General features: G+C 44.4%; 1 protein-coding gene across 5 annotated transcripts; it reads left to right on the top strand.

Annotated features, from left to right (window-relative positions):
- Positions 1 to 232: 232 nt before the first annotated feature.
- Positions 233 to 106124, top strand: TRANK1 (tetratricopeptide repeat and ankyrin repeat containing 1). Of its 5 annotated transcripts, XM_072726406.1 has the most exons (25): positions 524 to 600; positions 22071 to 22118; positions 25211 to 25342; positions 30141 to 30267; positions 33985 to 34135; positions 36946 to 37064; positions 39720 to 39803; positions 40044 to 40182; positions 42072 to 42209; positions 54676 to 54846; positions 63318 to 63479; positions 65764 to 66018; positions 67783 to 67959; positions 68639 to 71551; positions 77220 to 77419; positions 77747 to 77884; positions 82173 to 82319; positions 85113 to 85269; positions 88036 to 88124; positions 90336 to 90439; positions 90540 to 90672; positions 95752 to 95897; positions 99571 to 102605; positions 103628 to 103726; positions 104814 to 106124. In XM_072726406.1, coding segments are annotated over exons 2-25 (8919 nt in total). In that variant the 5' UTR covers positions 524 to 600; positions 22071 to 22116; the 3' UTR covers positions 104915 to 106124. The 5 variants fall into 5 exon arrangements, with proteins under 5 accessions (XP_072582510.1, XP_072582506.1, XP_072582507.1 ...); XM_072726409.1 differs by lacking the exons at positions 524 to 600; positions 22071 to 22118 and adding an exon at positions 233 to 350; XM_072726405.1 differs by lacking the exon at positions 22071 to 22118 and having other exon boundaries at positions 447 to 600.
- Positions 106125 to 121896: the final 15772 nt, after the last annotated feature.

Raw genomic sequence — 121896 nt, 5'->3', positions numbered from 1 at the left:
AGCCCCCCGGAGCCAGCACCCCCCCCCGAGCCAGCCCCCCGGAGCCAGCCCCCCCAAAGCCAGCCCCCCGGAGCCAGCCCCCCGGAGCCAGCCCCCCCCCGAGCCAGCCCCCCCCCGAGCCAGCCCCCCCCGGAGCCAGCCCCCCCCCGAGCCAGCCCCCCGGAGCCAGCCCCCCCCGAGCCAGCCCCCCGGAGCCAGCCCCCCGGAGCCAGCCCCCCGAGCGCCCGCACGCGCGATGGGAGACACCGAGACGCCTCTTCGGAGCACGGTGACAAACGCGCCCTCCCACCGGCGGCGACGTGCACGTGACAATGTTCGAGCTCTTGCAACTACGTGGAAACTTGGAATAGGTCTGCGGCCGCACACAGCTGGGGCGCCCGGGTCCCCCCGCCCCCGCCCCCGCCCCCGCGGCCGGCCCGGGAGCCGCGCCACCGCCTGCAGGGGCCCCGCCGCTCCCGCGCCCCCCGCGCCTCCCGCGCCTCCCGCGCCCCCCGCGCCCCCCGCGCCTCCCGCCGCGCCCTGCGCCCGGGAAGCGGCCCCCGAGGCGGCGGCGGCGGCGGCGGCGGCGGCCCCGGCCATGTGGGACCCGCGGGCAGCGAGGTGCGTAGCGGCGCGGGGGACTCGGGGCGCCTCCGGCCTGCCGGGCCCGCGCTGGGGTGGGCGACCCCCGAGGCGGCTGGCGCGCGAGCATCCCGCCCCCTCCCCCGCGAGCCCCGCGGTCCCCCGGGCCCACCCGGGCCTGTGGCGCGGGCGCGCGGGGGCGGCTCCGGCCTGCCCCGACCGGGGACCAGGGCGAGCGCTGCGACAGGACTGCGGCGGCGCGGGGGCTGCGGCTCCGGGGCCCACCGCGCACCTCCCGCGGGGGACCCCGGGGCCGCTGGCAGGTGGCACCGAGCGGCCCGGCGGACGCGCCCCCGGGGCACGCAGTCGGGCGGGCAGGTCCGGGCGGGCGGGTCGGCGGGAACTTGGACAGCGGCGGCCGCCGCCGGGCGGAGGAGGGTCGCGGTCCCCGCGCCGCGCAGGCCTGGTCCCCAGCGCGCGGTCGAGAGCCGGGCTTGCCCGAGAGGGGCGGACCAGTCCCCGACCGTCCGCTGAACGAGCGAAGGGGAGGGGGGCAGCGAGGCCCCGCGGCGAGAAGTGCAGGGTGCGGGCCGCGAGCGTGCGCGGGGTGGGTGGGGCGGGCGCCCTGCGGGAGTCCCGCAGCCCCGCAGCCACAGCGCCCCTCCCTCGGGGTGCAGCGGGGCCAGCTTTGCTCCCGGCTGGCGGTTCCGGGAGGCTGTGAGCTTTCTGCTTCCCAGGGACAATTTCTGGGGACACGTGCAATATGAAAAATAAAGAGAAAATTTTTGAAAAGGGGGAGAGTAGGGAGATGGATCCTGAGGTCTCTGATCCGCAGCCCAGGTGCTGCCGGCCCGGTCAGTCCTGAGGCGGGCGGGGAGAAAGAGCTGGGGCGAAGGGCCTTGCATGCCCGCTGACAGGGTCCCCCTGCCCCTCCCCGTTGCCTGGTGTTGAGCCTCCCCGGTGCCAGGTATCTTTTCGAGGCAAAGCGTTTACCCGGATGGCTGGGGCTTTTGTTGAGCATCTTGTTTCATGCCTTAATGAAAGCACAACCTTTTAAGAGAGTCAGAAGTTTGTTTTAACTGGTTGGCAGAGTCTGGTCTGTTTTGTAGAATTGCAGGATGGGTGTTTGAATTACAAGGAACCTTTGCTGTTCTTGCACCCTCCACAAAGGCTGGAGGTAGAATAGGTGTGTGTGGCATTCACCCCCATTCACCCTGGTAGGATCCAGCTGCCTCAGGATGTGGGTTTCCTCCTCCTCCTCCTCCTCTTCCTCTTCTTCTTCTCCTCCTCCTCCTTTTCTTCTCCTTCTCCTCCCCAGACCCACAATAGATACCTACACCTACCCACATACAGAAGTATAAAATTGCAACAAAGGCTGTACAGTACATTTAGTCTCTCTACAGGAGGGAGCACAATGGTATTTTCTATTCTCTTCTGTTTCCTGTTGCTTAAAAAAGCTAGTCATAACCCATGACTTGATTTTGTGATTGACTAATCAGTTGTAGGTTGCATCTGCAAGCTCTCTTTGGGACATATCGGGAGAGACGGAGGAGAACATGAGAATTTCACTGAGGAATCAACTCTGGAGGGAGGGATTTGGTGTAGGAGGGATGAAGTTGGCTGAAATTGGAACCAGAGTAAGGAAGTTCATGCTTGGATAGTGAGAGTACCATAGGACATAGCTGTGTGGTTCCCACCAGTAGCATCTACAGAGGCAGACAAGGGACGCTTCTAGTTAATCTAGGTCCATCTGTCTGTCCACACTGAGCTGGCCGCCTGCCATGAAGGCCAGTGGGGTCCTGTAGACCTTGTGGAGAGATAGGGACATAATGGCTCCTTGGCATTAGGCCTTTATTGGGGTGGTGGAGGAAGAAGGAAGGAGGGTGCTGCAGAGCTACCACAGACTCTGGATTCATGAGTTTGAAAGTCGATTCTTAAAGTCTCTGCTCAGAATTCCACAGCTGCAGCATTAGGAGCAAGGCTGGGAACATTTCTAGAGGGAGAAACCAAGTCCCATTGCCCATTAGTCTTTTTAATTAAGGGTTGCTCTGGGACTGGACACCCACTGTCTTGATGTCCCAGCCTCTGACTCTGAGGGACCAAATAGAGACTTTGCTCTTATGGAATTTTCAGATGTCTCTTTGCTGATTAGTTCTGTTTTCCTCCGTCGCTTCCAAAGACCCATTTCTATGGCATATACCGTCTTATCATTTTATTTTTGCTTCTTGAGATAATGATTCTATTTTTCCAGCCTTCTTTTTTCCTTGGGTTTCCCCTTCCTGTGCTAGGCTCAGAAAATGATTTCTGGCAGCAAATTGTGACAATTACAAGGTTCCCCCTCATTTAAGTTTTACTTATTTTTAAACGATTTTATTTAATTTTATTTTTAAAAAAGATTTTATTTATTTATTCATGCTAGACACACAGAGAGAGAGGCAGAGACAAAGGCAGAGGGAGAAGCTCCCTGTAGGGAGCCCGATGTGGGACTCAATCCCAGGACCCCAGGATCACCAAAGGCAGATGCTCAACCACTGAGCTGCCCAAGTGTCCTTATTTATTTATTTATTTATTTATTTATTTATTTATTTGAGAGAGAGAGAGAGAGAGAGAGAGAGAGAGAATGGGGGGAGGAGCAGAGGGAGAGAGAATCTCAAGCTGACTCCCTGCCTAGTATAAGCCTGTCACAGGGCTCAACTCACAACTCTGAGATCAGGACCTGAGCCAAAATCAAAAGCCTGACCTTAACTGACTGAGCCACCCAGGTGTCCCAAGTTTCCCTCTCATTTGTTTCCCATCTCTCAGGATCACTGCCCCTCCCCTCCCCTTTTTGGGTCTATAACTGCTGACTTTTTTTTTTTTTTCTTACTTTAGGTTCACTTAAGGTGTGGCCCCATCTTTCATCTTAAAGCCTTAGCTGTCACTGGGTAAATGGCACAAAAAGTACCACCTTCCTTTTATCCTCTCTAGATACCAAAGATAATTGCTGTAAAAATCATTTTATGCATATACTATTTCCTCAAAACATTTGGTGAACATCTACCATATCCTAGTCACTATTTTAAGGGCTAGCTTATATTTTGGGATTTATCATATGCCAACCATACAGCTTCATTAATTGTCAATTAAGATTTGAAATTGTGTTGAAGGTAGAGGCCATGTCTTAGATATGTTTGAATCCTTTTCTATTTTTTTTTAAAAGATTTTATTTATTTATTCATGAGAAACACAGAGACATAGGCAGAGGGAGAAAGAAGCAGGCTGCCTGCTGGGAGTCTGATGCAGGACTCCATTCCAGGACCCCGGGATCACGCCCTGAGCCAAAGGCAGACACTCAACCACTGAGCCACCCAGGTTCCTCTCTGTGAATCCTTTTCTATTTATAGAATGGGCAACAGCATTTTGTACATATTAGTGTTAAGAGTTAATTGAATGATGGAAAACAAAAATAAATGAAAATCTTTTCTCCAAAGTGAGGCCTACAAAGTCAGATCAGTTATATATATTTTTTTAAAATTTTCTGTTTCATAAATATATAATGCCTTCACTCATTTCTCCCATCTTCCTTCCTCATCTCTGGCAATCAGCCATCTGTTCTCTGTATCTATGATACAGAGATTCCATACATAAAAGAGATCATACAGTACTGCAGATCTTTTTAGTAGCCAGAGTGGAGCCTGTAAGTCCCATGGTTGAGGAAGGTAAATTGATCCTGTGGATGTTTTTAAGAACTGAAGTGGAGGTTGGGGTGTGGGCCTCCGGCCATTGTGGAGAGCGTGGCGTTGTTTCATTTGACATTAAGAAATAAGCTCTCCTTTGCCTTTCTAGTTGGGGAAGTGGAGTCACTGGCTTGCCTCTGGTTTTCCACTTGATCTCATGGCTGGCTCTGGGCTCATCGCTTTGGTGACAAGCTTCCTCGGAGTGCAGCCTGAAGTTCTTAAGGCCATCAATTCGTTGTTATGGGAAGTCTTTACGAGAAAGAGGAATTTGGGGAAATGGACACTTTCTTTAGCAAAGATGACACTTGAAGTTACAGCAGAGATCGATGGTGGGGACAGTGGCAGTGGTGCGGAGGACATTCAGGTTTAAACTTAAAAAGTATTGAACCAGGTAAACAAACATCTTGGAACCTTAAAAACTCACCATGCCCAAACCAAGAGCAGTGTTCTCCTTTGATTGGTATGGTTGTCCATTCTTCCTAACCAGACATTTTTCTTGGTCTTAACATTCATAAGTAGGCATTGCCTTGCTTCCTTGTTTTTGTTGGATATCTGGAAAGGTGAATGAACCTTACCTGTGCTACCCTGGACTCAGTTTACCCAAACTGACTCTATTTTTTCCCTGGTCAGTATCAGTGCCCACCTGCTGCACTCATCATGATACATTTACCTGAGCTTTTATGAGCCTGGTAAGCTGATGGAACTCTCTGTCTGTCAGAGCCAGGATGGGTCTGAGTTTGGCTCTCTCTGAGTTTGAAGATCCAACAACACTTAGATTGACATGTTTTTATTTTTAAGCACTGGGTCCTCTTATCAGTGGGGTAGCATTTGGAAAGGGAACAAGACTGCTAAGCCTGGAAAATGCTGATGATATTTTTGGAGAAAGCCAGGCCAGGACTACACAACACAGAAAATATAGAGAATTACAGTGCCCAGTACCCTGGGTGATTTGATTCCCAGTGACAAGAATACTTGGCTCACAGCCTTGAACTGGAATGAGCTTTTCACATCCAGCTGTGGCCTCCAGGGACTCTCTCCTCTGGTCACCTCTGGACCAGCTCGTCCTCTGCCCGTTGAGGTCCACTCTTCCTGGAGGCTCAAAAATTGGCAACTTTGAGGGCTCACTCAAGTCTAAACTTATTGGTTGGGTACTAAGGGTCCTTAGAGTCTGGCCCTCAGACTTTCCCTCTGATAGGCCCATCCTTCTCCCCTCCATCTTACTCTTCTCTTTGCTATCTGCTCTTCATTTTCCAAGTGAATTCTCTTCATATACTGAAGGCCCTGCATTGACCTATGGAGGATGTAAACATATGAGCTGTAGGTGCTTCTCGTGGCAGTAGAACAGAATTAATACCAGGCAGATCTGTGAGAAGGCAGCAGTGGAGACATAGACCAACATGGTTGCCAACTCCTGAATCCTCTCCAGGAGGAAGAAGGAGAGGTTATTGTGAACCCTGCTTAGGGAGATGAAGAGAACTACCAGCAGGTGGATTGAGGGATACGGAAGGGAAGGAGGGACAGTCCAGATAAAAGAAGCAGCTTCTTATTAAGAATAATAGTGAGCAAATGGGCTTAGACTATTAATCTAAATATAATAATAGTAATAATAATAACAGTTGACTTTGAGCGGGGCTCTATGTTGGGTGTGTTTCAGGTATTCTTTTACATAATTCTCACAGAAGTAGTATGAGCAATCCCCATTTTACAGATGTCCCTGCACCAGAATGTAAGTTTCTGGGCAGCTGTGTTTTGGTGGGTTGTGCTTATCCATATATCCCAGGCATCCATTCGAGTTGCCTGGTGCATAGTAGGCATTTAATGAATGTGTGTTGACTGACTGAGGAAATAGGGAGTCCAGTTATCTAGGCGATGCTGTCTCTGTTTTTCAGGAGGGGAACTGAGGCCTAGGCTAACATGCTACCAGGCCCAGAAGAGGTAAAGTGTGACTTGATTCCATATTTTTGGCCTTTCTCATATGAGGAGGATACTTGTATCCTTATATTCTCCTTCGGGAACTAGCTCCAGCACTGCAGAGGCGCGTGAGAGGGAGGGAGCCAGAAGAATTTAGGGTCATGTGGCTACAATATGGCAGGCAGATAGTGTTGGAGAATATTGGAAAGCTAAGTTAAAGGGTGTGTGTGTGTGTGTGTGTGTGTGTGTGTGTGTGTAGGACTTAGAATGAGAATCTGAACTATTTACACTTTATTCTAAATGGGGTTAGGAGCCATGGAAAGTGTGTGTGTGTAACTCTGTGTTTTATCTGGAAGGCTGAGACTGTGGATGAATACATTGTTCAGACTGGCTAAAAGTCATACTTTTTTCAAGGCCAAGTTCAAGTTCCCTGTGTTTCAGGAATCTGTCAGCTGGTGTTTGAGCTGAGGCTAGAACTTGGGTCCTCCCAGCACTGCTAAGGACCCTCCCTTCGCGGGGTGTGCCTTTCAGCCGTCCTTGTCTGGAGGAGACTGTTTTGTTTTATGGGGTGCTCCTGGGTGCCTCCAGACCCTCCCCGTGCTGCAGTGGATGGTGTTTTAGCCCTCTGCTGGGTTTGTCTTGCCTTCCAGATTAGAGGGGAAGAAGACTGCTGTGTTTTGAAGATGGGAGGTGGAATAGAGGCCGTTAATCAGCATTTAAATGATTACAGAGAGCCTTGGGGGTGGATCTGGAGGAGGAGATGACAGGGCAGCTATACCAAACTGGAAGTTCTCCTTTGAATGAGAAAGCACCTTTTTTCAAGAGCTGTCAGAGAAAGGCCTTGTGTCCTCCTTGGGGGCTGCCCTGACTTCACAACCATTTAAAACTCCCAGGTGCTCCAAGGGAGAATGGGAAAGCTAACCGAGGGGAATATGGTAGTTGTTGGGCAGTCTGGATTTAGCAGACACGGAGTCAGGATTTGTAAGCAACCTGTGCTGGCTGATGCTTACCTTCCTCATCTGTCTTGAGGCAGAGTATGGAATGCTCACTTTTCAGTTTCCTTCAGGTTTGCTTTTGCAGAGACCTGATTTTTTTTTTAAAGTAATCTCTACACCCAACATGGGGCTTGATCTTACAACCCCGAGATCAGGAGTCACCTGCTCTACCAACTGAGCCAGCCAGGTGTCCCTGGATTTGATTTTAATTTTGAAGGCCCCCAATCACCCTCACCCTTTCTATATTCATCTTCTCTGAAGAGTTGTGAATGCAGATTTTGGTATCAGACTTCGGTTTGTACCTTGCTTGGACAATTCTCCTCACATTGATGAAACTTGTTTCCTGACCTATACTATTAGGGGTAATAATTGTACTTCCCTCACTAGCATGGTTTGGGATGTTCCATAAGAAAATGCCCGAGAAGGGCTTAGCACAGGGCTCAGCACACAGTAAGTGCTCAGTAAATTTCAACTGTTATTACACATCTGCCTTAGACTATTCTCATTCAAATCACAAAATGGAAGGATGCCACTCTGTGCATGCAGTGAGGAGAAATCAGGCCTATCACCAGCTCCCAGCTGGGAGGGAAGTCAAGTGATCGGGACTCCACTTCAGAACTAGGAGTTGTAATTGATCCATCTTTGCCTTTTAGCGGTATTTCCTGAATACCTTCTAGTGACCTGGTGTGGTTTTAGAAATTTGGAATGTCTACTCTCAAAGCTCACACTATGTGTACACCATCCAAGCCTACAATGTACCGTAAGCCTCCTGGCTCATCTTTTTTCAAGAATGGCAGTCTTTGGTCTGAGTTTACATTCTTTCTTCTTTTTGGCTTTTTTTTTCTTTGGAGTTAAAATATTCCTCCAAATATTCCTTTGGAGTGAAATTATGGAGGCAGTAGATGGTATACTTTAAAACATTTTTTTTAGTTCAAAAAAATTTTAAAGTAAACTCTGTGCCCAACATGGGGTTTGAAATCACGACTCTGAGATAAAGAGTCACATGCTACACTGACTGAGCCAACCAGGTGCCCCCTGATGGTATGCTTTTAGAAAAATGTCCTTATTTGGCAAAATAGAGAGTTGGCAACTCTATTTAGATTCCCTTCAATTTCTTTCTTTCTTTCTTTCTTTCTTTCTTTCTTTCTTTCTTTCTTTCCTTCTTTCTTTCGAGAGAAAGCGTGTTCTTTTGAGTGAAGGAGGGAGAGGCAGAGGTGGAGGGAGAGACAATTTAAAGCAGAATCTGTGCTGAGCACATAGCTTGGCAAGGGCTCTATCTCATGACCCTGAGATCTGACCTGAGTCGAAATCAAGAGTCGGTGGCTTAACCAACTGAGCCACCCAGGCCCCCAAGTTCTCTTCAGTTTCTTTTCTCTGTGTGTAAATGTTTCTGTTAGTTCCAAAAGTCTAGGAACCACTGATCTACAGGGTTATTCTTTGCTTTTAGCATTTCTGAATCTCCAGGAATAGAATTTCCCATGGAATATATGGCCTTGTATGCTGTCTGTTGAATTTTCAACTGGTGCTTATAAATTTGTTTACCTTAAGTAGCTAAGAGCTTTGGCAGTTTTATTTTGGTTAGACTTATCTGGTTGTTTCTGGTTTGTCCTTTTTATGGTTGGCTTTTTTTTTTTTTTTTTAATGTGGTTGGCTTTTATTAAATTTGTGTCCTTTAAGGGAACAGTTGACATTCTTGGATTTTCAGGAAATGGTCAGAAATCTAAAACCATGAGTGAAATTGTCTATTTCAAATTAAACTCTAGAACATTTCTTCCTTTCCTATAACTCCAATTTACTCACCTGTCTCTGATAAGTAAAGAAATAACCAAAAAGTCATTTATTCATTTAACAATGCTGAGCTCCTGGTGCAGACATAATAAGACTCAGTAGGACTTAGTTTCTGCCTTAAGAGTTTAGTCTACTGGGAAGAACAGAAAAATCTAGCACGGGGCGTGAAGCATAAAGGCTATGTGGGGGGGGATACGTGCCAAGAGAATGAGTGGATTGTAACTCAGGATGTTAAACTATATAAAAGCTGCATACAGGGCCTGAAACCTTTGGGAACTTTCATGAAAATGATGCCTGAGAGGAGGTGGGATGGGTGATCCTGGAGGCTTTTAAACCCCCCTTGGCATGTAATCTGATGGATTGGGGACAATCTTACCAATGGCAGTGAGGAGGCTGAGCTACACGTGGGTGAGGCTGGGGGCAAAGGGAGGACCATGAGGTGGATACTGTAGTAACCCCGGCTGATGGGGCAGATGTCTCTACGGGATGTGTGCAAACCAGACTTAGCTGTTCTGGGGCCTATGTGCCTCTTAGGGATGATGAAGCTGAGGGAGAGGTAAGAAACAGTGGGCTTATCTTCAGCCTGTTGTTCCCTGGTATGGCACTCTGGGTGTTCGTGTCTGGATGCACATATTGAGTTTTGGCTCGAATCTCTGGTGTGCATCTGGGAATGGCACAAAGGATTCCTTTGGGAATACCACTTAGAATGAATGTTGGGGGAAGTATTCTGAGGCTTTCTGAGGCCCTGTAGGAAGGAATGTGACTGCAGATGTCTGGGGTTGGGTGGGGGCAGGACCCCCGATACAGATCCTTGTCTAATGTGAAGCTATAAAGAGAGATGAAATGGGCAAGCCTCTCTCATGTCCTCCCTCTTTAGTGAATGAAAATAAAAGCAACTTAACTTGCTGAGGTAAAAAGGAGGAATATTCTAGAAGACTGCCGATGTTTTTAGTAACTAGGGAAGGAGTAGAGAAGCAGCTGGGCTCAGAGGCAGGGGAATGTGGAGGGAGCCCCTCTTTCTGCTCTCTCTGGGTATAGGTATTATATTTTCTCAGTCCAGAGTGGCTTCTTCTCAGGGTGGAGGGCTAAGACTATATCCCTCTGGAGCTTCCTACCCCAGCTGCCACTACTGGAGGAGCTCTTCCCAAAGTTCTGATTCAAGGGTCCCAAGGGAAGGGTTCTGTTGGGGAACTCTGGCCTGCAGGTCTGGCACAGAGAACATATGGGAGGCCCTGGGGCCTGCTTGTGTGTACCTCAGACGTCCGCTCAGAAGGCCTCTGTGGTGAGCCGAGCAGCCATCCCAGAGTGTGTGCACCCTGGTGACTGTCCTGCTACAAGGGCTTATTAGGTCTTGTAAGCAGGACATGGGCCCTCCTTTTCAAAGGAGCAATCACAGTAGAGAAGGTTTGGGGCATTTTCAGATGTTGCAGTGCTGACCCCCCCTCCCATCCTTCATCCAAGGCAGGCCTTGAAGCTCAGATTTTCTCAGCTGTAGTTGCTTAACTGACTGGTAATTTCAGGGAACCCCTGTGGAAACAGGCAAATACTAGGGCTGTGTTTTTTACTAAATATTTTCTTTTTGCTGGGTAAACAAAGCAAAGGTTCTGTAAATGTTGCAGCGATTACCCTCAAATAACTCACAGAGGTCATGACTGCCAGTACCATTAACCTGAACCTTCGCAGACCAGGGGCAAGACCTGAGTTCTCGTCCTGGCTCTCCTGCCCATCCACAGTGGTGTGGGCCAGGGCACTGGGTGGAGGCTGGGAGGTAAGCCTGGGTTTCAGCTCTGGTGATCAGTATAGTATGATTGTGGTCAGGCTCTCAAATCTTTGAGCCTTGGCTTCCTTACTCGAGAAATTTTAGTCCAGCCGTCTCACTTTAAGTCCTTTCTATGTACATGACTCTTGGAGCGTGTTCAGAAAGGTGTCATAATCTTTTCCTAGGGCTGCAATAACAAGTTATCACAAACTGGGTGACTTACATCGATGGAAGCTCATTCTATCATAGTTTGGGAATGTTCTCCCCATTCCCAGATCTACTACCCAAAGATCACCACTCTTGTTTGCTTCTTAAGGCCTTCCAGAAATTCTTCCAGTGGGTCAGGTGTACACATATACACACAGATATATCCTTAAGCTCTCCAAGTAGCTCTACAAATTGTTCGCTAGCTTGCTTTATTCACCTTCATTGCACATCTTGACATGGCTTCCTCTTATTTAGATCAGCTTCATGGTTTTAACAACTGTATTGTGTTCTGCACTCAGCTGCTGTACCTTTCTTTGTATAAAGGTCTCCACTTACTGGATTTTTGGATTTGTATCACGCTTTCACTTTCATAAAGGACAAGGCAGTTAATATCCTCATGTACTTGAAAGAAATATGTTTGTAGAATACATTCCAAATTAGCTAACTAGATGTGGGGAAGTATGTGCATTTATTTTCATAGACAGATGCCCCACCACTTTACCCAGACATCAGCTGTTTGTGAGTGACTCTCCACCCTATCATCTTGCTGATGCAGGGTATTTTGGGGACTTTTTGATGTATAGAAGTTTTAAGTTTTTTTATGAATGTATGTCTGTGGTTTCTGATTTTGCTATCATTAGGGTGGCCTTCCTTCTTGAATGTGAAGGTTACATTCCATATTTTTCATGGCATTAAAATTTTTTTGAACAGATCTTCAATTCAAGAATCAAAAAAATACAAAAAAGTTACCATGGAAAGGGGAGAGTAAGTCTCTCTCCTCTGCCCACAACCCCATCCCCCAAAAAAGGTGAATACTTTTATTTCTGGTGGATCCTTCCAGAACTTCTTTATGCACATGTAGGCAAATGCGAATATCAATTCTATTCAGCTCTTCCCTTGTTTTGTTTTTTTTAACTTGTACGAAAGGTAATGTGATATATACACTATTCTGCATTTGCTTTTTTCAAAGTATTTTGGAGATTATCCCAGATCAGTACATAGAAAGCATCTTCATTGTTTATTTTTCTTTCCTTTTTAAACACTTCTGTAAGACTTTTTTTTTTTGTGGGGCGCTACACTGTAATTTCTTAAACCAGCCTCTTGTTAATGGGCTGATCCAAGGCTTTTATAACTACAATTTGATGAGTGAATAATCTTGTACATTTTCCATTTCCGGTGTGTGCAATCCGTCTGTTCGATTGGTTTCCAGAAATGGAATTGCCAGGTCAAAGGCTATATGTATGTGTCACTTGGCTCAGTATTCCCAAATTTCCTCCTGGAGCAGTTGCAGATGATCTAAAATTTGTATGTATATTTTCTCTTACTGCTTTTATGATTTCTTTTTTCAATCATTTTTTAAAAATGAGATACTTGCATGTAATAAAAGGCACAGATTTTAAGTGTACTGTTCAATGAGCTTTAATATAGAGCATTACCATTCCCTGCAAAAGTGCAACCATTCCCCTTTCCCATCAATAGCCCTCCCTCCTTAGGCAACCACTGTTCTCATTTCTTAGATTTGCCAGGTCTAGAAGGTCATTGAGGTGAAATCACACAATATACATTCTTTTGAGTCTGGCTTCTTTTGTTCATCATACTATTGTTGAGGTTCTTTATGTTGCTGTGCTTTTTATTACACAATTTGTATTGGTTTTCTATTTCTCTCATAACAACCACAGACTTGGTGGCCACATAAATGAATTGTGTCACTGTCAGTAGGTCAGAAGTCTGGGTTAACTTGGCAGGTTCCATAAGACTGAAGTCAAGGTATTGGCTAACTGGGCTTTTACTGGGAGGGTCTGCAAAGAAGCACCTTCTAGGCTTATTCATATTGCTGGTAGGATCCAGTTCCTTGCAGCTGTAGCATTGTAGGTCCTGTTCCCTTACTGACTATCACCCAGAGGTCTCTCTCAGGTTCCGGGGCCACCTACCTTCTTCTTGATGTTGCCTCCTCTCCATCATCAAGGAAGTCTGTGATGCGTCTGGGTTTTCTCTAGTTCCACATCTTGTTGCATCTCTCCTGTCTTCTTCTAGCATCTTCTTGACTCTGGCCAGAGAAAGTTTCATGCTTTGGGTGTTCATGTGATTAGACTGGGCTCACCCAGGTAATCCAGGATGATATCCTTGTCTAAAGGTGTATAATCTTAAATTACATCTACAGAGTCACAAGTTCTAGGCTTTGGGGTGTAGGCGTCTTTGGTAGGGGCGTGTGTGTCTACTGTTCAGCCTACCACATGGTACAAGTTAGAAATTTAATTTCTTTTCCAGATATTCAGCCAGTTATACCAAAAGTGATTCATTCTTTTACCATCTATTAAAAAACTATCTTTTCTTAAAATTTTTATTTATTTTTTGAAGATTTTATTTATTTATTAGAGAGAGAGAGAGCGAGAGCAAGCGAGCAAGTGAGCACAAGCAAGGGAGCAGCAGAGGGAGAGGGAGAAGAAGACTCACTGCTGAGCAGAGCCTGACCTTGGGCTTGATCCCAGGATCCTGACCTGAGTGGAAGGCAGATGCTTAACCAACTGAGCCACCCAGTTGCCCCTTAAAAAGCCATCCTTATCCCACGTGAAGTTTTTTCATAGTCTATATTTGTTTTTGGATATTGTTTTGTTCCACTGGTCTGCCTACTTTCACATTAGTATCATCCTTTAAAAATTAGGTAAGTTTCATAAAATCATTTAAAAATGGTAGAGAAGATTTTCTCTCAATACTTCTTTTTTTTCCTCTGTAGAATAGATTTCTATTTGCTACATCCCTGATAGTCACAGGTGATCCACTCTCAGTCTTTGGTATGTTTCCAACATTGTGTACTTCACAGAGCACATACTTTACCTCATTTGGTTCAAGGTCACCAGAAGGGCTATCTTCAGGGACCAGGCTGTGTATGGGTAGAGGATAATTCAACATTATATGTATTTATGTTTGAAACTGGAGCTTCTATTTCTGTAATGCATGGTAAAATTTGACTTAAAGCTTTGGAGTCGACTTTTCCTGCCCTTTCCTCCCCTGAAGTCCAGCCTAAATCTGTCTTCCATTGGCCCATTTCTCCCCATCTTGCCTGGGACTAGCACGATGCAGTTAGTTTTTAATTTATCCCCAGCTCAAAACCCTCTAGCTCTGTCCAGGGTAGCAGTCACTGGTCACATTAGATATATACATTAAAGTTAGTGAAAATTGAAAAAAATAAAATTTTCATTTCTTCAGTTGTAGCAGCCATATTTCCAGTGTGTAATAGCTAGTGGTTAGTGTATTGTATGATACAGAACAGAACATTCCCAGCATCATTGAAAGTTGTAATGGACAGTGCTGCTTTTCCAATCGCATTTAAGATGAATTTTAGGACCCTCAGGTGGCCTTCATGATTGCAGGTCATTCTCTTGGTGGCCATTACCTCTTCCCAACCTTACTTCTGTCCCCTACCCCTGGCAGTTCTTGAACTGTGAAGTTCAGAGCCTTTGCATATACCATTCTCCTTGCACTACCCTTCAATACCCCAACTATTCATTTATTGGATCTTGGCTTTAAATATCACTTTCAAGAGAGATCTGCCTCGACCTCCACATTCTTTTTTTTAATTTATTTTTTATTGGTGTTCAACTTACCTACATACAGAATAACCCCCAGTGCCCGTCACCCATTCACCCCCATCCCCCGCCCTCCTCCCCTTCCACCACCCCTAGTTCGTTTCCCAGAGTTAGGAGTCTTTATGTTGTGTCTCCATTTCTGATATTTCCCACACATTTCTTCTCCCTTCCCTTCTATTCCCTTTCATTATTATTTATATTCCCCAAATGAATGAGAACATATAATGTTTGTCCTTCTCCGATTGACTTACTTCACTCAGCATAATACCCTCCAGTTCAATCCACGTTGAAGCAAATGGTGGGTATTTGTCATTTCTAATGGCTGAGTAATATTCCATTGTGTACATAGACCACATCTTCTTTATCCATTCATCTTTTGATGGACACCGACGCTCCTCCACAGTTTGGCTATTGTGGACATTGCTGCTAGAAACATCGGGGTGCAGGTGTCCCGGCGTTTCATTGCTTCTGTATCTTTGGGATAAATCCCCAACAGTGCAATTGCTGGGTCGTAGGGCAGGTCTATTTTTAACTCTTTGAGGAACCTCCACACAGTTTTCCAGAGTGGCTGCACCAGTTCACATTCCCACCAACAGTGTAAGAGGGTTCCCTTTTCTCTGCATCCTCTCCAACATGTGTGGTTTCCTGCCTTGTTAATGTTCCCCATTCTCAGTGGTGTGAGGTGGTATCTCATTGTGGTTTTGATTTGTATTTCCCTGATGGCAAGTGATGCAGAGCATTTTCTCATGTGCGTGTTGGCCATGTCTATGTCTTCCTCTGCGAGATTTCTCTTCATGTCTTTTGCCCATTTCATGATTGGATTATTTGTTTCTTTGGTGTTGAGTTTAATAAGTTCTTTATAGATCTTGGAAACTAGCCCTTTATCTGATATGTCATTTGCACATATCTTCTCCCATTCTATAGGTTGTCTTTTAGTTTTGTTGACTGTATCCTTTGCTGTGCAAAAGCTTCTTATCTTGATGAAGTCCCAATAGTTCATTTTTGCTTTTGTTTCTTTTGCCTTCGTGGATGGATCTTGCAAGAAGTTACTGTGGCCGAGTTCAAAAAGGGTGTTGCCTGTGTTCTCCTTTAGGATTTTGATTGAATCTTGTCTCACATTTAGATCTTTCATCCATTTTGAGTTTATCTTTGTGTATGGTGCAAGAGAGTGGTCTAGTTTCATTCTTCTGCATGTGGATGTCCAATTTTCCCAGCACCATTTATTGAAGAGACTGTCTTTCTTCCAATGGATAGTCTTTCCTCCTTTATCGAATATTAGTTGACCATAAAGTTGAGGGTCCACTTCTGGATTCTCTATTCTGTTCCATTGGTCTATGTGTCTGTTTTTGTGCCAGTACCACACTGTCTTGATGACCACAGCTTTGTAGTACAACCTGAAATCCGGCATTGTGATGCCCCCAGATATGGTTTTCTTTTTTAAAATTCCCCTGGCTATTCGGGGTCTTTTCTGATTCCACACAAATCTTAAAATAATTTGTTCTAACTCTCTGAAGAAAGTCCATGGTATTTTGATAGGGATTGCATTAAACGTGTAAATTGCCCAGGGTAACATTGACATTTTCACAATATTAATTCTGCCAATCCATGAGCATGGAATATTTTTCCATCTCTTGGTGTCTTCCTCAATTTCTTTCAGAAGTGTTCTATAGTTTTTAGGGTATAGATCCTTTACCTCTTTGGTTAGGTTTATTCCTAGGTATCTTATGCTTTTGGGTGCAATTGTAAATGGGATTGACTCCTTAATTTCTTTCTTCAGTCTCATTGTTAGTGTATAGAAATGCCACTGATTTCTGGGCATTGATTTTGTATCCTGCCATGCTACCAAATTGCTGTATGAGTTCTAGCAATCTTGGGGTGGAGGCTTTTGGGTTTTCTATGGACAGTATCATGTCATCGGCGAAGAGGGAGAGTTTGACTTCTTCTTTGCCCATTTAAATGCCTTTAATGTCTTTTTGTTGTCTGATTGCTGAGGCGAGGACTTCCAGTACTATGTTGAATAGCAGTGGTGAGAGTGGACATCCCTGTCTTGTTCCTGATCTTAGGGGAAAGGCTCCCAGTGCTTCCCCATTGAGAATGATATTTGCTATGGGTTTTTCGTAGATGGCTTTTAAGATGTTGAGGAATGTTCCCTCTATCCCTACACTCTGAAGAGTTTTGATCAGGAATGGATGCTGTATTTTGTCATACTTTCTCTGCATCTAATGAGAGAATCATATGGTTCTTGGTTTTTCTCTTGCTGATATGATGAATCACATTGATTGTTTTATGCGTGTTGAACCAGCCTTGTGTCCTGGGGATAAATCCTACTTGGTCATGGTGAAGTAATTTTCTTAATGTACTGTTGGATCCTATTGGCTAGTATCTTGTTGAGAATTTTTGCATCCATGTTCATCAGGGATATTGGTCTATAATTCTCCTTTTTGGTGGGGTCTTTGTCTGGTTTTGGAATTAAGGTGATGCTGGCCTCATAGAACGAATTTGGAAGTACACTGTCTCTTTCTATCTTTCCAAACAGCTTTAGGAGAATAGGTATGGTTTCTTCTTTAAACATTTGATAGAATTCCCCTGGGAAGCCATCTGGCCCTGGACTTTTGTGTCTTGGGAGGTTTTTGATGACTGCTTCAATTTCCTCCCTGGTTATTGGCCTGTTCAGGTTTTCTGTTTCTTCCTTTCCAGTTTTGGTAGTTTGTGGCTTTCCAGGAATGCGTCCATTTCTTCTACATTGCCTAATGTATTGGCGTACAGCTGTTCATAATATGTTTTTAAAATCATTTGTATTTCCTTGGTGTTGGTAGTGATCTCTGCTTTCTCATTCATGATTTTATTAATTTGAGTCTTCTCTCTCTTCTTTTTAGTAGGCTGGCTAATGGTTTATCTATCTTATTAATTCTTTCAAAGAACCAACTCCTGGTTTTGTTGATCTCCTCCACAGTTCTTCTGGTCTCGATTTCATTGAGTTCTGCTCGAATCTTTAACTCTCTTCTATTGCTGGGTGTAGGATCTATCTGCTGTTTTTTCTCTAGCTCCTTTATGTGTAAGGTGAGCTTTTGTATTTGGGTTTTTTCCAGTTTTTGAATGGATGCTCTATTGCGATGTATTTCCCCCTTAGGACTGCTTTTGCTGCACCCCAAAGATTTTGAATGGTTGTATGTTCATTCTCATTAGTTTCCATGAATCTTTTTAATTCTTCCTTAATTTCCTGGTTGACCCTTTCATCTTTTAGCAGGATGGTCCTTAACCTCCACATGTTTGAGGTCCTTCCAAACTTCTTGTTGTGATTTAGTTCTAATTTCAAGGCATTATGGTCTGAGAATATGCAGGGGACGATCCCAATCTTTTGGTATCGGTTCACACCCGGTTTGTGACCCAGTATGTGGTCTATTCTGGAGAAAGTTCCAGTGCACTTGAGAAGAATGTGTATTCAGTTGAGTTTGGATGTAAAGTTCTGTAGATATCTGTGAAATCCATCTGGTTCAGTGTATCATTTAAAGCTCTCGTTTCTTTGGAGATGTTGTGCTTAGAAGGCCTATCGAGGATAGAAAGAGCTAGATTGAAGTCACCAAGTGTAAGTGTATTATTATCTAAGTATTTCTTCACTTTGGTTATTAATTGATTTATATATTTGGCAGCTCCCACATTCGGGGCATATATATTGAGGATTGTTAAGTCCTCTTGTTGGATAGATCCTTTATGTATGATATAGTGTCCTTCTTCATCTCTCACTACAGTCTTTGGGGTGAATTTTAGTTTATCTGATATAAGGATGGCTACCCCTGCTTTCTTCTGAGGACCATTTGAATGGTAAATGGTTCTCCAACCTTTTATTTTCAGGCTGTAGGGGTCCTTCTGTCTAAAATGAGTTTCTTGTAGACAGCAAATAGGTCCTGCTTTTTTATCCAGTCTGAAACCCTGCGCCTTTTGATGGGGTCATTAAGCCCGTTCACGTTCAGAGTTACTATTGAGAGATATGCGTTTAGTGTCACCATGATATCTATTCAGTCCTTGTTTTTGTGGATTGTTCCACTGACCTTCTTCTTAAAGGGGAATTTTAAGAGTCCCCCTTAAAATTTCTTGCAGAGCTGGTTTGGAGGTCACATATTCTTTCAGTTGCTGCCTGTCTTGGAAGCTCTTTCTCTCCTTCCATTCTGAATGAGAGCCTTGCTGGATAGAGTATTCTTGGTTGCATGTTCTTCTCATTTAGGACCCTGAATATATCCTGCCAGCCCTTTCTGGCCTGCCAGGTCTCTGTGGAGAGGTGTGCTGTCACCCTAATACTCCTGCCCATAAAAGTCAGGGATTTCTTGTCTCTTGCTGCTTTAGGGATCTTCTCTTTATCTTTGGAATTTGCAAGGTTCACTATTAAATGTTGAGGTGTTGAACGGTTTTTATTGATTTTAGGGGGGATCTCTCTATTTCCTGGATCTGAATGCCTGTTTCTCTTCCCGATTAGGAAAGTTTTCAGCTAGGATTTGTTCAAATACATATTCTGGCCCTCTGGCCCTTTCAGCGCCCTCGGGAACCCCAATTAAACGTAGGTTTTTCTTCCTCAGGCTCTCTTTTATTACCCTTAATCTATCTTCATGGTCTTTTAATTGTTTGTCTCTTTTTTCCTCAGTTTCCCTGTTTGCCATCAACTTGTCTTCTATGTCACTCACTCGTTCTTCCACCTTGTTAACCCTTGTCGTTAGGACTTCTAGTTTGGATTGCATCTCATTCAATTGATTTTTAATTTCTGCCTGATTGGATCTAAATTCTGCAGTCATGAAGTCTCTTGAGTCCTTTATGCTTTTTTCTAGAGCCACCAGTAGCTGTATAATAGTACTTCTGAATTGGCTTTCTGACATTGAATTGTAATCCAAATTTTGTAACTCTGTGGGAGAGAGGACTGTTTCTGATTCTTTCTTTTGAGGTGAGGTTTTCCTTCTAGTCCTTTGGCTCAGTGCAGAGTGGCCAAAAGCAAGTTGTATTGGGAAAAGGAGAAAAAGAGAGGAGAGAAAGAAGGAAAGAAAAGAGAAAAAAAGGAAGAAAAAAAGAAAAGAAAAGAGAAAAAGAAAGAGAGGGAAGAAAAGGGTGGGGGAAGCAAACAGAAATCAAAAAGAAAAAAAAAACACGGGGGAGTAACTTCTGCTTCTGTGTACTTTAAGTCTCTTGACTTCCCCTGGAACTTGTCCATCTAGCTGGTCTTCTGGGGGAGGGGCCTGTTGTGCTGATTTTCAGGTGTTAGCACTTGGGGGAGCTGCTCTGCCCCCTGCCTGGTGCAGGGCTCAGTGGGGGGTGTTCACCCCGTGAGGCCCCAGGAGGAACAACCGCAGTGGCGGGGGCAGCTCTGCAGCCCTGGAGTCAGCTCCCGAGAGTCAGTAACTCCGGGGCTCTCCGTTTGCAGGGCCTGGAGGCTCCTGGGCGGGGCCGCTGATCTGCTCAGCTCGGGGCAGGAGCGTCCTCGCTGTCCTGGGCCCTCCCGGCCTCTGCCTGTCCCGGGGGAGGCCGGATCCTGGGCTGTGTCCCCGCGCCCTGTGCTCCCCGTCTGCGCTGTTGGATTCGCGCTCCCGCCCCGCAGCCCCCTCCGCGGAGCCGCCGCCCGAGCCCCTCCGAGCTGCTCCGGGTCCCGCTGTGCGCGCTGCAGCCCTTAGGGAGCTCGGCGCACTCCCCCGGGGCGCAGGTGCCTGTTAGTGTCCCCGGGAGCCCAAGGGCATCCCCGCCCTCCTGGGTCCTGCTCTAACTCCCTGCGGGCCCCTTTCCGCGGGGAAGGTTGGTGCTGCTCCTGCTCCTCCGGGACGGGGCTCTCCTGTCCTGGGGACACTCGCCCCGGCCTCCGCCCGGCTCCTCGCGGGGCCCCTCCCCCTTGGGGGCCTTTTGTTTCTTTATTTCTTTCTTCCCCTCTTCCTACCTTGATAGAAGCGCGAACTCTTCTCACTGTAGCGTTCCAGCTGTTCTCTTTTTAAATCTCAGGCCGAATTCGTAGATTTTCAGGATGATTTGAAGGTTATCTAGGTAATTTGGTGGGGACAGGTGACTTGGAGACCCTACTCTTCCGTTATCTTGCCCCTCCTCTGCCCTCCACATTCTAATGTTCTATTCTCTAATGTTATATGCCAAAAAGAGGCATAGATTTAAAAACAATCAAGAGATCCTGCATATCAGGGAGGTAGTTATTTATGGTGTTTACTTTTTTGCTAGGATTATGGATGGCTTTTAGGATAAAATTTCATAGGGGCAGTTTGGAGCTGGACAAGTCAGCTGCTTTTCAAATCACCATCTTGACTTTGGTGTACATGTAGTTGGGGATAAATGAGGCTATAAATTGATGTAGAATAATTTAAAATTGATTGATAAAGGGGATTGGCTGGATTGGGACAACCCTGGGTTTATGGCAGGTCACTGAGCTGGGCTTTGATGGGTTGGGGCAGGCTGGTGAGACAGCTGAGAGGGGCCAAAACAATGGTCTGCTCTTTCTTGTTCTCTTTAAATACCCAGGTAGGAAAGGCTTGGATCCAGTAATTCATACTTTTCCACAGGCCTTTTATAAAAATGTGAGTGAGTTTCTTAAGAAAATCTCTACTTTGCTTCTGCATTTATGTCTCTGCCCCCAGGAAAAAAGAAAGAATGGCAAAGAAAACAAATTGGGCTCCCCAGAATGAGTTCTGACTTTGGATTTATTTTATTTTATTTTATTTTATTTTATTTTATTTTATTTTATTTTAAGTAGGCTCCATGCCCAGCATGGAACCCAACATGGTTCTTGAACTCACAACCCTGAGATTAAGACCTGAGCTGAAACCAAGAGTCAGATACTTAACTGACTGAGCCACTCAAGTGCCTCTTGACTTTGGATTTTTATCCCAGACTGTCTGTGGCTGCCTTTTCTCCTATGGAGAGTAGGAAGGAGTCAGTTTTAAGAACTGTTCTCCCTGGACTTGTTTGGAGTTGTCTCTATCCCCAGCATTTCAGAGTTCATCTTAGATCATTTACTGCTTTTGGGGTCTTTTGAAAGGATTTTAATAAGTAAGGGAAAAATACCACCCCCCCCCAAAAAAAACAAGAAAAATGAATTTTCTATCAAGATTTTGGGTGGCACTCAAATAGTGTATGAAGATGAAGCCTCCTTCTGCCCATACTAAGGCCCCAAGCCCACCCCTGTTTGCAGTTTTTGCTCTGCTCCTATAATTCAGTTATAGAATTTCCTGTGTAATATGCAGCAGGTAATAAAAGCCACAGCAACCTGGATCTGCTTTGCTTCAGATTTGCCTGTTTGACAATCTACTGAGTGCATTTGTATTTTTCTTGTTTCTAACTTCCTTGGGTGTAACTGAGCAGCCCACGACACCTCCCCACAACTGGACCTTGAATTCTGATAAGGATATGGTGAAAATGAATGAAAGCCGCACCACGGCAATGAAGCTATGTCTAGTTTTAGCTTTCATACCACCACTGAAACTGGAAGTAAGCGCTGGGTGCCAGCCAAATCATCACATGTCTTGGGGATTGACTGGGTGCTGACCTTTGACCCTCTGTCTTGGTTTTTCAGAGTATAAAGTCACACCACTTGGGTTTGGATTCCAGTGCCACCTTCCATGTAAGTGACAAGTAGCCCCAGTTTCCCTGTCACATGGGGACAATCATGACTGCTTCATGAGCTTTCTTGTAAGAATGAAATGGCATGATTGATGGAGAGCACATAGGAGGTGCTCAGAACATATCAAGAGCATTGTCATTACCACTTGTATTCAACAATTTCATCCTGTAAACAGACTGCCTAGTTGTTAAAAAAAAAAAAATATCCAACAGCTGAGCCCTCTGTGTTCTAAGGAAGAGATGTAAAGCATTCCTCCCTGTAATGAGAATGTGATTGCCAATAAATCCTGTTAAGAAGCAAAAAGCCTTCTGTGTGGTTGGCAATCCCCCTATTTCCTGTGACATGATTTTTACCAAGAAAAAGCAGAAACAAGCAAAGGAATACCTCTGATGTTTGCTTACCTAACATTAAGAGCTCATTCTTTGTATCTAGAGGAGTATAAAAAATACTCCAAATTCTGACATGAATAGTTTTTATTGTACGTATAAATACAGTAGAAATGTTTTGTGTTTGCATTCTTCAGTAAGCCCTTAAACAGTCTCATTTTAATAACATTTATGTCCTGATTATTAATGGTGTACATTGTAGAACAGTTGAAAATTCAGAAAAGCACTAGAAGGAAAATTAAAACCCTGCCTAATCCCAATGGTATGGCTGTTAGTTAACATTTTGGCATATTTTTAATATGTTGTGTGTGTTTAAAATTCAATTTAGGGGGTGCCGGGGTGGTTCAGTTGGTTAAGCGTCAGCCTTCTGCTCAGATCATGATCCTGGGGTCCTGGAATCGAGCCCCCATCGGGCTTTCTCCTCAGGTAGTCTGCTTCTCCCTTTCCCTCTGCCCTCCCTCCTCCTCTGCTTGTGCTGGCTCTTTCTCTGTCTCACTCTCTCAAGTAAATAAATAAAATCTTAAAAAAATTCAGTTTGGGATTATACACCTATTTGTGTAGGCTGCATTTTTCATTTACTAACTTAGCCAATCATTACGTATTCTTTTACAACTTGATTTTTGAATTAACTGTGTGGTCTTGTACCATATGGATATTCTATAACTGATTCAAATCCCTTATGGGTTATAGGACACTTAGAGTTATTTCCACTTTTTCACTGTGGTAAATATCTATGAGACTAAATCTATCCATCATGTAGTATATTTCCCCTGTAAACAGCATATGACAGCCCCCAACATCTGAGGTCATTTTTAAAAGTATTTTCCAGTGACACCTTGTTGTAATTCTTCATTTCTTTGGTCATCAGTGAGGGGGATCCTGTTTATTCATTTTCCATATATTTAGAAATTATTTGTATTCCTATGTGAATTGTGTGTTTAGGGCCTTACACATTCTGGACAAATTCTTGGCCTTTTCTTGCACTGGAAAGGTATTTCTAAAAGAGACATATGGGGGTGCTAGGCTGGCTCAGTCGGTAGAGTATGCAACTCTTGATCATAGAGTCATGAGTTTGAGCTCTACGTTGGGCATACAGATTACTTAATAAAAAAATTAAAAGAGGCATATTAATCTGTCAGTGGTTAATGGTGACTTCTTTTTCCTAGTTGCCCAATCATGGCCAGTTTAAAAAACTGGATAGATAGCTGACAATACTTGGAAGAGAAACATGTTTACATCTGTAGTCAATCAATTCTTGAACATTACTTCATGTTCAACTCCATCATCTTTATATAAATTTGAGCCATGGAATTGAGAGATTATTTAATGGAAAGTATGGGTGAAATTTTGTACTCTGACCTGTTTAAAAACCGTGAGCCTCAATTCAGATACAGCTCTGGCTGTGGAACACAGTGCCATTCCAAAACCCTATCCTCAGTAAGCTCATATGGGTTTAAAATAGGCCATCACTTGTATCTGTTTAGATTTGCTGCTCCCCCTGTTCCAGAACCCTACACCAAGATTTGAAACAATAAAAATAATAATAATCATTATCTAAGATCAATAATGTTAGACCCCTCCAATGGATTATGTGACCCCCCCAACTCCCAGCTGTGTGGCATATGCAAACACCGGAAGTGTCCTTGTTCATAATCCAGACTCCCCTTCCCACCTTGCCTTTCCTGGGAGGAGGAGATGTGAAGGGGCATCTCTTCTGAGTCCCACCGTTTTTCTGCCTCCTTGGTGGCTCCTTCTCGAGGTTTCCCAAGACCTCTCCTTTCCACTACCTTTGCTCAGCAAACACTCCTGGACTCCGTAGGCAGATGGGGCTCTGGGCACCTGTCTCTGACTTCTCAGGCCACACCACAGAGAATCCATAACAGGCAACCTTCTGGAGCTGGCCTTCCAATCGGTTACACCACAAATATTTAAGTGCCCATCATATGCTAGTCTGTAGGGCTACAAAAATGAATAAGACAGAAGTCATGACCTGAAAGAAGTAATCTGAGTGACAAATACTCTGAGGCTTATTTCATAGTGTTTAAGGAAGGGAGGAGGGCAGGAGAGGCAGTGGTTGTGGCTCTGTGTCCTAGGCCCTTGTACACGGAGGCCTTCAGCACTGCCTTTTCCCCCTCCCAAGAGAATGCAAGGACTGTCCACTGAGTTTTTCTTGTACCAAAAAGCGATCTAACGCAGGGGTCAAGAGCAGAAACTTAGACGTGAGGTCAGAACCGGGGAAAGCCATTAGCAGCTCCTTGGGCAAAGTGATTTGAACCTCAGTGAGCCCATTTCCTCATCTGAACAGTGAGGACAGTGCCTCCTTCTGGGCCATAACAGGGGGTAAATAAGAAAGGAACAACAGTGCCAGTTTGGAGAATAGCTGCCCCTTCTGGGGGTGGACACTACCCAAGGGGTGTAAGCTGCCTCGTGGGTGGCAGCAGCCTGCTCCCTCGGTGCCTGAAGAAATGGCATTCCTCTGGTCGCTGCCACCTAGGTCAGAAAAGAACTGGGGGAGAAATGGTCTCATCAGATGCCCTGTCCTGGTCCCCTGGCGGCAAGGGGCGTTGTCAGGATGTGCTCTCGGCAGGTGGGTGGGGCCAGAGTGAACAAACTGCCTCTCTGACTCCCAGTGATGCAGACGTGAAGGGCTAGAGCCGGGGCCCCACACGGGGCTTGGCAGAGAGCCTTAACTCCGTCTCCCCACAGGATGGATCCCACAGCTTACGCTGAGCTGCTCAAAGAATCTGGCAACCAGGTTCTAAAGAATGGGAACTTCTCTCTGGCCATCAGAAAGTATGATGAAGCCATCCAGATTCTTCTGCAGTTATACCAGTGGGGGTAAGTGCTGGGATTTACTCCCCACCCTCGGTGTTTGTTTTTGTTTTTTTTTAAGTAAATGGAAACTCACCCTGTCACTTCTGTTTTCTTCTCATTTCGTATCACACTGCCTAGTTTGTTTTCTTTCTTCCCACTTCCTATGCATGAGCTCAGAAATGGCACAGAGAAGACTAAATCATAGAGAAACAGAAAGTGAAACACAGGGAGACTGTTGGTAAATGCTGGAGAACTTCCCCTTTGTCTGGTGGTGGGAATCAAAGTTCCTGGGAGGATCCAAGTCCCCGAGCTCTCAGCTGTCATTTGTTTCATTTTCCTGATTATCTGTGCCACCTGTCCCCTGGCTATGGTAGTGTGTACCCCAGGGGGGCTCAGGCTCACCTCTCCCCCGCCCCTTCAGCTTCAAGTCAACCTGTGCCCAAACATTTTAGGAACATAACACACTTCACAACTACAGAGGACCCCTGAAAGCTGTTGTTTATGTAAGTTGTAGCCATCAGTGTAGCCTGGATTTGAACTTAGAACTGAGATAAATTTAAAATATGTATTCATTCACCTACTTAAAATGCCAATAATGAGCTCATTCTGTGTTAACCTGGGTAACACATTTTATAAAATCTTTTTTAAAAATTTTTATTTATTTATGATAGTCAGAGAGAGAGAGAGAGAGAGAGAGAGAGAGAGAGGCAGAGACATAGGCAGAGGGAGAAGCAGGCTCCATGCACCGGGAGCCCAATGTGGGATTCGATCCTGGGTCTCCAGGATCACGCCCTGGGCCAAAGGCAGGCGCCAAACCGCTGTGCCACCCAGGGATCCCTGGGTAACACATTTTAATGTGTTAAGATAAGTGTGAAATATAAGCGTAATGTGATAGATGTGTGATAATGTGAAAGATAAGCTTATTTTCCAAACCCAAAAATTTTGTGAGAGTGGCACATTTTTCATTTTTGCAGAGCTCTCTAACATCTGTCTCAATAGAAGACATCTGACTTCTCATATTTGCTTCTGCATGCGATCCAGTACGATATTATACATTGTGTAGCCTCTGGAAGATTCCCTGAACACGTATGAGAGAATGTGTGAAAAAGGCACATAATGTCTTATTTCCTCGTTACCACTGTAGCTCATTACCACAATTTAGTGGCTTAAAACAATACATATCTATTACCTTACAGTTCTAGAGGTGGAAGTCCGAAATGAGTCTCATGAAGCCAAAACTGAGGCATCAGCAGAGCTGGGCTTTTGCAGAGGAGAATCTATTTCCTTGCCTTGTTCAGCTTTGGGTGGCTGTCTGCACACCTTGGCCTGTGGCCCCTTACTTCATCGTAAAAGTGCATCCTTCCAGTGTGCTGTTGCATTGTATCTGTCTCCTGTTCTGTAGCCATGTCTTCTCCCTGTCTGCCTCTCATAAGGATCCTTGTGATTGAATCCTACCCCGGGATAATCACCCCTGAAGATTTAGAAATTAATCACATCTGCAAAGTTCCTTTTGCCAAGAAAAGGTAATATTCTTTAGGGACCACTGTTCAGCCTGCTACTGTTGTGAAAATACTTGACCCTGTGGGCTGCCTGAAATGATCCTAGGGCCCCTCGAGGTTCCCACCACACCGTACTTTGGGAACAGCTCCAGTTAGAGGAGGCATTTGTGGAGTGTATGCAGCCTACACTTGTACTGGGAAATGCCACTGGGTGACATTCCTGAATCATAGCCCCCCTTCCTACCTTCCTTCACCTTGGTGCTTACCCTCTAGCTGGATGTGAGTTGAGTGTCATTGATTTGGGCCTGTAAGTCTGCCCCTCCTGGCTCAGATCATAGCTGGGTCAAGAGCACAAAGAATCTGACTTTCTTAAAGAGGAGATGTTGTGTAGTGGTTATGGCTGTAGACTGACCCCCCACTGTGGGGTCCCTAATGGGACTTTGCCTCATGTGTTCTTTCATGACCTTCCTGACACTGCTCCCCTTGCCTGTCTACCTGCTGCCTGCCTTCCTGTCACTGCCAACTGACAAAGGGATTTATTTTAGGTGTATGTGATTTACTGAGCAAGTGCTCCCAGTAGAAGGGGATGGAGGGAAGCAGGATGGGGCAAGGGAAGGCTCCAAGCAGGGATGGTGGGTGTGTCAACTGGAGGTGGCTTCAGCCTGATTGCCTGGGGAGCTCTGGAGCAGTAGCTGTACTGCAAAGCTGGTACCACTTTGGGGCAAGGGAGATGACCTTTTGATTTCCATGTCAGCCAGCCATTGATTGTAGGCTGTCTGGTGCCTGAAAGTTGTCCTAAGCGGGGGGACTGTATTAGTCAGTTGGGGCTGCCATAACAAAATTACCACCAACTGGGCAGAGTAAACAACAGGAACTTATTTCTCACACTTCTAGAGGCTGGTGAGTCTGAGATCAAAGTGCCAGCCAATTCAGTTTCTGGTGAAAGCTCTCTTCTTGGCTTGCAGATGGCTACCTTCTCACTGTGACCTCACATGGTGGAGAGATAGCGACAGAGAGGAAGCTCTCTGGTGCCTCTTCATCTGATCATGAGGGCCCCACCTCAACCAAACCTAATTACCTCCCCAAAGGTCCCCTCTCCAAATACCATCACACTAGTGGGTAGGGCTTCAACATATGGATGGAGGGGCACAATTTAGTCTGCTGCAGGGGCCTAACTTCCTGGGGAGAAGTCAGCTCCCATCTGGCTGAGGGCACATCTTGAGAACAGGGCACTGGGAGCCCCTAGTGACAGCCAGTGCTCACTGCAGCTGGGGAGGGCTGCACTGGCTAGGGTGTCTGGGCTGGGCACCTGCAGTCATAACTTCCTTGGCCATTACCCCCACTGACTGCCGTACTACCTCTTCTGTGCCTGGGGGGCCTCATCCCTTCACTAGAGGGAACGATGGACAGTGACAGAAGCTGGAGACATAAAGCATTGAGTATGGGCAGTTGTAGAGGTGATTTTTACTTTGCTTTTTATTTATACTTATTTGCATTGCCTAACTTTTCTATAGTGATTTGTAGTACTTTTGCAATGAAAATATTCAATAAAAAGAAGTATTAGCCTTGCTTTTTTTTTTTTTTTTTTGCTCATGTGTCTTGAATTCAGTGGCACCTGGGCTTCGACATATTGTGGTACACTTTGCATTTATCTTCAAATTTTGATGTGGTTTTGGCACCAACTTTGTAGTATTATCCCTAGACCCAGACAAGAGGCACTTGCCTTGATATGCTTTAGAGGGCCCTTCTGTGGCTTCCCTCTAGCTGTGCCCACCCCACAGGAATCTGTGGGGCCAAAGACTTTACCCACCCAGAGTTTTTCCTCCCCTTTGGTCCACACTGTTGAAACAGGAGAGCTAGGTTCTTGGCTCACAGAGTTGAAGAATGAATTTCTTCAATGAAGGAGAATGGGTAAAGCAATAGAAGTTTATTAAGCAAGAATACAGAAAAATCTCTCAGGGGGTACCTGACAGGGTTGCCAATGTGGGCCTCCACTGACAGTCTTTTATTTAGAACTGACCAGGCAGCTTTTGGTCTTATCATTTTTGTGATGTCTTGGTTTGAGTAAGGACTGGTGATAACATCTTTAATGCCTTCTTTTTGGGGGGTCTGGTTATGCTTTGTTGGTCACATATGACTGTCATAAAAAAGACACATAGGGCAGAGTGGTCTGGTTTGTTCCGTTATCTCTGGTTTCCTTACACCTCAGAATTTTGGGGATTTCTGTGAGCCTGATCCCATAGCTTCCTATCTATATCTCCCTACCTAGCCTCACCTGTCCCTTATTCACTCTGAGTACCAGGACCCTGGAATTCCTGCCCATGGGCTCTGCTCCCAGGGCCTTTACAGACCTCCTACCTGCAGCCTGTTCTTCTGAGGTCTGACCAAGGGCAGGGTGTGGATAGCACTTGGAATCATGCCTCCTGCAGTGCTAGATGAAGGCTGAGGTAGAGGGAGTGGGCAGGGGTATAGTCCTGCAGTTCTGAATTTGAACCAGTTATTATAAGGTGGGAAGATAGAATGTATTTTATTGAACACTTTGTAAACTTGATTTATGAACTTCCAATACTTAGGCTAGTTCTGTTCAAAGGACTTTCTATGATGATGAAGATATTCTATAATATAGACTTTTGCTATTGAATACTTGAAATGTGGTTAGTACAGCAGAAGAACTGAATTTTAAATTTTATTTAAATTAAATTAAATACGAATAGCTACACATGGCCAGTGGCTACCATATTGGACAGTGCTGATTAACCCCATGGTATGTGGGCTCCATTTGCATTCTGGCCTGCGGTCCTGCCTCTATACTAGAACAGTGCTCATCCTGCACCTCTTGCTGTAGGTCCGTGGGCATGGTATGGTCACATATTCTGAAGGGCCCTTCCTGTGATAAGCTCTGCATCCATTTAGCACGGACAGGCATGTGGAAGGACTCACCCCACACTGCACCAGGCAGTGTCTAGACTCTGCTGAGGCTCAGTGGGATCTCCCATCCTCTCCATCCTTAGGAGTAGTCACCATTTTCACCAGCATCACAGGTCTCTAAACATGAAAAGATCTGTGGAGATCAGTAAGAGGTCAAACCAAGGTATTGAAAACATTTGTCACAAAAAGGAGCAGACTATTTGGGAGTGAGGAGGACAGGCTTGTACTTTGCAAATGCCCCAGGCTGGGGGGCTGGAGGGCCAGATGTGATTGGTGTAATTGGAACATTAACTGGAAATGGTGGCAGGCAGCCCCAGAATTGTGGCCTTCAAGGGTGGTTTTCTGTATTTGCAGAAAGATAGCTCTACTGACTACCAGTCTGTTCTTTCCAACAGGGTTCCTCCCAGGGAGCTGGCTGTGCTGCTGTGCAACAAATCCAATGCATTTTACAGCCTCGGGAAATGGAATGAGGCATTTGTGGCAGCCAAGGAATGTCTCCAGTGGGATCCAACCTATGTGAAGGTATGGTGATAGCTGGGGGCCCTGCTGATCTTTGTCTTACCTGCCTCCTTCCCTCCCTTCTTTTTAAAATGGAAACGTGAGGGGGAGCTTTGTTCTTCTTTGCACTTCAGACAGGTTCCCACAGGGCATGCGCGAGCCTACCTGGAGAAGACTAACAAGGATAGTGGCCAGGTGTGGAAATGCCCCTGGAGGGGTAGATCTTGATATATTTACACCATGAACTTGGAATCTCAAGTGTTCTTTGATTTTTGCAAATTTCATTTTAACAGAGTTTTGTTTCACTTGCCAGCTGGGTGGACACATGACAAGAGTTCTGCAGAAAGCACTTCTTATATGGAAATCAGCTCCGTTGGGATCAGGGAGGTTCTAGAGGCCAGTCAACCCCTCTAAGGTGTTGGCAAAGGTCAATAAATAACTATGTGATTGTTTTACCCAGCTAACATGCTGTCAGTGCCCCCTCTGCAAGGCATCTTCCTGTTCATTGTGCCTTGAGGCAAACCGAAGGACAGGAAGACACCACTCCAGCTCTTTAGTATTCCACTATTAGAGTTGGGGAGAGGACAAAAAGCAGAATCAGAGATCAGAAAGGAGTTGCCACTCAGGAACCACTTGAGGCACATATAGCCTAGATCCTGTTAGTGATACAGACCATTTATAGTGAGGCTCTGAGGTGGGGGAAGCACAACCCCTTCTTCCCATCTCCTTGTGCTCTCTGCTATGGACTGGTTTCAGCAGTTGGGAGGAGCTCCTTTTCTCTCCTGAAGCCTTCCTTTTCTCTGATTGTAAAGGGAGATACTACCCAGGTCCTAGAGTGGCTTCAAGAATTAAGAGACCTTGGTTCAAGTTGTTGGCATTCGGTAAATAGGAGCTCGCATTGTTTCCTCAGGGGTCTGCATTTTGTGTACGACTGCTAGAAGCTGAACAGTGGGAAGTGATGAGGAGAATTCGCCCACAGATTCTACATCCTTGAGGGAGGGATTTGTCTATTTTAACTTAAGCCTCTTCTATTGGGGGTGGATACTTTGGGAATTATTGAATAGTTTTTTTTTACGATTTTTTAGAAATTTATTTATTCATGAGAGACACACAGAGAGAGGCAGAGACATAGGCAGAGGGAGAAGCACTTCCCTGCAGGGAGCCTGATGCGAGACTCCATCCCAGGACTCTGGGATCACGACCTGAGCCAATGGCAGACCTGAGCCAATGGGAGACGTTCAACCATTGGGCCACCCAGGTGTCCCTGTTGAGTAGTTTTAAAAAGGGGAAAGCATTCCTGAGGAAATCTCCCAGAGGTATTTTGGGATTTTCCCCATCCTCCAGCTGGGAAGGGGAGGAAGAGTTGGGGTGTGTGCACATCCCTCAGGCTGCGGGCCACCTTCCTTGAGGAGGGGACCAGACCTGTAGCCAGGGACTGGGATCCACCCCTGTTCTTACTGTTCTTACTCACGGGTGCCTCTCTCTTTCCCCATTTGACCCTGCTGACCGTCTTCCTGCAAATGTCCTCTGTAGGGGAGGAAGAATGCTTTATGTCTACTTTCTTTTGGTTCAGTGGCTGGGGCCCTACAAATTCCACTGACAGGAGACAATTTCACGAGAGAAAAACATACACATTTTATTTTTACATGACACAAGGGCCTTCCTAAGGAAAGACCCCAAGAGAAGCAGGTAGGTCTGAGAGCTCATAGACATTTTTTGTAATTTTTTTATTGGAGTTCGATTTGCCAACATGTACTATAACATCCAGTGCTCATCCCATCAAGTGCCCCCTTCAGTGCCCATCATCCAGTTACTCCATCCCCTCACCCACTTTCCCTTCCACTACCCCTTGTTTGTTTCCCAGAGTTGGGAGTCTCTCATGTTCTGTGACCCTCTCTGATATTTCCCACTCATTGAAAGACTGAGACACCGGCACCGCAATGTTTCTAGCAGCAATGTCCACAATAGTCTAACCGTGGAAGGAGCCTCGGTGTCCATCGAAAGATGAATGGATAAAGAAGATGTGGTCTATGTATACAATGGAATATTACTCAGCCATTAGAGATGACAAACACCCACCACTTGCTTCAATGTGGATGGAACTGGAGGGTATTATGCTGAGTGAAATAAGTCAGTCGGAGAAGGACAAACATTATATGGTCTCATTCATTTGGGGAATATAAAAAATAGTGAAAGAGATTATAGGGGAAAGGAGCTCATAGACATTTTAAACGAAGAGCATAAACCGCAGAGACATGACAGACTGAGGAAAGGGATTTGGATTTCTGGAGCTGGGATGGTGAAAACACACATTCATGGGGGACACTAACACTAGGGAGACCAGGGCGATCTTTTTTTTTTTTTTTATAGATTTTATTTATTTATTCATGAGAGACAGAGAAAGAGAGGCAGAGGGAGAAGCAGGCTCCATGCAGGGAGCCCAACGCGGGACCCAATCCCAGGACCCCAGGATCACAACCTGAGCTGAAGGCAGCACTAAACCGCTGAGCCACCCAGGCTGCCCCCATCTTAGTAGCACTTAGCAGTGCTGGTCCGGCTCAGCGCCAATTTCCGTCTACTTCATGGCCATAAAAACTCCCTGGCAGAGAAGATTTGTGGCAGTCCTCCTTTCTTAGACATTCCACTTTTAGTCAGGTAAGGGAAACTCCAGGAAGGCAGCTTTCTACATCTGTTGAATCTCAAATGCCTTCAGCTCAAGATAACCCTTTGGCCAAAGTGTCATATTTTAGGGTGGCATATGGTGATCCATCTACATCCCCCCCTGCCCCGCCAAAATAAATGATGAAAGAACCTTAAATCTGAGGAGAGCAAGGAAGTGGGGAATTCTCTAACTAGCTTACCTGGCCGGGGGAGGGGAAGAAAAACCACATTGTTCCACCCTTTTTTCTGGTTGTTTTCTAAGGTTCTAGACTTTTCAAATGAAGGTGAAAACACATCGATAAATAATCAGGGATTTGATGTCAAGTGGAATTCTTAAGTGCTTGCTTTTTTTATGAACCCGATTGGTGAACACCTTCCATTGTCTTAGAATGTTGTCTTGATAGGTCCTGGTGCTTTAGAGAATCAAAGAGGGGGAAAGGCAGTATCATTTTGTTCCTACTCAAGGTTTGCAGTTTGTATGTAGGCAAAACTAAACCATTTGCCTTTGTTACTCACTATAATTTTCTTTACAGAAAGAAAAAAATTTTGCCTCTGGTGTATGTTGCCTCCAGTGTGGAGCTTGATACTTTTCAATACTTGTCATTACTAACCCCCCTGCCCCCAGGCTACCTTACCTGGAGGAAATTGTGTTTACTTTGATTGAAAAGAGCAGGGAACCATTCCCGTGTTTACATGACAATCTCATTCTTTTCTAGAACTCTGTCATCATAGGATTTTTTTCATTCTCTTCTTGCCTGGGCTGTGATTTGAGGCATGAATAAATAAGCCACACATGTAATTGGAACCAGGCCTGCTTCCTTCGCCCCATGTCATATGTTAGAGACTGTATAAGTCACAGATTTGAAAGTGATTATTTTATTGGCAGTTAGAAAACAACAGGAAAAATGTGGCACAGAACCTAACGTGGGAATCCTGTATCCAGTGCTTGTTAGAAATCTGTGTTTATGTAGAAGCAAAACCTCTACAGTCCATTTCTCCAGGCCATCAATCTTGCCTTTCCTTTTGGCAGCTGGTTAGAAGAGATGGGCGAGTTACCGTTCTGCTTTTCTTCTCTCCCAGGGATACTACAGAGCCGGTTATTCCTTGCTGCGGTTGCTTCAACCTTATGAAGCCGCTCGCATGTTTTTTGAAGGTCTGCGACTTCTGCAGGGCAATCCAGACCAGATCCAGGTTGCTGATTTCCTGGTGGGAGTCTTCACCACTATGGGCAGTAAGTTGGAACTAGGGAGAGCCAGCCTGCCTGCCTGCCTGCCTTCCTTCCTTCCTTCCTTCCTTCCTTCCTTCTTTCCTTCCTTCCTTCCTTCCTTCCTTCCTTCCTTCCTTCCTTCCTTTCCTTGTTATTTTATCTGAATGGCTGCTGGGGAGATAATTCCAGAGTGTTTCTTTGTGATTGATTTCTCTAGTTTGAATGAAAATGATTTTCACTTTAGAAAGCATTTTGGAAGCCTTGGTGGCTCAAGTCCTTGTAAACACAAAGAAATTCTTTAGCAGAAACCACTTAAAGCTATGCCAATCCTGTTTCAGACCTCAGTTTTCTGTGTTGCCACTTACAGATCTTTCCATCTTTATGCTACTGATTTTACGTGATTTGTGCTCTTTCCTTTGCTTTTTGCATGTTCATATGTATGCCAAGAAATATTCCTGTTTGCTATAAAAACACCCTGGAAGGGCTGATGGAGGTTAGTTATAGGAATTCCCTGCCTTAGTGCTCCGTGTTTCTTGGTCACATGGCTTCAAAGGATGAAGAGGTAGGCCAGACAAAGAGGTGGGCAGCAAAGCAAAGTTTACTGAGCAACAGTATAAATAAAGCTCCTGGAGAGGGAAGGGATCTGAGAAGGTTGCTCCTAGAGTTTCTAAGTTTAGGGGGTTTTATGAGCTACTTTGCAGAACTATCTTTTTTTTTATTTTTTATTTTTTATTTTTTATTTTTTTTATTGAAGTTCAATTTGCCAACATATAGTATAATACCCAGTGTTCATCCCATCTTAAGTAATCAGGGTGTGCTGAGTCATGCCAATCAGGGCTTTGGTCACATATCTGTCTACCTATTAGGTTAATGTCAACATGCTGATGGCCTTTTTTGCTGACATCTGGGGGCGTAGGTCTTAACTGCCCCTTGCCTGTGATATGACAAATGCTTTGTGGTTAATTGCCTTATTTTAGGACATTTTGAGAAGTCTTTCTACAAAGGCTGCAAAGTGGAATGTGTGTGCTCCTATCTAAGCTGTAAACAGGATGTTAGTGCTGTTTTATTTTAGCTGTTCTGACTTCATATTTTCTAGTTGGAGACCCTGGCCCTAACTTCCTAGTTGTCTAACTTCTAACAGAGGGACCTGTGGAGGTAATGCTTAGGGTCTGGGCTGCTGTGCTCACTACAGCAGAGGAGTGACACACTGGGGGCCTTTGGCATCACTGCCTTGAGTTATTACTCTAATGACCTGGCCCGTAAGCTGGCTTTGTCAGTGGCCTGGATTAGATAAAAACAGAAAACCATAAAACACAATATAATATACTCCTTGCTGGTGACAAAGGAGTTCTTTCTGTGCTTATCCTGGCACCGTCTTAAAGTTCTGCCAGTGACCAGGGCCATAGTTTTCAAATATTGTGTTTGATCACATTTAAGATTGTACTGATTTAAGATGCCTCATTGAGATATGTTTTGCCACTGAGAGACCAAATCAATTGTCACACACGTCTCGATTCCAGAGATGTTGGAATGTGAAAAAAGGCACGTGTAAGAATTGTGAAAAATGTTCTTTGGCTTTCAGAGGTGGGGAAATAGATTTGGCTGTTACAGATCCAACTGTTCCCACTGCGATTGTGGGAAAGCAGTTGTTGTGGTCTGTGGCTGGCATCCTATGAATTTGGGCAAATCTGGCAGACAGAGGGGTGAGAGCCATATCAGGCAGGCAGTGGGAAGGGGTTGGAGGTGGGCACAGCCGAGTTGCTTGGACAGAGAAATAGAAGATCCCCAGATAAATGCTGATGGGTCACAGCTTTCCAGGCAGCCTTTTGCTGGCAGTGACTGAGCTTGCTTCCCTTTTCTCTGAGTCTGATGGCTTGGCCTGTTCCCTACAATCCCTCATGTCTTCTCTGCATCTTTGTAAAGTCAGTGTTTATTTCTGGGTGACTGCTCTCCAAAGAAATCTGGATGGTTTCCATTCTGCTGCCATCCTGAGAGGGCGTTCTTCATAGGACTTAGGGCAATGCATCCCATACTTTTATCCCAAAGTAGTCCTCTTTAGAGGGAGAATGTATGTATGCCCACGGCCCAATTTCTAAAACTTGAAAAATATATTTATGGAAATTTTGTATCCTTTTGTGCAATATCTATTTATTTAGATATTTACTTATTTTTTTTGGAAATTGATAATCCTGGAGGAGGTACCGTGTTATTCTGGCACTGCCCTTGCTCCTTGGGTGATCTCATCCATGAGTTTGAGAAATGTGGTTTGGTGGATCATGAGATGCAGTGGACCACTAGGTTAGAAGAATGTGTATTGACTAAGAGAGTTGGCAGATCTGGGTTCCTGTCTTTGTTTTTGTGATTAACTAGCTGCATGATACGCCATGAAGCCTGACTTCATTTGTCATCATTTCTCATTGGTTGGGTGAAAATAATATTTGTCACGTTTTTCTTAAAGGACGTGGGTTTTTTTTTTTAAACTTCTTTTGAGATTCTATTTCCTCCTCTGTAAGCAGAGATAATAGGCCAGTGCCTTGTTGGTCTGTTTGAGGGATTAAATATTAGTACCTATTGCTGGATTTGACATATAGTAGAGCTAATTGACTATTAGCTCACATCACACTGCCTAACTCTTGGGGCAGTGAATTTATAGGTGAACTTAAAATGATTGCCATTTCAGTCAACTATATAGGACTTTTACTTTGAAAATACCTCTTTTTCTGATATCTTTATTTTTCTGTGTGTCTCTCTGTGGTCTTAATGGGAGGATCTTTTCCTAAATGTTCTGGACTCTGCTCAGGTTAAAATTTCTAAACAATGGAACTCTTTTTCAGGTGATCCCATCGTTTTGCAAAGTTTCTTGCCCTGTTTTGATCATATTTTTACTACTGGATTCTCAACAGAAGTGTGGCAGTCTGTAATAGAAAAGTTGGCAAAGAAAGGATTATGGCATGTAAGTAAAAGAAAATGTGGGAAAAGTGTATTTTTGATGAAATGGATTCTTTCTGCCTGCAGTGGGGAGGGGATTGTTATTTATTATTTGTTTATTTTGATGCCAAAATAACTTTTTAACTGCACAATCATTAAAGATGGAAAGTCACTGAGAGATATTAATTAGCCAGTTTCTGTTTTTTTAAAGATAGGAAACATATTCAGAACACCTAATAATAATAATATTAGCTAATGTTTATCGCCCTCACTCCTTGATCTCTGTATTCATTGTCATCACAGAAGTGTCAAGTTTAAGCCCTAATGGTAATGTGGAATAAGGAAAATGAACAATTACATGTTCATCTTCATCATCTTTTTTATACTGCATTTGCTAGTATGGAGTCAGAAGACCAACCTTTTTTGCTCTGAGCACTTCTATGTAGCTTTTTTTTTTTCAGTTAAAAATATTTAAAAAGATTTTACTTATTTATTTGAGAGAGAGCACAAGCTGGGTGGGGTGGGGGGCCGGGGAGAGGGTAGAGGGAGAAGCAGACTCCCTGCTGAGCCGGAGTTTGACTTGAGGCTGAACATAGGGCTTGATCCCAGTTCTCTGAGATCATGACCTGAGCCCAAGGTAGATGCTTAACCAACTGAGCCACCTAGGCACCCTGCTTCTGTGTAGCTTTAAGGGTCTGTTGCCCACAGGTAACAGTGAGTCTGTAGGTGCCAAACCCAGGGTCAGGAATCCAGAGAATGGAGGAGCAGAGTAGGCTGGGAGCCTAGGCTTCAGTGTCACACAGATCCCTCCTCAAATCATAATCTTCTACTTTCTGTTTTGGGCTAATTACTTCCCCCCCTGAGCCTCATTTCTTCATTTGTAAGTTTCAGAATATAAACTTGCTCCCTCAGGGATTTGGTGAGGATGAGAAATGATGGACCAAGAACACCTAATAATAATATTAGCTAATGTTTATCAAGGGCTTACAATGTGCCAGGCACTGAGCTAATGGAGCTTTATGATAGCTGGCATGTGCTAAGTGCCCAGTGAATAGTAGTTGTCGCTGATGGTGGGCTCCCAGTGTGCAGGGGAAGTTAGGTCAGAAAGGGCTTGCTGGGCTTTCTGAAGCTGGGCAGTCCAGAAAAGTCACCCAAAGTGAGGGTAACCCATAAGGACTCTAGAGCCAGGCAGGGTGAATGACTTTAGAATACAGAATGTTTCAATTTTTAAAAAGCTCATGGATTCCATCAGAATCTAATGAAATTGATGGGGTTTTCTTTGCATATACACACAGTTATGGGCATAGTTTCAAGTGATTCATCGGAAATCTCCTAAAGTCCAGGCAACAAGTTCCCTGAAGCTCACCCCCATATTAAAAGGTCTTGAGAAAGCAGGCCAGCAAGGGAAAGTCAAGAATGCTGCCTAAGTAGCAGATCCACTTGTTCCAATATTCCAGCTGTGGAGCCCCAGTCATTTTCACATATTGCAAATAGAGACATCTTGTCAAAAAGAAAAATCCAGGTCAGCAATCAGGGCTGCCAGGACACTGAGGACATCATCTGAGATTGGAGTCTGTTCAGGGTGAGCAGTAAAGAGTGGGTATCAGGCTGAAAACCTGGAAGCAAGATGTGGCCATCGGCTCAGTTCCCATGGTCCCACATCCACTAGCAAGAGCATACATGGCAGAGGTTGATGCTGAGCCTGGGTCTCCAGTCATGGCCATAGCAGAGCCTGGAGCCCTCAGAACTGTTGGCACATGTGGATGATATCAATAGGGACCTCTTAGGACATGCTCTCTGTCCTGAGAAGGAAAAATTGCTTAACCATTCTGGGATTCAGTTTCTTCTGTGACTTGAGATAGGGCCAGTGGTTTAATAACTGACTCTCTGAGAAAAAAAAGAAGTCCTGATGTATAGTGTTTGTCAATTTCTGTAGTATCAATACTCTCACCATGGCCTATTTGAAGCTACTAATAGGGCTATAGGACATGGAATTGGGGATTGAATTCTGAATTGCAGTCACTCTCACTAGCTGATAGGAGCCACTCCACAAGCTGCTTGCCAGGGTCAAACACTTGGGGTTTATGAAACACTAAAGTGCCAAGATTAATTGGAATGAGATACTCGTAAGTGATTGGATTCTTCCGCTTGCTGAGTAAGCTTTTTAGAGGGAATCACTTTTTTTACCCACTGTACTCTCAGCAATCCTGCTTGATGTCAGCTGCTCCTGTCCTAGCAGGCTTTGAGGAAATATGGAGAGAACTTAGCTCTCAGCAGGAACAGGACGTTGGCTGGCCAGGGGGCCTTCAATTACAGCTCACGCCATAAAGCCTGGCAGCTAGCTTAAAAAGAGAGACGGGGCTGGAGAGTATTTTGTTTTGTTTTGTTTTTGCTCATTTGTTTTAACCTTGAGGATAAGTTTTGCTCTAATAACCTATGTGGAGGGGCACTTGGGTGGCTCAGTCAATTAAGCGTCTGCTTTTGGCTCAGGTCATGATCTCAGGGTCCTGAGATCGAGCCCCGAGGTGGACTCCCTGCTCAATGGGGAATCTACTTCTCCTTCTCCCTCTGCCCCTTCCCCTGCTGTTCTTTTTCTCTCAAATAAATAAAATCTTAAAAAAAAAAACCTATGTGGAGAACATTATTATTTCAGCTTTTTTTTTCTCTTCCTTCTCATCAGTCATTCCTACTTTTGTCAGCGAGAAAAGACCGGCTACCAAGAAATATCCATGTCCCAGAGTTATCACTGAAGAGTCTCTTTGAGGTAAGGTGGCTTCTTAAGACATATGGTGTCAAGTCAGGCCACTTCAGGCTTGTATTTGGGACCTCAGCGAATGTAAGGGGACTTCAGCTCCCTCACTGCTAATTTATGATTTATAACCATGTCAGGCTTGGGCCACAGCTATCCAGGTTTTATTGATCACAAATTTAATGAGTGAAGGAGTTTGAAGCTTCATGTGGTTGGAGTGACTTCCATGATTCTTCCTCTGTGTTTTTTCCCCAGAAATATGTCTTCATTGGACTTTATGAGAAGATGGAACAGGTACCCAGATTAGTGCAGTGGCTCATCTGCATCGGTGCAAGTATTGAGAGTATAGGACCTTACCCTCTTCATGCCCTCATGCGACTCTGTATCCAAGCAAGTGAGTGTTCTTCCAGTTACACACCGTCCAAGCTGCCCTCCCAGCTCTGAGCTCTGGCACTCCGCTGAGCTCAAGGAGACCAGAATTTAGCCCCTGAAGGTAGAATATTCAGATGATTTGAACATGCAAGTAGTTTGATTATTCAAATGAATGAAGGCAACAGGGAACAGCATTGCTTTTATTTCACCTGGGACCTCCTGGCTTGGGGGTCCCAAGCTGAAAGGATTCTGTGTTCCTAGATGGATCCTGGAAGCAGATGAGCCCTGAGACCCAAGGAGGGGACTTGGGACAGACAGTCTTTGCTGGGCAGAGCTCCCTGAGGCCATGGAGTTTCTTCCCACTGGCAAAGGCACATATGGTCTTTCCCCCTGTGTTCAGGCTCATTTTCTCTTTAGCTAGAGGGCTGACTGCCATGAGGGTGGTGCTGGGGGCCAATACCAAGGGAAACACTGGTTCTTGCTGACACAGACTTCTTGTGGTTCTTCTAAAGCACTCTGATTTTCATAATTTTTTTTTTAAGTTTTCACCACCTGGCTATGGGATTAAAGTTTGAAAATATTTAAATTTTATCATTAACACACACCACACACACACACATACACACACAGACACACGTTAGATAAAGGCTTGTTTTCCAAGCATGTATAGCATCAGTGTTGGAGATTTACTCATACTGTTTTAGAGCCAGAGGGGGTCAAGAGAATTTTCTAGAAAGTCTTCCTCTTCTAGGCTGGATTCCCTTCCCAAGAATGAAGGAATGAGAAGGGTGGCCAGGGGCTTCAAGAGCTGGGTCACCACTTTGCTCTAGCTAGATTTACCTTGCTCTATCCATTTCATGCACTGCAGAGTCCATAAGATGCTTTATTCTTACACAGAGATTGGTGGATCCAGGATGTAAAAGTAAAGTCTGATTAAAAGCAATCTGATCCAATCCTCTCAGTTTTAAAGCAGGACTCTGGAACCCAGAGAAGTGTTCCTCTGGTTGTGAAAGTCATGGTTCCCCACTGCAGCTGCTCTTCACGTTAGCTCCTGTGGGTACAGGCAGGTATCAGTAGGACCAAGTATTTTACTTTATCCCTGATTTGTTTCTCAGGCGAAAACTCTGACATGCTGACAAGTGGTGTTCTCAGAGTTGGCAGAAGCATGTGGCTCTCCTTGATCCCAGGAGCTACAAGGAAGGAGCCTGGGAAAATAATTTTTAAATATATGACCTATTGATAGTAAGGAGTAGGATTATCCTTTCAGATACTGACCTGATTCCTGCCATTGCATTCTCGGTGCCCTGCTTGGAGCCTCTTTACCACCGGTGTCCCCATCCGCCCATCCCCACCTGCTGTTCCACAGCTACCTTCTTCACCAGAGAGCTGCTTTTGGCCAATAAGCACCACTTCCTACAGAGGTTCTCCGTCAATCTCACCCCCTCCCTAGACGTGTTTTGTAGCTCTTGACTGACTAGCACGTGGTGCAAAAGGTTAGCCTCTGCCTCATGGTGGGTCAGCACTGTGATATAGTTCATGCTCCAGAGCTCCCTGTGGGATCAGACTGAGGTAGACTTGGCTGAGACCACATCTCTGCTTGCCTCATTCCCCTACTCTGTCCCACTCCCCTCATTCTCTTTCTCCTGAGCTCCCTGTCAACAATTTTCATGTACAAGAATTCTTGTCTCAGACTCTGCCTCTAGGGAACCTGACTGAGGTTTATTATGAATAGCTTTCTCTAAGTCACCCTTTTAATTTACCAACTCTGTGTCTCCTGGATGTATTTGTGGTGAGTGGCGAACATGTGTTGGGTTCCCCATTTGGTTCCCTCAGGGTGGTACACGTTGATGTGCCTTTTTGATTTTCTGTGTGTAGAAAGAAACATCAGTCACTCATTTTAATTCCTTTCAGAGGAAAACCATCTTTTCAGGTGGTTAATGGACCACAAGCCCGAGTGGAAAGGCCGAATCAACCAGAAGGACGAGGATGGCTGCACTGTCCTCCATGTTGTTGCCGCTGTGGCCCCCTACCCAGGATACCTCATCAAGCGTAAGTAGCAGCTCCAGGCTGGAGGGTGCATTGTGGGCTGGATGACCTTGGGCATTAGAGAGCCTACACAACCAACCACATGTATTACCCATCCGTCCTTCGACAGCATAGGGCTAAACCTCACCTCAAATGAAGCATGACACAGAGGGAAGGCCATATGCAGGAAGGACGGAGGTGAGAGAAGGAAGGATGGCTGGGTCCCACATGTCCTTTCAGCTTCAGTGACTTCTGTGGGATTGAATGTCTCAAGGACAGGGACTTCTGGCTGCACTTTTTCCCTTCCTCTTCACACGGTTGGTTATTAAGTGCTTTATTTTATGCCAAATCTGTGCTAGTTCACACTGTGAACCAGACCACAGACGCGGTCCTGCTTCTTGGCTGCTTCAGAATCTAACACAGGGATTTCCTTCTCCATACTCGCCAGGGACAGACAGGCCTCGAGGAAGAGTGAGGCTGTGCATGCAAGGACAAGCTGGTTCTTTTGACACAGACATACCTTGTTAGCCTGTGAAACAGGAAGGCTGTGTGCGCTCCCACACACCAGGCTTTCTGATGCCTCTTGCTTTTCTGGAAATTCCTGGAGACAGCACCTTTTTTCTTCTATAAAACGTTAGGGTAGCTGTGATAATGAATGGTAATGGACTCCCAGCCCCAGAGGAAGGGAAGTGACAGGGAGAGGTGGGGAGTTTGGCTTGCTGCCAATCGTGGGAACCAGGCCTTGCTGCCATCTAATTTTTTTTTTCTTGCTGCCATCTTCTGATGGCAGGAGACATTGGAAAGGTAGATTTTTTTTTTTTTTTTTTTGATAGTCACAGAGAGAGAGAGGCAGAGACACAGGCAGAGGGAGAAGCAGGCTCCATGCACCGGGAGCCCGATGTGGGATTTGATCCCGGGTCTCCAGGATCACGCCCTGGGCCAAAGGCAGGCGCTAAACCACTGCGCCACTCAGGGATCCCGGAAAGGTAGATTTTTAAAAAACATGACAACTCGTGACTATTAAATGTCTGCTCAAAATTAAACATACCTGTGAACTAGACATAGCCTGGAGGCATCCTGTTGGGGAGCCCTGGCCTCTTGGGTCCTCTTGGGAACTTATAGTTTTTCTCCTCAGCATGTACTGGAGGAGCCCAGTGAGGTGTATTTCTCTGATGTTATTCCCCACTGGACTGGGTCCCAGGAACCCACATCTGGGCAAACGAGGAAGGGTGTGCTACAACTATTGTTTTGAGCTTTTTGAATTATAATTCATATACCATATAATTCACCTGTTTAAAGTGTCCAATTCCATGTTTTTAGTACATTCATAGACTTATGTAACCATTACCACAATCAATTTTATTTTATTTTTATTTTTTATTTTTTTTCAAAGTTTTATAGAGTTTAAATTTTTTAAATATTTTTTTATTGGGGTTTGATTTGCCAACATATAATACAGCACCCAGTGCCCATCCTGTCAAGTGCCCCCCTCAGTGCCCGTCACCCAGTCACCCCATGCCCCCACCCACCTCCCCTTCCACTACTGCTTGTTGTTTCCCAGAGTTAGGAGTCTCTCATGTTCTGTCACCCTCACTGATATTTCCCACTCATTTTCTCTCCTTTCCCCTTTAATCCCTTTCACTATTTTTTATATTCCCTGAATGAATGAAACCATTTGTTTGTCTTCTCCGATTGACTTACTTCACTCAGCACAATACCCTCCAGTTCCAACCGTGTCAAAGCAAATGGTGGGTATTCGTCGTTTCTAATGGCTGAGTAATATTCCATTGTATATATAGACCACATCTTCTTTATCCATTCATCTTTTGATGGACACCGAGGCTCCTTCCACAGTTTGGTTAACCACAATCAATTTTAAAACATTTTCACCATCTTAAAAAGAAACCTCTTATCAATTAGCAGTCACTCCCCTATTTCCCCCCACTTCTCCAGCCCTAAGAAACCACTAATATACTTTCTGTGTCCATGTACTTACCTATTCTGGACATTTCATACAAATAGAATCACATACTTTTTGTGACTGGCTTCCTTCACTGAGCATGCTTTCTTTCTCCCCCCCCCCTTTTTTTTAAGATTTTTATTTCTTTAGTCATGAGAGGCACAGGGAGAGGCAGAAACGCAGGCAGAGGGACAAGCAGGCTCCCTCTGGGGAGACCAATGTGGGACTCAATCCCAGGATGCCAGGATCACGACCTGAGCCAAAGGCAGATGCTCAACCACTGAGCCACCCAAGTGCCCACTGAGCATTTCAAGGTTCATCCTTGTCACAGCATGTTTCAGTACTTTATTCCTTATTATTACCAAGTAATATCCGATTTTATAGATAAACCACATCTTATTTATCCATTCATCAGTGGAAGGACATTTGTTCAGCTACTGTGAATAATGCTGCTGTGAACTTTTGCGTATATGTCTTTGTTTTGGAATGTATTTTCATTTTTCTCAGGTAGATAGAGAGTGGTATTGGCAGATCACATGGTAAGCTCTTGAGGAACTAACCAGACTGTTTTCCAAAGTGGCTGCACTATTTCATACTCCCACCAGCAATGCACAAAGGTTCTAATTTTTCTAAGTCCTTGCCAATACTTGTTACTATCTTTTTGGTGTCCAGTGTATTTTAGTATCCTCTTAGAGACAGTGGTATCCTGGCAAAGGTTTGACAACTGGGTCTTCAAAGAGAAGAGCCCTGACCTGTGGTGTTCGCCAATTTCCTTGGTGTAAATACTCCCACCATGGATGATTTCAAGCTATTAACATGATGTCATTGAACATGGGGCTGGTGCAGTAGCATACTATTTTATTGCATTTTTACCAGACAGATCCATGTTAAGATAAATGTAAAGGAACCTCATCATAGACAATAGCAAAGTGTAGTAACATAATTAGGAAGTGATGAGTTTTGTTTTTAATGTGATTTATTTATTTTAAGTTTAAATAAATTAGTTGTCAATAATGGCTGTGTTTATCAACCATCTTGTAGCATTTCTGGACATTCAATCATTGGGTCTTGTGGACTGGTGTGAGCTGTACTAAAGCTATTATTAACCTGGTAATTTATGGTTAAAGTCTATACCTTCAACCATTCTTCTCGCCTTACTCATCCCCAGCCTGAAAATGCCCAAGAAAAAGTATTTCCAGACACAACTCTTTGGTTTGCAAAGAAACAACTCCAAGTGTCCTGGAATCCAGGAAATTTGACCAGTTTTTGGGTATTTTATATGCATGCAGAGTCTTGAATTCCAACTGTTTGCATCGATAACTTGGCAAGCATTCCAATTCCTGGGACTTAAAACGAGTGCTTTCCAGTACAAGCATAATGAGAACCACATACAAAATTTAAAATTCTCTGATAGTCATATGACTATCAGAAAAGTGAAATAGGTGAAATTAATTTTAATAATATATTTTATTTAAGGCATCTATCTAAAATATTACCATTTCCCTGTATAATCAATATAAAAATTACAGAGATATTTTACATTCTGTGCTTTGGTTTTGTCCTAAGTCTCTGAAATCCAGCACATGTTTTACTCTGCTAGCATATCTTGGTGTGGGCCAGCCACATCTCAAGCACTCAGTAGACACATCGGTGCCTAGTGGCTGCCATATTGGAGAGCACAACTTAATACTATTTCTTACAAATGCTGAAACCTTCCTGAGGACATTTCTAGGCTCTTTATAGTGTTTTATTGGTCTCTATGTTTGCCTTTTGCTGATACCATACTGTTTTGATTACTGTAGCTTTGTAATACCTTTTGAAATAGGGTCGTGTGATACTTTCAGCTTTGTTCTTCTTTCACAGAAGTGTTTTGGCTATTCAGGGTCCCTTGTACTTCCTTATGAATTTTAGGGTTTTTTTCTTTTGGAAAAAATGTAATTGGGATTTTGATAGAGATTACATTCATGCTGTAGATCACTTTAGATAGTAGGACATTTTAATGATATGAAATCTTTCAACCCATTAACACAGGATGTCTTTCCATTTATTTACGTCTTCTTTGATTTCTTTCAGTAATGTTTTGTAGTTTTCTGTGTGCAAGTCCTTTACCACCTTGGTTAACATTATCCTTAGGTATCTTATTCTTTCAAAAAATATTTATTTATTTATTTATTTATTTATTTATTTATTTATTTGACAGAAAGCATGAGCAGGGGGAGGAGCAGTGGAGGGAGAAGGAGGGGAAAGAATCTCAGGAAGACTCTGTGTTGAGCACAGAGCCTAATGTGGGCTCAGTCTCACGACTCTGAGATCATGACCTGAGCCAAAACCAAGAATTGGACACCAGTTAACTGACAACCACCCAGGCACCACTAGGTACTTTATTCTCTTTAATGCTATTATATATATATATATATATATATATATATATATATATATATATAGGTATATACCTATATATATACCTATATACCTATATATATATATTTTAAGATTTTACTTATTTATTCATGAGAGACACAGAGAGAGAGGCAGAGACATACGCAGAGGGAGAGGCAGGCTCCCTGTGGGGATCCTGATGGGGGGGACTTGTTCCCAGCACCTGAGGATCACAACCTGAGCTGAAGGCAGACTCTCAACCACTGAACCACCCAAGCATCCCTTTTAATTCTATTATAAATGAGATTGTTTTCTTAACTTTCTTTTTAGATCATTTGGAATCTCTGAAACACAGGAGAATAAGCATGTGAAGGCAAGAGAGGGACCTTTCTTCATGCAGGTGTAAACATGGGCTGCCCCCCCTGACTACTGCCAAACGAGTCTTCACGACTCTTACAGGCTGTTTCTCTTCCTTTTAATTCCACCTCTCTCTCACTACCCACATCTTCATTTTTTTTCACCAGGGAAGCTCAACATTTTTTTTTAATCTTCAATTTGAACTAATTTTAGACATACAGAAAAGATGCAAAAATAGTTCAAAGAGTTCCTGTATATCTTCACCCAGCTTCTTTTAATCTTATTACCATGTTATATGTCAGAGTTTAATTATCAAAATCAAGTCAACATTGATGGAATGCTATTAACTAATACACAGAACTCATACAAATTTCACCATTGTTTTCACTAATGTCCTTTGTCTGTTCAGAGACCCACACTGCATTTACTTATTAGGGCTCCTTAGTCTCCTCTAGTCTTTGCCAGTTCCTCAGTTTTTCATGGTCTTGACCCTTTTGAAGATTATTGGTCAGTTGTTTCATACAAGGTCTATCAATTTGAGTTTGCTTGATGTTTTTCTCATGATTGGAATAAAGTTATAGATTTTTGGTAAGAATACTATAGAAATGATTTCATGTACTTCTTGACATCATACCAAGGATATGCTGAGAATATCTCATACCAAGGATACATATCTCATACCAAGGATACATATCTCATACCAAGGATATCTCAGTTCACAATTTCAAAATGTCTTCTGATGTTAACTTTGATTAGTTGGTTAAGGTGTGATCTGTGGGATTTCTCCATTATAATACCATCTTTCTCTTTGTAGTTGTTAAATATCTTGGAGGAGATACTTTAAGGTTATGCAAATACCCTGCTTCTTTTCAAATTTTTACACACTAATTTTTATATCCATTGGTGGATCTTTCCACATTAGCTGTTATGGTGATCTTTGATTAATGTTGATTTTTTATTTTCTTCTTTCCTTCTACATTTATTACTTGGAATTCTATTGCAATGAAGAGTTGTTCCTTCTCTGTATGTATGTATGTATGTATGTATGTATGTATGTATGGACTAATGGATATTTATTCTATGGGATAAAATCTATAGTTGCTCAAATCATTTCAGCTTTGGCCATTAGGCACTCCTTTTTTTCAGATGGCTCCTGTGTTCCTTTGACAAGCCCCATTCTTTTTTGAATACTTCCTTACTTTCAGACACTACAAGTTGCATGAATTTTCTGGGTCCTGCTGGAATTAACCACTTCTCCAGGGATCCCCAGGTCTTTTTGTTAAAGAATGGCGTAGAAAACAGGGTCTGGTACTTGGTGTGATTGTTGTTACTGGACTGTCATTATTTCTAAGCCTTCTCAGCAGACAGAGGTAGGAAATATATGTTCATGTACTAACCCATAGAGACATCTGTATTACTGTATTACTATATCTGCACGCAACTGTATCAAAAACCATGAGTTTATGCTGATGCCTCTGATTCAGATCTAACACCATGGTCATTTAGCCTTTAAAAATGTGTAACATCTCTCATCTATATTTACTTACTTGTTCAATTGTATGAGTTTCAGACTAGATAATCCATGTCCCTTTGAGAAACACATCTACTAACTAGATTTACATTTATTTTATGTTTGTGTTCAGTTCTTTTTGCCTTCAGTTCTAGAGCATCTAGTTCTTTTCCTCCCCACTCCATCTACTATGGTTGTTTTGCTCATTTGTAGGTATAGTTTTTCAGTGTTTACATTGCATTTTAGGGTTTTCCTCACATCTTGATTGGTTTTGTTTATATTTTGGTATGTGGAAGGGACAATAGTATGGTACTAGAAGTCTGAACTTTACAACAGGATTTACTCAGAGAAGTGTCACTTCTTCCTTGTCTCTTGACACCCTTGAGTTCCCACTTACCCCCTTTTTCTTCCCCTTTCAAATCCTCCCCTCCCCCCCGCCTAGGTGACCAGTTTCTTTCTTTCTTTCTTTCTTTCTTTCTTTCTTTCTTTCTTTCTTTCTTTCTTTTCTTTCTTTCTTCTTTTTCCTTATTCTTCCTGGATTCCTTTTACAGTAATGAGCAGATACATGTGTATTTTCTTACATCTCTCTTTATTTTTTTTACGAGGAGGGTCTCATTCTATAGATACTGCTTGGCACCTGGCTTTTTTTCATTAGTATATCCTGGAAATAATTTCATATTAGTTCATATGCATAAATGCATACATAGTTCTGTTAGATATTGTCAAATCTCCATCTGGAAGGATGTACCAATTTGCGCAACCACCTGCAATATATGAGTGCCTTTCTCTATAGTCTCAGTATATCTAAGTTTATTCTGGTCTGAGAGGTGCGAATTGGTATCTGAAGGTTGTTTTAATTTGCATTTCTCTAATTATTTAAGCGTGAGTTTGGACCTTAAAAATATATTTGAGGACCATTTTTATGTCTATTTTGCCGAGTTATATGTTCATGTCTATTTCTCATTTTTCTATAGAGTTTTGGTGCTTTGTCCTCAATTTTTAAGAATTCTTTGTTCATTAGCTCTTTGCTGTGGTATAAGTTATGAATTCCCCGCCCCCTCCAAGTTTGTAATTTGTATTCTGACTTTGGGCTTTTTTGTCACACAAATATTTTCTTTTTATGTAGTCAAATTTATCAATCTATTGATTTTTTGCTCTTGTATTTGGAGTCAGAGTTAAAAAAATCTTTCCCTACATCAAAGTTGAAGAGTTACAATTTTTTTCTGGGGCCTGTATGTTTTCCTTTTTAACATTAGATCCCTGATCCAGTGGAGTTTAATGTAAGGATCTAGTTTTACCATTTTCCAGATGGCTACCTATTTATCTCAGCATCATTTGTTTAAAGTGTTATCAAGACCTCAGGGATTTGAGATGTCACTAATTCTGGACTTTCTGTTCTATTCTACTGGTTTAATCATTCATACAGGCTTCTTCAAGTCATCTTCCAAGAACTAGTTTAAAAATTGAAAGTACACTTCATACCAAGATGCTGAAATAAAAAAAGATGGACAGTAACAAGTATTGACAGGGATGTAGAAAAATTGGGACCCATTGTTGGTGAGAATGAACAATAGTGCATCTGCTTTGGAAAAAAGTCGGGAAGTTACTCAGATACCTACCATATGACTCAGCAATGTTACTCTTAGGATATACCTCACAGAAATGAAAGCATATGCAAACAAAAACTTGTGCATGAATGCTCATAGAAGCATTACTCATAACAGCTAAAATAATGCAGGCAACTCAAATCTCTAACAACTACTAAATGGACAAACAAAATGCAGCACATCCATACAATGCAATATTATTCAGCCATAAAAAAAAGAGCAAAATACTGACACATGCTACAACATGAATGCACCTTGAAACATTATGCTGAGTGACAGAAACCAGACACAAAAGGTCACATGTTACATGATCCCATTTGTATGAAATATCCAGAATAAGGAAATCCCTACAGACAGAACCAGATTACTAGTTGCCTTGGGGGTAAGGCAGGGGGAAATGTGGAGTGACTGCTAATGCATATAAGGTTTGTTTTTGGGACGATGAAATGTCCAGGAATTGGATATTTGTGATGATTATACAACTTCATAAGTATACTGAAACCCACTAAATGGTATGTTCAAAGAATTTTAAAGGCAAAAATGAAAAAAAAAAAAAAAAAGAAAAGAAAGTGAAAGGCAACCTCTTGGTAAGAAAAAAAAAGAATTAACATTTTAAAAAGATATGTGATAAAAAGTAAGTTCTCTTTCACAAAGCCAACTATCAAGTATTTTTTTGTGAGTTTTTCCAATTTTTCTTTTCCTCTCTTAAATATAAATGTGTGCATACTCTACATTCTATTCAGCAACTTGATTTTTCCCCTAAACAATTATCTTGGCTATCTTTCCCTAATAGTACTTGCATAGATATTTTCTTTTTTTTTTTTTTAACAGCTCACAGTATTCTGTGACATGACTATATCCCATTGACGGATGATTAAATGGTTTTTGCTACCACAAACAACACTCAGAGAATATTTTCCTATATATATCCTTGTGAACCGGTAGGAATGTTTCTGTAGGATTACTTCCTAGTTAAGAGACTGCTTATTCAAAGAATTACTGTACATATTATTTATTTGGATAAACTCATTTTATTGAAATTTTAAATAGGTCACATTCACCAATCAAAAAAGATACAAAAAGTATACATAGAGAGTCTCTGTCCTTTTAAGCTCAGAAACTAATGTTACCCTTATCTTATTTTTCCCCCCAAATATTCTATGAATGCATAAATAAAAACATATGTTCAGCTTTAGGATGTTAGCATATTGGGATATATTTGGCTTTTGAAAGCTATTGTTCATGTGAACCCCAGAAAGGTTGCTCCAACAGTGTATGAGATTATCTCCATCCTGAGGACTTGTTTGATACACGGAGCGTCAGGAACCGTCCAGATACTTCAGTGTGGCCTGAATTCCAAATTAATCATGTAAAATAATTGCAGCATCATAGAGCCTCTGAAACCATCAGTTCTGGCTTATAAGCTACAGACACTCAAACTGGTTTAGGCAAAAAAGGGAATTTATTGGCTCATGTGACTCAGGAGTTCAGAGTTTGCTCCAGGTGCTCCAGAGGTGTCTTCAAGGTTCTGCCCTTGATCCACATCTCCCAGCTCTGCTCTCCGCGGTGTTCGGCTCCTGCTTGGGCAAGCTCTGTTCCAGTGGCAGCCACCTCGCTTTAGGTTTATCGTGTGCCCATTTGCCCATCTCAGCCAAAGAGGACTTTCTCCGCTCCGTGTCTCAGCTCAAGTCCTAGGGCAGAGTCTGGGTGACTTGACTTTGGTCGTCACGTGCCCTCCACGAGCCAATCAGTAGAGCCGGAGGGATGGAGTGATGTGATTGGGCGGGTACCGGTCAGGTGTTCGCCCCGGGGGCGGGGCCGGGGCCGGGGCTGGGGCAGGGCTGGGGCCGGGGCAGAGCCGGGGGATGGAATGATGGTGTTGCTCAGGCCCGGGTCGCATGTTTATCCGCGGAGCTGGGGCTGGGGCAGTGGTGGAGGATGTCGTGGTGCCTGACTGTGTGAGGTCCCATCAGGTCAGGTAGGCTGGGAAGGGGTGAAGCCGCTTTCTCAAAGGAGAACTGACATGTTCTCAGGAAGAGGGGTAATGGGTGGTAATCAAGTAAAAAAAAAAGTTCTAGCATGCCTTCAAATTGTGCTTCTTTATCTTAAAGGATTTTGAAGACCTATGTACCTCTTTACATGTTTTTACCTTGGTACGTAGAATTTTTAATCTATGAGTCAAAAATATATAAGAAAAAGTAATTTTCAGAATTGCGGACACAGTTATTTTAAAATAAAATTATTACCTCACTCCTTTATTTGGATATACTGCAACTTGATAGCTTCTCACATCTATTTTAAAAAATTATGGACCAGCTCTTTATTTATTATTTTTTTTAAAAGCCAACCCAATTTATTTTTTTAATTCTTTTTTTTTTTTTAATTTTTATTTATTCATGATAGTCACACACACAGAGAGAGAGAGAGAGGCAGAGACATAGGCAGAGGGAGAAGCAGGCTCCATGCACCGGGAGCCCGATGTGGGATTCGATCCCGGGTCTCCAGGATCGCGCCCTGGGCCAAAGGCAGGCCCCAAACTGCTGCGCCACCCAGGGATCCCCGGACCAGCTCTTTAATAGTAAAAAAATATCAAATTGTACATTCCCTTTTTGGGGAAGGATCATATTTCTAGTTTACTTTTCAAAAAGAAGTTTACCCTAATATAGTTTATGCTTGAAAGTCTAATTAATCATCCAGTGATCTTCTGGAACAAAAGTTCTTGTATAGCTTTAAATTAAAAAAAGAAAAAAAAAAGTCTGTGATTTAAGACTCAAGGGGTTAACTTTTTTCTAGATTTAATTATGACAAAATTATTACTACAGATATCATCAAAGCAACAGAAATATATTAAAATCTTCTGTAACTAATGATTAAAGATGAAAATAATAATTTTGGAGGGCAGGAAGAGGTGGGTAGATTGTAGTGCCTTTTATTTATTTATTTTATTTATTTATTTTTTAAAGATTTATGTATTTGAGAAAGCGGGAGAGAGAGGGAGAGCATGCGGTGGGGGCGGGGGCAGAGGGAGAGGGAGAATCTTCAAGATGACCCCCCGCTGAGCATGGAGTCCGATGGGGTTTCCATCCCAGGACCCTGAGCTGAAATCAAGAGTCAGATGCTTGACTGATTGATCCAGGCGCCCCTGTAGTTCCTTTTAAAAGGTGCTTATAGGCACCCAATTTTCCCTTCAGTTGGTACTCTGGAGGTCAGCAATTTTCACCTCCTCTGGGGCAGTGCATTAATTAACAATTAGTTCTCTGTGCTCTGTAACAAATCACCATAAATGTAGTGGCTCAAAACCACACCTGTTGACCAGCTCAGGGTTCTATAGGTCAGTAGTGGTGTGATATGATGGGACTGAGTTTTTGGCTTGCTGTCTCCCGAGGCCAAAATCAAGGTGCTGAGGGAGGCTGTTTTCTCATCTGGAGTGTGGGCCTTCTTTCAGGCTCACATGGTTGTGGCAGAACCCATTTCCCCCTGGTTATAGGAATGAGGTCCCTGTTTTCTTGCCAGCTCTCAGCCGGAGGCTGCTGTCAGCTTCTACAGGCCACACACATTCCTTGTCATGTGGCCCCCTCTCTCTTCAAAACCAGCAGGGGAGAATTTTCTGTGCATTCTGTCTCGTATTTTAAATCTTTACCCTTTTCCTGACCTCTAGACCTTTGACCTTCCTGGTTCATGTGATTAGGTCACAGTAATCTCCCTATCTTAAGGTCAACTGCTTTGGGACCTTGGTTGCATTTGCAGCATCTCATTACATTTAGGTTTCATGTTTGATTGAGTACCTGGGGGAGAAGGTGTGTGCGCACCAGGCAGGGGTTTGGAATCTGGGGGCCTATCTTATAATTCTGTCTGCCTCGGTGAGATATTCCATGGATAAAAGTTTGACTTTAAATTTTGTCTCATTTTTGTAAATGGGAGAACGGCCATTGTGACTGGGGAGATGAAAGGGAGTGCCATGGGCAGGATGATATTTAGGGTACAGGTGCCGTGTTAAGGCAGTGGATTTTAGGAAAGCCTGGGTATGGAAGTTGGAGATCAGGCATTGATTTGCTTAACCCTGTGCCCACGTAAGTCTTTGCACCCCCAGGGATACACCTGTTCCATTTGGAAAGTTCTTGCATCTGTGATCGTGGAGATACCTTGATGCTTGGCAAATAGATACGTCAAAGCAGCAACTGGAGCTGGCAGCCAGAAGGTCAGGGCTGGAAGGGTTGAAACAGTAATGACAAAAAGACCCTGATTTGAAAGCAATTGCCACTTTCTTCTATCCCCAGACTTTTTTTTTTTTTTTCTGGAATAATATTCTGTTTTCTCTCTAGGGAATAAAGAAATCTGAAGTCACAGCTTGCTGTTATCCTTACAGCTGTAACTGTTGCCTAGTTACCAGATTCCCCCTCTCCTTGCTGGTTGCCAGGGAGAGGGGAGAAAGGTAGAGAGGAGCGCACTTCTGAACCTCTTAAAAGCTATTGTCCTACTCACTCCACATAGGACTCCTTGCTTCAAGGAGTTGGGCGGATTGCCCAAGGCCAGCAGTTTAGATTCTATAAGCAGAGGGACATTGGTCCCCTTGCCCGGGCTGCTTGGGCAGGGAACTGGGAGGAAGAGCACTCATGGGGACTTCTCCTTATGGAAGGAACCACGACAGTCCCCCTTTCTCCTTTTGGCCCGCTCTAGGACAGACAGAGGATGTGCAGATGCTCTTGCGCTTTGGGGCAGACCCTACCCTGCTGGATCGACAGTCCCGGTCTGCCATGGATGTCCTGAAGAGGAATAAGAACTTCAAAGCCATTGAGAAAATCAACAGTCACTTGGAAAAGCTGGCCGTCTGTTCTAAGGACCTATCAGGTACAGCTTCTAGTGAAGCAACTTTTTTGGAGGGTGGAGGTAAAACTGGTACTGTGACCTTAGATACAAATCAGTGTACACTTTCTTAGTATACGAAGATGGAAGTGAGACACCCCCCCAGTCTTTGGAAAACTTGTTTATTTTGAAAGATAGAGATAACTCTTATTTAGAGGGTGTCTATGATATCCCAATAACGTTGCCAGGTCTCTTTTGGGGAGTTTGGGTGATTTTTTTTTCCTGCATGCACATGGTGAAAAAAAGGAAAAAAAGTCATATAGGACAGAGGCTAACAAAAATCAAGCCTACTCCTCAGAAGCAACTACAACCAACAATTTAAAATACGTTCATAACTCTGAAATAGATATGGGGTTTATCAGTTTGGGGCAGCATCTATTGACTAACTGCTATATAGGATGAAATGCAACAAGTTAGTGCCAACTGTTGAATTTTGCCCAGTAATGTCATTTGTGTCATTTACATTCTGTTCCTTGGCTCTAAGTGTCCTGTGCCTCATCCATAGATGAACTGTAGAAATGAAAAACCAGTAAATGGCATTTACATGGTGGTAGTATGATTATGTAAATGATTATGTAAATTATGTTCTACAACTGAGAGCATAGCAGAGCCCATAGAAAAGAATCAACAAATGTTCTGAAAACTTTGCTCTTTAAATGTGATACCATTTAAGCATCCTGGTTAATAAGCTATATACACACACGTCGTTGTGTGTACATATATATATGTATATATACGTATATACAGCTTGGACCTTATTTAGACTTTCTTTTTTTTTAAATTTTTTTTCTTTTTTTTAAAATTTATTTATGATAGTCACACACAGAGAGAGAGAGAGAGAGGGGCAGAGACATAGGCAGAGGGAGAAGCAGGCTCCATGCACCGGGAGCCCGACGTGGGATTCAATCCCGGGTCTCCAGGATTGCGCCCTGGGCCAAAGGCAGGTGCTAAACCGCTGCGCCACCCAGGGATCCCCCCTTTTTTAAAATTTTTTTAATTAAAAAAATTTTTTTTATTTAGACTTTCAATTTAGATTTCAGCCCTAGCGTGTGTGTGTGTGTGTGTGTGTGTGTGTGTGTGTATTATGCTTCCTTTAGTTCTTGCACTCATATATGACTTTATGGTTCATGTTGTCTGTTTAGATGTCTCTTTTGATCTGCTAGACTACCTACTCAAGCAAGTTTTTCCTGGAAGAGCATAGATGGTAGACTTACAGAGTTTTTGAGAATGTCTTTATGTTGTCCTTATATATATATTTTTTATAATTTTTTTTAAAGATTTTATTTATTTATTCACAAGAGACACACAGAGAGAGAGGAAGAGACATAGGCAGAAGGAGAAGCAGGCTCCATGCAGGGAGCCCGATGTGGGATTCGATCCTGGATCCCAGGATCATGCCCTGAGCAAAAGGCAGACGCTCAACCTCTGAGCCACTCAGGCATCCCATGTTGTCCTTATATTGATTGAATATAGGCATTGTATTTTTGAATATAGGCATTGTATCTCATCGATTTTAAATCGTAGTTTCCTCCCCACATTTTAACCTCTTTAGAATTGGAGTATGTTTCAACCATTGGTGACAGGTCAGTTTTATGTCAGCTGTTTCTGGTGTATCCAACAATTCATAAGATCTCAGGTTTATGAAAAATACTGTAAAACCTTGTTCCTCACAACTTTGAGGAAATCATGTCATTGTATTCTAACCTCCATTTGCTACTGATTAGAAGTATGATGTCAGTCTCATTTATTTTTCCTTCTAGGATTTTCTTTGTCCTTTGAGGTTTGAAACATCTCTGCTAAGTTTCTAGGTTTCCTTATACATTCTTCTTACTTGGCTCTTGCTGGCCCCTTTCAATCTAACTTTTTAATAAGCTCAGGGAAATTTATCTTCTGTCATTTTGTTTCCTTCTGATGTCTCTTTGCTGCAATTATTAAATGGCTGAGCTTCCTGAATTTATAACATGTCTTTCCACTTTCCCTACTGTTTTCTAGATACATTTTCTCCCCAGACCTTTAACTTGCCACCTCTTCCTGAAAGGCATTTAAGAATATTGAGTTTTTTTTTTCTAAAAGAATTATCTTCCTCTTTTCTATGAATTGTTTGTTTCTTTTGGGGTTGGTAGATTAATTTTCTTGTTTCCCTTTTGTGCTGTTGCTTTTCTTTAATTATCTTCTAATCTTTGGATGGTTTGTGTGCATGAATGAGGGACTAACTGATTAATACTTAATAGATGGTTAGTGTGTTTACTGGAGTTACTTGGATGCATTTCCCCAGAAACACTCTCCCCACTGGAGTGGGTAAGTAGGTGGTAAATTGAAGTCAGCACACTGAGTGTATGTGTTGGAGTGGGAGGCAGTTGAACAGGCAGGGATCATTGGGATTGCCAGGGTCAGGAAAGTTTCACATGGGGAAGAAGCTGCTTTTCACTGGCCCCATCATTGCCCTATCTATGTTTTCATTTTCATTTACTTATTTAAAATATCTTCTGTTTTTGTGAGATCACTGGAATGAGGGGAAAGAAGTGTGTTTGTAGAGTTCTTTGTTTTTCATGGATTTTTTTTTAAAGCTGTGATATATCATGTTTAGTCTTAAAAGACCCCTGTGTTAAGGACTTGCAGTTTCTTCTGTGAGGAAGTATGATTAATAAATCACTGTGAAATGCTTTGTGAGAGTTTATGGCTGAAATCTGAGCCTCAGGATGGTTTCTACTGTTTGAGAAATTGAAACTAACCAGATTTCTTTGCCAGTGAATTTCCGGGTTTTAAAGTAACAACAAAAATGGGCCACCAGTTAATGGTAGAAAATGCCTGATTTATTTACAGATTTTTCACTTTAATTTTTTTTGCAATTAATTCTAACCTTAATTCTTAGAATACTGCACATGTGTATGTGTATGCTATATATGGTGTTATAGACTTTAAGTGCACAAGTCATGCATTTTTGTTTAGTTTTTAAGTTTTGATTTTTTCAGTTTTTTAAAAAAATATAATAGAAACTTTGAAATCTGCTAATCCTACAAACTGCTTAGTTTCTGAGACAGAGTCTCACTCTCCTTCTCTCTCCCCCCTTCACCAACTAAATTTGTGGCTCAGGTTTGGAACCAGGAGAAGAACCTCCGTAGAATAGCAGTTGGTTCCCTTTTTACTTATTAGAATTCAGTTATGCTTGCTTGGGAAGAAAGGCACATTCAAGAGCAATGTGCTTCGTTCCAAGCCTGCCTTTTGGCTCACTGGGTAGTTTCTGATGATCATGGATGCAGTAAAGCCCACGGACCCCAATACTCACTGGTAAGCTTATTGGATGTTATTACTTTAAAGTTTTTCAGACCATCGACCATGAATTTTTCCTTGCCATGCTAGAAGAATATTGAAAGACTTAGGGAAACGCTGCGTGTAAAAAAAAAAAAATAGAAAAGAAACCGATAAAAATCGGACAAGTGGAGGATGACAGTTGTCAGGGCTAATGAGTTGGAGTCTTCTGGTCACGTACTTCCCAAAGACTCCTAGCAACAAAACCACTGTAGAAGTCAGTATTGGAATGTGACGTATGTACTGAATATCATGGTTACTTTGTGCATCCACATGGCTGTATAGATCTGTATGCATACATTTTGTTTCTAAGATTTTGCCAGTGGCACACAAACTTTAAAGCCTGAGGTGGGGGCCTGGGAATCTTTGTAGATGAGTACCATACAATATAATTTTCTGTACTGATGTAAATGTTCTGTATCTGCTCTGTCTCCTATGATAGCCTGTGGTCACGTATGACTTTTGAGCAGTTGAAATGGGTGTGACTCACCTAACAGAAGAATTGAGATTCTAATTTTATTTAATTCATTTTAATTTTACATAATTAAGCTATGGCCACTGTAATGGATAGTGTAGTTTTAGAGTTTAGCTCCAGCATGGTCTTTTTAACCAGGGTAGTGATTGAGAAGACAGGCAAAGTGAGGGCCTGTGGCCATGGGCATAAAGGTAGATCTCCAGTCATAAGAATGAAGATTTTATGGACTTTAATCCCTCCCTATCCTCACACATTAATGGGCTTGATGGAAGCATACTATCTTTGGGAAGAACTACTGCTGGGGAGTCTTTTTTTTTTTTTTTTTAAAGATTTTATTTATTTATTAATGAGACACACACAGAGAGAGAGAGGGAGAGGGAGAAAGGCAGAGACATAGGCAGAGGGAGAAGCAGGCTCCACATAGGAAGCCCAATGTGGGACTTGATCCTGGAACTCCAGGATCATGCCCTGATTTGAAGGCAGACGCTTAACCACTGAGCCACCCAGGCATCCCCTACTGCTGGGGAGTTTGATACCCTTGTCCTGACCTGAGCCCACGGACTTAATAATTTCGGTTTTTTACATCTGTATTCCCAAGTAAAGAAACATCAGGATGCTAGCTTTTTGTACCCAGATAAACAATGTTCTAATTTATAGACTAGGATAAAAAATGCTCTCACCCTTTGTTCATCCTGAGCATTGCTGTGCAGCATTTCGGTGATTATGGTGATGATGACTTTGGAGAGGGTGGCTTTGGCATCGAGGTGAGAAATAAAGTGTCTTGCTGAATGAAGATTTCTGCTGTTTTCTAAACCCGAGCATCCTGATATTAACAGGAACCATTTGAGACCCTGTTAAAATGCAGATTTTGATTTAGCAGTTCAGGACAGGACTTGAAATCCTGCAGTTCTTGCACAGTACCATGGGGAGCCGGAGCCCACTTGGAGGAGTAAGTCTTTACTCCTAAGCAGTCAGGACTATATACAGCAGTACCCTCCTTATTTGCAGGGGAAACAATCCAAGCTTCCCAGTGGATGCCTGAAACCGTGGATAGTACTGAACCCTGTATGTACTATGTTTTTTCCTATACGTACGTACCATAGGTTTAATTTATAAATTATGCCAAGTGGGAGAGTAACAGCAATAATTCATAATAAAATAGAACAGTTATAAAAGTTACATGAATGTGGTCTCTCTCTCTCAAAATACCTGATTATACTGCAGTCACCCTTCTTGTGATGATATGGATGATAAAATGCCTACCTGATGAGGTGAAAAAGAATGACATAGTTACTATGACAGAGCAGTAGGCTACTACTGACTTTTTTTTTTTTGAGATTTATTTATTATTTTAGAGAAAGAGTGTGTGGGAGGGGGCAGAGGGAGGCGTAGAGAGAGAATCTCACCCTGACTCTGCTGAGCGCGGAGCCTGGTGCAGGGCTCGATCCTACGACCCTGAGATCATGCCCTGAGCCAAAACCAAGACTCAGATGCTTAACCAGTTGAGCCACGCAGTTGCCCCTAGTGCTGACATTCTGACGATTTGTCATAGAAGGATCATCTGGTTCTGGACTGCTGACTGCAGTTCACCTGGAACCCTGGAAAGTGAAACTTACATCTCTTTACCAGCCTCTCACGGCTACCACCAGGTGGCAGCATGTCCCCCCCTCTGGCCGTTGTTGCTCTTCTCAGGACCAAGATTCTAGCGAGCTTTTGTTCTCCTCCTGGTTCCTAATCTCTGATTCACTCAGAGTGAGAACCATTCCAGGCCTCTGAGGCCTTCCCTCTGCTGCTCCAGTGGTAACCAGCTGCTTTCTGTGCTCATGCAAGCACCTCATACACAGCCCTCAGAGAACACTGGAACCTTCTCTTTGTGTGGGTTTTTCCCATAGTCCCAGCCTGGGACTCAGAGGCCCTAATGCCTCTGTCATCTTCCCATCTTTCAGCACCAAGACGTGCCCTGTTTTCAGTAAATGCAAGTGTCTGGAATCAACCTACAGGATGCTCACGATACTTTTTCCTGATTATAAAAGCAATGTTTTATTTTTTAAAAATTTACAAAATGTAGGAAAGAAAAAACAAGAAAATATTAATTCTCTATAAACTCACCTATCCCCACAAATAAATATATTTATTTATATATGTAGATTCGGTCATTTAGTCTTATTCCATGCTTTTTATTTTATTTTTATTTTTTTTTCCATGATTTTTAAATTACACACTTTTATAAAAATGAAATGGGTACATAAATTTAAATTGATAAAATGTGTACTAAAACTTAACCAGTTTTGCCATTTTTAGCTTGAAAGGAAAATGTCAGGTAAAAGCAAAATCTCCTTTTGAAATGATTTATTCCTATTCTCTAACACTTCTGAGCACTACTGAAACTTTGGATATCTCTTTTTGTTTTAATGTTTAAAAAAGATTTTATTTATTTATTTATGAGAGACATACAGGCAGAGACACAGGCAGAGGGAAAAGCAGGCTTCCCATGGGGAGAGAAGCAGGCTTCCTATGGGGAGTCTGATGTGGGCCTCGATCCCAGGACCCCAGGATCATGTCCTGACCCGAAGGCAGATGCTCAACCACTGAGCCAGTCAGGTGTCCCTGTTTTAATTTTCAATTTCGAATCTGCTTCTATATCTCTACTAAATATCATTGTAGAAAATTTGTAAAAACATAGTTTTATGTAAAAACAAAAATGTATTGTAATTATACTTTGGCATATTTTATTCAATCTTTTTGTTGAAAAAAAATCTTTTTGTTGATGATGTTCAGCACTTATTAGTGATCTTTTAAAAAACAACAGTCTGTGATTATAATGTATAAGCAACTTCATGTATATATGTGTGTATATATATATATGCATTTTAAAGATTTTACTTATTAGAGAGAGAGCATGAGAGTGAGAGCCCAAGGGAGGTGGGGGACAGAGGGAGAAGGAGCAGCAGTCTCCCCATTGAGCAGGGAGCACCCAACACAGGGCTCAATCCCAGGCAGATGCTTAACTGACTAAACCACCCAGGGTCCCCAGCAACTTTATCTTCTGATGTTTCTTCTGTCTCTTACTAAGCTTGTGGAATATTTAGAAAACAAAAAAACCCAGACAAATTCAGAGTAATAAGCAAGTCCCCCACGTCTATCCAGAGGTACCATCACCAGCGCCTTTCCTTTCATGCATCTTTACATTGTTGATATCATTCTCTCATTTCTTTCCTGACATGTGGAACTTTCTCTGATCCATTGCGTAACCATCCTGAACCAGACAACTATGCATGTATTATTATACAACTGCATCTAATTGTCTGTATTGTCCAGCTTAGTCTATTTCTCTTAAGTGTCAAATGACTTTTAGGCCAGTTTTCCTAGTGGGAGAATGATGTTCTAGAAAGGATTTTAATGACATCAGGCCAGGGGGATAAGTAACACATGATAGAGTAGGAAGTTGCTCCTTTTCTGAGAGTCCTAATTCTCTGTACTATGATTTTTTAAAAATATTTATGTATTAAAAAAAAAGATTTATGTATGTATTCATGAGGGACACACACAGAGAGAGGCAGAGACATAGATAGAGGGAGAAGCAGTCTTCCTGTGGGGGGCCTGATGTGGGCCCTGGGATCACGACCTGAGCCGAACCACTGAGCCACCCAGGTGTCCCTCAGTAAGATTCTATTTTTTTGAAAAGATTTTATTTATTTATTCATGAGAGACACAGAGGCAGAGATACACAGGCAGAGGGAGAAGCAGTTTCCCTGCAGGGAACCCAATGTGGGACTCGATCCCAGAACTCCAAGATCACACCCTGAGCTGAAGGCAGACACTCAGCCACTGAGCTACCCAGGCGTCCCGAGTAAGATTCTCTTTTAAGCAAGGGTTCTTTTTGAGTATATCACCCAATACCAAATAAAGCTTGTGTCCTTTTCAATATTCTGTCAGTGGGGTTTTTCAAATCATGGCTGCTTTCTCAAATAAATTGAACCAAAGGGCTATTGTCTTCCCTTCTTTGGCCAAGAGGTGGCTCCTTCCTCTTGGATTTTTCTGCTGGCCATTAAGATTCATGGGTGGCTGGCCTCCTCTTGCTGTTAAGTCCATCAACTGTCATCAGCTATCTAAAGCTGTGTAACAAACCGCTCCCAAAATTTAGTCACTTTAACCAACAAGTGTTTATTTTGCTCCTGATCCTGCAGTTCACCCCAGTTTAGGCTGGGTCGTTCTCATAGTTTTACCTGAATTCCTCTAAGCAGCTATGGTCTTGCCGATCTTGGCCAGGCTCTTTCACATCCATGGACCCTCAGTTTGGAAAACTGGACTGATTCCTCTTTGATCTAGGCTGTCTCTTGTTCTGCCAAAGTCGAGACTGAACCTGTTCACGTGGCAGAGGTCAGGGTCTCAAGAGAGTGACTAGAACTAAGGCAGGCTTTTGGGGGCCCCACCTCCTTAGAACCAGCACAAAAATCTCACCCACTGCCTTGTCTTGGTCATAGCAAGTCCAGAAGCCAGGCCAGAATCCAGGGTAGGGAGGAGACTAGGCTCCACCTCTCAATGGAAGGAGACACAGAATCACTGGGCAAAGCAAGTGCGTACGCAGAGGGGTGAAGGGGTGGAGGTAATTTTTGCCATCTCCCACACCAGTGATCTCTGGATTTGGAAGCGTCACCTCCTTGTTTTGCAGGACTGAACAATGGTGATGGACCTGTAAGTGAGACTGACATTTTCCGGAAGGCCTCTGAGCAGCTGGCGAAGTACATGAACTCAGGAAACCAGCTGCTGCAGAAGAACTTTCTGAAGCAGGAAGTAGTTCAGAGGTTCTTGCGCCTCCTTTCTTCTCTGCAAGGTAACTTTCCTTATGACATAGGCTCGTTTGTGCCAAAGATGACATACACTCATTAGAAGTCTTTTCTAATATCTTTAAAGGAATTAATTTAAAAAATAACTCTAGGGATCCCTGGGTGGCGCAGCGGTTTAGCCCCTGCCTTTGGCTCAGGGCGCGATCCTGGAGACCCGGGATCGAATCCCACGTCGGGCTCCCGGTGCATGGAGCCTGCTTCTCCCTCTGCCTGTGTCTCTGCCTCTCTCTCTCTCTCTCTGTGTGACTATCATAAATAAATAAAAAATTTAAAAAAAAATAACTCTAATAAGCTATGGGTAAAATATCCAAATAGCACAGAACATTATTCAGTGGGAGATCTAGATCATCCACCCTGAGTGTCAGTCTCTGTTTCTGGTTTTTCATGTATCCTGCTAGAATTGCTTCTGCAGATACGATCTCTTTTTAAATACCATGGCTATTTCTCTCTTCTCTAGATATTGGCTAATGTTGGTATATAAAGTTATCATAGAATTGAATATTAATTTTTTCACCGTGGGGAAATCAGGAAAGTTCTACAAAAGAACTTCAGATGACACATTTTAGATAATAATTAGGGAAGATTATAGAAACCCTAAGTAGGTGAAATTGAGTATTTTTTAAATTGGTAGTTGGTATGGGCTGTAACGCATTCACTTGGAGCACTCAGAGGTTCTGAGATTTCTTAATTTTCCAGAGAATGTGGAAAGCAGTGGCCAGCGGAACACAAATGCTCTTCAGGGTATACAGCAGATCTTAATGTTTTAAGGCTTGGGGTTTTACATTTTCTTTTTCTTTTTTTTAAGATTTTATTTATTTATTCATGAGAGCACAGAGAGAGAGAGGCAGAAACACAGGCAGAGGAAGAAGCAGGCTCCATGCGGGGAGCCTGATGTGGGACTCGATCCCGGGACTCCAGGATCACGCCCTGGGCTGAAGGCAGGCACCAAACTGCTGAGCCACCAAGCGATCCCCTGGAGTTTTACATTTTCATCTTAATTCTACCACTTAGCAGATCTGTGACCTAGATCCAATTATTAAACTTCTTTTTTTTCAAAAATTTATTTATTGATTCATGAGAGACAGAGAGAGAGGCAGAGACACAGGCAGAGGGAGGAGCAGGCTCTCTGTGGGGAACCTGATGCAGGACTTGATCCCAGGACCCAGGATCACACCCTCAGCCAAAGGCAGACCTCAACCACTGAGCCACCCAGGTGTCCCCCAATTATTTAACTTAAGCTTCAGTTCCTTCACTTTTGCATTAGCTAGGGTACTAATCTCCTAAGATGATGGATGTGTAGCACTTAGTCCAGGGTCCTGCACACTGAATTGGTTTTCTTGTTTTCAAATTAAATATTAAATATTAAAATGAATATTCATGTTAGAAATCTTAATCTTAGGAAGTAAAAACTAGCAAATGCAAATTAATTTGCTCTTATGTAGATTAACTCTTGATCTCTTCCCTTCGTGTCCTCCCAGCTTTCTTCCTGGTAGTGTTGCCAGACAAATTATAGAATGCTGGTTGAATTATAATTTTGAATAAACAGTGAATATAGTTGAAGTATGTCCAAGATATTGCATGAACTATACTAAAATTTTATTTGTTGTTTATGTCAAATCGAAGTTTAACTGGCATCCTACAATTTTATTTGCTAAATCTGACAATTTACTTACTGAAGACCTCTTTTAGAAGTTTTCCATCCAGAGGATATACCAGCATCATGGACTGGGATAACCATTATTCTGTTTCCATACCTCAAAGATCAGATGGAAATACTTAGCGTATCATGATATGAAATTAAGAATTGAGGATGAAACCATCCTCTCACCGCTACCTGATGACTCTTAACTTTCAGTTATTCTGTAGTGTCTCCCTGTATGTCAGTGCTCCTTAAGCAGAACACACTCTTAATATTATGCAAAATTTAAGCTAGGTTCTTCTGATCTCAGTAGAATGTCCTGACTCACATTTTCTCCCAAGACACGGTCACATTCTCCTCTCCTCCTGGGCCAGACTCTCTTTAGAGTATTTCTAACCTTTCCAAGATCACATGGCTGGTGCTTATACCAACGCTTATGAGTGGTTGAGTAGCTGCCCAAAGTAATTACTTGCTTATATTTTCCTTGGAGGTTAAAAATACAGACCGATAATTCATGTTAATTACTCCTAGATATGTTGGGTGGTATTTGGGGACAGGAAGCATATGAACCTTTTTTTGGAGTGTGGCGTACTCTTTTTTTTTTTTTTTTTTTGTACTCTTATTTTTGAAAGAAATTCCTCCTGACCTGGTCTGTGACATTAACCGTGACTGCGCCAACACCTTCATCAAGTTTTTACTGGAGAAACAGAAATGGCCGGAAGTGCTTCTGCTGCTGACCCGCAAAGTAAGTGGGGAGCCACCGTTGGGAGACTGTCTCATCAAGGGCTGCAACTTCTCAGACCTTGACCTCTGCGCTGTCATCCCCCGGCTCAGCGCCTGGGATCCTCGGAGGATGCAGCTCCTGGGCTGCCTTATCGACAGTGGAGGTGAGAATGCCTATTATGAGCACTGGAGACTTGTCCCTTGGGATGCCAGGCCACCTCTGGTCCTGGGTCTTTCACATGATTTTGGAGATGCCTTTAAATTTTGCCCCATTCTCTTCCTCCATAGCTTCTCATTTGCAACAGTGACCAGATTAATGCCCTGTCAGTGGGTGCGGGCCTCTAGGAGCTCTGTGTCTTTGTGAACTCCAGTCTACTCTGTTGTCTTTCCTTCTGCCTTGTGTGAGAAATTGCAGGTGCATGGAGGGGCCCCTTGGTCCCAGATGTGGCCCACAGGGTCCTTTCCTTCTGACTGCCGGCTGGATTTTTCCCTGCACTCAGTATGCTGTGTGCATCCCTGTCAACTCTCCATTCTTTTCTAATCAGCAGATTAGGATTTGAGGTGCTTATTTTTAAAGAAACAGCCAAATAATTGGTGGGTGGAAACATCTACCATTATAATCAGCACAATCACACTTGGCTGGATGTATGTCTGGAGAGTGCCAGGGTCTTGCTGGATTGGGTTTTATTTTATTTTTTATACCGTAAAGATTTTATTTACTTATTTGAGAGAGAGAGAAAGAGAAAGAGAGAGAGAGAGAGAGAGAGAGCACGTGCACAAGTGGAGGGAAGGACAGAGGAAGATCGTGAGATCATGACCTGAGTGGAAGGCAGACGCTTAACCAACTGAGCCACGCAGGCGCTCTGGATTGGGTTTTATTTTAAAACTCATTTGGAAACACCACCTCCTGCCCCCATTTCCTGCCCCTCTACTAATGCCAGTACTAGTTATGTGGCCTTGGGCATGCTATTTCTGCCTCCATCTCCTTGTTTATAAAATGAGAATGATAACTTTCCCTTTTTCTCAGGGCTGTTTTGAATATTAAATGAGCTCACGATTGCAGGTTCTTGGAAGAGCACTGTGTCCGTGTGGTTTGCTGCTTGCTTGGCTGTTTAAGAAGGAATACCCTTTATTGGTCCTTAGCTCTCAAAATGCCAAAGTACAAACTCTTTGGGCATTGACTGTACCCACAGGTTCTAAGAGGTAGACGGAATGTCTTCTATAGCTTATTTCTTCAAAACCATTTCTCAACTGGAATGTTGCTACCTTTGCCTGGAAACTGTGGCTGTCGTGGAATTCTGGTTTTATTCCTGAATCAGCAAGCACTTATGAAGTGCCTCCCTGGAATTAGGTGCTAGGGACCAAGAACAGCGTGAATGAGTAGCTGCTGTGGGGCCTGGGGGTGTGCAGATCACAGGGGTGCAGGTCAGGGAGCCTGCAGTGCAGAGGGGAAGCATGGACCGAGCTAAAAGGAAGCTGATGTTGGGGGTGGAGAGTGTCAGGAAAGATGCCATTTGATGGTAGATGGGCATCCTCAGGAATAAGCTTCATAGAAGCCAAGGGCATAGGCAGCCATGCTCATATCCTGATCACTGATTATGTGTCAGGTAGGGTGTCAGGCAGGCACCAGGGTTTCCCATTGTTCATGGGCCCTGTCCCCACTTCCGGGCAGTACTGAAGACGGGGGTCTGGAGACATGAAGGGGAGCAGGAGAGCCAGGAGAGGCACGGCCCATGACCAGGACACCTGAGGGAGTTGGGCTTTCATTCAGGGCTCTCAGAAGCCTTTGCCTTGGAATTCCAGTCAGCATCAGCTCTTCTCTTGGAGTACATGGCAGAGTGGTCCCCTCCTCCTCAGGTGAGCCAGGCAGTCACTCATCACAGGGTACATCCCTCACGGGGATGTGTCCATCTCCTCTGCCTCCTCAGCCTTGCCCGAAGGTCTCCAGGACAGCGAGGAGACACCGCTTGTCATGTGCCTGAAGCATGAAGACTTCGAGTTGGCTTTTCTTCTCTTGACCAAGGGTGCAGACCCCCGAGGTATCTCCCTCACAGAAGGTGATACTCCTTTGCATGCGGCACTCCACATCTTTTTAGATATCAAAGGTAGGCCTTGATTTTTTTAAGCAGTCTTGTCCTTGAAGAGGAAGCTGGGTATTAGAAATGATGCTATGCTTTTTTGTCTTTCCTCCTGGGAAAAGCAACTATCCAGAATAGGCCAGTTTCTTGGTCAGGCCCACCCATATCTCCTGGCCCCATACCCATGGCTGGATAAGAAGGAGCAACCATCATGGTGAATGGTCAGGGTGGGTTGCTGGGGAGGATTCTTAAGTTTCAAAATTGGTTGTCTTGGGCTGACAAATACTTTCCAGTTACTTACACCATTTTCAAGGGCCTGGACATAAAGGGTCTTACTGGCACATTATGAACTTATTTTATGATTTCTCAACCTTGACACTATTGACATTTGGACTAGATAATTCTTTGTTTTGGGGCTATCTTGCACATTGTAGGATGTTTAGCAGCCTCCCAGGCCTCTACCCATTAGATGCCAGTGGCACCTCCCAAATAGTGATAACCATTGGGATATCTTATCTCCAGACATGGCCAGGTTTCCCTTGGGAGCAAATAGGCCCTGGTTTTGAACCACTGGGTTATCAAGCACTTGAGAAGGGGGAGTGCAGTGTTCTGAGATGCCCGTGGTGGCATCTCTCCAAATCCAGGAGTTTCTGTTCCCTGGCAGGAGTGGCTCAGCACTTATAAGGGTTTTGTTTGTGTCTTTCAGCTGACATTGGTTTTAACTTCCTCAGCCACCTGTTGGATCTCTTCTGGTCCAACCCCACTGAATTTTGCTACCTCAACCCCAACATCCAGGACAGCAATGGGAACACGCTGATGCACATCCTCTTCCAGAAGGGCATGCTGAAGCGCATGAAGAAGCTGATAGACCTGCTAGTGAAGTTTGACATCAACTTCAACTTGAAGAACAAAGAAGGCAAAGACGCAAGGCACCGGATTAAGAAGAACGATCCTCTGCTCTTGGCCTGGAACAAAGCTATGATGGAGAACAGGCGGAGGAGCCGGCAGGACTCTGCTACCCACCCTGGGAAGCTCCCGAGGCCCACTGCCCCTGGTCACACATCTCAGCTGAAGTCCCAGGGTTCATCAAAGTCACTGCCTTGCAATGTCACTGCCAGGACCCTGTCCGAAGGAGCCGTGGTCCCTGACAGCTGGGAGGCTCTCCCAGATGCCCAGGCGATGAGGCAGGAGTCTGGAGCTGTCAGGCCCTGCTCTATGAGAGACCGCCTGGTGCAGGACATTATGGGTTTAATTCAGCAGGTGGAATTGGATACATCCATCCTGGAGGATTGTGCTCAGGACTCTGAACCTCTGGAGACAAGAGTTGAAATGGAAGTCAAGAAGGACGAGCTCCAGCGGGCCCTGGGGGCACGAAACTCTGACTCTAGTGGGAACAAACACAACGTCCTTGAGCCAGGGGGTGGACATGCTCAGGCAGGCCTCGGGGCCTCACAGCTCGTTCCTGCTGGCCACAGAGGGAGAGAGGGCAGCGATGATCCAGATAGCTGGAGCACACAGGAGATTGAGTCCTGCCTCCAGGACTTTGAGAACATGACGTGGGAGATCGAATGCACTTCAGAAATGCTGAAAAAGCTGTCCAGTAAGGTCATGACCAAGGTCATGAAGAAGAAAATCATCTTTGCTATCCAGCAGCTGGGGAATGGTGAGTGGACTCAGGGCCTCCAGAAGCGGCTGAAGCATCTGAAGGGAAGCATCCAGCTCTTCGAGGCCAAGCTGGACAAGGGAGCCCGGATGCTATGGGAGCTGGCCATTGACTTCTCCCCTCGATGCAGTGAGAACCCAGAGAAGATCATCGCCATGGAGAGGCACCCACACTGCCCAGAGAAGTCAGGTCGGGTCTACACAGAGATCATCCGGATCTGGGACATCGTCTTGGACCACTGCAAGCTGTCGGACTCCATCAAGGCCATCTGTAGTGCCTACAACCGGGGCCTGTCCTGTGTCCTGCGGAAGAAGCTCAAGGGCATCCACCAAGGCCAGGTGTCAGCCAACATGAAGGTCCAGAAACGCATCCCCCGCTGCTATGTGGAGGACACGGAAGTGGAGAAGAGCCGGGAGCACATGAACCCTGAGTACTTCCCACCGGCCAGCGCAGTGGAGACAGAGTATAACATCATGAAGTTCCACAGCTTCAGCACCAGCATGGCCTTCAACATCCTCAGTGACACCACGGCGACAGTGGAGTACCCGTTCCGGGTGGGCGAGCTGGAGCATGCCGTGATCGACCTCAACCCCAGGCCACTGGAGCCCATCATCCTCATTGGGCGGAGTGGCACTGGGAAGACAACGTGCTGCTTGTACAGGCTGTGGAAAAAATTCCACATCTACTGGGAAAAGGCTGAGCAGGCAGGAAGCCCACTGCTGGCCAAGCAGATGTGGCTGAAGAGAAGGTTGGAAGTGGAACCCAGCAAAGACGGTCTAGGTATGGAGGAAGGGGATGAGGAAGTGGAAGAGGTGGAGGAAGAAGAGGAAGGTTCCGTGGAAGTGGAAACAGTGGACAGCATAGATGAGGAGCAGGACAGCGAAACCTGTGCAGGGGGATCCAGTGAGGTGCCCGGGGGGCCTGGCCAGGCAGCAGAGGTGTGCACCTCAGAGCATCCCCACCAGCTGGAGCATTTACATCAGATCTTTGTGACCAAGAACCATGTCCTGTGCCAGGAGGTGCAGAGGAATTTCATCGAGCTTTCCAAGTCCACCAAGGCCACCAGTCACTACAAACCATTGGAACCTAATGTCCACAAACTTCAGGACTTGAGGGATGAGAACTTTCCTCTGTTTGTCACTTCCAAGCAGCTGCTCCTCCTGCTTGATGCTTCTCTGCCCAAACCGTTTTTTCTGAGAAACGAAGATGGCAGCTTGAAAAGAACCATCGTGGGATGGTCCACACAGGAAGAGTTGACCATCCCCAATTGGCAGGAGGATGAGGAGGAGGCTGAGGTGGACGGGGACAATGGTGAGGAGGATAAAGCTGCAGAAACACGTACATGTGACACTGACCCCCGGGTGTATGTGACGTTTGAGGTGTTCACCAATGAGATATGGCCCAAAATGATCAAAGGGAAAACATCTTACAACCCCGCACTGATTTGGAAAGAAATCAAATCTTTTCTGAAGGGGTCTTTTGAGGCTCTCAGCTGCCCCCAGGGGAGGCTCACAGAAGAAGCATATAAGAAATTAGGGAGGAAGCGGTCTCCCAATTTCAAGGAAGACCGGAGTGAGATCTACAGTCTTTTCTGCCTGTACCAGCAGATCAGGTCTCAGAAAGGTTATTTCGATGAAGAAGATGTCCTGTATAACCTGTCCCGGAGACTGTCAAGGCTCAAGGTGCTCCCATGGTCCATCCACGAACTCTATGGTGATGAGATTCAGGACTTCACTCAGGCCGAGCTGGCGCTGCTGATGAAATGCATCAATGACCCCAATGCCATGTTTCTCACGGGGGACACAGCCCAGAGCATCATGAAGGGTGTGGCCTTCCGCTTCAGCGACCTGCGCTCTCTGTTCCACTACGCCAGCAGAAGCACCGTGGACAAGCAGTGTGCTGTCCGGAAGCCCAAGAAGATCCACCAGCTGTACCAGAACTACAGGTCCCATTCAGGTATGCCCAGGCTCTGTGCTTGCCTGCAGGGGAGGTTCTGGGACATGTAGGAAGGAAATGATCTTGGAGTTTGTTAGAAACACCCCCACGGGGCAGCTCTGGTGGCTCAGCGGCCCTACAGCCCGGGGCGTGATCCTGGAGACGCGGGATCGAGTCCCACGTCAGGCTGCCCGCATGGAGCCTGCTTCTCCCTCTGCCTGTGTCTCTGCCTCTCTCTCTCTCCTCTGTGTATTCTCATGAATAAATAAATAAAATCTCTAAAAAAAAAAAAGAAACACTCCCACGAACAAGAGATCTTATGGTTTCTGTTGCTCCTCACTTAGATTGATAACTCAAGCTGTGGTTCAGTGGAAATTACATCTTTGGGAGTTTGCCAAGACATGAAAACATTACAGGGGAGCACATGAACTGCTTGTGAACTTTTGTTAAAGCACCTTGGAAGCACCTACTTGTGCCACATAAAGCGATATGCTAGTTACAAATCATTAATTCCCAAATGGGCTTTTCTCCCAAGGAAAGCCAAAAAAGAGGGCTAGGAGGTGGTAGGAAGATAGCACATACTTAGGTGCTTTTAATTTGAACCGTAGTCGTGCCCCTTCTCTGTGCCTGGTGTGATGCCAAGCAGCCGATGTGGACTACTTGTACTTCATCCTCACAACGACCCTGCCAGGTGAGCAGCTTTCCCATTTCACGGAGGACACCGAGGTATGGAGAGTTTGAATAACACAACATCCATGCCAGCCAGAATCCTTCCTTTGTGGTTTATAAAATGCTCCCACATTCACCTCCTGTGCCCTGCATATGTCCTGTGAACAGTGTGGAGTATTATTTTACATGCTTAGAAATTTATTTAATGGGATCGTGCCAGACATCTTTCTGCCACTTTGTATTTTTGCTTCATGTTACATTGTGGGGTTTCTGCATATTGATAATGTGGAGTTCCAGTCTCCGCATTTCTAACTAACTTATGTTAGCATTCCATTTTATGGCTGTACCACAGTTTGTTACTCATTTTCCAATAATGGACATTATTGGCTCCTGGCAGTTTTTTACTGTGGCATAAAGTCCTGGAGTTAATCTTCCTGAGCAAATCTCTCTGGATCTGTGTTATATCCTCCTGCTTTGCTTTTGGGGTTGGGTGTGAAATGAGATCTAGCATGGTTTGAATTTCCATTTTCTTGAGACGTGGCATCTTTTCATGTGTTTATCTGTAATTCTGTATTCTGTGAATTTCCTATTCTCCTTTGCCTACCTCTTTCATGAGTTGTTTTGCTCACTAATTTAAGAATTTTCTATGATTTTTTGCCTTTGCGTCCTTTGTTGATTATATATATTGCAGGGCTTTTCTTTTTAAGTTTGTACGGTAAAACGGCATATAAGTAATGGTGTTCTTTAGTAGGAACATACCTTAAATTTTAACTTATGAATGTTTTCTTTTACAACTTGCCTTTTTGTAGCTTAAGAAATTCCTCTGATCTGGAGTTATTAAGATAGTCTCCTATATGATTTTCTAATGGTTTTAAATTTTGCCTTTTATTTCTAACGGTATTTAAATTTGGGTAACTAAATTTAATCTATATAAAATGTATGTGTGGTGTGACATTGTCTTTATTGAACTAACCCTTCTCTGATCTAATTTTACTTTTTCCATATGGAGAATTGGCGTGCTGACGCCATTCACTTCTTGGCATATCCTTGCCTCTGATTTGTAAGGCTGCTTTTCTTATATGTCTGTGACTTTGTTCTGGGCTCACTGTTTTCTTTGATTTGTCTCATTTGTCTATTCTTGTACTGTTAGCATGATAGCACATTTACCATAGTTATCAGATTCTCTGACTCTATAAATTGGATTAGAATTTCATTGAATTTATTGCTCTTTGGAAAGAATTCACATCTTTACATCACAGGGATTTCTGAACCTTGGTGTATTTCTCTATCCAGGTCTTCTTTTAGTGCCTTCAATAATATTTTAAAAATTTTCCTCAGACATTTTATATAGCTGTTGGATTTGTCCTAAGGATCTTACACTTTTTATAATTATCATTTTTTGCTGCCCCTTTTTTGCTTTTTCCGCGTTTATCAGTTATTATTGGTATAGAAGGATGCTGTTGGTTTTTATATGTTGATCTGGTCAATCTAACAATCATGCTGAACATTCTAACTTTTAGATTTTGGCATTTTTTTCCCTGCAGATAATGGCAGTCCTTATCTTTTTTCTATATTTATCATTTGTTTTTTCCTGTTATATTTCATCGGGTAGGATCTTAAGCATAAGCTTTAACAGGCATCTATTTGTTATTTCTGAAGTTAATGGGAATATTTTTAATATTTCGCCATTTAAGCCTGATGTTTATTATAGGTTTTTGATAGATGCTCTTTTTCTAGGTGCAACTCAGGTAAGCTATGGTTTGTTGGACAGAGAAAATACACTTCCCCACACACACATTATAAAATTAGATTAACATTTTGATTTGTTTAGCCAAGGAATCAGATAATGAGTAGAAGGCAGGTGACTTCCCAGAGTATAGTATAGCATGTACCACACAACTCAGCCCAGCTCTTTTGGGCTCTGGAAGTCATCACTGATACTGCATTTGAAAAAAATCACAGGATCTGGCTGGGTCTGAGCAGTTCAGCTTCTTGATCTATCATAGTCATTCCTGGGATGTGGATTATGTAGGAAAAGCTAGCACAAAATAATTTATTCTCTCTTTTTTATGTATAGAGTGAAAAAAATTGTATTAGGTAATAGAAAAATAAATATATATTTAATTTATTAAATATAAAACAAAAAAGGATGGCATTGTATGTAATAATTACCATCCAAAAAAGAATAGAATGGAAAATGACATCTCACAAGAACACCATTTGACAATAAAACTTAAGATCTGATTTAGTGGTCATGAACTCCTTTAGTGCTTGTTTGTCTGGGAAAGCAATTTATTCTTTTAATAGGAAATAGAGCCCTGGCCCTCTTTTATCTGTTCAGGAAAGTTTATTGAGCCTCCTACCCTGCTTGGCATTGTGTGAGGGCTGGGTGACTGAGGCACATAATTCATTGTTTTTGTCCTCAGGGAATGGTTCCCATGGCACTTCTTTTTCTGTTGTTGGGTCCAGTAGAAGGATCTGGCATGATAGTTGAATGAGTCCCTCATTCTGATTGACCCCCTGGTTTGGTGCTGCTGGTCTGGGCCAGCAGCCTTTATAATTGGCAGGCTGAAGCATGGCAGAGGGAGGTGTTCCTGGGAACAGTTTTGATATTTTTGCTAAGAAACCCATTGGGACAATGATTACATCAACCCCTCTCCTGCCTCCTCTCTTGGGATGGAGGGAAGACTGTATGTTTCTGTGTATAGAATCAGAAAAAAATCCAAATAATATGTACTAGATTTTAGAAACTTTATAAAACACCTAAATGTTAAAAAAAAACCTACAAACTAAGCCACTCACTGCTAACATTTTGTTTTATTTCCTTTTGATCTTTTTTTCTTTCTTTTTAAAAAAGATTTTATTTATTTATTTGACAGAGCACTCACAAGCAGGGGGAACAGCAGAGGGAGCTGCAGAGGCAGAGGGAGAGGGAGAAGCAGGCTCCCACTAAGAAGGGAGCCTGATGTGGGGCTCCATCGCAGTACCCCGGGATCATGACCTGAGCTGAAGCCAGACACTTAACCACCTGAGTCACCCAGGCCCCCTTATCTTTTTTCTTTATATACATTAAATGCATTTATCACTGCATTTATTTATTGATTATGTAGTGAATATATGCTATGTTTAGTGAACATTTTCCCTTGTGGTTTGTTCTTTTTAAAATTGAGATTCACGAAGCATAACATTCACCCATTTAAAATATGCAGTTCAGTGGTTTTAATATATTCACAAGGTTGTGTAACCATTACCACTCTCTAATTCCAGAATATTTTCATCATCCCAAAAAGAAACCCCATAGCATTAGCAGTTGCTCTTCATCTCACCCTCTCCTCCCGCCCCCCTCACACTGCCCTGCTGGGAACCACTGATCTACTTTCTGTCTCTGGATTTGCCTATTGTGGACATTTCCTATAATAGGAATCATACAGTATGTGGTCTTTTGTGTTTGGCTAAGTGATTAGCATAATGTTTTCAAAGTTCCTCCATGTTGTAGGGTGTGTCAGAGTTTCATTCCTTTTAATGGTGGAGCCATCTTTTATTCTTTGGGTAGGCTTATTTAAAAATTATTTATCTAGTTTCCCTAGAAGGGCATTTCAACAGATTCCTGTTTATCACTGCAATGAACACTTCTGTACCCTTTTCTGATTCTCCCATTAATGTAGATCTCTGGTCTTTGCTAGCTCTTGAGGAGGAGGGAGTCCCAGTATCAGCTGATTTGCTCTGATTTAGCAGTTTCCACTCTTGCTCCCAATTGTATCCATCTAATAATATTACTACTGGGTAGTAAAATTTCTCATTATTTGGGAGTAGCAATGGGGACCTGTATGCCCATTTCATGGTGTTCTACCAAGAACATAGTATTCTATCTGGTGTCAGGTAAAGGGCACATGGCCCCTATGAGCCATGGAGAGACCCTGGAAGATCTGTGTCAACTCAGCTTCAAATCCTGTCACTTGGAAGTGTATACTAACTTCTTGGACCTTGGAGTCTATGCTTGCAAAGGTGGGGATTGTCTGGTCTACCTCACTAGGAAGTCCTGAGGATTAAATGGGATAATTTTATGAAGGTGCCTGTCATCTGGTAGTGTTCAGTTGGGGTGACTGGCAATGTTCCTCAGAGCTTAGATAAGAAATGGGACCCAGGGAGAAAGCTCTTTACAAAACGCTCTCTCCAGCTCTACGATTTTTCTTAGTTATAGTCCTCTCTTGGTTGGGCATAAACTTGGTGGGAAGGTGTTGGAGGCTTTGGCCTCCAGCTAACAGCTGACGTGGCTGTTACCATGACAACATCTCTAGGGCTCCAGACTCCAATGAGAGGGTCTGAATAATTTTTGTTTCCTTGCCATCTATAGTAGCCCCTTATATTAGCATTCTAACAGCTTTAATTGGATAAATTGTATTTCTGCCTTGAATTTTCTTTATGAGGTAATTTTCTCTGATAATGAGTGCAGGTCAGGAACGAGATCCCGCAAAACCTTCTTTTTATTTTTTTTATTTTTTATTTTTTTATTGGAGTTTGATTTGCCAACATATAGCATAACACCCAGTGCTTATCCTATCAAGTGCCCCCCTCAGTGTCCATCACCCAGTCACCCCAACCCCCCGCCCACCTCCCTTTCTACCACCCCTTGTTCGTTTCCCAGAGTTAGGTATTTCTCATGTTCTGTGACCCTCACTGATATTTCCCACTCATTTTCTCTCCTTTCCCCTTTATTCCCTTTCACTATTTTTTATATTCCCCAAATGAATGAGACCATATAATGTTTGTCATTCTTAACAACGCATCTCTGCCTTGATCCTCTGTACCCAGAGTAATACCTTGCAGGGCCAAAGTGATAATCTAATGGGAGCTGGAAATTGGCTTGCAATTATCCATACTGTCAGGGCCCATACCTCTTCTCAGGGAAATAAAACCAAAGCCAAACAAACAAAGCACAAAAAACACATACGCACAAAAAACCCCCAGACATGTTGTTGTGTTACTCAGCATCTGACATGTGTTTTCTGTTTTATCTCAGGAATCCTCAATCTGGCATCTGGGGTAGTGGATTTACTTCAGTTCTATTTCCCGGAATCTTTTGATCGCCTTCCCAGGGATTCTGGCCTCTTCGATGGTCCCAAACCAACTGTCCTGGAGTCTTGTAGCGTGAGCGACTTGGCAATTTTGCTCCGAGGGAACAAAAGGAAAACTCAGCCTATTGAATTTGGAGCCCACCAGGTGAGCTTCTTGGGATTGTATGTTGTGAAATAAAAGGCAGTTTGCAGTTGAAAAAAAGTTTAGGGGGCTGAATTATTCCACTGGATAGAGTTCAATAGCCCCTCTGCCAGAATGGGTAAATTTCAGATCCGGGTGAATGAAGAGTTGTTAATATTTCACCTTAAGTGGTTGACCAAGCCCAGGCCAACCACTTTGTTTTAAAGACGTTTCCTGCCTCCCACAGAAATTGACTGAGCTTTACCAGATTTATCTTTGTAGAATTTGATGTTTTCTCTTCCCTACCTCCTCCTCCTTCTCCCTTGCCCGCCCCCCCCCCCCCCCCCCCAGGTAATCCTTGTAGCTAATGAAATGGCAAAGGAGAAAATTCCAGAAGAGCTGGGGTTGGCACTTGTGCTGACCGTTTATGAAGCAAAAGGCTTAGAATTTGACGATGTCCTCCTCTACAACTTTTTTACGGATTCTGAGGTATGTTATGCTGAATTCTTTTCATGCTGTGCACGCATATATATGAGCTACACTTCCACTCTGGGCAAGAGAACGTGGAGCTGAGTAGAAGTGAGTTTGTCACAGGTACCTGTTTCCATTCTGGAGCACCATCCATTTGGTGGGAGCTTCGTGTGCTTGGATGTGGGTTCTGCCAACGGCTGTGGGTGGTTTCACAGTGTGTCATGGACTGATTCTCCCATGCCCTGCCCTGCTCTTTTGTGTTCAGCTTCTTCTGAACGCTTGGTACCTGAGTGCCAGCTTCCAGTTTTCACTAGCTCTGTTATCCTTGACTCCCAAGGATGCTCCAGTTGGAGTGACCTCTAAGGACAGCCTTACAAATGGAGGCAAGGTTAGCAGTGTCCACCCTATGAGGACAGAGCTGGGCAAGTTCAGTTCATAGAAAGAGAAACTCCAGGAAGACAAATGAGGCTTGGTTTCTGGCCACTGGATCAGGTAATGTGGGGGATGAGGACATCTGCCCTGCCTGGGAGCTCTCTTCTGGCATGGCTTCACCACTGCTTGCAGCCCATGCAGACAATGGCAATGAAAGAGTCCCTAGACGGACCCCCCAGTGACCTCCGTGCCAGCCCACCGCTTTGACTTGGCTCCTGAGTCCTTGGATGGTCTTTCTTCCCTGGCTTAGTACATTATGGGTAGAGTCTCCAACTCGAGCCACTGGTTTCTCTCCACCACTGTGGTGTGGTGGGGGCTCGGGCTGGCTGCTGACTGTGCTGTGGGGTCTCCTCTGGGCACTTAGCTGGCTGTGTCCTGGTCCCTGTTGCAGACTTCTGACTGCACATGGTGCATGCATGAAGGGGCTGTTTTTACATTTAGGTTAGGAGCACTGTTAGCTTTGACACCTTAAAATCTGTCCCCAAACTGACTTTAAATAGAGTCCTTATTTTTTTTCCTGGTCTTTAAAAAAATGTGGTATTGCCTTGATGATACCTATGACTACTATTGCTATGGGTACTTCATGATTTATAAAGTACTTTTTGAATGCTTTGTTTCCTTTCATCATCCTCCAGTAACCCACTGAGGTTGAATGTATTTTCATTACCCTCATTCTACAGATAAAGTTGAGGGTTGTGGAAATTAAGTAAATTGCCCATAGTCATGATGTAGGTGCCAGAGCCTGGAGACCAACTCAGATGCTTTGAGTTCTCCTCCTTTCCTTTTAAAGCCCTGCATGCAAATTGGCTTCCAGAACCTTCTTCGATGAATATATCATTGCCGTATCTTAAGTACATTCCTTTTCTACTGACTTTTGCTAATTAAATCAGATGCACTCTCATTAACCCTGAAACCATTTTTAATCTCTGAGAACTAACTCTTTTTTCTCATAATACATCCATTGGTTATGGTTGGACCGAGGCTGTGCTGAAAGAGGAAGGGGTAAGACTTCGTTGTTCCTGTCCTTTATTAACTGCCACTTGTATGCTTGTGCTAGTAAGAAGCCCAAGGAACTCTGGACTCATGGATCTGTAACTTGTGGTTGATTCTGTTTGTGTAAGAAAAAAATCCAGTTTTTCTGCCTCACCTAGATCCCGGAAATGGCGAAGGCTCAGATATCTTGACCCTGTGCTCCCAACCAATGGCTCAGTTTGTTACATGAAGTTAAAATAATCACAAATTGAATCTTTTGGTAACATCCACTTCATACCATGTGCACCATAAGACTTCTAAAAAGACTCCTGATGCTGTGTTTCTCAGTTCTTTAGGAATGTTATTATGCATTGCCTGGCACAAAGAACCTCCTCTGTGTATCATTGCCAAACTTAAGACTAAAAAACATCTCATTTCTAAATGAGAGGAAATACTTTAATTAAAGCAGAGGAAAGACAAGGATCACATAAGTCTTCAGTCACCTGTGGTCTGGCGCCTCATGTGGGGTTTCCTTTGGGGTGACTGGCTGTAGGCTGCTGCATAGTAATTGTATTTGACACAGGGGATAGTGGAGAGCTCCTCTCTCCATCCCTGGCCTCTTCTTCACTCCTGGCTTATGTTTCTGGCAGACTCTCTCTCTCTGTGCATGCATGTAGGGGCAGTTCTTGTTGCCCTGGCATGTGATTCTTCTCTCTAGAGCAATTTTTTCTCCATCAACCACTGTATAGTTGCCAGGTCCATCACCTGAGTTGGGGAAGGGACCAAGGAATGGTTACACCAAGTCCTTATTTTCTAGGATTTGGCCTCATTTGGGGGAGCAGCAGTCATTCTCCTAGTCACCCCCAAACTCTCCTCCTATGGGGACTTGGGTGCTTGCCATTTACACTCAGCCACAGTGGGCAGTCCTTTCCTTCTTTTTAATGTGTGAATGGGACAGGAGGGACTTTGAAAACCACAGCTTTTATGGGTTAATCACAGAACAGGCCCCACCAAGGTGATCTTCACAATGATCAGTCCCCATAGAAGCAGCTGGAAGACTTAAATGCTGCTTCTTTTATTGTCAGAGGTGCTGTAGGCCTGTATTCTTGCCACAGATACACGGACTCACTCCTCAAAGGCTCTGTCTTGAAAGTAAAGTGTGTTTTATTCCTGGAAACAGGGTAGTCCTGTGCCATACGAGTGGCTTTTGCTACTCATTCAGCAGTTGTAGAATACATTGGGCTTCACTAGCCCTTCCAAGATCAGCTGATCTGCGCCTCATGCTGTCATGTCAAAATGCTTGTGTCTTTTGCCTGCCTTCCTTGGCCAATGATTCAGTGGTGTGAATGCCCCTGTAAAGAGGATAGTCATAAATATGTCCTGAAGGCTTTTTTTTTTTAAACTCCCAACTACATAAATGATTACATGATTCACATCTCTTTTTCAGAATACGGTGATTAATTCCATAATTCCTAACCACATAAAGAGTGGTTAGGAGCATAACCACTCTTATTTAATAGACTGTGTTAATTTTTTTAATATCGAAATGATTTTAATGCAATAATAATTTAATTAATATTAAGTAAATTAAACAGTGTTTAAAACATTTAACTTGATACTTATATAGTTTAAGTTATGGGGTGACCTAAAGGAGATCATGAGCTGTATGTACTCCATGTTTTCATTACTCTTGAGAAGATACATAGGTGACAAGTAGCACCATTTTATACATGGAAAAGTAAAGGCTGAGGGGAGTTAACTAGCTACTTACTCTCACAAGATATAGTGGAATATGAAATCTGAAATTTCATAGGAATTCTTCCCTTTGAATATTGCATGTATTCTGGGTACTTTAGCTTTACCAGAGTCTCCTAACCATGGTTCCAAGGGCCGCATCCATCCTACTTGTGTATGGCCTGTGGGGTAACAATGATTTTTACATTTTTAAATGGTTAAAAAAAAATCAAAGGAAAATAATGTTACATGACACATAAAAATTATATTAAGTTCAATTTTAGTGTTGAAAAATATCATTTTATTGGGACATACATACTCATTCATCTGTATAATTGACAATGGCTGCTTTTGCATCATAACAGAGTTGAGTAGTAGTGAGAGACCACATGGCCCACAAAACCTAAAATATTTATCATCTGACCCTTTAAAGAAAAAATTTACCAACTTCTGGTCTACACAGTCACTATGGTTTTGTGGCTTCGGTTTGGATAAAGGGACAAATGGCTAAAATATCAACTAGTTGTCAAGCATTGTATTAGACACTTGACATTGATTATTGCCTTTTATTTCCCAATAAACTTGGGTAGTTCTAGTAGTCCCATTTTATAGAGCAGGAAAAGATGTGGAGGAAACAATTTGTCTGAGGTCATGTAGCTAGTCAGTGAAAGAACTGAGATATAAATGTTTTCTGTCTAAGCTCAGTCTCCTGTGCACAATATACTCCATAGCTCCTGAATTGGTTCCATCCTTGGTCGAATGATTTAGTTAGAAAATTTTGTCATATATATTTTAACAGCTGACACTAAGTGGCGTCTCTCACACATTATGAGTGGGGTGAAGGACACTGGGTTCCTGCCTCCATACTGCTTGCTGAAATTCTTTAAACAAGAAATTTCCTGAGTGCTTAGCCTTCCTCCGGGAGTGGGTATGTGTGCCTGGCTTCTCAGCCATCTTGGCCAAGTGTCTGGGGGAGTTTTCATGGTAGCTTCCCCTTTCCCTGCCTGTGCAACCTGAGGTTCCCCCAACTGAGGCCATAGGACATCCTCCTCCTTATAGCTGGGGCTGAGGGCCCCATGCCCAGAAAAGGGATCTTAATTCACCTTTAGGCTGTGTGTATGGTTCAAGAACATATTCTATTGGTCTTTAATTTGTCATTGTCGTTCAGGCTTACAAGGAATGGAAGATCATTTCTTCATTTACGCCTTCATCATCTGACTCCAGAAAGGAAAACTGGCCACTGATTGAAGTGCCCCTGGAGAAATCTAGCTCCTCCCAGGGTCGGTCTCTCATGATGAATCCAGAAATGTATAAGGTGATTTTCTGCCATTTGTCTATATGCTGCTTTGACAGGGAGCCAGTAAACAACGTTTGGGTGAGAGGATGAGGTTAAAAATAGAGCCCAGTACTTGATTGGTTTTCTTGCACATCAGCACTGAGGAGTGGAGGATGGGAGTGGGCATGGCAGGGATCTTAGTGTTGGCAAACTCTCTTTTTAAAATTTTTGTTGTTGTTGTTGGAGTTCATTTTGCCAACATATAGCATAACACCCAGTGTTCATCCCGCCAAGTGCCCCCCTCAGTGCCTGTCACCCAGTCACCCCAATCCCCTGCCCACCTCCCTTTCCACTACCCCTTGTTCGTTTTCCAGAGTTGGGTGCCTCTCATGTTTTGTCACCCTCACTGATATTTTCACTCATTTTCTCTCCTTTCCCTTTATTCCCTTTCACTAATTTTTATATTCCACAAATGAATGAGATCATATAATGTTTGTCCTTCTCCAATTGATTTGTTTCACTCAGCATAATACCCTCCAGTTCCATCCATGTCAAAGCAAATGGTGGGTATTTGTCGTTTCTAATGGCTGAGTAATATTCCATTGTATACATAGACCACATCTTCTTTATCCATTCATCTTTCGATGGACACCGAGGCTCCTTCCACAGTTTGGCTATTGTGGCCATTGCTGATAGAAACATCGGGGTGCAGGTGTCCCGGCGTTTCACTGCATCTGTATCTTTGGGGTAAATTCCCAGCAGTGCAATTACTGGGTCATAGGGCCGATCTATTTTTAACTCTTTGAGGAACCTCCACACAGTTTTCCAGAGTGGCTGCACCAGTTCACATTCCCACCAATAGTGCAAGACGGTTCCCCTTTCTCCATATCCTCTACAACATTTGTTGTTTCCTGTCTTGTTAATTTTCACCATTCTCACTGGCGTGAGGTGGTATCTCATTGTGGTTTTGATTTGTATTTCCCTGATGGCCAGTGATGCGGAGCATTTTCTCATGTGCTTGTTGGCCATGTCTATGTCTTCTCTGTGAAATTCCTGTTCATGTCTTTTGCCCATTTCATGATTGGATTGTTTGTGTCTTTGCTGTTCAGTTTAATCAGTTTGCAAACTCTCTTTTCTCAGCAAAGAGTGAGGCTTGATGGTTGGGGCGCTGTCTGAAAGTGAAAGGGGGCTATACCTTCTAATCACCTCTGGGACTCAGTCTGTTCAGAAATTTTGAAGTTGCTGACAGAGAACTCAGATGTGAAGTCTAGGACAATAGTTAATGGAGACTTTTATACCAGCCTTAACTGTTGTTGGGGCTAAAAAATTTTTTTCTCTACCATTTAAGTTTCATCTAGCCAGTCTAAAAATTAAATTGACATGAGATGAATTAACAGAAAAAAACCACTAATAATGTATGTACAGGGAATCGAAATAAACATGAGATTCCAAAAATAGGCAAAATGAGATGTATATGTCATCCTGAATCAGGAAAAAGGGGGTAGGTCTCTAGGACTTCAAAGGGAAAGAAAGTGATTCACAAGAAGATGAAAAAGATGCATGTTTGGTCAGAAAATGTTTGCTGGGCCATCTAGAAACAATGAGACATAGAAAGGAGTTCACATAAGCAGACTTTGCTATAATGCTCCCTGTTTGCCACCCATAGTTCATATAATACTATAGTTATCTATAGTGATTGTTCTGTTCCTGGAACAGGTTGTCTAAATTCTTTTAGGCAGTCTGGGTGAAAGCCAAAGTTTCTTCCCAAACCTTTTGTTTCTTAAAAATAATTTGCCTAGGGCAGCCACAGTGGCGCAGCGGTTTGGCGCTGGCTGCAGTCCAGGGCGTGATCCTGGAGACCCAGGATGGAGTCCCGCGTTGGGCTCCCTGCATGGTGCCTGCTTCTCCCTCTGCCTCTCTCTCTAGCTGTGTCTTTATGAATGAATAAAATCTTTAAAAAAAATAATTTGCCTAAAATAATCCACATGCCAACTGTCCACATTTGGGGGTGGCAAATTTTGCTCCCCTATACTGTTAAGGGAGCCAACCTGCAGCTACCTCACTGAGGAGGAGGCCAAAGCTGAGCAGTGCTGCAGACTTCTTGACTGAGGGAGGTTGATGGGGGTCTCGAGAGTGAGGGCAACATCCCAGAAAATTGAATCAGTAAAACTAAAAACTTGAGGGAGAAACTACCGCTCTAGTTTAATGTCTCCTACAAAGTGCAAAACAAACAGAATAGCAATTATCAGGTTATTTTTGTAAATGCCTAGAAGGCTCTGCAGAAATAAAAATTCAATTACTGCCAAACTGTGCAAACCTCTAGGTAGCCATGAATCCACTGTTGTTTTGAAATGTGCATTATTTAATCAAGTAGGCCCTCCCCATGTTCAAGTCATAACCTGCTTATATCTGCAGTCCTCAATCATGGCATAAGTCATGAGTAATTTTGTAGTAATGATAATGGTCTTAGAAGTGTATGACTGGCTTAATTTTTAAAAATAAGTTACAGTAATTGTCTAAGATGTAACCACTGGGATAAATTGAGTGAAAGGTACATGGGACCTCTTTATGCTATCTTTATAACTTCCTATGAACCTATAATTATTTCAAAATATAAAATTACAGTAGATCGGGCAGTCCTATGCTAATGCTGTGCTTCCTTACTAGAGCTTCACTTATCTGTGCTGTGGCCACTGTGAGCCCCTCCTGTCCTGCTCACGCTTGTGCTGTACTTAAATTTGCTTTTTGTATTTTACCAAAACGAGTAAGCCCATGAAGTGTATCACATTGAAGCTATAGACAAGCAACTCTCCACCTTTGTTCTCAATTTAGCTCCTCAATGGAGAGCTGAAGCAGCTATACACTGCCATCACACGGGCCCGGGTTAACCTCTGGATCTTTGATGAAAACCCAGAGAAGCGGGCTCCTGCTTTCAAATATTTCATGAGAAGAGATTTTGTCCAAGTTGTGAAGACAGATGAAAATAAAGGTAAGGTCTCATTAAAATATTCTGGTTGTCGGATACAAAAGGTGTTACTCTAACTTCTTCTTATGGTCAGCTATAAAGGATATATAGTTTTTTTTTTTTTTAAGATTTTATTCTTTTATTCATGAGAGACTCACAGAGAGAGGCAGAGACACAGGCAGAGGGAGAATCAGGCTCCCAGCGGGGATCCCGATGTGGGACTTGATCCCAGGACCTCAGGATCATGCCCTGAGCCAAAGGCAGATGCTCAATCACTGAGCCACCCCGGTACCCCAAAGGATATAGGTTTTTGAAAATGCTTTCTTTCTACATTCTTCTGAGAAATGAGAGTTTGTATTTACTGCTAAGGTGTGCGGGGTGTATGTGGTTGTAATGCAGTGGGAGGAGGTTAACTCCTTCAGGGAAGATCTTTAAAAGTGAGGATTATGGCAGGTGCCTGGCTGACTCAGTGAGTAGTGCATTTGACTCTTGATCTCAGGGTCATGAGTTCAAGCCCCGTGTTGTGCATGAAGCCTGCTTAAAAAAAAAGTGAGGGTCATGGGCGAGGGTGAGAGGAAATAGGCTTTGTTGGGGGAATACCAATTGCTATGGTCTTTGGACAACTGACTGGCAATATCTATCAAAATAAAGAATGTACTGGTTTAAAAGTGACCCAACAATTCCTGTTCCAGGAACCTATCCTAGAGATATTCTTGTATAAAATCTCAAAGATACATGCACAAAGTGTTCCTCATAGTCCTGTTTGTAATTATAAGAAACTAAGATGACCTAAGTGTCTGCCAGTGAGCAACTGTTCATAGGGGCTGCTCTCATCCTAGGACTGAGCCAAACCAATATTGTGTGTTTGGATCACTTGCAGAGACTAGCTAATTAAAAAAAGGAGTGAAGATCTCCTGATAGGATAACTAGCAGAGAAGTAATCAGCCCTTCATAAAGGAGAAAATTGTTGTCTTTCTTGTGGGTTAGCTAGCTGTTAAGTTGGTCTCTCCAGGCCACAGTTAATTTCTCTGAGGAAGGGGGAAAGTGCAGGGCTTGGCCACTGTGCAGAGGTCTGCTGATTTCCTGAGCATTTTCTGGCCAGTTTTATGGGGGCTATTTCTGGTTGCAGCCAGTGGCCCATTTGGGGACCAGGGTTAGCTGTTCTGTTCCTGGGCTGTTACATGTAATGGGGGAAAGTTGAAGTCTTGGAGTTAAAAAACAAACAAACAAAAACCTAGCTTCTCATGAGAACATTAGAGCTTTCTACCTGTGTAGCCATGTGACTTTGTCCAGGCTTGCTTTCTCATCCTGGGCCTTCATTTCTTCAACGAAAACGGAGCAAGGGGGCTGGCCTGCCAGGGTCATTCTTAATCTTTCTGCAGCCTGTACTCTTTATTCTCAAAAGAGATTCTGGCGCCTGTTGCAAGAGGTCATCAAGACAGTCAATTTTCTTTCACTTAAAAATTCAGAATGAAACGAGATCACTATTTTCTGTCTTGGTAGCATTAAGAGTACAAGAAAAAGGACAGTCTTAAGTGTGTTGTAAGTTGCACATGGTAAAGTCTGGGAGAACATCTGTTCCCACCATTCAGGGGAGCTTGTGAGGAGCGTGGCGACGTGTAACTGGGGTGTTTTTATCATCGTGCCAGCCCTTTGCAGAGATACCAGGGGGCTCTGCTACAAGGGTAATGTGTCACCAGAGCACTGATAGTACATGGAGTCAGGACAAGATGCTGCAAAGCAGTGCTGCGGGGCATGGGAGAGGGCTGGCAAGAAGGATTTTGGACCTTCTAAATGAAGCTGGCAGGTCTGCCTTGCTGCCCCCCATGCATATCCCTTGGCCCGGGTATCCTGGACCCGTTCGGCCCAGGTTTGGCTCTCAGCCCTGTGCTGGTGTTCAGTCTTTCATGTGCTCCTTGCAGCTGTGGCTCAGAACCTGCAGAAAGGGTTGTCCACTGCCGGTGATGTTCGGGGGGCTGCAGGAGGGGTGGCTAATCTAGTCACCAGCAGGCGAGTGTGACAACAGAAGGGCCTGACGGCAGGTGGTTATGATGATCTATGCCCACCCATGAGGATATGTCACGTTGCTTACCCTGAGTGCAAATTGCACATTTGAAAGTACTGTAAAACTCTGTCACTTTGTTCCTTGCTAAAGGCCCTGGGTGGAAGTTTGCTAAGAGCTACATGGCTTTGGATTTTCAAGGACGAATTAGAATTTTCTGTTTTCTAATCCGTAGCCATAGGAGAGGTGGGTAGACTGAAGTTCAGAAACTGAGCAACATCCTTTATTACCCCTACTTCCTTTTTCCAAAACCCACAGCAACCTGGCTTGCTAAGCTAAAATCTATCTTAAAATAAATCCTCTAAAGACAATGCAAGTGTATTCGTTTGCCTGGGCTGCCATAACAAAACCCCACAAGCCATACTATCTTACGGTACTGGAGGCAAGAAGTCCAAGATCAAGGTGTCAGCAGGTTTGTTTTTTTTCTGAGACCTCTCTCCTTGGCTTGTAGATGGTTCCATATGAGCCCCTGGTGTCTCTTTCTGTGTGTTAATCTCCTCTTCTTGTAAGGACCTAGAGTCACCCTAACGGCCTTGTTTTAACTTTATCACCTTTTTAAAAGGCCCTGCCTCCAAATATAGCCAAACATATATTCTGAGGCACTGAGGTTTAGGGTTTCAACTTATGCAATTTTGGGGTATGGGAAGGGGGCCAACTTCAGAACATAATGACAAGTTTAAGAGAACGAATGCCAGAGAAACAAACCCACTTCTCTTTTCTCATTTTAGACTTTGATGACAGCATGTTTGTTAAGACTTCAACGCCTGAGGAGTGGATCGCTCAAGGAGAATATTACGCCAAACACCAGTGCTGGAAGGTAAGGGGCTGGACCTGGAGTGGGGGGCAAGGGTGAGGGGGTGGTGCAGGGAAGGTCTTTGTGATTAGTGACCTCATCAGGCCTCACAGGCAGGTTTCTCACCATCATGCTCATCACCAGGATAAGGCCAAGGTTTGGGTGCTTGTGCTGCTGCTTCTGAAACATCAGGCCACCCTTTGATGAGGAGAGCTCCCTGTCCAGCTCCTTCTCCAGTGCAAGCATGACAACTCTTTGCAGGGACCAGGTGCCATCATGTACTGAGAGGAAAACAGAGGGTCCTGGCCTCTGCTGCACAAACAAAGCTTGATGCTCTTTTATTTCCCTCCTGTGCTCTGTGTTTAAAAATTTGTGCCATCATCGCACTGCATTTTGAAATAGTACCAGATTGGTCATTTGTTTTTCAAACTGATCTGACATAGACTTGACTCCCAATCTGAGTCTTTATCACTTGAGTGAGTTGCCCCTTCTGGGCCACAAGTCATCCTAGTGAGCTTGAGCAGCCTTCTTCAGCTCACTAGGATGAGCAGTCAGTTCTAAGGGGTGATAAAACAGAATGCACCCTGCTGCGTGTTTGGGTGTGTCTGGAAAGTGTTTCCATAAATATGTAGTATTTAGTTGCTGGAACTCGACAGAACTCTGAAGCTTTATTCACTGCCCATCCTTGTCGTAACTTGGCTGCTAATATAAAACCAAGATTCTTTTGAGGGAAGGAGCAGGGAGGGAAGAGTGGAATAATATCCAGCAGGTATGGATATGAAATTGGAAAACTAGCTAGTCTTTCCCTTTATTCCCTTCAGAACACTGTTGGTGTCAACCCATACATGTTGCCCATGGAGTTCCAAGTCTTTATCCTTTTAAAAAGGCCCTTTGAATGTTTGAATCTGAAGTCTTTTTATGGGAGTTGGTGCAGATGAGAATGTTATAAAAAGGCTTCTCCTCACCTGATTTTGAATCCACTAGAGGACTTCAGGACTCAGGTGGTTTCCTGAGTTTTTGGCTGCATGTCAGTGACTGTTCCAGAATCACCATACAAATGGCATTCACTTGAGATTCACTCATTCAACAAATTCCTGTTGAACTTTGGGCCAGACATTGTGTTTAGGTTGCAGGGATATGATGGTGAGCGGTTCAGGCACTCAGAGGAGTGCACAGCTCCAGCTGTTGGCAGGTATCCCAGATGAGAAACCAGCTGCCCCTAGAACCACCTGTCCTGGACAGGGAGGCCAGAGAAGGCTGTTTTAAGTAGGAGCCTTGAGCTGAGGGCCTATGGGATAAATGAAGTTAACTGGGCAGAGAAGGTATGGAAGAGCATTTCAATCAGAAGGAGCACCATGTGCAAAGGGCCAATGGTGGGAAGGAGTATGGCACAAGTCATGGGAATGGAAGGAGGCCTATGAGGCTGGGGAGGCTGGAGCAAAGAGCCTGAGGGAACAAGATGTCATCTTGTCTACATAATCCTTCCCTCAGCCACACTGAGACCTAATCTTTACATGCTGGACCAGACGTGACTTTCTACCCTATGGCCTGTGCTTTGAGACATGGTGTCAACATGCCTGTTTTAGAAAAGCAGCTTTCTGCTGGCAGGAATAGGGGTCCAGGCAACTCTCCTGTGATGCTCATCTGCCTGCCTTATACTTGCTCAACACAGACCTGCATGACCCACAGATCTAGCCAGTTATCTTATGGAATGTGATGACACCATGTCCATCCCCATCTCTACCCCCATTTCTGTGCTGTAGCTGTTCTACCAACACTGTTGGCCATTGTAGTTACCGACTAGAGAAAACCTATGTAGGGCCCAGAAGAGCCGCTGGGTGACTTTGGGTCCATGGCTCTGTGTCTTTGCTACTGTAAGCTATGAGAAGGATGAAACTTCTCACACGTGGCTGTTGGAAGATTCAGTGAAGGTGTTAATTCTGGTGGTTTGTAAAAACACATCCTGCATCCCTTTTCTGTGAATTCTGTGGATTCAGGGCACTTCCAAAAGGAAGTGGAGTAGGAAGTGTTCACTGGTCATATTACTGGCCTTTATCCTATGAGGCCATTTTTTTTTTTAAAGCTCATCAGCCCGTTCCTGCTCCTCCCCCTCAGGCTGGGCTGGGGTGAGACTCACTGCCTTGTCAGTGCAAATGTGGCATGTGTGCTTTAACCCTTGTTCTGTGTGTCACCTCCAGCCCCTTGCTGGGAATCAAAAATTTTTGCCTGTTTTAGGTTGCAGCCAAGTGTTACCAAAAAGGAGGTGCTTTTGAGAAGGAGAAGCTGGCCCTGGCCCACAACACCGCCCTGAACATGAAATCCAAGAAAGTCAGCCCCAAGTAAGAGTCGCAGGGGTCATCTCTGATGAGATCAGCTGGTGAGCTCTGTTGGAGTGAGGTCACCATGCTGTGGGTACTCTGTTTTCTCTCCCTCCTCCAGGGAGAAGCAGATGGAGTACTTAGAACTGGCCAGAACGTATCTGGAGTGCAAGGAGCCAAAGCTGTCCCTCAAGTGCCTGAGCTATGCCAAGGAGTTCCAGCTGTCTGCCCAGCTGTGTGAGAAGCTGGGGAAGGTATGGGCCCAGCCCACGCTGCTACTGGGAGCACTGGGCTGCTCTGGAGCAGACTCCCTCAACCCCTGCTTGCATCAGGGAGGGGCTCTGGGCCTCCAGAGAGGGACAAGTCGGCCCCAAGGACCATAGGGCAGCTGTTCTTTCTCCACTTGCCCAAGTGTTTATGTGGCTCCAAAGATGTGTGTATGTGTGCATGCCTGTCTGTGTACATGTTTGCAACCTGATATTAATCATGGGAGGCCAGGTGTTCAAATCCAAGGGAAGGTGGGCTTTGGAATATTCCTGCCTTCCTGTCCTCCGTGTTCAGTCTGGAGTCTGTCTGTGTGAATAACCTGGCACTGATATGGCAGTTTTTCTGGGTTCTCAGCAATTGCTCTAGATCTGCACCAACCAGTCTAGCAGCCACAAGCCCCAGGTGGCTATTTAATGACAATGTAATAAAATTACAAAAACAGTTCCTCAGTCTCACTAGCCATATTTCAAGTGCTCATTGTTATAGAATATTTCCATCATTGCAGAAAGTGCTGTCAGACAGAGCCGCTGATCTAGAACTTAGCTACTCACAGAATGGCCAGCAGGCTGGTGGCGGGCCACAGATTTTTATTTGTCTGCCAAAGGATTAACACAGAAGGTGACAGTAACCAATGAGCGACTGTTACAACAATTTGGCATTGCTAGAACATTCAAGCAGTGATGACTTTTTTTTTTTTTTTTTTAGCAATTTCCTTGTCTTTTTTTCCCTTGAGATATAATTGGCATGTAAAATTTTATTAGAGGTATTTGGTATATGTATATATTGCAAGATGATCACTATAGTTAAGTTTTGTTAACATCCATCACTATGTAGAGTTATAAGAATTTTTTCTTGTGAGGAGATCTTTTAAGATTTATTCTCTTAGCAACTTTCAAATATACCACACAGTGTCAACTATAGTCATCACGCTGTACCTCACACAATTCACTTCCAGTGTATCTGTTGTGAGGGCCTGGAGGTGTAGAGCTAGGTAGCTTGAGAAGCTGTGCTTTAGAAAGCCCAGCTGGGGCTGCTGCATTCTCCCCAGAGGGGCTCTCTGGTTCTCCAGCAGGGATCTGGGGCTCCATGGCTCTCTGAATGTAGTAGCTCCTGGATCCTCAGAACACCGTGAGCAGGGATCCCTGGGTGGCGCAGCGGTTTGGCGCCTGCCTTTGGCCCAGGGCGTGATCCTGGAGACCTGGGATCGAATCCCATGTCAGGTTCCCGGTGCATGGAGCCTGCTTCTCCCTCTGCCTGTGTCTCTGCCTCTCTCTCTCTCTCTCTCTGTGACTATCATAAAACAAACAAACAAAAAAAAAAAACACCGTGAGCATTGGGTAGTTGGGGGTGGCACCTACTGGGGACTTTGAACTGTGGCCCCAAGTCAGTGGGGCCCACCTGGTACTGTCTGCCCTGCCCTATGTTTATTAGGGGATGTGACTTGTTAGCATGTGGGAGATGGGAACGGGTTAGGGATTTCAGGGTGGGTGGGAGTTTGGGTCCTAAGACCCTAGGAATTAGGGTAGCTTCCATCTTTACTACATGTTATGGTTGTTAGCCCTTCAATCTCCCATGCTGCCACCTGGACCTTGAGTGGTGACAATTGCAGGGAACCAGCCTAAGCCTTTGCTCCCTCTTTTTGCCCACCAGTGCCAGCTATGACCAAGTCAGGGACCACCTCCTTACTTACTCACCTTGTCCACCTCCCCGACCTGGCAAGCTTTTCCTCAGAAAGTAGGAAGCAGGGGAACCAGAAGGCCAGACGTACAGCTTGTGTTCCCTTCTTTGTGACTTCTGTGCCTTCAAAAATGGAGGCCACCCCGCTCCTGGTGACAAAGCATTCCCTGTTTCCTTCCCCTTCCACAGGCTTGACCACTGGGGGCAGCCTCTTCTGCTTTCTCTCCCCCGTACATTCTAGCAGCTCTAAGCCCCATCCAGGGAGGGGTCCAGTTCCTTTCTTTGCTCAGACTCCTCCCTGAAAGGGTGTTCAACCCTCAGCAGCCTCAGACCTCCTGAGGTCATCCCACAACACTAAACAGCACGATTCAAGTTGACCAATATGGCAGCAGCCTTTGTCAACATCCTTATACCAAATTGCCTCCCTGTCCGCAGCCCCCAAATGTGTGCCACCCCTGCAAAGAAATGGTTGTGAGGAAGCGCTGGGGGCGTAAGACTTTTTTGTAGGGATTCCTCTGCCTTGCCTGCTTCTTGCCTCTTTGCTGAGAGCGACATTGGTCCTCTGGAAACCTTTCAAGGCCCTTGCTTTGGATGCGAGGGGGACCCCTCCCCTCAGGGAGCAGAGTGTACAGAGCATGGGGGCTGCCACTTAGAGCCAGCCCTCTGCTCTCTCTCCACTTGGACACACGCTTGGCACCTCATAGGGCATGCACTCTAGCTTGGAGATTTTCCTTCTGAGTAATCAGTATTGTTAAGAGAGGACAAGAGACAGGGTTATAGATGTTCTTTCTGGTTATGGGGTTGTATCCATGTGGCTGAGATGGGTCTAGATGCTCTCTGCTCTGAAAGGTCTCTGGACGTTGAAAAACCTGATCCCTGAATTTTCTTTGTATTTTGCTACTTGGTGTAGATGATCTAGATGAAAAAAAAAAAAAGCCAGCTGAGATTTATTAGAGGGCCTGGCCTATGTGTTTTGTCTTGTTTTCCTTTGATTTTGTTTTCTCTCTGGATCTCAGGTGCAGCAAGTAGAATTATGAAGTGAGATATTTAACAAATGGGTGGGCCCCTCCTGTGTGCCAGGCACTGTGGGTGCTCACAGCCAGCGACAACGTAGGGGCCTCTGCCTGTCACAGAGTGTCCCTTCCTAGTGGAGGAGAGGGATGACAGACAAGCCAGTGGCTTTGAGATGCCAGTGGTGATGAAGCTAGGTGATGGGTGAGGGTAAGGAAGTGTCAGATGCTGTTCTTTTGGGCAGAGGGCCAGCAGGGAGCTGCCTTTTTTTTTTTTTTTTTTTTTTCAAAATTTAAATTCTAGTTAGTTGACATACAGTGCAATATTGGTTTCAGCAGTAGAATTCAGTGGTTCACTATTTATGTATAACACTTAGTGCCCATCATAACAACTCCTCTCCTTAACCCCCATTCCCCATCTAGCCCATCCCCCATCCACATCCTTCCATCAACCCTCGATTTGTTCTCTGTAGTTACGAGTGCTGCCTTTTAAGCAGAGACTGTGAGAACTGCTGGAGGGCATCGAAGGCCAAGCATCCTTGCAGGCCAACAGCTCTGCAAGGTGGGAGTGTGTTGGGGAGCTCCAGGAACAGCAAGGAAGCTGGTTGGGCCAGATGAGAGTGAGTGGGTACAAGTAAGTGGTAAAATGAATCAGAGAGAGTGGCAGGAGCAAATCATGGACCTCAAAGTCCATGGTAGGGACTGGATTTTATTCAGGTGTGACAGGGAGCCAGTGGAAGGTTATGACTGCAGGAGTGACATGGAGCTCATTATTTGGATGCTCTGGGGGAGGTCTGTGGGTAACAAAAGTAGAAGCAGACAGGCCAGTGGGGAACAGCAGCTGAGGCTTGATGATGTGGCTTACATTGCTGTGATGGCAGTGGAGGTGGTGGAAAGGAAATTTGGGAAAACGTTGGGAGAGCCAAGCATAACAGATTACTCTGGGGGGCTTGACGGAAGTGTGGTAGAAGAGGGGGATATAATCTTGTGTTTATGGCAAACCCACTTGTGTTTATGGAAAGTCTTGTGGTTTTCCTTTGTTCATCCTCTTTCTCTTCATGACTGGTCTCCATTTCCATTCTGTCCTCCCTGGCAGCCACTCCAGTGCATTTAATGTGGAATCCCCATGTGCATGTATAATTGAAGAACAAATAGTAGTATTTTCTCTAACATACACATTTTAGGCTTATTTAAATAGCATATTGTTCTGTTTTTTACTTTTTCCATCCCCTGCTATAGTGTTAGGCCTGGCCAGGTTTTTGGCCACTGATAGTAATCCAGAATGGGCATCCCCCCTGCATTTGACTTACCATTTCCCTATCAGAGAACATCCAGGTTGCCACCAACAACCAGCTGCCATACATAGCACTGTGGATTGCATGTCTCCTTACAGTCCTGGGGACTACTAGGAGTGGGCTTGCTGGCTCTAGGGTATGCATATACTTAATTTCACTAAGTGAAAGTGGAAGCCACTTTGTTTTCCGAACAGCTGTGCCAGTTCGTGCATTAGGGTTCCATGTACCCAACATTCAATTGGTTCTGATTTTATAAGTTTTGCAAACTTTATGGATATATGTTACTGTGGTTTTAATTCACATTTCTTTATTAGTGAAGTTGAGTATCTTAATAGATTTGTTAGTCATTCATGTTTTCCCCCAACCATGACCTTCCACTTTATATCCTTTACATAGTTTTCTGTTGGGTTTTCAGTAAAGTCTTTTTCCGTGGTTGCAGGAATCCATTTAATGTTCTAGACCTGTCCACTCTAATACAGTAGCCATTAGCTGCAGGTAGAAATTAAAGTTAAAACTGATGAAAATGAAATGAAATAAAAAATTCTGTTCCTCAGTTACGCTAACCTACATGTCATGTGCTCACCATTTATATGTGGCTAGTGGCTACCAAATTGGCTAGCATAGATGTAGAATATTTCTGTATTCACAACAAGGTCTATTTGACAGTGCTGGTCTCAGTGTTAATGTTTGTGTTCTCTCCATTAACTTCATTTCACATGAGCTTTGTTCAACAGTTGTGATGTAATTGAATGCATCAGTTTTTCCTCTAAAGTTTGAGTGTTTTCGGTTTTGCTGAAGACTTTATCTCTGAGTCACAAAGACATTCTCATACATTTTCTTCCAACAGCTCTCACATTTAGATCTTTGGCCTATCTGAAGGTTAAATTTGTGTCAAGGTGTGAGGTTGGGATTTAACTTTGTTTTTCCCCATATAAAGAATTTGTTTTCCTAATATTATTTATGTCTTAGTGTTTTTCACTGGATTCCAACAAATAGCAGACATTATTATTCATGGTGTTGGCTTATTTTTGAGATAAAAAGTTATGCTGTGAATACTCTAAGAGTATATTTTACTCTCTCCTAGATAAGAGATGCTGCCTATTTCTATAAGCGAAGCCAGTGCTACAAAGATGCTTTCAGATGCTTTGAGCAGATCCAGGAATTTGATCTAGCACTCAAAATGTACTGTCAAGAGGAGCTTTTTGAAGAAGCTGCTATTGCAGTGGAAAAGTAAGTGGTTTTATTCTCTCCCTTCCCCCATGCTGCTCCCTCCCTTCCATTGCTCCCTCTGGGCAGTCTGCCGTGGATGGTGTTATCCTGCTCTTTCGAAGTGGCTTGCCCATATCACACTCCTTTCACTTGAAGTGGTGGCATCGGTGCTGGATCAGGAGCTCCTTGAAGGCAAGAGCCAAGCCTAAAGGATTAACTGAGGAGCTGGATGGGAAGTGTGGGAGGAAAATGAGTAGAATATAATCTTCTGTTTACAGCAAACCCACCATTGGTTTTAGTTTGTTCATCCTCTTCCTCTTCATGGCCAGTCTCCATTCCCATTCTCTCCTTAGTGACCACCATTCCAGTGCATTTAGTAAATGCACTCTTAATATATGTATGTTTAATATACTTTACTCTCTTTATAAGCTTTGACACCATGTCATGAGAAGAAGGGGTAGAAGATGAAGGGTTTGTTACATGTGTACATGACACACATGGCAATCTTGTGCTAATGATGGTTCTGTCCTCTCCACCTTTACCTGCTGAGTTGACAGTTTTGCTGATTGGCTGGATAAAGGTAAGAGTGCTAGTGGGCCATCAGGATTTTGCTTTACCATGATCTACTGGCAGATCTTCAGTCATGCGCTCATATATATGTGTGTGAAATATATGAACACATACTCTCATAAGTTTCGTACATGACCCACTGGAGACCTTCTTGAGCCTTTAGCCTACCTCATATTCCAGAGATGGAGATGGTAGGGTTGATGGTTGACAAGGAATATAGAAAGAGCATGTTGTTGATTACCCTAGGAGATCTGCCCAGTGGTATGGGACAGCTAGAATCACAGAATCTGCTATTCTGCATTTCTCTTGAGCAGGATTTTGAGACCACTCTCAGCTCCTGAAAGTAGGATATGGGTTGGTTCTACATTTTTTTTTTTTTTTTGCTTTCTATCAAATTATACAAGTGACAAAATGAACATAACTGACCCAGATGTTCAAACTTCAGATTTTTATTTTTTTTAAACTTCAGATTTTTAAAGTCAGCTTTTATTAAAAGGCACACATAATTCCCACAAAATTAACATACTTGTGTAACCAGTACCTCAATAAAGGTACTCAGTACCTTGAAATTTATTTTTGGAAATGGAAAAGTAGGTGTTCAGTGCCATGGGTGGGAAAAGGAGCATATTCCCTTCTCTAGTTCTTGGGTACCATTATATATATGATATACACAATGGGTGTGTATTAGTCAGCTCAGACTGCTGTAAGGAAATGCCATAGATTGGGTGGCTTAAATGACAGAAATTCATTTTCTCCTAGTTTTGGAAACTAGAAGTTGCAAGATCAAGACTACTAAGAGCTCTTTCCCTGGCTTACAGATGGTTGCCTTCTCACTGTGTCTTCATGTGGCCTTTCCTTGGCACTTACACACGGAGAGAGAGAGAGTGCACAAGAGAGCTCATTCTCTGATGTCGTCTTTTTTTTTTTTAAAAAAAATATTTATTTTAGAGAGAGAACAAGTGCATGCAAGTAGGGGGAAGGATAGAGAGAGAAGGAGAGAGAATCCTCAAGCAGGACCCCTGATGAACACATAGCCAGATGCTGGGATGGATCCCATCATCCTGGGATTGTGACCCAAGCCAAACCCAAGTCAGATCCCCAACCAACTTAGCCACCCAGGTGTCCCTCTCTGGTGTCTTCTTATAAGGACACTAATCTCGTTGGATCAATGCTCCACCATTGTGACCTCATTTAACCTTAGTTAGTTCCTTAGAGAGCCCATCTCCAAAAGTCAACCACACTGGGAGTTGGAGCATGAATGTATGAATTTTAGGGGGTGCAAACTATCCATCCATAACAGGATCCAGTTGTGACGTTTATTGGGTTATCAGGGTGCTATGCAGTGGTGGTGGCAGTAATTGACCAGGCCAGTTCTCTTGTGAGTTCATATGACAAAATTGACTGAGAGGTTTTTTTCTTTAATTAGTTATTTAACCTTCTGTCCTTAGTTTTCTAGAAGAGCCTTAAATAGTCACAGATTTTCCTCAGAAACATCATTTTCTTTTATTATTCTTTTCAGCTTTATTGAGGTATACAACTGAGGGTTTCTAATGATGTGTTGAATTGAGATCTAAGTGTAACCTGAGTATCCACTGGAGCCTCACACAAGATCTAGTTGAGTGTCCTTTGAACACTCTGCATACTGAGTGTAGAATTCAGGTGCTAACTGGCCTGACTCAAAGTGCATTGAGGACATTTTATTTTATTTATTTATTTATTTTAATAAATTAATTTTTATTGGTGTTCAATTTACCAACATACAGAATAACACCCAGTGCTCATCCCGTCAAGTGTCCCCCTCAGTGCCCGTCACCCATTCCCCCCCCCCCCCCCCCCGCCGCCCTCCTCCCCTTCCACCACCCCTAGTTCGTTTCCCAGAGTTAGGAGTCTTTATGTTCTGTCTCCCTTCCTGATATTTCCCACACATTTCTTCTCCCTTCCTTTATATTCCCTTTCACTATTATTTATATTCCCCAAATGAATGGGAACATACACTGTTTGTCCTTCTCCGATTGACTTACTTCACTCAGCATAATACCCTCCAGTTCCATCCACGTTGAAGCAAATGGTGGGTATTTGTCGTTTCTAATGGCTGAGTAATATTCAATTGAATACATAAACCACATCTTCTTTATCCATTCATCTTTCGATGGACACCGAGGCTCCTTCCACAGTTTGGCTATTGTGGACATTGCTGCTAGAAACATCGGGGTGCATTGAGGACATTTTAAATTTGAAAAGAAAATACCTGGGTAGCTCTTCATACTTGGTAAAACAGCTCGTTACTCCGTTACTCCGTCAGCTCACATGTGAAGTGTTCTCCCTTTCTTCATCTTTATTTACACCCCTCAGGGGAAGCCTGTTTTACCAGGAAATCTGATGTTGGTAGCATAACTCTGGGGCATCGTAAGGCATCTAGGCACTTTTCTGGTTGTGACAAGATGGATTTTATCCATTTTTCTGGTTGTGACAAGATGGATTTTATCCTAACGAGAGTTCAAAAGTGAGCATGTTTTATTGGATTGTTCCTGTGCCTTAATAACTGTGGGACTGTAGTGTGGGATATACTGCCCTTGATCAGCAGAGAAAAAAGGAGCATTCAGAGCTTCATTAATCTCTGTCTAACTCAACCATGCACATACCTGGCAGAAGAGAAAAATCACAGGTTGGGTAATAAGAGGAAGTCGAATGTTGTGTTGGTGTGTGTGCAGTCTGTCTTCACCCTGTCTCATTAGTCCTGTCTCAAGACGCAATGGAGTTGTAGACCCAACTGATTATCAGGCTTTTATGAAAGTTTAAGGTTTTTTTCTGGGATAATTTTGATTATGAATAATTATTGCCCTTCAGATTGACTTTCAAACTTCCCTAACTTCCCTTTGCTTAGGTTGCAACTCTATTATGTTTCATTAACTAAATATACTAACACTTGGTTCCTTTGGAAAATAAAGAAGGAATTTTATCCATGTGAAGTGAAGCATTTGTAAAGCTGCTGGACAAGTTTAACTCTTGTTTTGTAATTTATATCTGCATGTGGGAATTGCATTGAACTTGCTTTGTGCTGAATTTGGAGAACGTTTCCCATTGGGTGGTAATAAGCTGACGTTTGTGTTGTCTATCATTCCAGGTATGAAGAAATGCTGCGGGCCAAGACCCTTCCCATATCCAAGCTATCTTATTCTGCCAGTCAGTTTTACCTGGAAGCTGCAGCAAAGTACCTGAGTGCAAATAAGATCAAGGAGATGATGGCTGTTCTCTCGAAGCTGGACATAGAAGACCAGCTGGTGTTCCTGAAGTCTCGTGGACGACTAGCGGAAGCTGCAGACCTGCTCAACAGGGAAGGTCGGAGAGAAGAGGCTGCCTTGCTGATGAAGCAACATGGCTGCTTGTTGGAGGCTGCCAGGCTCACTGCTGACAAGGACTTCCAGGCCTCGTGTCTGCTGGGGGCTGCCCGCCTCAACGTGGCCAGGGATTCGGATGTAGAACATACCAAGGCCATTCTGAGAGAAGCCCTTGACCTCTGCTGTCAAACCAACCAGTTGTCTGGCATTGCTGAGGCACAGTTTCTTCAGGGGGTAATCCTGAGAGACTTTCAAAAGCTCAAGGATGCCTTCTTCAAGTTTGACACACTCAATCACTCGGCTGGAGTGGTGGAGGCGCTCTATGAAGCCGCCAGCCAGTGTGAGGCCGAGCCTGAGAAGGTCCTGGCCCTGGCTCCCGGGGGCCTGGAAGTCCTCCTCAATCTGGTCAGGGCCCTCAAAAGAGTAACGAACAATGCTGAGAAGGAGATGGTCAAGTCTTGCTTTGAGTTTTTTGGGATTTCTCAGGTGGATGCCAAGTATTGCCAGATAGCTCAGAATGACCCTGGACCCATATTAAGAATAATTTGTGACCTGGATTTGAACTTGCGAGAGAAGAAAACAAAAGACTATTTCTCGATAATGACTGACCAGGTAAAATTAGCCCTCAGCAAACACCTTCTGAGCAGGCTGTGTCAGATCACAAAGAGCCTACTTGGGAAGACCTACCCAGGAATCTGCATGCGGTTTATTGTAGGCTTGAAATGTGAGGATGAAAACTGCAAAGATTTCCACAGGCCTTTGCGGCGTTGTGAGGCCAGGTGTTTGGTTCAGTCAAAAATGCACTTGGTGGCGATCAGTGGGTTGCTTTTGGAAGCCAAAAAAGTATTCCCCAAAACCTTGGCAAAGGAACTTGAAGAAATTGATTATATTTTGTCTACAGATATGTATGGCCTTTGCAAATCCTTCCTGAATGTCCTCTTCCCCAAGCATTTCCATCAGAGAGTGTTGTCAGAAAACCCCATGGCATGCAAAGACATCCTCAAACCAAACTACAAATCCTTTCGTTCCTACAGGTCTGCTCTGAAAGAGTACGTCCATTTTCTGTTTCAAAATGAAAGGGCACGAAGCCGCCGAGAGTCTACAGACCTGTGGCTGAGCGCCATGCAGGCTTTCCTCGTCTCCTCCAACTATCCGGAGGAGTTTGAAAAGCTGCTCCACCAGGAGGAGGACAACTACAACAGGGAACTCAAAGCTCTGGAGGCTGAAAAAGAAGAAAGGGGTAGGGGGAGAGGCAGCAAGATGAAGGGAATAGAAGGAAAATTTGGCATGTTGGCACCCAACAAGGATGATGACAATACCGAGAAGACCCACCTTTGCTTCATCCGGCTGCTGGAGAATTGCATTGACCAGTTCTATGTGTACAGGAACCCGGAAGACTACAAGCGGCTCTTTTTCCGTTTCATGAATGTCCTTGTCAAGAGGTGCAAGGAACCACTCATCCCCAGCATCGGCAACACGGTGGCCCTGTTGGAGTTCCAGTTTGTCCACTGTGGGGTGGTCCTGGCCCGCCTCTGGAAGAACACCATCCTGTGCCTCCCCAAGAGCTACATCGCGATCTTGCACTACTGGGAGTTCCTGTTCAGCAAGAAGGACATGTTCTCCATCATCCAGGAGTACAAACCGAAGGACGTGACGAGAGCCATTCAGGATTTCCGGTTCCACCTCTCTTACCTCGTCAAGGTGCTATGCGGCTATGAGAATGTGAACTTCAATGTCCTGCTCGATGCCTTCGGTGAGATAGACTACGTGGTGTCCGGTGAAGCAGAGCGGACCCTGGTGCTGTGCCTGGTGATGCTGGTGAACGCCAAGGAGGTTCTGCAGCCCTACTGCAGGCCTCTCCTGTACCAGCACTTCCAGGAGATCCAGAAGAGGCTGCAGCTGATGAGTGTGGACTGCCCGGACCAGGTGCCCGAGAGGCTCCTGAAAGTGGTGAAGCGGGTTTTGGCGGCGGCCAGTGTGAAGTCTGTGGCCGAGGCTCTGCAGGACCTGCTCTTCGAACGGGACGAAGAGTACCTGATGGACTGCCACTGGCGGTGGGACAGTGCGCACGCCAAGGGGTCCGCGGTGCGCGGCCTCTATCATGAGGAGGTGAAACTGAACCGCCTGCTTTGCGTGGACCCCGTGGACTACTTTGCTGAACCAGAGTGCGAGTTTGGGCAGGATGAGACAGATGAGCTGGCCTTGGAAGACCGGGACCGCCTCCTGGCTGCCATCCTTTCCCAGAAGCAGCGGAAGGCTTCCATCCAGCGGAAGCTGAGAAGGGCATGCCTGGTGGTGTCCCTGTGCATCAGCTGGTGGAGGAGGGCGAGTGCTCAGACGGAACGCTTCCAGGAGGAGACCAGGGAGCCCGGGGCTGGAAACTTCAAGAAGGCTGATGTCGACAGGACCCAGTGCGACCTGTGTGGGGTGAAGTTCACCCGAGGTCCTGACAACTATTTCAGCTCTGGGAAAGCATTTGAGGGAGAGGCTTCTGAGGCTGTGGCCATTTCCAGGGCTGAGTTGGGAGACATGGAGGGTCTGGAGAGGAATAGCGAGTCTTATGAGCAGCACATCCTCCTAGAGCGCCATCGGAAGCAGCAGGTGGCCTACCAGAAGTACTCCGAATTTTTCTGTGAGAAGGTGGACCCGGCCATCGATGAAGGCAAGCTGGTGATACAGGACATCGAGCAGAGCATGTGGAACCGAAGTCATCTGGGCTCCAAAGAGCACAGCCACATGCTGCAGAGGAAGGTCCAGGAGAACATCAAGAAGGTTTTGGACACAGTGGAGGACCTCTATAGGCGGAAGGCCTGGGATGGTGGTAAGCGGTCCTCAGGGATTGGGTCCCAGGTGGTGTTAGAACCTAGGCTTTGAGAACACATGTCAGGGCCAAGTCCTTTGTGGTGAGGTCTGTCCTGGGGATGACAGAACTTGGCATTAGCAGAAATACAAGTGAGGAACGTGTGTTCTCAAATTACATCAAAACCCCATCATTTGAACCACCTTGCCCTCAGTTAAAAGGTTGTGATTATCTTGGGCCGGATGGTTTCCTCAGCACTATAGACAAGAGAAGGGCTAGCCAGCTAGTTCTGTGGCAAGGATCTAGGGAGAGCGTTTAAAGTCTTAACGAAACTCTTAAGTTTCTGATCTATTCATCACTGGTCATTTTTTGAACATCTACTCTGTATTGAGCCCTTGGCTAAGATCTGGAGTTGCCCGGTTGATCTCTTCCTTTTAGGAGGGTTCCTTTTTTTTTTTTTTTTTTTTTTTAAGATTTCACTTATTCATGAGAGACACAGAAAGAGAGGCAGAGAAATAGACAGAGGGAGAAGCAGGATCCCTGTGGGGGAGCCCGACACAGGACTCAATCCCAGGATTCTGGGATCACGACCTGAGCCAAAGGCAGAAGCTCAACCACTGAGCCACCCAGACATATAGGAGGGTTCTTAAACCATACCCCATGTGGGAGTTTAACAATAAGAATTGTTATGTGGTCTTTGAATCTTTTTTATTAGCTATCATAGCAACACTGAGTGGAACTCATGTATAAAATTAGTGAAATTAAATATTCAAACTTAGTCTATAATTTGGACACTCCAGTTTAAGGTTTAGTGACATTGGCAATCTCTACAGATACACAGGGATGGTGTCAGGCTGACATTTAACTGTAGTGTATGTTTGTGGTAGCACAAGTTGGCTGTGGGTCCTTATCCCATTGTCCCCCTCAGGGGAAACACAGAGACAGGCTCTTGGGAGGTAGTGGGGGCTTTGGATCTAGGACTGCTTGGTCTGATCTCTGCAGCAGCCCCCATACTCAAAGCTCTTGTTCTTTGGTCCCTGTAGCAAAGGAAGTGATGGCTCGGCTGGTCAACAGTCTGATCCCGTCAGTCAGGGATGCTCAGGAATGGCTGATGAAGACAGAACTCCACTTAAAAGAGGAAGGTAAGGAGCCCTTGATTTCAGGGTGACGCTCTGGTTCTGCTGACCCCCTGGTCAATGTGAAGTGGAGTTGCCTATGGTGTCAGTAGTGGCTGCTTAGTGTCTAGGAGCCTCGCTCACTGTCAGTCAAGTTATTAGCAACATAGTATCTGAGCTTCCCCATCTGACTGTGAGGGCTCACCTTAGTTTCTTTTTTGAAAATCTCTTTTGATACTCCTGAGCTGTTATCAATGACATCTAGTCACTACTCATGCTCAATACAATGACTCCCAAGGATTGACAAAGTATTGAAAAGCCTTCTCTTGGTAGATATGCTTGCCTGTGTCAACCATTCATGTAAGTCAGTGGATAGTTATTGAATGTTTAGTATGTATCAGCACTGTTTTGGTCTTGGGGATATAAAATAAACACATGTGTAAGCAAAGCAAACAAAATCATTGGGAAAACTTGCATGCATCTTCCTAATAGAGGGTTAAGGGCTTGTATGGAGTGTCAAGTTTCTCTCCTGACAGAATGGTCTTGCCAAATTCCATATCATCTGGAAAGTCTACCCTCTTGCCCATTCCAACTATTGCCTGTTCTTGCCCAGATCTTACTTCTTCTTACTTCAAATATTTCATATGCTCCAGAATGCTCTTCTGTGGGTCTTCCTAATCAAGACACTACTGGAAAATCTGGACCCCAGAGTTGGGAAAAACTAGAAGGGACTTGGCACAAATCCTTACCATAGGGCAGAAGAAAATGTTTAGATTATAGTGTCTGCTGGGACTATGATTTTTATGATTGTTTCAAAAGGAAGATAACTGGTATACCAACTTGAGTTTGTGGTTGAGTTTAGGTTTTATTTGATTTCTTTGCAATTTAAAGGGTCTCTAAAATAAGGGCAGAGGAACAAGCCTGTATAAGAACTTAATTCTAGAGAAGGGTGTTTACTTTTACTTGGGCTCTGATTTAGGCTTTCTTCTTTTCCCCCTTTAAAATAATTACAAAGATACCAGGTTTTACTGGCATGTTATATTTTATAGCAGAGTAAAAAAAATCACTGTTCTGTACTTTGTTTCTGGTTTTTTGTTTGTTACTTTTGAAATAGGTATCGTTCAGGAAGATGATTACGAAAATGAAGTGGAGGACTTTGGTGAACTCCGTCCTCGAAGGCGTCCTCGGAAATGTGGGAAGCAGAGAAAATACTAACATCCACACGGCTGCTGCCTCCTAAGCCTTCAGATCATTCTATCCTGACTTAAAATTCTGAGTGCTGGGGCAGATGAGAAAAAGAATGTAAATTAGCTTAAAAAAGTAGGGGAGTCTAGCAACACCTTTGATTTCTGCTCTTGTTATTTCTCTCACTGGTGGCTTTGATCTGATCACTCTGTCACCTGTAACTCTAGCAGTGTTAGTTCTCTCTAGAATCTGTTCAGATGAGAGGAGTCATAGCTGAAATAACCTTGGGACACCTCACCCCAAAGCCCTGAGGTTCTCTGGTGCATCACCATCATGACATGAGTCATCAGCAAGGGACATCCCCAGCCTGAGAATTAGCGCTGCTCTGGGCTGGGGAATCCCTCCAGGGATTCCCTCATCTCCTTTCACACAGCTGCAGCATCAAGTAGTACAAGAGCCCCCATGTGCCCAGGCCACCTGTGACCCCAGGCCACACTCTCTGGTCATCTCTGAACCTACTTGTAGCAAGGCCCCTTCTGTTATGTACCTTAGCCTCTTTTTCCATGCATCTTTTCTGCCCTCATTCTTCCCACTCTTTTGTGATAATTTTCAGCTACCTGTGCAAGTCATGTTAGACTACCTCAGAAAGTAGTCCAGAACTCCTCCAGCGTCCTGCAGGTGGGAGCCTCAGGACCTTTGCCCTACGAGGCCAGCCTGGGGTATGTTGCAGGGGGTTCCCAGCCTGCCTCTCCAAGGTGGTCCTAACTCTGCCTTGGCTATGGTGCAGACATTCCAAAAAATGTTTGTATGTGGCCCTATATGTCTCATTTTCTTGGTTGAAGGAGGCTATTGCTTCATCCCCCACCCCAACTGAGCCAGTGGCCATCAGTGTGGTTCCATTCTGGAGGCCTTCATGCCGCTCATGGTTACTGCCCTCCCTCACCCCTGCCCCTCAGTTCAACCTGATGTGAAAGCTCTGATTATGTTGGTCCTTCATTGATCTGCCCGCACAGCAGAGCCAACTTTCTCTCCATGTTGCTGCTGCTTTTGCTGCTTATTGGTTTCTCCTTATTGTCTTTCTAAATGACTCTATTTCCTTGTTTTTAATTTTTGTTAGGTTATGTTTCTAATTTTTATTCCAGGTGTTTTTTATAAACTTCACTTGCCAGAAAAAAAGGGAAAAACCCAATCAAATCTTGCTGTATTATCACATTTTTATAAAGTTAAATCATTTCTTTTACATGGAGCTGTCCATTTATTTATTTCGTCTCCACTCAGAGTCAAGGGATAAATCCTGGCACTGGTTCTCTCTGGCCAGCTGGTTGATGCTGACCAGGGCAGAAGCTTGCTGAGCCTTCTGAAATGAAGATATTCAGGGATTCACAGATGGTTGTGGTGTCTCTTGAGGGCTTGCTGTGCCTCCTAAGCATTTGGGGTGTGGACTATAAGGAGTTTTGTCAGACTTTGCCTCTTGAAACTACCCCAATAAGAAAATAGCCCAGGGAGGCAGGAGACCAGCAGGGAATCATCTCCTGCCTTCATTGAGGGGCTTAAGCTGGGGTGGGTCAGATCACTGAGTGCCTAGATGCAGCACCCCCTTGGGGGCTCAGAGTCTGCTGTGAGAGGGAGGTGGAGACACGGAAAAGCAGCAGTGATAGAAATGCATATCCCATGGCGAGGCAGGGTGGGGGGCGGCAGCTGTATTTACATAACCCAGCAGGGCCTCAGTTTCCCCTTTGGGGGAATTGAGTGGTCCAAGAGCCTTTATGCCCTGGTGCCTAGTAGTCCTATAGGTTGTTGCCATGGGTTTGAGTTCCCTCAGGCCTTAAGTCTGTGGTCTCAGGGTTTGCTTACATTGGGTGAGCAGGACAACTGAATCTTAGGAAACAAAGTGTTCTTTGATCCTAGACTTTGAGGTCCAGGAGGCTCAGGCCAGATGAGGCTGCCGTCTTCTATATCAACACCATCTGATAGAACTCCCCGGAGAGAACCACTCCCAAGATCCACCTCCTCAACTTGTAGAGGGGTTTAAAGTGTGGGTTTGAAGGTTGGGAGAGAGGAATGAGTTTCAGCATGAAGCACCAATGACTTCAATTCTCAGGCCTTCCCAGTAGCAGGGACTTTGGTGTCCCAGGCCTTTCCTGGAAATCCAAGACAGGGTGTGTGTGTCAGAGGTCCTCAAGACTACTCTCAGGTTCAGTAATTCACCAGGAGTGCTCGAAGGACTCTGCTTGTGGTTGTATTCATGGCTCTGATTTGTCATAGCCCAACCATACCAAGCACCATCCAGAAAGGGAAAAGGCACATGGGCCGAGTTGTTGAGTAGGTGCAGGCTTCTGAGGGTCCTCTCCCAGTGGACTCACACAGGACACGCTTGGTTCCCCGACCAATGAGTGTGACAGCACACATGAATTGTTGCTGATCAAAAATTATTAGAGACTCAGTGCTCAGAGTTTTAAATGGGGTCTGGTCATGTAGACATCTTCTGCCTAGAACATACCAAAGTCACAGAGTATCCGGAGGAAAGCAGGTGCTCAGCATAAATGACATTGTTTGTACAAACAGTTTGAGCACTGTGAGCCACGGTTATCAGTTTTGGAGATGGCAGGAACCCTCCAGAAATTCAAGTTTCCAAACACTAGCCAAGGGTTAGCCTTGAAAGGAAGCCTTTCAAAAGATATCCATCAGGCCTGCTGTGTTAACTCTCTTCTGCAAGAGGGGTGCCCCCAGGCTGGAGCTCTGTTGTGATCACCCCCCACTCCGCCCATGTACCCAGGTGCTGGACAAGCACGTACACAGCTAGTGTCTATATCCCGAGCCGAGGGGGTGAATTCTCAGGTTCAGTTCCTCTTTAAAAACTGATCATGAAAAATCAGCTACTTTCCTGTCTCAGACATTAATTCTACTTCTTTGTAGTCAGCATTAATCATCCGGAATGATATTTCAGGCCATCGAAGGTGGGGGGCAGATGGCTCCTACCAACCCCCACATGCTTTGGCCTGACTGTTCTTAGCTAAGAGCCCTTGTTCTCCTCAAATTTTCCCTGGGGACAATGATCCAGTATTCTAGTGATTGGAGGAAGGAAAGACATTGACATGGGAGCTGACACCTCAGTATGTCATCTAATCCCTGGCGAGGAAACAGGCCCAGGTGATGGATGCATCTTACCCTGGGTCACAGAGCCAGTCTGAGTCGGGGCTGAGACTTGGACTGGGTTATCTGAGGGCAGCCGGCACTCTCCATCAGTACATAGAGTGTGCTGACCAGCCCCTGGGGACTGACGCAGCTCCCCCACTTCAACTTTTCATCCAAAACAGGTATTTTCCTATAGGAAAGTGGAATGGCTGGCAGGGAAATGAATATATCTTCTCCTGCTATCCACTCAGGGTGGCCTGGCCTCTGAGCCCCAAGAATAGAACAAAGCAGCTGCCCAAGGTCATTCCCAGTGGATAGCAAAGCACAACACTGCTCCCAAAGCTGCCAGCTTTGCTGTCTCCTGAGCGTGCCCACCCCTCACCCTGAGTACTGAAGTTCACACACTGAATCCCATTTCATCCTCTTCCTCCAAACCCAGAGCTGTAGATATCGTGTTCACCTTTCCCTTGCTAGCCTGCCTCAGTTGCCCCAGAGAGGCCACTTGTAGCTCAAAGTGAACCCCATATTTGCTGAGCACCCTGCCCAGCACTGGCAATAGCAAGAGCACCTGCTCATGGAGCTCAGCACAATTTACAGCTTATGTCACACCCGCTCTCAGCACAGAAGGAAGGAATAGTAATGCTTACAGGTCCTGGCTGTGCCTAAGGTCTCCTGTTAGCTGGAGTGCAGCAGCTGTTAATTTCTCTAGAACCATGACCTGGGCTCTTCTAGGTTCCTTCCAGAGGGCTGATTCAGTGTTGCTGGATGGGCACATGGCTTGTGGGGATGTGTAAGGGATGCGGCCAAGAGATGGACGAGGCTTGTACTATGCCCTCTCTCTGGAGCTCACAGGAAGGGTTCTTCAGGCTCAGATGGGGAGATCGCTCCCAGGGCCCAGGAAAATGACCAGGGCTATAAACACTCAATGTTAAATTCCCAGCAAAGCAATTTCCAGATTTCACCCAATATGTGTATGAGGTATTTCATTTTAATTTTTGAACGTGAATAACAATCAATGTGAATGTCCTGTTTCTACCTGATTTTAGTATGGCATTGGTAATCCTGGGATTTAATGATCTAGCAATAGTGTGATACATGAATTTCAGTTGTACAAGAAGTGTCACATTTATTTAAATTAATTAAAATGCTATTCTGAGCTCTCTTTGGTGGTAAATTCAGCCCAAATCACTATGGAGGACCCTTTGCTATTTGGGGTCTCAAGTCTTAGGAGACCTATGTGGCATGGTTAAGAGGAGGATGGCTCTCTCTCTTTCAGTTCATAGTGGCCACCACCTGACACACCAAGCTGGCAGGGGGTTTGAATTGATTGGTGACTTTTCTCCTTCTGAGCTGAGCTTCATAAGGCGAGAAGCCCTGGGATATCTGGTCCAGCATCTGTAGATGAATCGCTCAACCATCATCTCTGAAGTTTTCTCACCTTCCCGTTGCTTTGCAATGAGTATGAGTGCAGGTCCCTATTGGTCATGACATCCTCTGGCCCGGTGTGTCACTCCTGAATAGAGGAGTCCTAGCTACTGCCTTGGAAAAGAGGGTGGAACAGACTTACAGAGAGGAGTCACAAATTCACAGCTGATTAAGAGTTGAGGGCTATGGTAGGTAGATTTCAAAGACAGCCCCTGTCTGTTTCTCCCTGTCCTTGCATGCATGTGTCATTCCACCCATCAAGAGGTGGAGTCTGTTTCCCTTCCCCTTATGACTTGCTTTGGCCAATAGCTTGCAGCAGAAGTGACATTATCTGATCCTGGGTCTGGTCTTTAAGAGGTCTGGCAGCTTCTGCTTTTCTTTGGGATAATCCAGCTGCCATGTAAGAATTTAGCTACACTGAGACCACCATGCTGTGAAGAAGCCCAAGCTAGCCAGGTGGAGAGGCCATGTGTAGGAGCTGCATGCAGGAACCTGGGGCACCATTCATGTGAGCAGAGCTTTCTTGGATGTTTCAGCTCAGGGCCTGCTCAGTGAGGCCAAATCAGTGACCCTAGCACCACCACCACCAGCTGAGACTTGCCCATATTAACTGAGAAATAATGAAGCATTACGGCTTTAAGCTGCTAAGTCTTGGGATTGTTTGTTACCCAGAAATAGATAACTGAGACGAGGTCTTACTCCACGTCAGGATGTATTAGGCTTGTTACATCTGCGATCTCCAAATCTTACAACTACCCAAAATATAGTGGTTATCACAAATATGTGTCAAGTGACAAGGGCGTTTGCCTGAGTTCAGTGAGCAGATCTCCTTATTGGAGCCCTTGCTATTATATAGTCTGATCTTGGGAGGGAAGGGTTTCATCTACCTGTCTCCTTGGCCTAGAGGGGATCCTAGAACCCTAGCACCCTGAGGAATCCTAGAACTCATCCCTGGAACCAAACATTTGTCTTAGCCACCTCCCCTCTAGGTGCTGATATCTGGCTGGCTTTGCAGCCTTCAGCAGCAGCTAACACTTGTTTGCCAGGGCAACCTGCAGGGGGAGTTACTATGACCAGCCTTACAGAGTTCTTGTCAATCAGCTCCTGGGTTCCGTTCCCCTGAGACGCTGGCAGTCAATACTGTTGGTTGTCATAGAAATGAGGGGGGCACTTGAGGGGATGAACACTGGGTGTTCTTCTGTATGTTGGCAAATTGAACACCAATAAAAAATAAATTTATTATAAAAAAAAGAAATACAGGTCAGCCCCTAATATTTGTGAGACCTAGGGTAAGAATACAAAGACAGACGTCTCTCCCATCCTTTCTCTTCCCAAACTTTTGCTTCACAAAGGGTCTCCTGGCATGAGTATGGGCATTCTGATCATGCAAGCTCATGACATATTTGTACCCCACTTCCCCTAACAGTCACTCTTGGCTTCCCTCTTGGATCCAGCATATTGATGGGGAAAAGGCTCAGGGAGATTTGAACAGGATGCTCCAAGTACTGGAATATATACTGTGCATATGTATTCTTTTTGCAGGTTTGGGGCAAAGTATGTAGCTAACAACAGAACTTCATGCCACTTCTCTTGGTCATTTCTCCTCATGCATTTGTCTCATTCAGGGTCCTTGCAGGATAGAAATCCAGATTCATAGATTCTCCTGCCATAATAACCATCTTAATCTTCTCAATGCCTAACGTCTCAATCTCTTTCTGTCTCTGTCTCTGTCTCTCTCTCTCTCACACACACACACACACACACACACGTCCCTGCTGGAGGCTGATCTGGAGTCTGGGATGCCTTGAAAGTCCTCCTGGATCAATAATGTATAATCGTCAGACATCTGTGTCCTGGGAGTCATGCTTAAAGGTTATGACCCAGAGGACAGGTAAACCAATGCAGAAGGTGACTACTCTTCCTTCTGCCACAAATATCTTTCCTAAGCAGTTGAGGCTGGCTTTGCCTGATCTTGTCATTGTAAATATGCTTTGGAGCTCCTGGCCACAGAGCCCAAGGTCAAGTAGGTAGCCAGAGGCCATCTCCTCACCTGCAACCCCCATAACATCACAGAGGTTAAGAGCTCATGGGAAGCTTCCTTGTTTAACCTGATAAACTTTCAGTTCTTACCACAGCAGAGAAACCAGGTCTGCCAACAACAGTAGACAGCTGATCCTCACTCCCACCCACCACCCAGGAAAATGTGTCTCCCCACTTGCTAAGGGGGAGGGAGAAGCCATCAGCAAGGTACCGGGCGTTCTTTAGGTGGGTTGTTGTCTAGAAATGTCTCCTGGTGCTGCAGAATTCTAACCCTATTCAGAATTTTGTTTTCTGTGTAAAACACATCATCTGGACCTCCTCAGTGGTGGTGTGACCTGAATACCTGATAGGACCTTTTAAGGGGATGGATTGCACTGGGGAAGCAGGTTACTGTCACTGTGGTTTTTGAAGTGAGACGTAAGATAGAAATTTGGCTCCTTATACCAGTTTGTGGGAATTCAGACACGTTATTTAAAGTCTCTGAGCCCATTTGGGCTTTTATAAAATGGAAATAAGGACATGAGCTTATAGCTTGTTTATAATTGCATTATCCTTCCTTTTCCCCTACTTTTCTTCCATAGATGGACCAAGAATGAGAAAAGACTTCAGGCAGAGATCTGTTTCCGGGCAGGAAGGGGTGGTCACAAGAAGAGACTAGCTCTGGGGACAGAGCTGGGTCAGCTATTGTGTGCCCTTTACAGAGGTGGGGACATTTCTAAGAGGGCTTTGTTTCCAGGGACTCAACCTTCTTTAGAGACTGAGGCTATTTTTAACCCAAGTTTTAGTGATTCTGCAGGACAGCTGTTTCAGGGAAATATGTAGGCCAGTCTGTGATATTTGGAGTCATGATTTTAAGGTTAGGGAATGGGATGGGTGGGGGAAGAACTAGAATAACTCTGTAGTTTCCGGAGGCACTGGAAGAGATCTGCACCTTTCCTGTAGAACTCTGCAGCCCAAATTCACTTTGTGGCCACTCGAATGTCTAGATGGGCTGAAGAGAAGGACATTCTCTTGTTACACTTTGGGGTAAGTGTGAACTTCTGCCCTCTTTCTGTCCCCATCTGCCATTACCAAAACATGATGGAGGACAGATTGTCAATGCCTGTGTTGGAGAAGCTGTGAGAGAGGAGATTTCTCACACATGCAGTAGAAATAAGACCAGTGCAGCCCTTCAGGAGGCAGTTTCCCCGTATCTATTAAAATTAAAACTGGAATCACCTTTAGAACTTGGCATTCCCACTTTTTGTTTTTTGGGATTTAAAAAGTTATTTTTTAATTTTAATTGTGGTAAAATACACATAATGTACAATTTACTATCTTAAACTTTTGTGATGAGAGCTCAGTAGTGTTAAGTTACATTCACATTGTTGTGCAACCAATCTCCAGAAGCTTTTTGTCTTATAAAACTGCAACTCGCAGGGCACCTGGGTGGCTCAGTGGTTGAGCGTCTGCCTTTGACTCAGGTTGTGATCCCGGGATCCTGGGATCGAGTTCCACCCACATCAGGCTCCCTGCAAGGAGCTTCCTTCTCAATCTGCCTCTCTCTGTGTCTTTCATGAATATTAAATAAAATCTTAAAACAAAACAAAACAAAACTGAAACTCTCTACTTGTTGAACAATACTTCCCGATTTTTCCTCCCCTTAGCCTCTGGTAACCACCATTCCACTTTCTGTCTTATAATTTTGACTACTCAAGGTGATGCATAGAAGTGGATTAATGTAGTATTTGTCTTTTTGCAACTGGCTTACTTCACTTAGAATAATGCACTTGACAGGATGAGCCCTGGGTGTTATATAATGTTGGCGTATGAATTTAAATTAAAAAAATGTAAAAAAAAAAAAAAAGAACAATGTCCTCAAGGTTCATCCTTGTCGTGGCATGTGCCTGAATTTCCTTCCTTTTTTAAGGCTGAATCATATTCATTTATACGTAAATTACCAGCATTCCTACTTTTAGGGGCTTGAGTTAGAGAAACATTACTGCAAGTGTCCAAATAAATGGTCACATCAGGAGCATCTGGAAAAGTGCAGAACTAGAGACAACTCCAGTATTCAGCAGGGGCATGGATAAATACCATGAAGATGTATTTCAAAAAGTTTTCAAAAAGAGCTAAGTGTCCTGGCATGGAAATATGGCAAACATCATTTGTTCACTGAAAACTCAAGCTCAATAGGAGGCTCTACAGTCCAATTCATTTTTGTAAAAGTAAATAAAAACTTAACTCCAAATTGGAGGAGGTGGTGGTGGTGGTGGTGACTCTGAGTACTCTGTAAGAGCCAGATATATTTTTTAAAAATTTTATTTATGTATTCATGAGAGACAGGGAGAGACAGAGAGAGAGAGAGAGAGAGAGAGAGAGAGAGAGAGGCAGAGACACAGGCAGAGGGAGAAGCAGGCTCCATGCAGGGAGCCCGACGTGGGACTTGATCCCGGGTCCCCAGGATCACACCCCTGGCTGAAGGCGGTGCCAAACCGCTGAGCCACCGGGCCTGCCCAAGAGCCAGATTTCTAAAAAATAGTTTGGATTACATTTGTGGTCACAGAAGACAGTAAAGATATTTTTAGAAATCAAAATGGAGAGGTGCAGTAGGTTTTTTGTTGCTCAAAGAGGTGATCAGAGAAGCACATGATTCACCCACTCACGTAGTTTAGAAAGCAATACTGTCCTATGTCTCATGGTGATGATAACCCAGGAGGAAAAGAGGCTCTTCTAGACATCCCAGAGGTCCCACATAGGTCTAGCTCTGTCCTGTGCTTCTCATCCCAGCTGACCTCCATTCCACTGGTGTGCATCTTCAGCCAGCTGTGAATAAAAGAGATCCTCAGCCTTTAAGGTCATTCCCAATAACTTGAACTTTATCACCTGATCCTTGTATGTCCTGCTCTTAGCACTCTTGACTCCAGACCTTCTTACCCTCTGGCAGCATCCTTGCTCTTAAGTCTTCCTACAGATGATATCCTTCTGCTACATTCCCTGGCATCTTTGTTGAGCTATGAAGACACCCCCAGCTAGGTGTGGGGCTTGAGATAAGGCAAAGAACAATGATAATCACAACAGCTGCCATTTAGTGATTAAGTACTTCAGTACTGGCTCGTCTGAGTCCTACCTTAGTGAGCACCCACAATCATCCCTATCATACCCATGGAGACTAAAGCTCTGAAAGCTCTGTGTAGCTCTGTCCCTCAGGACTGCCTGCTCCGGTCCTAGCCCAGGGCAATTACAGAGAAGTTAGTCTAGAGAGACAGAAAGGGTGGACATTTTCTTGAGAATTAAAACACTGTTCTTCCATCTTCAATTTCTTCTTTTGTTCATTTTTCTTTCAAGCAGTTGTCAACGTGTTTCCAATTCTCTGCTGTCCTTTGGCTTTTTTGACTGCTGCCCTTCCAGGTGCTAATGTGGCACTGGGAAGGAGGTAGCAGCATCTGGCTCTTGTCACTGTTCCCAGGGTCTTTGGTCTTGGCAGGAGCCCCACGTTGGGGATTCTTCCTACCATGTTGCTGGGCTTGGAGTGGGACATCCAAGGAAGGGAAAGAGTCCCTCACATGGAATGCTCCTGATTTCACAAGGGAGGAAACAGAGCTGCAGATCAGATAGGTGATTTTTTTCAAAAATTTAAAAGCATTTTCAGAGCTTCTGGGCCATAGCTAGGGGAAAAACACTTGAGCACTCCCTCTGGGGCTCTACGATGTCAAAAGAGCTGCACAAAAGGCAGACGGTCATCCTGGACTTTGTGTGCCTGGTGCCACACCTGAGTCCTCAGGATTGATGACCTTCATCGTCAGGTCCCACGGCTCATCAAACCTCAACTTTTAAAAACCCAAACTGGGTTAGAGTTTACAGGGAGATCTGCGTTTGTAACTGAGGTGTTTTCCTGGAAGAGCACTAGTCTTCTTCCTATCGAGGGCTTTCAAATAAAACTTTTAAAGCAGCAGAAATCCTGTTAGAACAAAAGTAGGCTCTGGAGATGCTGGGCTGTCAGGCTGTCTATGCCGAGGAGGAGGAATGTGGCCTGGGCCCAGAGGGCACAGCTTTTGAGTAGGCAGGACACTTACCAGGAGAAGAGAATAGCATCTCTGTTTGCGTGCTTGAAAGTGTGTGTGTGTGTGTGTGTGTGTGTGTGTGTAGAGGGACTGGGGCATAAAGGAAGAAGGTACATGTGGTTGAATTTCTCATCCCGTCTGTTCCTCTGCCTTTAATTGAAAGGAAAAAAAAGTGCACAGGCTGCCTGGGGGTGTCCAGGTGGAATTAAGCCACTGCTGTTTAGTTCAAGTGAACCTAAATCCACAAATATATCTTGGAAGGAGTTTTTGCCAAGGGACAAACACTGTTTTGTCTACTCCTTTTACAGGAGACCGTTTAAAAAATGAAGTGGGAGCCAGCAATCTGAAGGATCTATGAATCCCTTTCTCATCCTGCAGGGATGGGAGCAGGTGTGTGGGGGTGGGGTAAGCAGGGAGGCAGCAGGGAAGCTCTGTGCAGCAGTGGGGCTGTCTGCCCGGAGAGAGCTACAGGCCTTTCCACGAAGGCCCCGCCTTCCATGATAACCGAGTCAGCTACTTGGCCAGGGCCCCCATGACAATGTACCACAGGCTTAAACCAACAGAAATGTATCTTCTCACAGTTCTGAAGGCTGGACGTCTGAGATCAAGGTGTCAATGGTTTGGTGTTTCTGGAGGCCTCTCTCCTTGCCTTGGAAATGGATGTCTTTCCTGTGTATCTTCACATGGCCTTCCCTCTTTGTGTGTCTGTGTCCGAATTTCCTCTTTTTCATAGCGCCCACCCTAATCAAATCATTTAGCTTAATTACCTCTTTCAAAAAGACCCTATCTCTAAATACAGTTACATTCTCAGGTAGTGGGGGTTAGGACCCCCAACCTATCAGCTTTAGGAGACACAGGTCAGCCTGTAGCAGCAGATAAAGGCATCAGTTTTCTTTCTTTCTTTTTTTTTTTTTTAAATTTTTTTTTAAATTTTTTATTTATTTATGATAGTCACAGAGAGAGAGAGAGAGAGAGAGGCAGAGACACAGGCGGAGGGAGAAGCAGGCTCCATGCACCGGGAGCCCGATGTGGGATTCGATCCCGGGTCTCCAGGATCGCGCCCTGGGCCAAAGGCAGGCACCAAACCGCTGCGCCACCCAGGGATCCCAAGGCATCAGTTTTCTGAGCCACACTTGAGGGAGAACAACTTTGGTTGGCTCTATGAGCCCCAGTTGCCCAGTGGCAGGGAGCAAAGCCTGTGATAGGGAAGTGTGCACTGAGCAGAGGGGACCCAGGAATGATGCCAACTGGTTTACCATAAAATGCTGGAGTTGAGGCGTGGACTCCTGGCTGGCTGCAGGGGGCCTAAAGGCTGTCCTTTGAGCGTTGTCTTCTGCTTCCGTTTTACCTTTTCTGATCCTACTACCTAGACATCTTCATCACTCCTGTAGCCTCAGTCTCCCTGCTGTGCTCATGGCTTCATAGCCAGTCTTCCCACCCCAACACCTCTCCCAAGGATGTGCTGACCTGTTCTACCTTGATGTCTCACCAGCACATTGAACTCAAGTGCCCCTCCCCCCAAAATTCTTTGCCCCCTTGGGATACTTTTTTGTCCTGACTTCTCAATTTCCATTAAGGGCCATCTTCCCTGTTAGTTATGAGTTTCAGAAGAAGCTGGTTGCACCTCTCGACAAGACTGATCTCCCCAGGGCGGGACTTGGGTTGTGTCACTGTGGCATCCTCCTTGCCTCTGTGCAGCCTTTAGGGGGCATGTAGTAGCTATCTGGAGACTGCGGGAATGAATCTCTGGCCCTGTTTTATCCCCAAATCTAATTTATAATCAATCACAGAGCCCGAGAGATTGCTCAATTTCATTTGTCTTTCTGCAAACAACTCTTGGACACCTACTATGCACAGTGACAGTCTGTTTTATGGGCTGAAATGTAGCTGGGTGCTAGGGAAGCAGGACAGAGTAGGAGGTGCTAGGAGTGTCATCAAAGGACAAGTTCACACTTTCCCAGCCCCCAGCTGTTTCCCCTGTCCCTACTCAGGTCTTGGCTCTCTCTCATCTGGACCATGGCACCCTGTTGGAGGAGGTCATGGAGAGGATGACCTGCACGCTGGACCTGGGGAATTGGAGGTCCCTCCCCTCTCCCCTGTCCTTGGAAAGCCTGTTCCAACCACCTTTCCCATGGTTGGAGCTGTTTTCAAGGACACAGCCTTGAGAGAGCAACATGTGGTTGAAATCTTCTGGACACTATTTGTCACTGAGCCCCTTTAAGTCCTCTCTATAATCTTCTAAGTTTCTGGTGGTGGATGTGGGAGCCACTCATCTTGCCCCTGCCCAAGACAAGCCTGTAAGTCAGTTGCCTTGCCTGTGAAAACTGCCACCTGCCAACCTGCACGTCCAGCATCTGAATTTTGCCCAATGCTAGTTTCTCCCACAATCCCTTTCCCAGCCAGATGCACCTTGTTGAAAAATTTTCCCTCCCTTAATCTTCTTCTCCCAGGCTGCCACCTCCAGGAAGACGTCCCCTACTTCCCACGCATAGTGGGCATTCATTTATTTTTTTCAGGTGGTCTCCACACCTCCACTGCGGCATTTTAGCAGAGATGGAATAGGACTTTGGTACACATGCCCGCCTTCTTCTAGTCTGCAGTATCCCATAGAGGAGTCACTAGCCACTTATGATGATTTAAATGAAAATAAGCTAAATGTAAATGCATCTGAAAATTCAGTTCCTTGGTCACAGCAGCCACATTTCAAGTGTTCTGTGGCCACATGTGGTTCTGTAGTGGACAGCACAGACCTAAAACATTGCCATTGCCACAGAATGTTCTACTGGACAGCACAGCTCTAGATATGGACCTTCTAGATGCCTGTCCTGGTGGTAAGCATGTGCTTGGGCCACAGCAAGTGCTCAATAAATGTTTGTTGAATTAAGTTGGGCATATGCTTTGGAGGAAGTAAAAGAATCAGAAGACCATTAAAAGAAAGAAGAGGGAGAATCTTTGGTGTCCTTGAACCAGCCTTGCAGTCTTCCAGAAAGAAGTGGGAGTCGTCCCTGATGGGCAGAAGGATGGGGAGAACGGAAGGGAAGGCTGGGGAGCTGAGCTCCTACTACTTGCCAGACCTAATGTACAGCCCCAGAATTTGGTGGGGCTGATGGGGTGTGTGTGTGTGGGTGCAGACAATTGCTATTCTAGATACATTTTCCCATCTGGATGAGATGCATTTTTGGCTCACAGCTTAAAACAGAATCGGGGCCAAGACTGTGCACCCGAGCATGTGTGTCTGGGACTGCCACAGTGTGTGAGTGCTGCCTTCTTTGTTCCCTGTCCCACTGTCCTGCCCTGCCCTGCTCCACTCCGCCAGCCAGGCGGGCTTGCAGCAGAGTCAGGCCATCCTGAGCCTAAGCCCCTGAGAAAGGATGGGGGGAGAGAAGAGAGGGAGGCCCATGTGGTGGGGGAAGAGCAAGCCTCCTGGATTTTTTCCAGCCTGAATCTGGGGCTGTGTGTCAGTCTTCGCTTCAAACAGAGGCACTTCCCTTGCAGCAACAGTGAGCTGGTTTCTCTGGGAAACCCAGGCTGCAGGCCCTCTGGCTATGAGTGGGAGGCTCTGAGCTCTGTCAGGTGCAAATCAAGAACGGGGCCATCTCCCTTATCAGACTTGATTGCCTTCGCCCTAAATGCTCCCAGGCATTAATATCATAAGATCATTTTGACACCTGGGAATCAATCTGTACCTGGTCAAGGAATGGACACTTCATTCCTTTTCCTTCAAAAATGTTCATGAGCTATCTAAGCAGAGCAATTGTGGCCTCTGTGTGGACCAGACAGTGACTGGCAAGTGTCTCATTGCTATCATTGTGCTTAATCTTCCTGGTTACCTTGAAAAGCAGGCAGTGTCCACTGTGCAGATGTAGAAACAGAGGTGTGAAGAGGTGAGGCTGCACGCTGGTGCCATTCGCTCAACCCCCTCACTGAGCATGGCTCCGCACCTTGTTAGCGCAGTATAGACACAAGGGATGTTATGGGCTGTCCCATGTCCTTGGCAGCTATCAGATTTGCCTCTCCTGCCAGCCAGCCTGAGCTATGCACCCCATCCAGGACCTGATCAAGCATTAAGTATCTCTGACTCCCTCATCTCCTGTTAACCATTAGCACCCCCCACATCACCACATCATTAGCACAGATGCCCCTAAAGAAAGATGATGGTGTCAGGCAGGACATGAAAGCTTTTAGCGCCTACCATGTCTCCCAGGGTTGTTTCCATCATGTGTGGGGTGCCAATTGCTCGCTTCTTCTCTTGGGTTCTTTGCAGCTGAGCTTACTCATGCCCCTCATCAGGTTCACACCTAGGAGACACCCCCACCTCATCTCTCCTGTGCTCCTCTATCGTCTTCAACTTTTCTCTCTCAATCCACCCCCATGGCAGATTATGTTTTCCAAAAACTGGCACAGAAGTATTTCTGCTAGTCCACGTGCTCTACCAGCACTTTGACATTCTTCACCAAGAGAGGGGTTTATTTCCCCTCCCTTTGAACCAGTGGGGCTGTGTCACTACCTTAAGGAAAAGAATATAGTCGAAGGAAACTTACTTCTGAGGCTGTCATAAGAAGTGATATGGCTTCTTCCCGGCTCTCCTTCTGAGAGCCCAGCCACCATGCAGTAAGGAAGCTTAAGCAGCCATATGGAGAGGCCATTTGTAGGTATTCCAGCTAATAGCCCCAGCTCAAGTCTCAGCTGACGGGAGATACCCAATCACTAGACACGTGGGTGAGCAAGCCTTCTGATGATTCTAACTCCTAACCTTTGAGCTGCCCTACCTGATGTCAAATAAAGTAGACTAGCTTTCTCATAAAGAAACCCTACATAAACTGCAGATCTGTAAGCAAAATAAATGCTGTTTGAAGGTACTAGGGGCTTTGGGGAGTTTGTTCTGCAGCCATAGTAACTGGAATAACTCCAATGGACTTTCAGTCCCAATAATTAATAATAATTGTGCAGCTTTTTTTCTGATTATTTTTCCCCTCAGGATTCTTGCTTGTGGTTGCTTCTTAGCACATATACTATACTTAAAGCCCAGAAGACCACAGGGACTATGGCTTTGTGTATAGTAGTTTTGTTTTTTTTAATATTTTATTTATTTATTCATGAGGGGATCCCTGGGTGGCGCAGCGGTTTGGCGCCTGCCTTTGGCCCAGGGAGCGATCCTGGAGACCCGGGATCGAATCCCACGTCGGGCTCCCGGTGCATGGAGCCTGCTTCTCCCTCTGCCTGTGTCTCTGCCTCTCTCTCTCTCTGTGACTATCATAAATAAATAAAAATTTTAAAAAAAGAAATAAATTAAAAAAATATTTTATTTATTTATTCATGAGAGACACACAGAAAGAGAGAGAGAGGCAGAGACACAGATAGAGAAGCAGGCTGCATGCAGGGAGCCTGATGTGGGATTTGATCCCAGGACTGCGGGATCACACTCTGGGCTGAAGGTGGCGCTAAACTGCTGGGCCACCAGGGCTGCCCTGTGTATTGTAGTTTTAAAAAATATTTCCCTGGTCCAATTTTGAAGCCCTTCCTAGCTAGAGGCTGGTAAGTTCTCCTTCCTGATTAGCTAAGTCCACACCCCACCCTATCAGGTTTTTACACCTAGACAATCACACACATGGGTTACCATACAGATGCCCTGATCACCCAGGGCCAGGTATCAAACAACTAAGGACAGCTTCTATGCCCCAGAAATTATTCATACTGGCCAATCCTAAACCTGCTCATCCTGCCTATCCATTCTTTCCCTTGGAAGCCACAGTAAAAGCGCTTGCCTACAGTTCCCCTTTCCCCTTCTGCCTCTTGACTAACCCTGGTGCTTCACTGAGTGGCCTGTGTGATGTGCTATATTATTCCAGGAAACTGTAAGTAACAAAATTGTAAAAGTCTTTCAACTCTCTCTCTCTCTCCATTTGCTTCTGGTCTCACCATATATAACTCAGGGTAATATTTAAAAGACCTTGACCAGCCCTATTGGTTAGAAGTTGTTGTGTAACAGACCACCTTAATTTAGAACATTTAGAACAGTAGTCATTCATTATTAGAGTTCACAGGTCATGAGGCTGGTCTTAGTTGATCTTAGCTAGGCTTGCTCATGTGTCTGTGGGTCACTCGGGGTCTCCAATCCATGCTGAGCTTGGCTACGCAGTCTTAGCTCGAATAGACCTGCTCCATATATCTTTCATTCCCCTCCTGGGACCATTGGGTGAACCTGGGCATGTCCTTTTCATGAAGAAAGCCGAAGCACAAGGAGCAAACTGAAACATAGAGAGTTTCTCGAAGCCCAGGCTGGGAGATTACACCCATTCCTTCAGTTTCATTGTATTGGCTAAAGCAAGTCGCATGGATGTTAGGAGTGGGAAATTATGTCCCACCCAC

The sequence above is a fragment of the Vulpes vulpes genome, chromosome 11, assembly GCF_048418805.1.
Source record: "Vulpes vulpes isolate BD-2025 chromosome 11, VulVul3, whole genome shotgun sequence".
NCBI classification, from domain to species: Eukaryota; Metazoa; Chordata; class Mammalia; order Carnivora; family Canidae; genus Vulpes; species Vulpes vulpes.
This window is presented reverse-complemented; position numbering and strand designations above follow the sequence as displayed.

Excerpts from the sequence above, each read along its gene's own strand:
- TRANK1 (XM_072726405.1), top strand. The coding sequence starts at position 578 with ATGTGGGACCCGCGGGCAGCGAG. Across the intron at positions 85,270-88,035 it reads GAAGACAGATGAAAATAAAG|ACTTTGATGACAGCATGTTT; the intron begins GTAAGGTCTCAT and ends TTCTCATTTTAG. Across the intron at positions 103,727-104,813 it reads ACTCCACTTAAAAGAGGAAG|GTATCGTTCAGGAAGATGAT; the intron begins GTAAGGAGCCCT and ends CTTTTGAAATAG.